Here is a 140,074-nt window from a genome sequence, read left to right on the forward strand (position 1 = left end):
GAAAAGGACCTTACGCTAGAAAAGGCTTTCAGCGTTGCAGTATCCTACGAAGCAGCAGCACGGGGAGCTGCAGAAATACAACAGAAACCGCAAGAATATAGCACCAATGAAATGTCATATGGAGCAGGGAAGTGTTATCGCTGCGGCAAAACAACACACGACCAGAAGGATTGCTGGTTCAAGGACCAAGTGTGCAGACAGTGTGGAAAAGCAGGACACATAGCAAGAGTCTGCAGGTCGGGGAAGAAAACCAGCAGCAAGAAATCTCCACAGGAGAAGTACAAAAAGGTACATAAGGTGAAGGAGAGTAGTTCAGATGAACAGAAAAGTGAACAAGACTCCGGAAGCAAGGAGCTGGGTTGTCTGAAACTACATAATGTAATCAAAATGGAGGATCACCAGACTATTTGGGTCACGCTCAAGATAGACGGAGCCCAAGTGAAAATGGAATTGGACACAGGATCAGCCCTAACAGTCATAAACTGAAGGGACTACAAGCGGCTATTCTCACATATACCCTTGAGAGCTACAGAGATTGTCTTGAAGATGTACACGGGGGAAAAAGTCCACCCCAAAGGAAAAATAAGGGTGAACGTGATATACAACGGCCAGGAAATACCAAAAAATGGACCTATATGTATTGCCAGATGGAGGACCACCACTACTAGGACGTGAATGGATCCGGAAGATACAATTAGATTGGCATTCCATACAGGCACTGACGGTAGAGGCCAAAAAGGATGACGACGCCACACCTGGACGACTGTCAAAAATGCTAACTGACGCACAAGAAGTGTTCCAGGAGGGACTCGGAACACTAAAAGGCATAACAGCGATGATTGAAATAGAGGAAAATGCAAGCCCAAAGTTTTTTAAGGCCAGACCGGTGCCTTATGCGATCCGCCCAGCCGTCGAAGCAGAGCTGGAAGTGTTGGAACGTTCAGGAGTACTGTCCAAAGTGGACTGGAGTGAGTGGGCTACACCCATCGTTCCTGTAATGAAGAGGTCGTTGAGTAATATGCCTGGGGAACCAAAGAAGGTTCGCATCTGTGGAGACTTCAAGGTGACAGTGAACCCAGTCCTTCACACGGTACAATATCCGCTTCCGCGGGTAGAAGATATTTTCGCCTCGCTATCTGGAGGAAAACGCTTCACGAAGATTGATCTGGCCCAGGCGTACCTGCAAATGGAGGTAGAAGAAGCCTCAAAACAATACCTCACGATCAACACTCACAAAGGTCTCTACCAATATAACCGGCTGGTGTTCGGGGTAGCATCGGCTCCGGCTATTTGGCAAAGGGCAATGGATCAAGTCCTGCAAGGGATTCCAGGGACCCAGTGTTATTTGGACGACATCCTGGTCACGGGCGAAAATTACAGTGATCACCTCGCCAACCTGGAGCAGGTGCTCACTAGATTGAAGGGATATGGGCTACGAGCTAATTGCCACAAATGCGAGTTTTTCCAGAAGCAGATCTCGTATTGTGGCCACATTATTGATGAAGAGGGGTTACATAAGTCCCCTGAAAAGATTGAGGCAGTAGTCAAGGCTCCGGCACCGGAAAATGTGTCACAACTGAGGTCATTCCTCGGACTGGTGAACTATTACCATAAGTTCTTGCCAAATTTGTCGACAGTATTACACCCACTGAACACCCTACTGCAGACGGGGGTACCATGGAAGTGGAATGACGAATGTAAACGAGCTTTCCAGAAGTGCAAAGAATTTATCACATCAAAAGAGGTATTGGCCCATTTCAACCCAGCACTACCAATTTGGTTGGCGTGTGATGCATCACTCTATGGTATTGGAGCGGTGCTGTCGCACAAATTTCCAGACGGGTTGGAGAGGCCAGTAGCCTTTGCGTCTCGGTCACTAACCTCAGCCGAGCGCAACTACGCCCAGATTGACAGGGAGGCCCTCAGCCTAGTGTGGGGAGTAAAAAAATTCAACCACTATCTGCATGGGCAGAAGTTCACCTTGCTGACTGACCACCAGCTGTAGTGATCAATAGCATGTCATTCTATAGTGGACACTAGGTGGAGCTGTGTAGAGCTGTATATAGCTGTATGTTTAAGACTACATTACCCATGAGGCACTAGGCTACCCAGAAGGCAACAGTCAAGATGGCAGCCTGCATACAGGAGCACACATGGAAGCCTCTACAGATAATGTACCTAGAGAACGTGTACTGAATAAATAACTAGCTAGAAGCTAGCTGTGTTCATAATAAGAATGTCTAGTTATTAATGAACATAACATGGTACCAGGGTGGTGAAGATCTGCTGAAAATTGTGAAAAGCGACACGGAGAATTTGAAGCCACCAGGAGGTTTGAATCTCGAGGGAAATGTCGACTACATTTGGCGGATTTTTAAACAACATTTCGAACTCTACATTGCAGCCATCGGATTCGGTATGAAGCCAGACGCAAGGAAGATAGCGTTGCTGCTTACAGTTGCAGGCCCACAGGCGATAGAGGTATTTAATACATTTGTATTTAATCCAGCAGAGAACAGAGAAAAATTAGAAGATGTGCTAAAAAAATTTGATGCACATTGCTCTCCCAAAATGAATAAGACGTATGAAAGATACATCTTCCGTTCTCGGACACAGCAACAAAATGAGACTTTTGTTAGCTTTATAACTGATCTGAAACTGAAAGCACAGACATGTAATTTCTCTGAGCTCAAAGCATCCATGATTCGTGACCAGATTGTGTTTGGTATTCATGATAAAAAAGTCAGGGAATGTCTGTTGAGAGAAACCGAACTAAATTTGGAAAATGCAGTGAAAATATGCAAAGCCAGCGAGCTAGCTCGAAATCACGCGAAGACTTTCAGTGAAATCAATAATGATGCGAATGTAATGAGTGATAATGCTGCTGTCGGTGCTGTGTCCTACAAGGGGAAGAAAAGTGGGCAGAACAGAAATGAAAAGCAATCGGAGGATGAAATTTTTAATTGTAAACGCTGTGGTTGCAAACACCAGTTAAGACAATGCCCAGCGTTTGGAAAAATGTGCACAAAGTGTAATGGAAAGAATCACTTTGCCAAACAATGCTTTTCAAAAGTAAAAACGACAAAAGGGCAACGAGTTAATGGGCCAGAAATTCAGGAACGGGGCTTGCCGCGCGTGCAAGGTCCCGATTTGCACTTACCCGACGCGCCTGCCGATCACCTCCAGGGACGCCTGGAATTCCATTTTGAATCTGAAGAATCCCGGGCAGCGTTTGACGTCACGCCGCCCAGGAGTGCAGCCAGCGCGAAGCCTGGAGCGCGCTGTGCAAGTGAGACACGCCCCTTAAGGTCTCATTGTAGTAGGACACGCCCCCAATCTCTCCGAGCAGCTGCACAGGACTTTGGAGTTACACAGCTGCAGGGAAAGTAAGTTATCTGCTATTTTATGAATGTTTTGTGAACTTTTATAAAATTTTAAAAACGTTTAAATGATTTTGATGACTCTTAGATCGTTTTAAAGAGAATTGAAGCTATTTAAGCATTTTTTAAAGCCTTGAAAACATTCTATTAATTCTTTGCAGTTAATTAGCAAAGTGAAATGGCTGGAATGAGCACAATTAACGTGATTAAAAGAACTCAGAACTTCACTGATGAGGACCTCAGCAATCTCCTCAACGAGGTGGAGGCGAGGCGCCTGCGCATCATTGGGAATGAGCAGTCGAGAGCTCCGCGAAAAGGCAGCGTGGTCGGAAGTTGCACAAGCTGTCAGCGTGACCTCCACTATTCCACGTACAGCGGAACAATGCCGCAAGAAATTCAGTGACATGCTCCGATCTGTCAGGGTTTGTACAGTTATAACTAAAGTGTACTGTAACATTGCTTAGAATTTAAGTTAGCCAGATCTATAAAGGCTTTCTTTTACTGCAGTCAATTTACTTCTTGGTTAAGTCACCTGAGGTAGCAATAAAACTTTATGGCTTTGGGGCCATCTCAAGGATACCTAATGTTCTCTTATCTTGATTCCATTGCTTGGAGCTGTAAAACTTCAATCAAAGATGTAAAGAAACACCCAGCCCAGTCTTCAAAGCCTTCGCTGTCCATGTCAGAAATGCAGCTGTGTGATTCTCTTATTTATGCTGCAATTTCAGAGTAAAAGTGCTCACAACTCCAGGGAACGCACAGTCACAGGCGGTGGTGTTGCCATGCTGAGGGTTTTGACCAAACATGAGGAACGGGTCCAGCAGATGTACGAATTTGCTAGCAATCGCCCCGCGGATGCATCTGAAACAGACATTTCTGACCCTCAATGTGAGTTGGCCTGGGCAGCCATATGTTAAATAAGGTTAGGTGTGTGCTGAATATCTGTGATGTGGCACATCGTGCTTTACCTTAGCAAATGTTTTCTGCTTCCTTCCCACAGCTGGACCGAGTACCTCTCACACACGGGATGAGCAGTGCGTGGAGTCAGCGGCCACAGAGGGCATTGGGGAAGGTTTTTCTGATGCAATGGCAGCAGTTACTGAGGTGGTTGAGGAACAGGAGCAACCTGTCCTATGTCAGCAAGTGCAGCAGGAGTGTATAGACCCTGTGTCGCTGGCCACTATCTCACCATCTCCTGGCCCTTGTGGCTCTGTGCTAGTCAATGATGACTGTAGCTCCACAGGCAGACACCAAATGGACACTTCAGTGCAGGTGGGAGTAGCAGGGGTACAGCAGCACCTACAAGATGACCAGCAAGATATTGCAGGTTTCAGGCAATTGCTGAGCTCTCTCACTGAGAAGGAAGTAGACGCTAGAGACCATTTCAGGCAGGGAATGGAGAATATTGGCATTACACTAAATCAGATATCATCGCAGTTTGGGGTGCTTAATGATAATTATCTTAATCAGATATCATCGCAGTTGGATAATTCTCTTAATCAGATATCTTCACATTTGGTGATGCTTAATGATAATTCTCTTAATCAGATATCTTCACAGTTGGTGATACTTAATGAAACTATGATTGCAATGCTTAATTCGCTTGTATCTATCACTACTGGCATAACGCTGATTCCAGCACAAATGCCCTCCCCAGGTCACAGTGCAGAGCCACTTTGGTCCCAGGAGCCAGCAGCTGCGCCAGTCATGATGCAGGGCAGCGTAGAAATGCCTCAGCAACAACCCTTTCCTCAAGCCGCTGCTGAAGAGCAGGATGAATCTGACAGGGCCGTTGCAAATAGATCTGGAGGGCTCCAGTCACGGGTACTGAAAAGGCGCAGGAAACGTTAGAGTGTCACTTTCAGCTCACTCTGCCACCTTCAAACCTCAGTCACACAGGCCAGTTGGCAAATCGTTAAATTGTTATATTTTTCACTTTATTTAAATGTTAAATGTTTTCTTACATATTTAAATTCAAGTGTTTATTTATGAAGGAAAGGATAGGTAACCTTATCGTTTCATCAGTACACCCAGTAATCAATGTTGAAAGAATTTAAACATTTATTTAACTTCAAAAACTTTTACAACAAATGTTACAAAATTGTAAAATAGCTAGTTTGCACTTTGAATGTCTGTATTGCAGTAAGAAAGTAAAAATTACTGTAAAATGTTTACACTTTCTTTTCTAACAGTCACCATTTTGCACATGTTTGAAAACGTTGAAAGAGGTAGTTAGCATCTTTATTTTTGTTATATCACTAAGAATCAAACACAAATAGTTAAACCTGTTTACAAAGTGATTTAAAAACTGTTAACATTAACATTTTTAAATTGCATAAAGTAGGTCATTAACATCCTTGAACGAAGAAAGACAAGTAAAGACAAATTCTTTCCAATAACACTTCCTCACTGTTCCTGTCCATAATTTTTTTTTACGTTCATAACTGTTACTTAAAATTTACAAGTTATTCACTTTATACATTGAAACTGAATCTGAAAAGTGTTTGATTATGCAATAAAAGGTCAATGTTGCACTTCAATATGTGTCTGCTTCTGTCTTTGCCTTGCGGGGGGAGGGGTAGGTACAGGGCATAACTACCGCGTGAAGGTGTTGGCTACCAGCAGTTCGCGAGCAGCCTTAGATTCGGTGGCACTTGGCTCCTCCCCATGAGGCCTGGCAACATGCACATTGTCATCGCCTTCTGATCAGGAGACGTTCCTGGTTCCTCAATCTTCTACGTTGTTCCCTGGCATTCCTATTTCTTTGCAGCAAATACACAAATAGCATCAGGGCTAAATTTCTACAACAGGGCATTTTCCTCGCTCACAGGACTACTCCTCACACAGACGTACCTGTACGGAGTAAATGGAAATAGTTGTTACACTTCTTTTAATAAACTGAGTGCCTATAACATCAACTCTGCCTATGCCAGGAAGCATGCTTTTACGGCTTGCAAACACATCCTTCCCGCCTGATGAATATCACAGGCCTACATCTTATTCACTGAAAGGAATACATACATAAATGCACATCCTAAATGGAATATATACAGACATACATACAATCATACATACATACTTACTAAATATTACTGATGACTATTTCATTCTGTAAGCATTTCATAATTTTAAAAATAAATTTCAAATTTTAGAAAAAAAAATTCAATGAGGCCTTGCCCACAGCCACAACAATTGCTCGTTCGAACTACAGTACTGAAAAACCGTTTTAAACAAAAAAAAATGTTTTAACTTACCTCAGCCTTTCTTAAAATAAGTTTCCTCCCTTTCCCAAACAGAAATAGAAGACTTTCAGAAGCTCCACGATAAAATGTATCTTCCTCCACAGCCAATGAACAACTTTACACTTGCTTTTTTCAAGTGTAACTTGTAAGGACTTACCCTCACTGAATCCATGAATGAAATCGACGAAGTTCACTGCGCAAGCGCTGCCTGTGCAGTCGCATGCGCTGTGCCTATGAACCCCTTCGTTCCGAGGACTGGAAATGCCGGCGTTCCCCGCATGCGCTGTGCATGCTGAACGCCGGCATTTCCAACGGCCAGATGCGTGAGTACCCAGACCGTACTCACGCATTTGGACACGAATTTCTGGCCCAATGTGATTGAGGACACTGATGTAAGTGAGACATTTTTTGTAGGAATGGTGTCATGTGACGATATCAAAAAAGATACAGAAAATGTGCAGCCCTCAGAAATAGACAATGCTGAACATAAAGTTAATGCAGTAAAAGAGGACAAATGGATGATCCTACTGCAGATAAATGGAGCATTAGTTACATTGAAACTGGACACTGGGGCAAAAGCAAACTTAATCAGTATGAGTGACATTAACAATATGAAAGAAAAGCCCAAAATACAGAAAAAGTCAGTACTACTGAAGGACTATAATGGACAGAAAATAGATAGCTTATGTATATGCAGACTTAAAGTGACAGTCAAAGACAAAGTGCATCATCTCATGTTTTCTGTTGTGGCTGAAAGGCTTGATTCACTACTGGGTGACAACGCTTGTGAGGACTTAGAACTGGTCAAAAGAGTCTACCGTATAAACTGTGCCATAAGCAGACCAGATGACTCGGTGGATTCTGTAGTGAATAATTTCCAGGATGTGTTCAAAGGATTTGGAGTTCTACCATTCACTTACAAGATCCAGCTAAAGCAGGATGCTCAGCCAGTGGTACATGCTCCACGAAGAGTTCCAGCACCCCTGCGTGACCGGCTCAAGAATGAACTGGACAGAATGACCACACTAGGAGTCATCAGGAAAGTCGAAGAGCCAACAGACTGGGTTAACTCCATGGTATGTGTAAAGAAAAAGAACAATGATCTAAGAATATGCATGGATCCAAAGGACTTAAATGCAAACATAAAACGTGAACACTACTGTTAAGTCTGTGTGTTATAGTGAGAATTACTACACAGACCACAAGAGTAAATTCAACAGGTCTTTACTGGTTGGAGGTCGGACTATACTGAATACAATATTATTACACTGTGCTTATATACCGGTGTGGTCACCACCGGTATTACGTATACAGCAGCCAAAGAAAGTAGTACCTTTCTTAAGGTGGACCAGGCTTAAGTTCTCTTAAGGTGGAACAGGTTACATACACCACAATCCTCCCTTTTTAGCTTAACAGTCATATCCCCAAATAAACATAACATATATACATATATAACTTCAGGTATAACAGTTCAAAGGTTCAGTCTCTCAGGAGGCTTTCTGATTCGGCTTGGATAACGCCTTTCAGTGGTCTCTGATTCTTGTTGTTGAGGTGCCTCCTCTAGTTGGTTGCCAATGTATTGGGTGTCATCATCATCAAATACATTCTCGGCCGAGGTAGATGCTTCAGGTTCATGAACGTCTTCCACAGCTGTCTCTGTCACAACCATGGGTTCGACCCTTGCTCTCGACTCTACCAGTTGATCCGCATGACGCCTTATCACATTATGACCAATATCTACGGTGTACATCAGAGGTCCTTGTCTGGCCCGGATTGTTCTGGACTGCAATTTGTCGTTTCCATAGCCCCTTGCCATCACTGGTTGTCCTACGTCGAAAGTTCGAGTGGTCTTGCTGTTAATATGCCGAAACTGTTTGTTTTCCACTTCCCTCCGCACATTTGGTTTTAACAAGTCCAACTTGGACCGCAACCTCCTGTTATAAAACATCATAGCAGGACTTTGGTTAGTCACGGCATGATCGGCGTTTCTATATGACATCAGGAACTTATCGACCTTGTGTTGCAGCGGAATCTGATCATCATTCATGGCCTTAATAGCCTTTTTGAATGTCTGGACAAATCTTTCAGCCAACCCGTTTGTCGCCGGATGATATGGGGCAGAGGTATAATGTTTAACTCCATTCTTCTTTAAGAATTGTTGGAATTCTTCCGATACAAACTGTGGTCTGTTGTCCGAACAGATCTGTTCTGGCAATCCGTTCCTTGCGAATATTGTTCTTAACACCGCAATTGCCTTTTCTGAAGTAGTGGTATTCATCTTGATGACTTCTGGCCATTTGGAATGTGCGTCCACCGCGATTAGGAACATGGAGTCCATGAATGGACCAGCAAAGTCAATGTGTACGCGTTGCCATGGGGCTGAAGGCCATTCCCATGGGTGTAGCGGTGCTATCGGAGGTGCATTTTGCACTTTTTGTCACCCAGCGCAGCTTTTCGTTAACTCCTCAATCTGTTGGTCAATACCCGGCCACCATACGTAAGCCCTAGCAAGACTTTTCATTTTAACTCCCCCCAGATGACCTTCATGTAGTTCTTTTAAAACTCTTTCCCTTAACTTGGGAGGAATAATCACTCTTGTCCCGTACATCAAAGTACCATGGCAGACGGACAGCTGGTCTCGCCTTGCCGAGAATGCCGGTAACAGAGGATCACCCCGTGTTGGCCATCCTTTCACTGTCACCTCGTAGACTCTGGACAGTGTCGGGTCGTTCCTGGTTTCTCTTTCAATACTTGCGTTGGTGACAGGTAAACACTCGATAATGGTCGAATGAAATAACTCAACAGGGTCAACTTCCGTCGTGTCTTCATCTTCAGGTGGTGGCAGGCGCGACAGGCCATCAGCATTGCCATGCTGTTTCGTACCTTTGAATTCTATCTGATATTGATGTGCCCCTAAGAAAAGAGACCATCTCTGGAGACGCTGTGCTGTCATCACCGAAACACCCTTCTTAGGGTTAAAAATGGACACCAACGGTTGATGGTCCATCAGAAGTGTGAATTTTTGGCCCTGTAGGTAATGATTAAACTTCTTCACTCCCCATACAAGGCTAAGGGCCTCCCTATCGATCTGCGCATAGTTGCGCTCAGCGGAGGTCAATGATCTGGATGCAAACGCGACTGGCCTTTCCGTGCCATTTGGCAATTTATGTGAGAGTACTGCCCCAATACCATATGGAGAAGCATCACAAGCCAACCGAATAGGCAGTGTCGGGTTGAAGTGAGCCAACACTTCCTCTGAGGTGATCAATTCTTTGCTTTTGCGAAATGCCTTCTTACATTTTTCACCCCAGTCTCATGGTACCCCTTTCTGTAAAAGAGCGTTCAACGGATGCAGCACCGTGGATAGATTTGGCAGAAATTTATGGTAGTAATTAATTAATCCTAGAAACGACCTCAACTGAGAGACATTCTCCGGAGCGGGAGCCTTTACAACTGCCGCTATCTTGTCAGGAGACTTATGAAGCCCCTCCCGGTCAATGACATGACCACAGTACGAGATCCGCTTCTGGAAGAGCTCACATTTCTGCCGATTTACCCTAAGTCCATACTCTTTCAGTCTGTTGAGCACCAGTTCCAAGTTAGCGAGATGCTGTTCATCACCATCACCTGTGATCAGAATGTCGTCCAGGTAACATTGTGTGCCTGGAATTCCCTGTAATACCTGCTCCATGGCCCTCTGCCAAATTGCTGGAGCCGATGCCACACCAAAAACCAGCCTATTGTACCGGTACAACCCTCGATGCGTGTTGATCGTGAGGTATTGGCGTGACTCTTCTTCAACCTCCATCTGCAAGTACGCCTGCGCCAGGTCTATCTTGGTGAAGTGTTTCCCGCCAGACAGTGAAGCGAAAATATCCTCAATCCGTGGAAGCGGATACTGCACCGTGTGAAGCACCGGATTAACGGTGATCTTGAAATCTCCACAGATGCGAACCTTCCCTGGATCTCCTGGCTTATTGTTCGCAGGACGTTTCATAACGGGAACAATGGGCGTAGCCCACTCACTTCAATCTACTTTAGACAGTACCCCTGAACGTTCTAGTGCTTCCAGCTCCGCTTCAACCGCAGGTCGTATTGCATAGGGTCTGACTTTAAAAAATTTTGGTTGTGCATGTTCATCAATCTTGATGTTTGCCGTAATTCCTCTCAGTGTTCCCAGTCCCGGCTGGAACACCTCTTTAGCCTCATCCAATATTCTGGACAATCGTTTAGGTTTGACAGCTGTTTCCCCGGAATCTACCGTTAGTGCTTTCAAGGAGTGCCAGTCCATATTCATTTTCCTAATCCACTCCCGTCCTAGTAGTGGTGGACCTCCTTCAGGTAGCACATATAAGTCCATTACTTGGCTTCCTTCGCCCTTGTGGACCACTTCTACCTCTATTTTTCCGATGGGGTACACTCTTTGCCCCGTGTACGTTTTCAATATAATCTCCGTATCCTGTAAGGGAATATGTTGGAATAACCTTCTGTAATCTTTCTTATTCATGACCGTCAATGCCGATCCAGTGTCCAATTCCATTTTTACTTGGACTCCTGCTATCTTAAGAGTGACCCAAATTGTCTGGAGGTCTGTATCCTTACCAACGTTGTGTATTCTTAAGCTATCCAGCTCATTACTGCTAGCGTCTGAATCTGACTTCTGTTCAGTCAAACTGTTCTTTGTCACCTTGTGTACCTTTGCATATTTTCCTTGCGGTGACTTTTTATTGCTGGTCTTCTTTCCTGACCGGCATACTTTAGCTATGTGGCCAAACCTGCCACACGTTCTGCATTCTTGGTTTTTAAACCAACACTGGTTCTGATCGTGCGTTGTCTTTCCACAACGATAACATTTGACAGAACTCAAACCCAATTTGTTTGTACCGAGTTCCGGTGGCCGTAGCTGCATTACTGCCGTGCCTCTCGCTGCGGCCTCGTGTGCTGCTGCCATAGTGACCGCCTTCTCGAGAGACAGCTCATTCTCCTCGAGCAGTCGCCTATGTGTATCCTGTTTAAATAAACCACACACAAATCTATCTCGAAGTGCCTCTGTCAGTCCCGTTCCAAACTGACAATATTTTGCTAGCTTACGTAATTCCATCAAATATTCAGCATTGCTTTCATTTTGCCGCTGTCTTCTATCGTAAAATTTAAATCGTTCTGCTAGCATCAGTGGCGTGGGGCTAAGATGATTTTTTAGGACAGTAACAATCTGTTCGAACGTCTTATCCGCCGGTTCATCTGGTGATAACAGGTGTTTCAATTGCCCGTATGTCTTCGCACCCATTAAGTTCAGTAATGTTAGTGCTTTATCTGTCTCAGGAATTTTATTTGCCTTACAATAGTTTTGTATGCGTTCTACATACATAGCCCAGTCTTCTATATCACTGTCGAAGGCATTAATGTTCCCATGTTTAGGCATCGTAGCAATTTATCGTATTTTTAATGTTATCTAAGATGGCGGCTTCCCGCTCTTGCCGTCGTCCTCCGCCCACAAAATGGCGGTTTTCCCGCGCTTGGCGGTCTTCACCCGTCCCCCAACGCTGTCTCCGATTCACCATGGCTCTCGCGCCTTCAGTTTCCCCAGACGCTGCGCCTTTAGCCCGAATGCGGCCCTTATCTCCGGTCGCGATCGATGTCCCGCGCTGCGCCTCTCGCTCGAAAGCGGCCCGGTCCTTATCTCTGGTCGCGATCGACCTCACCGCCCTTATTCCTCCGTCTTCCCAGCCCCGTCTGTACAGCCAACGCGGTTGACTTTCTGTCGCGTCGCTGCCCGGCTTACCCACCACGAGGTTGTAGAAGAAGCTGACAGTCGCTGATGGAGGCTTCGAGGTCAGGATGTCTTCTGCACTCCGGTTGCTCGATGCCTGCCGCTCGACGTGTCTTCCCGTAGGTGATGAGGGTGGAAACCTCTCTTCGACGTCCTGTCTGTGGACGAAGTCGCCGTGGAAATTACTGCAGCAGGGTAAGAATCGGACTTGTCGCCACTGTTAAGTCTGTGTGTTATAGTGAGAATTACTACACAGACCACAAGAGTAAATTCAACAGGTCTTTACTGGTTGGAGGTCGGACTATACTGAATACAATATTATTACGCTGTGCTTATATACCGGTGTGGTCACCACCGGTATTACTTATACAGCAGCCAAAGAAAGTAGTACCTTTCTTAAGGTGGACCAGGCTTAAGTTCTCTTAAGGTGGAACAGGTTACATACACCACAACTACCAGATTCCGAAGCGAGAAGAAATCACCAGTGAAATGTCAGGTGCCAGATACTTTACAAAGCTCGATGCCTCACAAGGATTTTGGCAACTAAAACTGGATGAAGAGAGCACCAAATACTGTACCTTTAACACACCATTTGGCAGGTATTGTTTCCTCAGAGTGCCTTTCGGGATAATATCTGCATCTGAAATCTTTCATAGAGCGATGGAACACATAATTGAAGGTCTGGAAGGAGTTCGGGTCTATGTTGATGACATCATCATCTGGGGCTCCACACTGAAAGAACACAATGAGAGACTGACTAAAGTGCTACAGAGCATACGCTGGAATGGACTGAAGCTCAACAAAGCCAAGTGTCAGTTTGGCGTCCAGGAAGTCACTTTCCTAGGAGATAATCTATCTGGTAAAGGAATAGAGCCAGATATGGAAAAAGTAAACGCCATACTCAAAATGCCCCGACCCACTGACAAAAAATGAGTGCTATGCATCATGGGGATGATAAACTTCATTGGAAAGTTTACTTCCTAACTTGTCAGCCAAGACAGCCTGTCTGCGAGACCTGCTACTTAAAACAAATGAGTTCGCATGGACAGAAAGACATGAACAACAGTGGATAAACCTCAAAACAGTGCTGACAACCACACCTGTACTCACCTTCTTTGACCCAACCAAAAGAATCAAAGTGTCAACGGATGCATCAAAAGATGGCCTAGGTGCGGTCTTGCTACAAGCAGATGGTGAAGATTGGAAGCCTGTTGCCTATGCCTCCAGGTCTATGACTGATACTGAGTGTCGATACGCCCAGATTGAAAAGGAATGTCTAGGTTTGGTAGTTGGACTAGAAAAGTTTCATGGCTACATATATGGACTTCCCACCTTCACAGTTGAGACAGACCACAGCCCTTTGGTTGCCATCATAAAAAAAAACCTGAATGAGATGTCTCCAAGGATTCAACGACTCATGATGAAGCTGCAAAGATATGACTTTGAACTGATCTACACACCAGGCAAATACATAGTGTTAGCAGATGCACTATCCTGAGCACCCACAATGAGTCATGTGAGCTCTACTGAAGAAGACGTGGATGTTCATGTGAGTATGGTCACTGCTGCGCTGCCCGTGTCAGACACAAAATCAAAGCAAATAGCAGAAGAAACAGTAAAAGATACAGTATTACAAACAGTAACAGAGAACATTCATCATGGTTGGCCAAAAGGTTCCTGTCCAAAATATTTTCACATAAGGTCAGAATTGAGTGTCGCAAGTGGACTATTACTAAAACAGAACAGAATAGTCATTCCACAGGCTCTACGTCAAGACATGCTCAAAAGGATTCATGAGGGACACCTCGGAATTGAAAAATGCAAAAGGAGAGCAAGAGACACTGTTTATTGGCCTGGCATAAATAAGGACATTGAGAACATGATAGGCAAATGTGAGACATGTCAGAAACACCAAAGCAAACAAGCAAAGGAAACAATGATAGTAGCTGACATACCAACAGCAGCATGGCAAAAGGTTGGTACGGACCTTTTTCATTTAAATGGTAAAGACTATCTAATAGTGATTGACTACTATTCTAACTATCCTGAGATGGCGCTGCTATCAAGCACCACAGCAAGCAGTGTCATAATGCATGTGAAATCCATCTTCGCCAGACATGGAATTCCCAGGATTGCCATTAGCGACAATGGTCCGTGCTTCAACTGTAAGGAGTGGCAACAGTTTGCAGCACATTATGACTTTCAGCACATCACATCCAGTCCTTTGTATGCTCAGTCAAATGGTAAGGCAGAGAAAGGTGTTCAAGTTCTCAAGCAGCTACTGAAGAAAGCGACAGAAAGCAAGTCTGATGCTTATCTCGCCCTGCTGAGCTACCGAGCCTCACCTTTAGACTGTGGTTCTTCACCTGCTGAACTACTAATGGGTCGCAAGTTGCGCACCACGCTACCCTGCTGTGCAAAAGAACAGCAAAGTGAGGAACTGAGACAGAGACTTCAACTGTTAAAGCTGAAACAGAAATCATACTATGACAAGTCATCCAAAACTCTAAAACCATTGACAAAGGATGATGTTGTCAGGATTGAGGATCCAGATGCATGGAACAGGAAAGCTACAGTTCTTGAGGAAGTAGGACCAAGGTCATACACTGTTAGAACTGAGGAAGGACAGATTCTCAGGAGGAACCGCCGTTCCCTCCTAAAAACACAAGAGACTATTCAAGACCAGATTGATGACAATGCCGCAACTGCATCTTGTCATTCACCGCCAGAACAATCTCATGAAGACACATCAGACTTACCCGTGTTGAGAAGATCCACACGTGAAGTAAAAGAGCCTGATAGACTTAATCTTTGAGTACAATGTAAAGCTTTGAAAATGTGTTGGCTGTTTTGAAAATGTTTATGTTTATAGAGCACTAACAAAAGTGTTACTGATATTATCTTAATTGTTTTCTTGAAAGTTGATTGATATTGATTTTGTTAAACCTCAAAGAAAGGGGGATGTAGTGATCAATAGCATGTCATTCTATAGTGGACACTAGGTGGAGCTGTGTAGAGCTGTATATAGCTGTATGTTTAAGACTACATTACCCATGAGGCACTAGGCTACCCAGAAGGCAACAGTCAAGATGGCAGCCTGCACACAGGAGCACACATGGAAGCCTCTACAGATACTGTACCTAGAGAACATGTACTGAATAAATAACTAGCTAGAAGCTAGCTGTGTTCATAATAAGCATGACACCCTACTGCAGACGGGGGTACCATGGAAGTGGAATGACGAATGTAAACGAGCTTTCCAGAAGTGCAAAGAATTTATCACATCAAAAGAGGTATTGGCCCATTTCAACCCAGCACTACCAATTTGGTTGGCGTGTGATGCATCACCCTATGGTATTGGAGCGGTGCTGTCGCACAAATTTCCAGACGGGTTGGAGAGGCCAGTAGCCTTTGCGTCTCGGTCACTAACCTCAGCCGAGCGCAACTACGCCCAGATTGACAGGGAGGCCCTCAGCCTAGTGTGGGGAGTAAAAAAATTCAACCACTATCTGCATGGGCAGAAGTTCACCTTGCTGACTGACCACCAACCACTTGTCTCCATCTTTAATCCAAAGAAGGGCGTTCCGGTGATGGCTGCACAACGGCTACAAAGATGGTCCCTTTTTCTAGGGGCGAACCAATATGAAATAGAGTATAAGGGCACGAAACAGCATGGAAACGCTGATGGGCTATCACACCTGCCACTGCCTACTGTGGAGGAAGCACCTGCAGTGGACCCTGTCAAAATATTTTATTCGTCGATAATTGAACGTTTGCCAGTAACTAACGCGGATATAGAGAAGGAGACCCGAAATGATCCGACACTGTCTCAGGTATATGAATTAACGGTGAAGGGATGGCCAACACATGGCGACTCACTGTTGCCAGCATTCTCATCCAGAAGAGAACAGCTGTCAGTATGCCAGGGGACAGTGATGTGTGGATCCCGAGTGGTAATAACACCCAAGTTAAGGGAGAGAGTGCTCAATGAGCTTCACGAAGGCCATCTGGGAGGGGTGAAAATGAAAGGCCTTGCTAGGGCTTATGTGTGGTGGCCGGGGATCGATCAACAAATCGAGGACCTAACAAGGAGCTGCTCAGGATGCAAGAAGGTCCAAAACGCACCACCACATGCCCCTTTACACCCATGGGGGGGCCCTCCTCTCCATGGCAACAGGTACATATTGATTTTGCTGGTCCATTCATGGACTCAATGTTCTTAATAGCAGTGGATGCGCATTCGAAATGGCCTGAGGTGATCAAAATGTCCTCCACCACTACGGAGAAAACGATTGTAGTCCTACGGACCATATTTGCCAGGAACGGCTTGCCAGAGCAGATTTGCTCTGATAACGGACCACAGTTTGTGTCCGAAGAGTTTCGGAAATTTATGAGAAGGAATGGGGTAAGGCATTACACATCCGCCCTGTATCATCCAGCCACAAATGGATTGGCCGAGAGGTTCGTACAAACCTTTAAAAAAGCGGTAAGGGCCATGTGCGATGACGACAGTCCACTGCAGCATAAGGTGGACAATTTCCTGTTAGCCTACCGAAATGCGACACATGCAGTTACCAACCAGACCCCAGCCATGATCTTCTTTAACCGAAAGTTGAGATCTCGTCTGGATTTGCTCAGACCAAATGTGCGAAGAAATGTTGAGAATAAGCAATTCCAGCACATCAATGAGAAGCCGACAAGGAGCTTCAATGTAGGACAACCAATCTTGGCCTGCGACTACCGAACAGAGAAATGGCAACCCGGAACGACATGCACAAGGCAGGGGCCACTAATGTACACAGTGGATGTCGGGGAGAACATTGTGAGATGCCATGTCGACCAGATCCTAGCGTCACAGGAACGAGTCAACCCCATGTCCCGCGTACCTGGTGATGAACCCGACATACCGGTAGCATCTACCCCAGAAACAGTAGCATCGGAAGCTGATGAACCAACCGACGACCGGGGGCCAGAATCGCCTCCGCACCAAGAGCAAGGCACTCAGGAAAGGCGCTATGCAGAAAGGATCAGGAAGCCGCCCCAAAGACTGAATTTATAAATGGACTATTTTCAGTTAATGTTGCATGTCAAAAGTGTTAATTGTTAAATGAATGTTATGGTACTGTTAATCTAAAAGGGGAGGAATTGTTGTGTATGTACCTTTAAGAGAGAACTGCTTTTATACTGTAGTACCGGCAGTGACCACTCCTGTATATAAAGCCGTAGCAGGCTTCTGTACTTTCAGTTCCAGCATACCCTCTGTTCAGTAAACACCTGTTTTTACCGTTCTCCTGCAGTCCGTGTGTTATTGATACGCGAACACTACAGTTCTGGACTTCCCCACCAGAGAAAGTAGTTTCTCTCCATCTACTCTATCAATTCCTTTTAATGACCTTAAACACCTCAATTAGATCATCCCTTAATCTTCTATACTCGAGAGAATACTACAAGTCTAGTCTATGCAACCTATCCTCACAATTTAACCTTTTTACCCAAGTACAATAAAAATTTTATCACCGAGATATCTTCACTGCTTTACACCCTCAGCCTCTGCACCGAACGAATTCTCATCCTCGGTGGTTTCAAACTCCATCTCAATTCATCATGCTCTCTCTCCTCTGAGTTCACTTGCCTCCTATCCTCCCTTAATCCCTCCCTCCATGTAAACTCCCCAACCCAAATTCATGGCCACCCCCTTGACCTTGCCATCTCTCGTGGCCTCGCTACTCCCATTGTGTCAATTGCAGATATGGCCATCTCTGACCACTTCCTTGTATCGCTCTCCACCCACATCCCCCTTCCCCCCTCCCAATCCTACTTCCTTCTGTGTCCGCCCCTGGAAAAAACTCTCTCCCAACCCTCTTACAACTGCACTTATGAAATCCCAACTGTCCAGCCTCTGGCCCTCCATTCACCATGACATTTCTGCAGCCACCGATCTGCTCAACCACTCCCTCACCACTATCTTTGATGCCCTAGTCCCTACTAAAACAATTACCCTCTCACCCTGGCCGTTCCCCCTGGTACGGTTCTCATCTTCACTCCCTTAAGTCCAAGGGATGCAAACTTGAACGGATATGGCGAACAACTGGTTTAGCCATTCACCGCCAGATCTGGCTGGACCACATAAAGCACTATTGGGTCCTGCTCTCATCTGCCAAGATTGCTCACTATTCCAGAATCATTCTGGAATGCAAAGATAAACCCCAGCTCCTATTCTCTACTGCTAACCATGTCCTTAAACCCCTCTCCCCTGTCTCCTCCACCCTCACCTCCAACAACAAGTGTGAGGAACTCAGGCTTCTTTGTCTCCAAGATTGAGACCATCCATTCAGCTGCCCCTGCCACTTCCCTTCCTTCCTCTAGCCCACCAGGCCAAACTTCCTCTAAGGCTTCCCCCTGCCCTAGCCCTGAACTCACATCTTTCGCCAGTTTCTCTCCGATCTCCCCTCATGACCTCTCCACGCTCATCTTATCCATGAGGCCCACTTCCTGCTCCCTCGACCCTATTCCCACCAAACTGCTGACCACCCAACTTCCTTTTCTGGCTCCCATGTCAGCTGACATTGTTAACGGTTCTCTCTCCTTCGGTACCGTCCCCCTCTCCCTCATATCTGCTGTCATCACCCCCTCCTCAAAAAACAACCCTTGACCCCTCTATCCTTGCAAACTTCCACCCCCATCTCCAACCTCCCTTTCCTCTCCAAAGTCCTTGAACGTGTTGTCGTCTCCTAAATCCGTGCCCATCTTTCCCGCAATTCCATGTTTGAATCCCTCCAATCAGGTTTCCGCTCTTGCCACAGTACCGAAATGGCTCTCATCAAAGTCACAATTGACATCCTTTGTGACTGTGACAAAGGTAAACTATCCCTTCTTGTCCTTCTTGACTTGTCTGCAGCCTTTGACACGGTTGACCCCTCCATCCTCCTTCAACGCCTCTCCACCAACATCCAGCTGGGTGGGACTGCACTCGCCTGGTTCCATTCTTATCTATCTAATCGTAGCCAGAGAATCACCTGCAATGACTTCTCTTCTTGCTCCCGCATTGTTACCTCTGGTGTCCCCCAAGGACCTATCCTTGGCCCCCTATTTCTCATCTACATGCTGCCACTTGGTGACATCATCTGAAAACGCAGCATCAGTTTCCACATGTACGCTGACGACACCCAGCTCTACCTCACCATCACTTCTCTCGACCCCTCCACGGTCTCTAAATTGTCAGACTGCTTGTCCAACATACAGTTCTGGATGAGCAGAAATTTTCTCCAATTTCCCAAGTATTGGGAAGACACCGAAGCCATTGTTTTCGGTCCCCGCCACAAACTCCGTTCCCTAGCCACTGACTCCATCCCTCTCCCTAACATCTGTCAGAGGCTGAACCAGACGGTTCGCAACCTTGGTGTTATATTTGACCCTGAAATGAGCTTCCAACCACATGTCCGGGGCATAACTAAGACCATCTATTTCCACCTCCTTAACATCGCCATCTCCGCCCTTGCCTCAGCTCATCCACTGCTGAAACCCTCATCCATGCCTTTGTTACCCCTAGACTTGACTATTCCAACGCACTCCTGGCTGGCCCCCCACATTCTACCCTACGTAAACTTGAGGTCATCCAAAACTCAGCTGCCCGTGTCCTAACTCGTACCAAGTCCCGTTCACCCATCACCCCTGTGCTCGCTGACCTACATTGGCTCCCGGTTAAGCAACGCCTCGATTTTAAAATTCTCATTATTGTTTTCAAATCCCCCCATGGCCTTGCCTCTCCCTATCTCTGTAATCTCCTCCAACCCCATAACCCCCTGAGATATCTGCGCTCCTCTAATTCTGCCCTCTTGAGCATCCCTGATTATAATCGCTGAACTATCGGTGGCCGTGCCTTCTGTTGCCTAGGCCCTTAGCTCTGGAATTCCCTCCTTAAACCTCTCCGCCTCTTTCCTCCTTTAAGACGCTTCTTAAAACCTACCTCTTTGACCAAGCTTTTGGTCATCTGCCCTAATTTCTCCTTATGTGGCTCGGTGTCAAATTTATGTGTTATATTACTCCTGTGAACCACCTTGGGACGTTTTACTATGTTAAAGGCGCTATATAAATACAAGTTGTTGTTGTTGGGAGTGGGAGTGGAGCGGAGAATTAAAGTGACAGGCGACCAGAAGCTCGGGGTCACGCTTACGGACTGAATGGAGGTGTTCCGCAAAGCGGTCACCCAATCTGCATTTGGTCTCCCCAATGTAGAGGAGACCACATCGTGAGCAGCAAATACAATATACTAAATTGCAAGAAGTACAAGTGAATCGCTGTTTTACCTGGAAGGAGTGTTTGGGGCCCTGGGCGGTGGAAATGGAGGAGGTAAAAGGGCAGGTGTTGCATCTCCTGCGCTTGCATGGAAGGTGCCATGGGAAGAGGAGGTGTTGTTTGGGGTGCTAAATGGGTGACAGTTTTCCAATCCAAGGGGACAATTCCTGAATCGAGAGAGTTTTGGAAGATCATGACTAGAGTGTCTACAATTTCCTCACCAACTGCTTTTAATATCCTGGGGTGGAAACCATCTAGTCCTGGAGGTTTGTCTGTCTTTAATCTCATTAGTTTCTCCAGCACCATTTTCTTTAGTTATAATGGCCCTGAAATTAGGATCGGGAGCTTGCCGCGCGTGCAAGCCCCCGATGTGCACTCACCCTGCGCGCCGACATCTGAAGCCCGGGCCTGCTTGCATTTCCTGTCACTGGCCCGGTTCAGATGTCGGCGTGATGTGCTTACCTGATCCAGCGGCGTAGTTAGTGCGATGTGCCGGCTGGGATCAGGTGAGTACTGTGCAGCCAATCAGGGGAGGGGAAACTCCATTCATGAGTTTGACAGTAAGAACTGTCAAACTCATGAAAAGTATGGGCTGCCAAAACACTACTTAAACTTTAAATAAAATTTTAAAAAACATCCCACTGATTATATTAACTATAAATAAGTTTTAAAAAATGTTTTAAACAATTAATCAATTTTTTGAAAAAAATAATTTTTTTAAAAATAAGGTCTAAAACTAAACTTACCTTACTGTAAATTCTTTAAAAATAATAAACCTGTGGAAATTTTTTTTCTAAATTGTACTAAAAGACCACTTACCTGTAAAACTAAGTACTTACATCTGGTTTTTCCACGCGTAAAAACCGAAGGCCTTTACACTCGGGCAACTCTGAAAAAAAAAAGGAATTTCAGCGCGCACACGCTGCATCACAAGTCGCAAGCGTTCTGCCTCTTAACCCCTTGGGTCAGAGGACAGGAAATGCCGGTTTTCAGCGCATGCGCTGTGCATGCTGAAAACCGGCAATTCCTCCGGTCACACGCGTGAGTACCCCGTCCGTACTCACGCGTTGTGACAGGAATTACTGGGCCATTGAATCCAGTTAGTTCCTCTCCTTGATTTATTTTTAGTTTTCCTTGTATCTCTGGTACTGTATCCTCACCCTCTACTGTGCAGACTGATGCAAAGTAGTTATTTAGTAAGTCTGCCATTTCCTGATTTCCAATTACAATCCCACCTTTATCTGTCTTTAAGCGGCCCACATCACTCTTAGCCACCCTCTTTCTCTTAATATATTTGTAAACACCTTTAGTGTTGCCCTTGATATCCCTCGCAAGCTTTTCCTCGTATTCCCTTTTTGCGACTCTTACCACTTGCTTTATATCCCTTTGCTGTTCTTTATATCTCTCCCACTCCGCGGAAACCCTGTTCCTGGCATTCATTATAAGCCCTTTCTTTTAATTTTATACTATCTAATTTCTCTTGTTGACCAAGGTTGTTTAATTACACACGGAATTGCTATGTTATGTACGGGTTATGTACAGGCCTTGTATTCCACCAAATACTGTTTTGAACACCTCCCACTCTTCAGCCGTAGTTTTATCCGTTAATAGTTCCGCCTATTCTAATGTGGTTAATTCTTGCCTCATCCCTTCAAAGTCAGCCTTGCCTAAATTTAAAGCCTTGGTTCGTGACTCACCCTTCTCCCTCTCAAACCTAATATTGAATTCTATCATATTACGGTCACTGTTAGCTCGGAGTTCCCTTACCGTTAGATTATTGACTAATTCAGGCTCATTACTCATCACTCAATCTCAGGTGGTCTGCTCCCTTGTTGATTCAAGAACATATTGTTCCAGAAAACTGTCCCGAATAAACTCAAGATATTCGCTGCCTCTGGGACCTGAGCTATTCTGCTTCCCCAGTCTGTGTGAAAATTAAAGTCTTCCGTTGTAACCAATCTGTTTTTGCAGCAAGCTTCTCTGATCTCCATATTTATTCATGCTGCTTTCTTATCACTGCTGTCTGGGTGCCTATAAACAACTCACCACACTTCAGGAAAGAGGCAAAGGCCTTAGAAAGGATACAGGAGGTTTACCAAGGTGTTACTAGGGATGAGGGACTTTAGTTATGAGGAGAGGTTGGAAAAGTTCAGACTGTCCTCCTTGGAACAGAGAAGGTTAAGAGATGATCTAATAGAGATTTTCAAGATGATGAGAGGTTTTGATAAAGCAGATAGAGAAAAAGTATTATTAATGATCTAGACGAGGGAACTAGATGTAATATCTCCAAATTTGCAGACGACACAAAGCTGGGTGGGCATGTGTGCTGTGAGGAGGATGCCGGGAAACTCCAGGATGATTTGGACAAGTTGGGTGATTGGGCAGAAGCATGGCAGATGCAATATAATGTGGATAAATGTGAGGTTATCCACTTTGGTGGCAAAATCAGGAAGGCAGATTATTATCTGAATGGCAATAGGTTGGGCGAAGGGGAAGTGCAATGAGACCTGGGTGTCCTTGTGCACCAGTTGCTGAAGGTAAGCATGCAGGTGCAGCAAGCGGTTAAGAGGGCAAATGGTATGTTGGCCTTCGTAGCGAGAGGCTTTGAGTACAGGAACAGGGATGTCTTGCTGCAGTTGTACAGGGCCTTGGTGAGACCACATCTTGAGTATTGTGTGCAGTTTTGGTCGCCTTATCTGAGGAAGGATGTTCTTGCCATGGAAGGAGTTCAGCGAAGATTCACCAGGCTGATACCTGGGATGGCAGGAATAACGTATGAGGAGAGATTGGGTCGATTGGGCTTGTACTCGCTGGAGTTTAGAAGAATGAGAGGGGATCTCATTGAAACTTATAAAATTCTGACAGGACTACACACAGAAGGGATGTTCCCGATAGTCGGAGAGTCCAGAACCAGGGGTCACAGTCTAAGGATAAGGGGTAGACCATTTAGGACAGAGATGAGGAGGAATTTCTTCACCCAGAGAGTGGTAAACCTGTGGAATTCTCTACCACAGAAGGCAGTAGAGGCCAATTCATTAAATATATTCAAGAAGGAGTTGGATATATTTCTTAAGGCTAAAGGGATCAAGGGGTATGGGGAGAAGGCAGGGACCGGGTACTGAATTCGGATGATCAGCCATGATCTCATTGAATGGCGGAGCAGGCTCGAGGGGCCGAATGGCCTACTCCTGCTACTATCTTCTATGTTTCTATGTTTCTCTGTATCTATGTTTCTCTGTTTCTATGTTTATCTGTTTCTCTGTTTCTCTGTTTCTCTGTTTCAATGTTTCTCTGTTTCTATGTTTCTCTGTTTCTCTGTTTCTATGTTTCCCTGTTTCTCTGTTTCTCTGTTTCTATGTTTCTCTGTTTCTATGGTTCTCTGTTTCTCTGTTGCTATGTTTCTCTGTTGCTATGTTTCTCTGTTTCTATGTTTCTCTGTTTCTCTGTTTCTATGTTTCGATGTTTCTATGTTTCTCTGTTTCTCTGTTTCTATGTTTCTATGTTTCTATGTTTCTCTGTTTCTATGTTTCTCTGTTTCTATGTTTCTCTGTTTCTCTGTTTCTATGTTTCTCTGTTTCTCTGTTTCTCTGTTTCTATATTTCTCTGTTTCTATATTTCTCTGTTTCTCTGTTTCTATGTTTCTCTGTTTCTCTGTTTCTATGTTTCTCTGTCTCTCTGTTTCTATGTTTCTCTGTTTCTCTGTTTCTATGTTTCTCTGTTTCTCTGTTTCTATGCTTCTCTGTTTCTCTGCTGCTATGTTTCTCTGTTTCTATGTTTCTCTGTTTCTATGTTTCTCTGTTTCTCTGTTTCTATCTTTCTCTGTTTCTCTGTTTCTATGTTTCTCTGTTTCTATGTTTCTCTGTTTCTATGTTTCTCTGTTTCTCTGTTTCTATGTTTCTATGTTTCTCTGTTTCTATGTTTCTCTGTTTCTATGTTTCTCTGTTTCTATGTTTCTCTGTTTCTATGTTTTTCTGTTTCTCTGTTTCTACGTCTCTCTGTTTCTCTGTCTCTCTGTTTCTATGTTTCTCTGTTTCTATGTTTCTCTGTTTCTCTGTTTCTCTGTTTCTCTGTTTTGATGTTTCTCTGTTTCTATGTTTCTCTGTTTCTATGTTTTTCTGTTTCTCTGTTTCTACGTCTCTCTGTTTCTCTGTCTCTCTGTTTCTATGTTTCTCTGTTTCTATGTTTCTCTGTTTCTCTGTTTCTCTGTTTCTCTGTTTTGATGTTTCTCTGTTTCTTTGTTTCTCTGTTTCTCTGTTTCTCTGTTTCTATGTTTCTCTGTTTCTCTGTATCTATGTTTCTCTGTTTCTATGTTTCTCTGTTTCTCTGTTTCTAAGATTCTCTGTTTCTATGTTTCTCTGTTTCTCTGTTTCTATGTTTCTCTGTTTCTCTGTTTCTATGTTTCTCTGTTTCTCTGTTTCGATGTTTCTCTGTTTCTCTGTTGCTATGTTTCTCTGTTTCTATGTTTCTCTGTTTCTATGTTTCTCTGTTTCTATGTATCTCTGTTTCTCTGTTTCTCTGTTGCTATGTTTCTCTGTTTCTATGTTTCTCTGTTTCTCTGTTTCTCTGTTTCTATGTTTCTATGTATCTCTGTTTCTCTGTTTCTCTGTTTCTATGTTTCTATGTATCTCTGTTTCTCTGTATCTCTGTTTCTCTGTTTCTATGTTTCTCTGTTTCTCTGTTTCTATGTGTCTCTGTTTCTCTGTTTCTCTGTTGCTGTGTTTCTTTGTTTCTCTGTTTCTATGTTTCTCTGTTTCTCTGTTTCTCTGTTGCTATGTTTCTCTCTTTATCTGTTTCTCTGTTTCTCTGTTTCTCTGTTTCTCTGTTGCTATGTTTCTCTGTTTCTATGTTTCTCTGTTTCTCTGTTTCTCTGTTTCTATGTTTCTCTGTTTCTCTGTTTCTATCTTTCTCTGTTTCTCTGTTTCTATCTTTCTCTGTCTCTCTGTTTCTCTGTTTCTATGTTTCTCTGTTTCTCTGTTTCTCTGTTTTGATGTTTCTCTGTTTCTATGTTTCTCTGTTTCTCTGTTTCTCTGTTTCTCTCTATCTATGTTTCTATGTTTCTCTGTTTCTCTGTTTCTCTGTTTCTCTGTTTCAATGTTTCTCTGTTTCTATGTTTCTATGTTTCTCTGTTTCTCTGTATCTCTGTTTCTCTGTTTCTATGTTTCTCTGTTTCTCTGTTTCTCTGTTTCTATGTTTCTCTGTTTCTCTGTTTCTATGTTTCTCTGTTTCTATGTTTCTCTGTTTCTATGTTTCTCTGTATCTCTGTTTCTCTGTTTCTATGTTTCTCTGTTTCTCTGTTTCTATGTTTCTCTCTTTCCCTGTTGCTTTGTTTCTATGTTTCTCTGTTTCTCTGTTTTGATGTTTCTCTGTTTCTATGTTTCTCTCTTTCTCTGTTGCTATGTTTCTCTGTTTCTCTGTTTCTCTGTTGCTATGTTTCTCTCTTTATCTGTTTCTATGTTTCTCTGTTTCTCTGTTTCTCTGCTGCTATGTTTCTCTCTTTATCTGTTTCTATGTTTCTCTGTTTCTATGTTTCTCTGTTTCTCTGTTTCTATGTCTCTCTGTTTCTCTGTTTCTCTGTTTCTATGTTTCTCTGTTTCTCTGTTTCTATGTTTCTATGTTTCTCTGTTTCTCTGTTTCTATGTTTCTCTCTTTCTCTGTTGCTATGTTTCTCTGTTTCTCTGTTTCTCTGTTGCTATGTTTCTCTCTTTATCTGTTTCTATGTTTCTCTGTTTCTCTGTTTCTCTGCTGCTATGTTTCTCTCTTTATCTGTTTCTATGTTTCTCTGTTTCTATGTTTCTCTGTTTCTCTGTTTCTATGTCTCTCTGTTTCTCTGTTTCTCTGTTTCTATGTTTCTCTGTTTCTATGTTTCTATGTTTCTCTGTTTCTCTGTTTCTATGTTTCTCTGTTTCTCTGTTTCTCTGTTTCTATGTTTCTCTGTTTCTAAGATTCTCTGTTTCTATGTTTCTCTGTTTCTCTGTTTCTATGTTTCTCTGTTTCTCTGTTTCTCTGTTTCTATGTTTCTATGTTTCTCTGTTTCTCTGTTGCTATGTTTCTCTGTTTCTATGTTTCTATGTTTCTCTGTTTCTATGTTTCTATGTTTCTCTGTTTCTCTGTGTCTATGTTTCTATGTATCTCTGTTTCTCTGTTTCTCTGTTTCTCTGTTTCTATGTTTCTATGTATCTCTGTTTCTCTGTTTCTATGTTTCTCTGTTTCTCTGTTTCTATGTTTCTATGTATCTCTGTTTCTCTGTTTCTCTGTTTCTCTGTTTCTCTGTTTCTCCGTTTCTATCTTTCTCTGTTTCTATGTTTCTCTGTTTCTCTGTTTCTCTGTTTCTATGTGTCTCTGTTTCTCTGTTTCTCTGTTGCTGTGTTTCTTTGTTTCTCTGTTTCTCTGTTTCTCTGTTTCTCTGTTTCTCTGTTTCTATGTTTCTCTGTTTCTATGTTTCTCTGTTTCTCTGTTGCTATGTTTCTCTCTTTATCTGTTTCTATGTTTCTCTGTTTCTCTGTTTCGCTGTTGCTATGTTTCTCTGTTTCTCTGTTTCTATGTTTCTATGTTTCTCTGTTTCTCTTTTTCTATGTTTCTCTGTTTCTCTGTTTCTATCTTTCTCTGTTTCTCTGTTTCTATGTCTCTCTGTTTCTCTGTGTCTATGTTTCTCTGTTTCTATGTTTCTATGTTTCATTGTTTCTCTGTTTCTCTGTTTTGATGTTTCTCTGTTTCTATGTTTCTCTGTTTCTCTGTATCTATGTTTCTATGTTTCTCTGTTTCTCTGTTTCTCTGTTTCTCTGTTTCTATGTTTCTCTGTTTCTATGTTTCTCTGTTTCTCTGTTTCTTTGTTTCTCTGTTTCTATGTTTCTCTGTTTCTCTGTTTCTATGTTTCTCTGTTTCTATGTTTCTCTGTTTCTCTGTTTCTATATTTCTCTGTTTCTCTGTTTCTATGTTTCTCTCTTTCTCTGTTGCTATGTTTCTCTGTTTCTCTGTTTCTCTGTTTCTCTGTTTCTATGTTTCTCTGTTTCTATGTTTCTATGTTTCTCTGTTTCTATGTTTCTCTGTTTCTATGTTTCAATGTTTCTCTGTTTCTCTGTTTCTATGTTTCTCTGTTTGTATCTTTCTCTGTTTATATGTTTCTCTGTTTCTCTGTATCTCTGTTTCTCTGTTTCTATGTTTCTATGCATCTCTGTTTCTCTGTTTCTCTGTTTCTAAGTTTCTCTGTTTCTCTGTTTCTATGTTTCTATGTTTCTCTGTTTCTCTGTTTCTGTGTTTCTCTGTTTCTCTGTTTCTCTGTTTCTATGTTTCTATGTTTCTATGTTTCTCTGTTTCTATGTTTCTCTGTTTCTATGTTTCTCTGTTTCTCTGTTTCTCTGTTTCTATGTTTGTATGTTTCTCTGTTTCTATGTTTCTCTGTTTCTATGTTTCTCTGTTTCTCTGTTCCTCTGTTTCTATGTTTCGCTGTTTCTATGTTTCTCTGTTTCTATGTTTCTCTGTTTCTCTGTTTCTATGTTTCTCTGTTTCTCTGTTTCTATGTTTCTCTGTTTCTCTGTTCCTCTGTTTCTATGTTTCGCTGTTTCTATGTTTCTCTGTTTCTATGTTTCTCTGTTTCTCTGTTTCTATGTTTCTCTGTTTCTATGTTTCGCTGTTTCTATGTTTCTCTGTTTCTATGTTTCTCTGTTTCTCTGTTTCTATGTTTCTATGTTTCTCTGTTTCTCTGTTTCTATGTTTCTATGTTTCTCTGTTTCTCGGTTTCTATGTTTCTATGTTGCTCTGTTTCTCTGTTATTATGTTTCTCTGTTTCTCTGTTTCTATGTTTCTCTGTTTCTCTGTTTCTATGTTTCTCTGTTTCTATGTTTCTCTGTTTCTCTGTTTCTATGTTTCTCTGTTTCTCTGTTTCTATGTTTCTCTGTTTCTCGGTTATTATGTTTCTCTGTTTCTCTGTTTCTCTGTTTCTCTGTTGCTCTGTTTCTATGTTTCTCTGTTTCTATGTTTCTCTCTTTCTCTGTTTCTATGTTTCCCTGTTTTTCTGTTTCGCTGTTTCTCTGTTGCTATGTTTCTCTTGTTCTCTGTTTCTATGATTCTCTTTTTCTATGTTTCTCTGTTTCTCTGTTTCTATGTTTCTCTGTTTCTCTGTATCTCTGTTTCTATGTATCTCTGTTTCTCTGTTTCTATGTTTCTCTTTTTCTATGTTTCTCTGTTTCTATGTTTCTATGTATCTCTGTTTCTATGTTTCTCTGTTTCTATGTTTCTCTTTTTCTATGTTTCTCTGTTTCTATGTTTCTCTGTTTTGCTGTTTCTATGTTTCTCTGTTTCTCTGTTTCTATGTTTCTCTGTTTCTCTGTTTCTATGTTTCTATGTTTCTCTGTTTCTATGTTTCTCTGTTTCTATGTTTCTCTGTTTCTCTGCTTCTCTGTTTCTCTGTTATTATGTTTCTCTGTTTCTCTGTTTCTATGTTTCTCTGTTTCTCTGTTTCTATGTTTCTCTGTTTCTATGTTTCTCTGTTTCTCTGTTGCTATATTTCTCTCTTTCTCTGTTTCTATGTTTCTCTGTTTTTCTGTTTCGCTGTTTCTCTGTTTCTATGTTTCTCTGTTTTTCTGTTTCTCTGTTTCTCTGTTTCTCTGTTTCTCTGTTTCTCTGTTGGTATGTTTCTCTGTTTCTCTGTTTCTCTGTTTCTATGTTTCTCTGTTTCCCTATTTCTATGTTTCTATGTTTCTATATTTCTCTGTTGCTCTGTTTCTATGTTTCTCTGTTTCTATGCTTCTCTGTTTCTATGTTTCTCTGTTTCTCTGTTTCTCTGTTTCTATGTTTCTCTCTTTCACTGTTTCTATGTTTCTCTGTTTCTATGTTTCTCTGTTTCATTGTTTCTATGTTTCTCTGTTTCTATGTTTCTCTGGTTCTATGTTTCTATGTTTCGCTGTTTCTATGTTTCTCTGTTTCTATGTTTCTCTGTTTCTCTGTTTCTCTGTTTCTATATTTCTCTGTTTCTCTGTTTCTCTGTTTCTCTGTTTCTCTGTTTCTATGTTTCTCTGTTTCTATTTTTCTATGTTTCTCTATTTCTATGTTTCTCTGTTTCTCTGTTTCTATGTTTCTCTGTTTCTATGTTTCTCTGTTTCTATGTTTCACTGTTTCTCTGTTTCTGTGTTTCTATGTTTCTCTGTTTCTCTGTTTCTCTCTTTCTATGTTTCTCTGTTTCTATGTTTCTCTGCTTCTATGTTTCACTGTTTCTCTGTTTCTGTGTTTCTATGTTTCTCTGTTTCTCTGCTTCTCTGTTTCTATGTTTCTCTATTTCTGTTTCTATGTTTCTATGTTTCTCTGTTTCTATGTTTCTCTGTTTCTCTGTTTCTATGTTTCTATGTTTCTCTGTTTCTATGTTTCTCTCTTTCTCTGTTTCTATGTTTCTCTGTTTCTATGTTTCTCTGTTTCTCTCTTTCTATGTTTCTCTGTTTCTCTGTTTCTCTCTTTCTCTGTTACTATGTTTCTCTGTTTCTATGTTTCTCTGTTTCTATGTTTCTCTGTTTCTATGTTTCTCTGTTTCTCTGTTTCTCTGTTTCTATGTTTCTATGTTTCTCTGTTTCTATGGTTCTATGTTTCTCTGTTTCTCTGTTTCTCTGTTTCACTGTTTCTATGTTTCTCTGTTTCTATGTTTCTCTGTTTCTTTGTTTCTATGTTTCTATGTTTCTCTCTTTCTCTGTTTCTATGTTTCTCTGTTTCTATGTTTCTCTGTTTCTCTATTTCTCTGTTTCTATGTTTCTATGTTTCTCTGTTTCTGTTTTTCTCTGTTTCTCTGTTTCTATGTTTCTCTGTTTCTATGTTTCTATGTTTCTCTGTTTCTATGTTTCTATGTTTCTCTGTTGCTATTTTTCTATGTTTCTCTATTTCTCTGTTTCTCTGTTTCTATGTTTCTCTGTTTCTATGTTTCTCTGTTTCTCTCTTTCTATGTTTCTCTGTTTCTATGTTTCTCTGTTTCTCTATTTCTATGTTTCTATGTTTCTATGTTTCTCTGTTTCTATGTTTCTAAGTTTCTCTGTTTCTCTGTTTCTATGTTTCTCTGTTTCTATGTTTCTCTGTTTCTATGTTTCTCTGTTTCTATGTTTCTATGTTTCTCTGTTTCTATTTTTCTATGTTTCTCTATTTCTCTGTTTCTCTGTTTCTATGTTTCTCTGTTTCTATGTTTCTCTGTTTCTCTCTTTCTATGTTTCTCTGTTTCTATGTTTCTCTATTTCTATGTTTCTATGTTTCTATGTTTCTCTGTTTCTATGTTTCTAAGTTTCTCTGTTTCTATGTTTCTCTGTTTCTATGTTTCTCTGTTTCTATATTTCTCTGTTTCTCTGTTTCTATGTTTCTCTGTTTCTCTGTTTCTCTATTTCTCTGTTTCTATGTTTCTATGTTTCTCTGTTTCTATGTTTCTATGTTTCTATGTTTCTGTTTTTCTCTGTTTCTCTGTTTCTATGTTTCTCTGTTTCCATGTTTCTCTGTTTCTATGTTTCTCTGTTTCTCTGTTTCTCTGTTTCTATGTTTCTCTATTTCTCTGTTTCTCTGTTTCTCTATTTCTCTGTTTCTATGTTTCTATGTTTCTATGTTTCTCTGTTTCTATGTTTCTCTGTTTCTCTGTTTCTGTTTTTCTCTCTTTCTCTGTTTCTCTCTTTCTATGTTTCTCTGTTTCTCTGTTTCTATGTTTCTCTGTTTCTATGTTTCTCTCTTTCACTATTTCTATGTTTCTCTGTTTCTATGTTTCTCTGTTTCTATTTTTCTATGTTTCGCTGTTTCTATGTTTCTCTCTTTCTATATTTCTCTGTTTCTCTGTTTCTATGTTTCTCTGTTTCTCTGTTTCTATGTTTCTCTGTTTCTATGTTTCTCTGTTTCTATGTTTCTCTGTTTCTATGTTTCTCTGTTTCTATTTTTCTATGTTTCTCTGTTTCTCTGTTTCTCTGTTTCTATGTTTCTCTGTTTCTCTCTTTCTCTGTTTCTCTGTTTCTCTGTTTCTCTGTTTCTGTGTTTCTATGTTTCTCTATTTCTATGTTTCTAAGTTTCTCTGTTTCTCTGTTTCTATGTTTCTCTGTTTCTCTGTTTCTATGTTTCTCTGTTTCTCTGTTTCTATGTTTCTATGTTTCTCTGTTTCTATGTTTCTCTATTTCTATGTTTGTCTGTTTCTATGTTTCTCTCTTTCTCTGTTACTATGTTTCTCTGTTTCTATGTTTCTCTGTTTCTCTGTTGCTATGTTTCTCTGTTTCTATGTTTCTCTGTTTCTATGTTTCTCTGTTTCTATGTTTCTCTGTTTCTATGTTTCTCTGTTTCTCTGTTTCTATGGTTCTATGTTTCTCTGTTTCTCTGTTTCTCTGTTTTACTGTTTCTATGTTTCTCTGTTTCTCTGTTTCTATGTTTCTCTGATTCTCTGTTTCTATGTTTCTCTGTTTCTCTGTTTCTATGTTTCTCTGTTTCTATGGTTCTCTGTTTCTCTGTTTCTATGTTTCTCTGCTTCTATGTTTCTATGTTTCTCTGTTTCACTGTTTCTCTGTTTCTCTGTTTCTCTGTTTCTATGTTTCTCTGTTTCTATGTTTCTCTGTTTCACTGTTTCTCTGTTTCTCTGTTTCTATGTTTCTATGTTTCTCTGTTTCTATGCTTCTCTGTTTCTCTGTTTCTATGTTTCTCTATTTATCTGTTTCTATGTTTCTCTGTTTCTCTGTTTCCATTTTTCTATGTTTCTCTGTTTCTATGTTTCTCTGTTTTTCTGTTTCAATGTTTCTCTGTTTCTCTGTTTCTCTGTTTCAATGTTTCTCTGTTTCTCTGTTTCAATGTTTCTCTGTTTCTCTGTTTCGATGTTTCTCTGTTTCTCTGTTTCTATGTTTCTATATTTCTCTGTTTCTATGTTTCTCTTTTTCTCTGTTTCTCTGTTTCTATGTTTCTCTATTTCTCTGTTTCTATGTTTCTCTCTTTCTATGTTTCTCTGTTTCTATGTTTCTCTGTTTCTATGTTTCTCTGTTTCTCTGTTTCGATGTTGCTATGTTTCTCTGTTTCTCTGTTTCTATGTTTCTTTATATTTCTCTGTTTCTATGTTTCTATGTTTCTCTGTTTCTCTGTTTCTATGTTTCTCTGTTTCTATGTTTCTCTGTTTCTCTGTTTCTAAGTTTCTCTGTTTCTCTGTTTCTATGTTTCTATGTTTCTCTGTTTCTCTGTTTCTGTGTTTCTCTGTTTCTCTGTTTCTAAGTTTCTCTGTTTCTATGTTTCTATGTTTCTCTGTTTCTCTGTTTCTGTGTTTCTCTGTTTCTCTGTTTCTCTGTTTCTCTGTTTCTATGTTTCTATGTTTCTCTGTTTCTATGTTTCTCTGTTTCTATGTTTCTCTGTTTCTCTGTTTCTCTGTTTCTATGTTTGTATGTTTCTCTGTTTCTATGTTTCTCTGTTTCTATGTTTCTCTGTTTCTCTGTTCCTCTGTTTCTATGTTTCGCTGTTTCTATGTTTCTCTGTTTCTCTGTTTCTATGTTTCTCTGTTTCTATGTTTCTCTGTTTCTATGTTTCTCTGTTTCTATGTTTCTCTGTTTCTCTGTTCCTCTGTTTCTATGTTTCGCTGTTTCTATGTTTCTCTGTTTCTATGTTTCTCTGTTTCTCTGTTTCTATGTTTCTCTGTTTCTATGTTTCGCTGTTTCTATGTTTCTCTGTTTCTATGTTTCTCTGTTTCTCTGTTTCTATGTTTCTATGTTTCTCTGTTTCTCTGTTTCTATGTTTCTATGTTTCTCTGTTTCTCGGTTTCTATGTTTCTCTGTTTCTATGTTGCTCTGTTTCTCTGTTTCTCTGTTATTATGTTTCTCTGTTTCTCTGTTTCTATGTTTCTCTGTTTCTCTGTTTCTATGTTTCTCTGTTTCTATGTTTCTCTGTTTCTCTGTTTCTATGTTTCTCTGTTTCTCTGTTTCTATGTTTCTCTGTTTCTCGGTTATTATGTTTCTCTGTTTCTCTGTTTCTCTGTTTCTCTGTTGCTCTGTTTCTATGTTTCTCTGTTTCTATGTTTCTCTCTTTCTCTGTTTCTATGTTTCCTTGTTTTTCTGTTTCGCTGTTTCTCTGTTGCTATGTTTCTCTTGTTCTCTGTTTCTATGATTCTCTTTTTCTATGTTTCTCTGTTTCTCTGTTTCTATGTTTCTCTGTTTCTCTGTATCTCTGTTTCTATGTATCTCTGTTTCTCTGTTTCTATGTTTCTCTTTTTCTATGTTTCTCTGTTTCTATGTTTCTATGTATCTCTGTTTCTATGTTTCTCTGTTTCTATGTTTCTCTTTTTCTATGTTTCTCTGTTTCTATATTTCTCTGTTTTGCTGTTTCTATGTTTCTCTGTTTCTCTGTTTCTATGTTTCTCTGTTTCTCTGTTTCTCTGTTTCTATGTTTCTCTGTTTCTATGTTTCTCTGTTTCTCTGTTTCTCTGTTTCTCTGTTATTATGTTTCTCTGTTTCTCTGTTTCTATGTTTCTCTGTTTCTCTGTTTCTATGTTTCTCTGTTTCTATGTTTCTCTGTTTCTCTGTTGCTATATTTCTCTCTTTCTCTGTTTCTATGTTTCTCTGTTTTTCTGTTTCGCTGTTTCTCTGTTTCTATGTTTCTCTGTTTTTCTGTTTCGCTGTTTCTCTGTTTCTCTGTTTCTCTGTTTCTCTGTTTCTCTGTTGGTATGTTTCTCTGTTTCTGTGTTTCTCTGTTTCTCTGTTTCTCTGTTTCTCTGTTTCTATGTTTCTATGTTTCTCTGTTTCTATGTTTCTCTGTTTCTATGTTTCTCTGTTTCTCTGCTTCTCTGTTTCTATGTTTGTATGTTTCTCTGTTTCTATGTTTCTCTGTTTCTATGTTTCTCTGTTTCTCTGTTCCTCTGTTTCTATGTTTCGCTGTTTCTATGTTTCTCTGTTTCTATGTTTCTCTGTTTCTCTGTTTCTATGTTTCTCTGTTTCTATGTTTCTCTGTTTCTATGTTTCTCTGTTTCTCTGTTCCTCTGTTTCTATGTTTCGCTGTTTCTATGTTTCTCTGTTTCTATGTTTCTCTGTTTCTCTGTTTCTATGTTTCTCTGTTTCTATGTTTCGCTGTTTCTATGTTTCTCTGTTTCTATGTTTCTCTGTTTCTCTGTTTCTCTGTTTCTATGTTTCTCTGTTTCTCTGTTTCTATGTTTCTATGTTTCTCTGTTTCTCGGTTTCTATGTTTCTCTGTTTCTATGTTGCTCTGTTTCTCTGTTTCTCTGTTATTATGTTTCTCTGTTTCTCTGTTTCTATGTTTCTCTGTTTCTCTGTTTCTATGTTTCTCTGTTTCTATGTTTCTCTGTTTCTCTGTTTCTATGTTTCTCTGTTTCTCTGTTTCTATGTTTCTCTGTTTCTCGGTTATTATGTTTCTCTGTTTCTCTGTTTCTCTGTTTCTCTGTTGCTCTGTTTCTATGTTTCTCTGTTTCTATGTTTCTCTCTTTCTCTGTTTCTATGTTTCCTTGTTTTTCTGTTTCGCTGTTTCTCTGTTGCTATGTTTCTCTTGTTCTCTGTTTCTATGATTCTCTTTTTCTATGTTTCTCTGTTTCTCTGTTTCTATGTTTCTCTGTTTCTCTGTATCTCTGTTTCTATGTATCTCTGTTTCTCTGTTTCTATGTTTCTCTTTTTCTATGTTTCTCTGTTTCTATGTTTCTATGTATCTCTGTTTCTATGTTTCTCTGTTTCTATGTTTCTCTTTTTCTATGTTTCTCTGTTTCTATATTTCTCTGTTTTGCTGTTTCTATGTTTCTCTGTTTCTCTGTTTCTATGTTTCTCTGTTTCTCTGTTTCTCTGTTTCTATGTTTCTCTGTTTCTATGTTTCTCTGTTTCTCTGTTTCTCTGTTATTATGTTTCTCTGTTTCTCTGTTTCTATGTTTCTCTGTTTCTCTGTTTCTATGTTTCTCTGTTTCTATGTTTCTCTGTTTCTCTGTTGCTATATTTCTCTCTTTCTCTGTTTCTATGTTTCTCTGTTTTTCTGTTTCGCTGTTTCTCTGTTTCTATGTTTCTCTGTTTTTCTGTTTCGCTGTTTCTCTGTTTCTCTGTTTCTCTGTTTCTCTGTTGGTATGTTTCTCTGTTTCTCTGTTTCTCTGTTTCTATGTTTCTCTGTTTCTCTGTTTCCCTATTTCTATGTTTCTATGTTTCTATATTTCTCTGTTGCTCTGTTTCTATGTTTCTCTGTTTCTATGTTTCTCTGTTTCTATGTTTCTCTGTTTCTCTGTTTCTCTGTTTCTATGTTTCTCTCTTTCACTGTTTCTATGTTTCTCTGTTTCTATGTTTCTCTGTTTCATTGTTTCTATGTTTCTCTGTTTCTATGTTTCTCTCTTTCTCTGTTTCTATATTTCTCTGTTTCTATGTTTCTATGTTTCGCTGTTTCTATGTTTCTCTGTTTCTATGTTTCTCTGTTTCTCTGTTTCTCTGTTTCTATATTTCTCTGTTTCTCTGTTTCTCTGTTTCTATGTTTCTCTGTTTCTATGTTTCTCTGTTTCTATTTTTCTATGTTTCTCTATTTCTATGTTTCTCTGTTTCTCTGTTTCTATGTTTCTCTGTTTCTATGTTTCTCTGTTTCTATGTTTCACTGTTTCTCTGTTTCTGTGTTTCTATGTTTCTCTGTTTCTCTGTTTCTCTCTTTCTATGTTTCTCTGTTTCTATGTTTCTCTGCTTCTATGTTTCACTGTTTCTCTGTTTCTCTCTTTCTATGTTTCTCTGTTTCTCTCTTTCTCTGTTACTATGTTTCTCTGTTTCTATGTTTCTCTGTTTCTATGTTTCTCTGTTTCTATGTTTCTCTGTTTCTCTGTTTCTATGTTTCTCTGTTTCTATGGTTCTATGTTTCTCTGTTTCTCTGTTTCTCTGTTTCACTGTTTCTATGTTTCTCTGTTTCTATGTTTCTCTGTTTCTTTGTTTCTATGTTTCTATGTTTCTCTCTTTCTCTGTTTCTGTATTTCTCTGTTTCTCTGATTCTCTGTTTCTATGTTTCTCTGTTTCTCTGTTTCTATGTTTCTATGTTTCTCTGTTTCGATGTTTCTCTGTTTCTCTGCTTCTATATTTCTCTCTTTCTCTGTTTCTATGTTTCTCTGTTTCTATGTTTCTCTGTTTCTCTGTTTCTATGTTTCTCTGTTTCTATGTTTCTCTGTTTCTCTGTTTCTATGTTTCTCTGTTTCTATGTTTCTCTGTTTCTCTATTTCTCTGTTTCTATGTTTCTATGTTTCTCTGTTTCTGTTTTTCTCTGTTTCTCTGTTTCTATGTTTCTCTGTTTCTATGTTTCTATGTTTCTCTGTTTCTATGTTTCTATGTTTCTCTGTTTCTATTTTTCTATGTTTCTCTATTTCTCTGTTTCTCTGTTTCTATGTTTCTCTGTTTCTATGTTTCTCTGTTTCTCTCTTTCTATGTTTCTCTGTTTCTATGTTTCTCTGTTTCTCTATTTCTATGTTTCTATGTTTCTATGTTTCTCTGTTTCTATGTTTCTAAGTTTCTCTGTTTCTCTGTTTCTATGTTTCTCTGTTTCTATGTTTCTATGTTTCTCTGTTTCTCTGTTTCTATGTTTCTCTGTTTCTATGTTTCTATGTTTCTCTGTTTCTATTTTTCTATGTTTCTCTATTTCTCTGTTTCTCTGTTTCTATGTTTCTCTGTTTCTATGTTTCTCTGTTTCTCTCTTTCTATGTTTCTCTGTTTCTATGTTTCTCTATTTCTATGTTTCTATGTTTCTCTGTTTCTATGTTTCTAAGTTTCTCTGTTTCTCTGTTTCTCTGTTTCTATGTTTCTCTGTTTCTATGTTTCTCTGTTTCTATATTTCTCTGTTTCTCTGTTTCTATGTTTCTCTGTTTCTCTGTTTCTCTATTTCTCTGTTTCTATGTTTCTATGTTTCTCTGTTTCTATGTTTCTATGTTTCTATGTTTCTGTTTTTCTCTGTTTCTCTGTTTCTATGTTTCTCTGTTTCCATGTTTCTCTGTTTCTATGTTTCTCTGTTTCTCTGTTTCTCTGTTTCTATGTTTCTCTATTTCTCTGTTTCTCTGTTTCTCTATTTCTCTGTTTCTATGTTTCTATGTTTCTATGTTTCTCTGTTTCTATGTTTCTCTGTTTCTCTGTTTCTGTTTTTCTCTCTTTCTCTGTTTCTCTCTTTCTATGTTTCTCTGTTTCTATGTTTCTCTGTTTCTCTGTTTCTATGTTTCTCTCTTTCACTATTTCTATGTTTCTCTGTTTCTATGTTTCTCTGTTTCTTTGTTTCTATGTTTCGCTGTTTCTATGTTTCTCTCTTTCTATATTTCTCTGTTTCTCTGTTTCTATGTTTCTCTGTTTCTCTGTTTCTATGTTTCTCTGTTTCTATGTTTCTCTGTTTCTATGTTTCTCTGTTTCTATGTTTCTCTGTTTCTATTTTTCTCTATTTCTCTGTTTCTCTGTTTCTATGTTTCTCTGTTTCTCTCTTTCTCTGTTTCTCTGTTTCTCTGTTTCTCTGTTTCTGTGTTTCTATGTTTCTCTATTTCTATGTTTCTAAGTTTCTCTGTTTCTCTGTTTCTATGTTTCTCTGTTTCTATGTTTCTCTGTTTCTCTGTTTCTATGTTTCTATGTTTCTCTGTTTCTATGTTTCTCTATTTCTATGTTTGTCTGTTTCTATGTTTCTCTCTTTCTCTGTTACTATGTTTCTCTGTTTCTATGTTTCTCTGTTTCTCTGTTGCTATGTTTCTCTGTTTCTATGTTTCTCTGTTTCTATGTTTCTCTGTTTCTATGTTTCTCTGTTTCTATGTTTCTCTGTTTCTCTGTTTCTGTGGTTCTATGTTTCTCTGTTTCTCTGTTTCTCTGTTTTACTGTTTCTATGTTTCTCTGTTTCTCTGTTTCTATGTTTCTCTGATTCTCTGTTTCTATGTTTCTCTGTTTCTCTGTTTCTATGTTTCTCTGTTTCTATGGTTCTCTGTTTCTCTGTTTCTATGTTTCTCTGCTTCTATGTTTCTATGTTTCTCTGTTTCACTGTTTCTCTGTTTCTCTGTTTCTCTGTTTCTATGTTTCTCTGTTTCTATGTTTCTTTGTTTCACTGTTTCTCTGTTTCTCTGTTTCTATGTTTCTCTGTTTCTATGTTTCTCTGTTTCTATGTTTCTCTGTTTCTCTGTTTCTGTGGTTCTATGTTTCTCTGTTTCTCTGTTTCTCTGTTTTACTGTTTCTATGTTTCTCTGTTTCTCTGTTTCTATGTTTCTCTGATTCTCTGTTTCTATGTTTCTCTGTTTCTCTGTTTCTATGTTTCTCTGTTTCTATGGTTCTCTGTTTCTCTGTTTCTATGTTTCTCTGCTTCTATGTTTCTATGTTTCTCTGTTTCACTGTTTCTCTGTTTCTCTGTTTCTCTGTTTCTATGTTTCTCTGTTTCTATGTTTCTTTGTTTCACTGTTTCTCTGTTTCTCTGTTTCTATGTTTCTATGTTTCTCTGTTTCTATGCTTCTCTGTTTCTCTGTTTCTATGTTTCTCTATTTATCTGTTTCTATGTTTCTCTGTTTCTCTGTTTCCATTTTTCTATGTTTCTCTGTTTCTATGTTTCTCTGTTTTTCTGTTTCAATGTTTCTCTGTTTCTCTGTTTCTCTGTTTCTCTGTTTCAATGTTTCTCTGTTTCTCTGTTTCAATGTTTCTCTGTTTCTCTGTTTCGATGTTTCTCTGTTTCTCTGTTTCTATGTTTCTATATTTCTCTGTTTCTATGTTTCTCTTTTTCTCTGTTTCTCTGTTTCTATGTTTCTCTATTTCTCTGTTTCTATGTTTCTCTCTTTCTATGTTTCTCTGTTTCTATGTTTCTCTGTTTCTCTGTTTCGATGTTGCTATGTTTCTCTGTTTCTCTGTTTCTATGTTTCTTTATATTTCTCTGTTTCTATGTTTCTATGTTTCTCTGTTTCTCTGTTTCTATGTTTCTCTGTTTCTATGTTTCTCTGTTTCTCTGTTTCTAAGTTTCTCTGTTTCTCTGTTTCTATGTTTCTATGTTTCTCTGTTTCTCTGTTTCTGTGTTTCTCTGTTTCTAAGTTTCTCTGTTTCTCTGTTTCTATGTTTCTATGTTTCTCTGTTTCTCTGTTTCTGTGTTTCTCTGTTTCTCTGTTTCTCTGTTTCTATGTTTCTCTGTTTCTATGTTTCTATGTTTCTCTGTTTCTATGTTTCTCTGTTTCTATGTTTCTCTGTTTCTCTGTTTCTCTGTTTCTATGTTTGTATGTTTCTCTGTTTCTATGTTTCTCTGTTTCTATGTTTCTCTGTTCCTCTGTTTCTATGTTTCGCTGTTTCTATGTTTCTCTGTTTCTATGTTTCTCTGTTTCTCTGTTTCTATGTTTCTCTGTTTCTATGTTTCTCTGTTTCTATGTTTCTCTGTTTCTCTGTTCCTCTGTTTCTATGTTTCGCTGTTTCTATGTTTCTCTGTTTCTATGTTTCTCTGTTTCTCTGTTTCTATGTTTCTCTGTTTCTATGTTTCGCTGTTTCTCTGTTTCTCTGTTTCTATGTTTCTCTGTTTCTCTGTTTCTATGTTTCTATGTTTCTCTGTTTCTCTGTTTCTATGTTTCTATGTTTCTCTGTTTCTCGGTTTCTATGTTTCTCTGTTTCTATGTTGCTCTGTTTCTCTGTTTCTCTGTTATTATGTTTCTCTGTTTCTCTGTTTCTATGTTTCTCTGTTTCTCTGTTTCTATGTTTCTCTGTTTCTATGTTTCTCTGTTTCTCTGTTTCTATGTTTCTCTGTTTCTCTGTTTCTATGTTTCTCTGTTTCTCGGTTATTATGTTTCTCTGTTTCTCTGTTTCTCTGTTTCTCTGTTGCTCTGTTTCTATGTTTCTCTGTTTCTATGTTTCTCTCTTTCTCTGTTTCTATGTTTCCCTGTTTTTCTGTTTCGCTGTTTCTCTGTTGCTATGTTTCTCTTGTTCTCTGTTTCTATGATTCTCTTTTTCTATGTTTCTCTGTTTCTCTGTTTCTATGTTTCTCTGTTTCTCTGTATCTCTGTTTCTATGTATCTCTGTTTCCCTGTTTCTATGTTTCTCTTTTTCTATGTTTCTCTGTTTCTATGTTTCTATGTATCTCTGTTTCTATGTTTCTCTGTTTCTATGTTTCTCTTTTTCTATGTTTCTCTGTTTCTATGTTTCTCTGTTTTGCTGTTTCTATGTTTCTCTGTTTCTCTGTTTCTATGTTTCTCTGTTTCTCTGTTTCTCTGTTTCTATGTTTCTCTGTTTCTATGTTTCTCTGTTTCTATGTTTCTCTGTTTCTCTGTTTCTCTGTTATTATGTTTCTCTGTTTCTCTGTTTCTATGTTTCTCTGTTTCTCTGTTTCTATGTTTCTCTGTTTCTATGTTTCTCTGTTTCTCTGTTGCTATATTTCTCTCTTTCTCTGTTTCTATGTTTCTCTGTTTTTCTGTTTCGCTGTTTCTCTGTTTCTATGTTTCTCTGTTTTTCTGTTTCGCTGTTTCTCTGTTTCTCTGTTTCTCTGTTGGTATGTTTCTCTGTTTCTCTGTTTCTCTGTTTCTCTGTTTCTCTGTTTCTCTGTTTCCCTATTTCTATGTTTCTATGTTTCTATATTTCTCTGTTGCTCTGTTTCTATGTTTCTCTGTTTCTATGTTTCTCTGTTTCTATGTTTCTCTGTTTCTCTGTTTCTCTGTTTCTATGTTTCTCTCTTTCACTGTTTCTATGTTTCTCTGTTTCTATGTTTCTCTGTTTCATTGTTTCTATGTTTCTCTGTTTCTATGTTTCTCTCTTTCTCTGTTTCTATATTTCTCTGTTTCTATGTTTCTATGTTTCGCTGTTTCTATGTTTCTCTGTTTCTATGTTTCTCTGTTTCTCTGTTTCTCTGTTTCTATATTTCTCTGTTTCTCTGTTTCTCTGTTTCTATGTTTCTCTGTTTCTATGTTTCTCTGTTTCTATTTTTCTATGTTTCTCTATTTCTATGTTTCTCTGTTTCTCTGTTTCTATGTTTCTCTGTTTCTATGTTTCTCTGTTTCTATGTTTCACTGTTTCTCTGTTTCTGTGTTTCTATGTTTCTCTGTTTCTCTGTTTCTCTCTTTCTATGTTTCTCTGTTTCTATGTTTCTCTGCTTCTATGTTTCACTGTTTCTCTGTTTCTGTGTTTCTATGTTTCTCTGTTTCTCTGCTTCTCTGTTTCTATGTTTCTCTATTTCTCTGTTTCTACGTTTCTATGTTTCTCTGTTTCTATGTTTCTCTGTTTCTCTGTTTCTATGTTTCTATGTTTCTCTGTTTCTATGTTTCTCTCTTTCTCTGTTTCTATGTTTCTCTGTTTCTATGTTTCTCTGTTTCTCTCTTTCTATGTTTCTCTGTTTCTCTGTTTCTCTCTTTCTCTGTTACTATGTTTCTCTGTTTCTATGTTTCTCTGTTTCTATGTTTCTCTGTTTCTATGTTTCTCTGTTTCTCTGTTTCTCTGTTTCTATGTTTCTATGTTTCTCTGTTTCTATGGTTCTATGTTTCTCTGTTTCTCTGTTTCTCTGTTTCACTGTTTCTATGTTTCTCTGTTTCTATGTTTCTCTGTTTCTTTGTTTCTATGTTTCTATGTTTCTCTCTTTCTCTGTTTCTGTGTTTCTATGTTTCTCTGTTTCTATGTTTCTCTATTTCTATGTTTGTCTGTTTCTATGTTTCTCTCTTTCTCTGTTACTATGTTTCTCTGTTTCTATGTTTCTCTGTTTCTCTGTTGCTATGTTTCTCTGTTTCTATGTTTCTCTGTTTCTATGTTTCTCTGTTTCTATGTTTCTCTGTTTCTATGTTTCTCTGTTTCTCTGTTTCTGTGGTTCTATGTTTCTCTGTTTCTCTGTTTCTCTGTTTTACTGTTTCTATGTTTCTCTGTTTCTCTGTTTCTATGTTTCTCTGATTCTCTGTTTCTATGTTTCTCTGTTTCTCTGTTTCTATGTTTCTCTGTTTCTATGGTTCTCTGTTTCTCTGTTTCTATGTTTCTCTGCTTCTATGTTTCTATGTTTCTCTGTTTCACTGTTTCTCTGTTTCTCTGTTTCTCTGTTTCTATGTTTCTCTGTTTCTATGTTTCTTTGTTTCACTGTTTCTCTGTTTCTCTGTTTCTATGTTTCTCTGTTTCTATGTTTCTCTGTTTCTATGTTTCTCTGTTTCTCTGTTTCTGTGGTTCTATGTTTCTCTGTTTCTCTGTTTCTCTGTTTTACTGTTTCTATGTTTCTCTGTTTCTCTGTTTCTATGTTTCTCTGATTCTCTGTTTCTATGTTTCTCTGTTTCTCTGTTTCTATGTTTCTCTGTTTCTATGGTTCTCTGTTTCTCTGTTTCTATGTTTCTCTGCTTCTATGTTTCTATGTTTCTCTGTTTCACTGTTTCTCTGTTTCTCTGTTTCTCTGTTTCTATGTTTCTCTGTTTCTATGTTTCTTTGTTTCACTGTTTCTCTGTTTCTCTGTTTCTATGTTTCTATGTTTCTCTGTTTCTATGCTTCTCTGTTTCTCTGTTTCTATGTTTCTCTATTTATCTGTTTCTATGTTTCTCTGTTTCTCTGTTTCCATTTTTCTATGTTTCTCTGTTTCTATGTTTCTCTGTTTTTCTGTTTCAATGTTTCTCTGTTTCTCTGTTTCTCTGTTTCTCTGTTTCAATGTTTCTCTGTTTCTCTGTTTCAATGTTTCTCTGTTTCTCTGTTTCGATGTTTCTCTGTTTCTCTGTTTCTATGTTTCTATATTTCTCTGTTTCTATGTTTCTCTTTTTCTCTGTTTCTCTGTTTCTATGTTTCTCTATTTCTCTGTTTCTATGTTTCTCTCTTTCTATGTTTCTCTGTTTCTATGTTTCTCTGTTTCTCTGTTTCGATGTTGCTATGTTTCTCTGTTTCTCTGTTTCTATGTTTCTTTATATTTCTCTGTTTCTATGTTTCTATGTTTCTCTGTTTCTCTGTTTCTATGTTTCTCTGTTTCTATGTTTCTCTGTTTCTCTGTTTCTAAGTTTCTCTGTTTCTCTGTTTCTATGTTTCTCTGTTTCTCTGTTTCTGTGTTTCTCTGTTTCTAAGTTTCTCTGTTTCTCTGTTTCTATGTTTCTATGTTTCTCTGTTTCTCTGTTTCTGTGTTTCTCTGTTTCTCTGTTTCTCTGTTTCTATGTTTCTCTGTTTCTATGTTTCTATGTTTCTCTGTTTCTATGTTTCTCTGTTTCTATGTTTCTCTGTTTCTCTGTTTCTCTGTTTCTATGTTTGTATGTTTCTCTGTTTCTATGTTTCTCTGTTTCTATGTTTCTCTGTTCCTCTGTTTCTATGTTTCGCTGTTTCTATGTTTCTCTGTTTCTATGTTTCTCTGTTTCTCTGTTTCTATGTTTCTCTGTTTCTATGTTTCTCTGTTTCTATGTTTCTCTGTTTCTCTGTTTCTATGTTTCGCTGTTTCTATGTTTCTCTGTTTCTATGTTTCTCTGTTTCTCTGTTTCTATGTTTCTCTGTTTCTATGTTTCGCTGTTTCTCTGTTTCTCTGTTTCTATGTTTCTCTGTTTCTCTGTTTCTATGTTTCTATGTTTCTCTGTTTCTCTGTTTCTATGTTTCTATGTTTCTCTGTTTCTCGGTTTCTATGTTTCTCTGTTTCTATGTTGCTCTGTTTCTCTGTTTCTCTGTTATTATGTTTCTCTGTTTCTCTGTTTCTATGTTTCTCTGTTTCTCTGTTTCTATGTTTCTCTGTTTCTATGTTTCTCTGTTTCTCTGTTTCTATGTTTCTCTGTTTCTCTGTTTCTATGTTTCTCTGTTTCTCGGTTATTATGTTTCTCTGTTTCTCTGTTTCTCTGTTTCTCTGTTGCTCTGTTTCTATGTTTCTCTGTTTCTATGTTTCTCTCTTTCTCTGTTTCTATGTTTCCCTGTTTTTCTGTTTCGCTGTTTCTCTGTTGCTATGTTTCTCTTGTTCTCTGTTTCTATGATTCTCTTTTTCTATGTTTCTCTGTTTCTCTGTTTCTATGTTTCTCTGTTTCTCTGTATCTCTGTTTCTATGTATCTCTGTTTCCCTGTTTCTATGTTTCTCTTTTTCTATGTTTCTCTGTTTCTATGTTTCTATGTATCTCTGTTTCTATGTTTCTCTGTTTCTATGTTTCTCTTTTTCTATGTTTCTCTGTTTCTATGTTTCTCTGTTTTGCTGTTTCTATGTTTCTCTGTTTCTCTGTTTCTATGTTTCTCTGTTTCTCTGTTTCTCTGTTTCTATGTTTCTCTGTTTCTCTGTTTCTATGTTTCTCTGTTTCTCTGTTTCTCTGTTATTATGTTTCTCTGTTTCTCTGTTTCTATGTTTCTCTGTTTCTCTGTTTCTATGTTTCTCTGTTTCTATGTTTCTCTGTTTCTCTGTTGCTATATTTCTCTCTTTCTCTGTTTCTATGTTTCTCTGTTTTTCTGTTTCGCTGTTTCTCTGTTTCTATGTTTCTCTGTTTTTCTGTTTCGCTGTTTCTCTGTTTCCCTATTTCTATGTTTCTATGTTTCTATATTTCTCTGTTGCTCTGTTTCTATGTTTCTCTGTTTCTATGTTTCTCTGTTTCTATGTTTCTCTGTTTCTCTGTTTCTCTGTTTCTATGTTTCTCTCTTTCACTGTTTCTATGTTTCTCTGTTTCTATGTTTCTCTGTTTCATTGTTTCTATGTTTCTCTGTTTCTATGTTTCTCTCTTTCTCTGTTTCTATATTTCTCTGTTTCTATGTTTCTATGTTTCGCTGTTTCTATGTTTCTCTGTTTCTATGTTTCTCTGTTTCTCTGTTTCTCTGTTTCTATATTTCTCTGTTTCTCTGTTTCTCTGTTTCTATGTTTCTCTGTTTCTATGTTTCTCTGTTTCTATTTTTCTATGTTTCTCTATTTCTATGTTTCTCTGTTTCTCTGTTTCTATGTTTCTCTGTTTCTATGTTTCTCTGTTTCTATGTTTCACTGTTTCTCTGTTTCTGTGTTTCTATGTTTCTCTGTTTCTCTGTTTCTCTCTTTCTATGTTTCTCTGTTTCTATGTTTCTCTGCTTCTATGTTTCACTGTTTCTCTGTTTCTGTGTTTCTATGTTTCTCTGTTTCTCTGCTTCTCTGTTTCTATGTTTCTCTATTTCTCTGTTTCTACGTTTCTATGTTTCTCTGTTTCTATGTTTCTCTGTTTCTCTGTTTCTATGTTTCTATGTTTCTCTGTTTCTATGTTTCTCTCTTTCTCTGTTTCTATGTTTCTCTGTTTCTATGTTTCTCTGTTTCTCTCTTTCTATGTTTCTCTGTTTCTCTGTTTCTCTCTTTCTCTGTTACTATGTTTCTCTGTTTCTATGTTTCTCTGTTTCTATGTTTCTCTGTTTCTATGTTTCTCTGTTTCTCTGTTTCTCTGTTTCTATGTTTCTATGTTTCTCTGTTTCTATGGTTCTATGTTTCTCTGTTTCTCTGTTTCTCTGTTTCACTGTTTCTATGTTTCTCTGTTTCTATGTTTCTCTGTTTCTTTGTTTCTATGTTTCTATGTTTCTCTCTTTCTCTGTTTCTGTATTTCTCTGTTTCTCTGATTCTCTGTTTCTATGTTTCTCTGTTTCTATGTTTCTATGTTTCTCTGTTTCTCTGTTTCTATGTTTCTCTGTTTCTATGTTTCTATGTTTCTCTGTTTCTATTTTTCTATGTTTCTCTATTTCTCTGTTTCTCTGTTTCTATGTTTCTCTGTTTCTATGTTTCTCTGTTTCTCTCTTTCTATGTTTCTCTGTTTCTATGTTTCTCTATTTCTATGTTTCTATGTTTCTCTGTTTCTATGTTTCTAAGTTTCTCTGTTTCTCTGTTTCTCTGTTTCTATGTTTCTCTGTTTCTATGTTTCTCTGTTTCTATATTTCTCTGTTTCTCTGTTTCTATGTTTCTCTGTTTCTCTGTTTCTCTATTTCTCTGTTTCTATGTTTCTATGTTTCTCTGTTTCTATGTTTCTATGTTTCTATGTTTCTGTTTTTCTCTGTTTCTCTGTTTCTATGTTTCTCTGTTTCCATGTTTCTCTGTTTCTATGTTTCTCTGTTTCTCTGTTTCTATGTTTCTCTATTTCTCTGTTTCTCTGTTTCTCTATTTCTCTGTTTCTATGTTTCTATGTTTCTATGTTTCTCTGTTTCTATGTTTCTCTGTTTCTCTGTTTCTGTTTTTCTCTCTTTCTCTGTTTCTCTCTTTCTATGTTTCTCTGTTTCTCTGTTTCTATGTTTCTCTGTTTCTCTGTTTCTATGTTTCTCTCTTTCACTATTTCTATGTTTCTCTGTTTCCATGTTTCTCTGTTTCTATGTTTCTCTGTTTCTCTGTTTCTATGTTTCTCTATTTCTCTGTTTCTCTGTTTCTCTATTTCTCTGTTTCTATGTTTCTATGTTTCTATGTTTCTCTGTTTCTATGTTTCTCTGTTTCTCTGTTTCTGTTTTTCTCTCTTTCTCTGTTTCTCTCTTTCTATGTTTCTCTGTTTCTCTGTTTCTATGTTTCTCTGTTTCTCTGTTTCTATGTTTCTCTCTTTCACTATTTCTATGTTTCTCTGTTTCTATGTTTCTCTGTTTCTTTGTTTCTATATTTCGCTGTTTCTATGTTTCTCTCTTTCTATATTTCTCTGTTTCTCTGTTTCTATGTTTCTCTGTTTCTCTGTTTCTATGTTTCTCTGTTTCTATGTTTCTCTGTTTCTATGTTTCTCTGTTTCTATGTTTCTCTGTTTCTATTTTTCTATGTTTCTCTATTTCTCTGTTTCTCTGTTTCTATGTTTCTCTGTTTCTCTCTTTCTCTGTTTCTCTGTTTCTCTGTTTCTCTGTTTCTGTGTTTCTATGTTTCTCTATTTCTATGTTTCTAAGTTTCTCTGTTTCTCTGTTTCTATGTTTCTCTGTTTCTATGTTTCTCTGTTTCTCTGTTTCTATGTTTCTATGTTTCTCTGTTTCTATGTTTCTCTATTTCTATGTTTGTCTGTTTCTATGTTTCTCTCTTTCTCTGTTACTATGTTTCTCTGTTTCTATGTTTCTCTGTTTCTCTGTTGCTATGTTTCTCTGTTTCTATGTTTCTCTGTTTCTATGTTTCTCTGTTTCTATGTTTCTCTGTTTCTATGTTTCTCTGTTTCTCTGTTTCTATGGTTCTATGTTTCTCTGTTTCTCTGTTTCTCTGTTTTACTGTTTCTATGTTTCTCTGTTTCTCTGTTTCTATGTTTCTCTGATTCTCTGTTTCTATGTTTCTCTGTTTCTCTGTTTCTATGTTTCTCTGTTTCTATGGTTCTCTGTTTCTCTGTTTCTATGTTTCTCTGCTTCTATGTTTCTATGTTTCTCTGTTTCACTGTTTCTCTGTTTCTCTGTTTCTCTGTTTCTATGTTTCTCTGTTTCTATGTTTCTCTGTTTCACTGTTTCTCTGTTTCTATGTTTCTATGCTTCTCTGTTTCTCTGTTTCTATGTTTCTCTATTTATCTGTTTCTATGTTTCTCTGTTTCTCTGTTTCCATTTTTCTATGTTTCTCTGTTTCTATGTTTCTCTGTTTTTCTGTTTCAATGTTTCTCTGTTTCTCTGTTTCTCTGTTTCTCTGTTTCAATGTTTCTCTGTTTCTCTGTTTCAATGTTTCTCTGTTTCTCTGTTTCGATGTTTCTCTGTTTCTCTGTTTCTATGTTTCTATATTTCTCTGTTTCTATGTTTCTCTTTTTCTCTGTTTCTCTGTTTCTATGTTTCTCTATTTCCAATTCCAATTCCAATTCCAATTAAAATGCTTTATTGGCATGAAAGTTTACAGAGAACCATATTGCCAAAGCTTACATAGCAAAAAGGTACAGTTTTCCAACATTCTGTAGGTGTCAATCGATTTGACATTTGTTGGGTACATACAATATTACTTTTAAACAATATTAATTTTAAACAGTCTTTGTACTTCATTTGGTACGTTCAATATTAATTTTAAACAGTCTTAATTTTAAACAGTCCTCAGGTTGTGACATGTTGTTACATATTTGGCCCCAAGGTATGGTCTGTCTCCTTCTCCTAGGACTAATCTCAATTTTGACAGATCATCCAATTCCTTGAAATCTGGGGTTGTTTGGCTTAGCTTGTTGAATAATATGTTTCTTGATGTGTTGAATTTTTCGCATTTTAGGAGGAAATGCATTTCTGTTTCAACCTCGCCAGCCAGACATTGATCGCATATTCTATTCTCTCTAGGCTGCCAGGATTTCTTGTATCTGCCTTTTTCAATTTCCAGTTGGTGGTCGCTTAGTCTGTACCTGGTGAGGGTCTGTCTCTGTTTTGTGTCTCTGATGGTCGTGAGGTAGTCTGCCAGTTTATATTCTCTTTTTAGGGCCCGGTAACATTCTAATCTGCTTTGGCTTTCGGTTATTTTGTTCCAATGTTCCAGGTAGGTTTCTTTGCATTTTTTAATGATTTGGTTCACTCGGATTGGTGTTTGGGCGGCTGTGTTGGTCTGGGGCTGGTCAGGGTCCGGCTGAGTACTTAGTTTCCGTAGCAGCTGACTCAGGGGACTCTTTTCTGGGTTTAGCTCTTGGGTCTGAAAGGCTTTGAAATGAAGGGTGTCTGGGGAGCTAGATTTGAGGTGATTTAGGAAGTTTAGTGCTCGTTTTTGGATGTTTATTATCAGTGGGTATCTGCCTAGTTCGGCTCTGCATGCATTTGTTGGCGTTTTCCTTTGGGTGCGAAGGATGCTTCGGCAGAATTCTGCATGTAGGGCTTCTATTGTATGTTTTTCCCATTTAGTGTAGCTTTGGTGATTTAGCGGGCCCCATACTTCACTACCGTACAGTGCAATGGGCAGGATTATGCTGTCAAATATTTTGAGCCAGATTTTGATTGGGATTTGGATGTTGTAGAATTTTCTTTTTATTGCATATAGGGCTCTTCGGGCTTTTTCTTTTAGTGCATTCACTGCTATGCTGAAGCTCCCTGATGCTGTAATAGTTAGACCAAGGTAGGTGTAGCTCATAGTGTGTCCTATAGTGATATCACTGAGGGTAAACTGGTATTTGTTTTCCTGACATCTGGGCCTTTTTTGAAAAATCATGATGTTGGTTTTCTTTAGATTTACTGTTAGAGCCCAATTTTGGCAGTATTTGTCGAGTAGGTCTAGTTGTTGCTGTAATCCCTGTTCTGTGGGAGACAGCAGAACCAGGTCGTCCGCATAGAACAGGGATTTCACTTCTCCATCTAGGAGACGGAGACCTGGTGACTCGCTTTGCTCCAGCATGTCTGCTAATTCATTTATGTATATGTTGAACAGGGTCGGGCTCAAATTGCAGCCCTGCCGGACGCCTCTTCTCTGGGTGAAGAAATCGGTGCGTTTGTCTCCAATTTTGACCCCGCATTTGTTTTTCAGATACATTGATTTAATAAGGTCATAGACTTTGCCCCCTATTCCACATTGAAGAAGTTTATAATAGAGCCCTTCGTGCCATATAGAGTCAAAGGCTTTCTTGAAGTCGATGAAACAGGCGAATATTTTCCCATTTTTTGTTTGGTGTATATGTTTTTCAATGAGGGTGTGAAGGGTATAGATATGGTCGGCGGTGCGGTGTTTTGGAAGAAAGCCTATTTGGTTTTTTCTGAGGATATTATGTAAGTATTTCTCTGTTTCTATGTTTCTCTCTTTCTATGTTTCTCTGTTTCTATGTTTCTCTGTTTCTATGTTTCTCTGTTTCTCTGTTTCGATGTTGCTATGTTTCTCTGTTTCTCTGTTTCTATGTTTCTTTATATTTCTCTGTTTCTATGTTTCTCTGTTTCTCTGTTTCTATGTTTCTCTGTTTCTATGTTTCTCTGTTTCTCTGTTTCTAAGTTTCTCTGTTTCTCTGTTTCTATGTTTCTCTGTTTCTCTGTTTCTGTGTTTCTCTGTTTCTCTGTTTCTAAGTTTCTCTGTTTCTCTGTTTCTATGTTTCTATGTTTCTCTGTTTCTCTGTTTCTGTGTTTCTCTGTTTCTCTGTTTCTCTGTTTCTATGTTTCTCTGTTTCTATGTTTCTATGTTTCTCTGTTTCTATGTTTCTCTGTTTCTATGTTTCTCTGTTTCTCTGTTTCTCTGTTTCTATGTTTGTATGTTTCTCTGTTTCTATGTTTCTCTGTTTCTATGTTTCTCTGTTCCTCTGTTTCTATGTTTCGCTGTTTCTATGTTTCTCTGTTTCTATGTTTCTCTGTTTCTCTGTTTCTATGTTTCTCTGTTTCTATGTTTCTCTGTTTCTATGTTTCTCTGTTTCTCTGTTCCTCTGTTTCTATGTTTCGCTGTTTCTATGTTTCTATGTTTCTCTGTTTCTCTGTTTCTATGTTTCGCTGTTTCTATGTTTCGCTGTTTCTATGTTTCTCTGTTTCTATGTTTCTCTGTTTCTCTGTTTCTATGTTTCTATGTTTCTCTGTTTCTCTGTTTCTATGTTTCTATGTTTCTCTGTTTCTCGGTTTCTATGTTTCTCTGTTTCTATGTTGCTCTGTTTCTCTGTTTCTCTGTTATTATGTTTCTCTGTTTCTCTGTTTCTATGTTTCTCTGTTTCTCTGTTTCTATGTTTCTCTGTTTCTATGTTTCTCTGTTTCTCTGTTTCTATGTTTCTCTGTTTCTCTGTTTCTATGTTTCTCTGTTTCTCGGTTATTATGTTTCTCTGTTTCTCTGTTTCTCTGTTTCTCTGTTGCTCTGTTTCTATGTTTCTCTGTTTCTATGTTTCTCTCTTTCTCTGTTTCTATGTTTCCCTGTTTTTCTGTTTCGCTGTTTCTCTGTTGCTATGTTTCTCTTGTTCTCTGTTTCTATGATTCTCTTTTTCTATGTTTCTCTGTTTCTCTGTTTCTATGTTTCTCTGTTTCTCTGTATCTCTGTTTCTATGTATCTCTGTTTCTCTGTTTCTATGTTTCTCTTTTTCTATGTTTCTCTGTTTCTATGTTTCTATGTATCTCTGTTTCTATGTTTCTCTGTTTCTATGTTTCTCTTTTTCTATGTTTCTCTGTTTCTATGTTTCTCTGTTTTGCTGTTTCTATGTTTCTCTGTTTCTCTGTTTCTATGTTTCTCTGTTTCTCTGTTTCTCTGTTTCTATGTTTCTCTGTTTCTATGTTTCTCTGTTTCTATGTTTCTCTGTTTCTCTGTTTCTCTGTTATTATGTTTCTCTGTTTCTCTGTTTCTATGTTTCTCTGTTTCTCTGTTTCTATGTTTCTCTGTTTCTATGTTTCTCTGTTTCTCTGTTGCTATATTTCTCTCTTTCTCTGTTTCTATGTTTCTCTGTTTTTCTGTTTCGCTGTTTCTCTGTTTCTATGTTTCTCTGTTTTTCTGTTTCGCTGTTTCTCTGTTTCTCTGTTTCTCTGTTTCTCTGTTTCTCTGTTGGTATGTTTCTCTGTTTCTCTGTTTCTATGTTTCTCTGTTTCTCTGTTTCCCTATTTCTATGTTTCTATGTTTCTATATTTCTCTGTTGCTCTGTTTCTATGTTTCTCTGTTTCTATGTTTCTCTGTTTCTATGTTTCTCTGTTTCTCTGTTTCTCTGTTTCTATATTTCTCTCTTTCACTGTTTCTATGTTTCTCTGTTTCTATGTTTCTCTGTTTCATTGTTTCTATGTTTCTCTGTTTCTATGTTTCTCTCTTTCTCTGTTTCTATATTTCTCTGTTTCTATGTTTCTATGTTTCGCTGTTTCTATGTTTCTCTGTTTCTATGTTTCTCTGTTTCTCTGTTTCTATATTTCTCTGTTTCTCTGTTTCTCTGTTTCTATGTTTCTCTGTTTCTATGTTTCTCTGTTTCTATTTTTCTATGTTTCTCTATTTCTATGTTTCTCTGTTTCTCTGTTTCTATGTTTCTCTGTTTCTATGTTTCTCTGTTTCTATGTTTCACTGTTTCTCTGTTTCTGTGTTTCTATGTTTCTCTGTTTCTCTGTTTCTCTCTTTCTATGTTTCTCTGTTTCTATGTTTCTCTGCTTCTATGTTTCACTGTTTCTCTGTTTCTGTGTTTCTATGTTTCTCTGTTTCTCTGCTTCTCTGTTTCTATGTTTCTCTATTTCTCTGTTTCTATGTTTCTATGTTTCTCTGTTTCTATGTTTCCCTGTTTCTCTGTTTCTATGTTTCTATGTTTCTCTGTTTCTATGTTTCTCTCTTTCTCTGTTTCTATGTTTCTCTGTTTCTATGTTTCTCTGTTTCTCTCTTTCTATGTTTCTCTGTTTCTCTGTTTCTCTCTTTCTCTGTTACTATGTTTCTCTGTTTCTATGTTTCTCTGTTTCTATGTTTCTCTGTTTCTATGTTTCTCTGTTTCTCTGTTTCTCTGTTTCTATGTTACTATGTTTCTCTGTTTCTATGGTTCTATGTTTCTCTGTTTCTCTGTTTCTCTGTTTCTATGTTTCTCTGTTTCTATGTTTCTCTGTTTCTTTGTTTCTATGTTTCTATGTTTCTCTCTTTCTCTGTTTCTGTATTTCTCTGTTTCTCTGATTCTCTGTTTCTATGTTTCTCTGTTTCTCTGTTTCTATGTTTCTATGTTTCTCTGTTTCGATGTTTCTCTGTTTCTCTGCTTCTATATTTCTCTCTTTCCAATTCCAATTCCAATTCCAATTTCCAATTAAAATGCTTTATTGGCATGAAAGTTTACAGAGAACCATATTGCCAAAGCTTACATAGCAAAAAGGTACAGTTTTCCAACATTCTGTAGGTGTCAATCGATTTGACATTTGTTGGGTACATACAATATTACTTTTAAACAATATTAATTTTAAACAGTCTTTGTACTTCATTTGGTACGTTCAATATTAATTTTAAACAGTCTTAATTTTAAACAGTCCTCAGGTTTCTCTGTTTCTCTGTTTCTATGTTTCTCTGTTTCTCTATTTCTCTGTTTCTATGTTTCTATGTTTCTCTGTTTCTGTTTTTCTCTGTTTCTCTGTTTCTATGTTTCTCTGTTTCTATGTTTCTATGTTTCTCTGTTTCTATGTTTCTATGTTTCTCTGTTTCTATTTTTCTATGTTTCTCTATTTCTCTGTTTCTCTGTTTCTATGTTTCTCTGTTTCTATGTTTCTCTGTTTCTCTCTTTCTATGTTTCTCTGTTTCTATGTTTCTCTGTTTCTCTCTTTCTATGTTTCTATGTTTCTATGTTTCTCTGTTTCTATGTTTCTAAGTTTCTCTGTTTCTCTGTTTCTATGTTTCTCTGTTTCTATGTTTCTCTGTTTCTCTGTTTCTCTGTTTCTATGTTTCTCTGTTTCTATGTTTCTATGTTTCTCTGTTTCTATTTTTCTATGTTTCTCTATTTCTCTGTTTCTCTGTTTCTATGTTTCTCTGTTTCTATGTTTCTCTGTTTCTCTCTTTCTATGTTTCTCTGTTTCTATGTTTCTCTGTTTCTATGTTTCTATGTTTCTCTGTTTCTATGTTTCTATGTTTCTCTGTTTCTCTGTTTCTATGTTTCTCTGTTTCTATGTTTCTCTGTTTCTCTGTTTCTATGTTTCTATGTTTCTCTGTTTCTATGTTTCTCTCTTTCTCTGTTTCTATGTTTCTCTCTTTCTATGTTTCTCTGTTTCTATGTTTCTCTGTTTCTCTATTTCTCTGTTTCTATGTTTCTATGTTTCTCTGTTTCTATGTTTCTCTGTTTCTGTTTTTCTCTGTTTCTCTGTTTCTATGTTTCTCTGTTTCTATGTTTCTATGTTTCTCTGTTTCTATGTTTCTATGTTTCTATTTTTCTCTGTTGCTATATTTCTCTCTTTCTCTGTTTCTATGTTTCTCTGTTTTTCTGTTTCGCTGTTTCTCTGTTTCTCTGTTTCTCTGTTTCTATGTTGGTATGTTTCTCTGTTTCTCTGTTTCTATGTTTCTCTGTTTCTCTGTTTCTCTATTTCTATGTTTCTATGTTTCTATATTTCTCTGTTGCTCTGTTTCTATGTTTCTCTGTTTCTATGTTTCTCTGTTTCTATGTTTCTCTGTTTCTCTGTTTCTATGTTTCTATGTTTCTCTGTTTCTCTGTTTCTATGTTTCTCTCTTTCACTGTTTCTATGTTTCTCTGTTTCTATGTTTCTCTGTTTCATTGTTTCTATGTTTCTCTGTTTCTATGTTTCTCTCTTTCTCTGTTTCTATATTTCTCTGTTTCTCTGTTTCTATGTTTCTATGTTTCGCTGTTTCTATGTTTCTCTGTTTCTATGTTTCTCTGTTTCTCTGTTTCTCTGTTTCTATGTTTCTCTGTTTCTATGTTTCTCTGTTTCTCTGTTTCTATGTTTCTCTGTTTCTATGTTTCTCTGTTTCTATTTTTCTATGTTTCTCTATTTCTATGTTTCTCTGTTTCTCTGTTTCTCTGTTTCTATGTTTCACTGTTTCTCTGTTTCTGTGTTTCTATGTTTCTCTGTTTCTCTGTTTCTCTCTTTCTCTGTTTCTCTGTTTCTATGTTTCTCTGTTTCTATGTTTCACTGTTTCTCTGTTTCTGTGTTTCTATGTTTCTCTGTTTCTCTGCTTCTCTGTTTCTATATTTCTCTATTTCTCTGTTTCTATGTTTCTCTGTTTCTATGTTTCTCTGTTTCTCTGTTTCTATGTTTCTATGTTTCTCTGTTTCTATGTTTCTCTCTTTCTCTGTTTCTCTGTTTCTCTGTTTCTATGTTTCTCTGTTTCTCTCTTTCTATGTTTCTCTGTTTCTCTGTTTCTCTCTTTCTCTGTTGCTATGTTTCTCTGTTTCTCTGTTTCTATGTTTCTCTGTTTCTATGTTTCTCTGTTTCTATGTTTCTCTGTTTCTCTGTTTCTCTGTTTCTATGTTTCTATGTTTCTCTGTTTCTCTGTTTCTATGGTTCTATGTTTCTCTGTTTCTCTGTTTCTCTGTTTCACTGTTTCTATGTTTCTCTGTTTCTATGTTTCTCTGTTTCTTTGTTTCTCTGTTTCTCTGTTTCTATGTTTCTCTCTTTCTCTGTTTCTGTATTTCTCTGTTTCTCTGTTTCTCTGTTTCTCTGTTTCTATGTTTCTATGTTTCTCTGTTTCTATGTTTCTCTGTTTCTCTGCTTCTATGTTTCTCTCTCTCTCTGTTTCTATGTTTCTCTGTTTCTATGTTTCTCTGTTTCTCTGTTTCTATGTTTCTCTGTTTCTATGTTTCTCTGTTTCTATGTTTCTCTGTTTCTATGTTTCTCTGTTTCTCTATTTCTCTGTTTCTATGTTTCTATGTTTCTCTGTTTCTGTTTTTCTCTGTTTCTCTGTTTCTCTGTTTCTCTGTTTCTATGTTTCTATGTTTCTCTGTTTCTATGTTTCTATGTTTCTATTTTTCTATGTTTCTCTATTTCTCTGTTTCTCTGTTTCTATGTTTCTCTGTTTCTATGTTTCTCTGTTTCTCTCTTTCTATGTTTCTCTGTTTCTATGTTTCTCTGTTTCTCTATTTCTATGTTTCTATGTTTCTATGTTTCTATGTTTCTAAGTTTCTCTGTTTCTCTGTTTCTATGTTTCTCTGTTTCTATGTTTCTATGTTTCTCTGTTTCTCTGTTTCTATGTTTCTCTGTTTCTCTGTTTCTATGTTTCTATGTTTCTCTGTTTCTATGTTTCTCTCTTTCTCTGTTTCTATGTTTCTCTCTTTCTATGTTTCTCTGTTTCTCTCTTTCTATGTTTCTCTGTTTCTATGTTTCTCTCTTTCTCTGTTACTATGTTTCTCTGTTTCTCTGTTTCTCTGTTTCTCTGTTTCTATGTTTCTCTGTTTCTATGTTTCTCTGTTTCTATGTTTCTCTGTTTCTATGTTTCTCTGTTTCTATGTTTCTCTGTTTCTCTATTTCTCTGTTTCTATGTTTCTATGTTTCTCTGTTTCTATGTTTCTATGTTTCTCTGTTTCTGTTTTTCTCTGTTTCTCTGTTTCTATGTTTCTATTTTTCTATGTTTCTCTATTTCTCTGTTTCTCTGTTTCTATGTTTATCTGTTTCTCTGTTTCTATGTTTCTCTGTTTCTCTCTTTCTATGTTTCTCTGTTTCTCTGTTTCTATGTTTCTCTGTTTCTCTATTTCTATGTTTCTATGTTTCTCTGTTTCTATGTTTCTAAGTTTCTCTGTTTCTCTGTTTCACTGTTTCTATGTTTCTCTGTTTCTTTGTTTCTATGTTTCTCTGTTTCTATGTTTCTCTCTTTCTCTGTTTCTGTATTTCTCTGTTTCTCTGATTCTCTGTTTCTATGTTTCTCTGTTTCTCTGTTTCTATGTTTCTATGTTTCTCTGTTTCTATGTTTCTCTGTTTCTCTGCTTCTATGTTTCTCTCTCTCTCTGTTTCTATGTTTCTCTGTTTCTATGTTTCTCTGTTTCTCTGTTTCTATGTTTCTCTGTTTCTATGTTTCTCTGTTTCTATGTTTCTCTGTTTCTCTGTTTCTATGTTTCTCTGTTTCTATGTTTCTCTGTTTCTCTATTTCTCTGTTTCTATGTTTCTATGTTTCTCTGTTTCTGTTTTTCTCTGTTTCTCTGTTTCTATGTTTCTCTGTTTCTATGTTTCTATGTTTCTCTGTTTCTATGTTTCTATGTTTCTCTGTTTCTATTTTTCTATGTTTCTCTATTTCTCTGTTTCTCTGTTTCTATGTTTCTCTGTTTCTATGTTTCTCTGTTTCTCTCTTTCTATGTTTCTCTGTTTCTATGTTTCTCTGTTTCTCTATTTCTATGTTTCTATGTTTCTATGTTTCTAAGTTTCTCTGTTTCTCTGTTTCTATGTTTCTCTGTTTCTATGTTTCTCTGTTTCTATGTTTCTATGTTTCTCTGTTTCTCTGTTTCTATGTTTCTCTGTTTCTCTGTTTCTATGTTTCTCTGTTTCTATGTTTCTCTCTTTCTCTGTTTCTATGTTTCTCTCTTTCTATGTTTCTCTGTTTCTCTCTTTCTATGTTTCTCTCTTTCTATGTTTCTCTCTTTCTCTGTTACTATGTTTCTCTGTTTCTATGTTTCTCTGTTTCTATGTTTCTCTGTTTCTCTGTTTCTGTGTTTCTCTGTTTCTATGTTTCTCTGTTTCTATGTTTCTCTGTTTCTATGTTTCTCTGTTTCTATGTTTCTCTGTTTCTCTATTTCTCTGTTTCTATGTTTCTATGTTTCTCTGTTTCTATGTTTCTCTGTTTCTGTTTTTCTCTGTTTCTCTGTTTCTATGTTTCTCTGTTTCTATGTTTCTATGTTTCTATGTTTCTATGTTTCTATTTTTCTATGTTTCTCTATTTCTCTGTTTCTCTGTTTCTATGTTTCTCTGTTTCTCTGTTTCTATGTTTCTCTGTTTCTCTCTTTCTATGTTTCTCTGTTTCTCTGTTTCTATGTTTCTCTGTTTCTCTATTTCTCTGTTTCTATGTTTCTATGTTTCTCTGTTTCTATGTTTCTCTGTTTCTCTGTTTCTCTGTTTCTCTGTTTCTATGTTTCTCTGTTTCTATGTTTCTCTCTTTCTCTGTTTCTATGTTTCTCTCTTTCTATGTTTCTCTCTTTCTATGTTTCTCTGTTTCTATGTTTCTCTCTTTCTCTGTTACTATGTTTCTCTGTTTCTATGTTTCTATGTTTCTCTGTTTCTATTTTTCTATGTTTCTCTATTTCTCTGTTTCTCTGTTTCTATGTTTCTCTGTTTCTATGTTTCTCTGTTTCTCTCTTTCTATGTTTCTCTGTTTCTATGTTTCTCTGTTTCTATGTTTCTATGTTTCTCTGTTTCTCTGTTTCTATGTTTCTCTGTTTCTATGTTTCTCTGTTTCTCTGTTTCTATGTTTCTATGTTTCTCTGTTTCTATGTTTCTCTCTTTCTCTGTTTCTATGTTTCTCTCTTTCTATGTTTCTCTGTTTCTATGTTTCTCTGTTTCTCTATTTCTCTGTTTCTATGTTTCTATGTTTCTCTGTTTCTATGTTTCTCTGTTTCTGTTTTTCTCTGTTTCTCTGTTTCTATGTTTCTCTGTTTCTATGTTTCTATGTTTCTCTGTTTCTATGTTTCTATGTTTCTATTTTTCTCTGTTGCTATATTTCTCTCTTTCTCTGTTTCTATGTTTCTCTGTTTTTCTGTTTCGCTGTTTCTCTGTTTCTCTGTTTCTCTGTTTCTATGTTGGTATGTTTCTCTGTTTCTCTGTTTCTATGTTTCTCTGTTTCTCTGTTTCTCTATTTCTATGTTTCTATGTTTCTATATTTCTCTGTTGCTCTGTTTCTATGTTTCTCTGTTTCTATGTTTCTCTGTTTCTATGTTTCTCTGTTTCTCTGTTTCTATGTTTCTATGTTTCTCTGTTTCTCTGTTTCTATGTTTCTCTCTTTCACTGTTTCTATGTTTCTCTGTTTCTATGTTTCTCTGTTTCATTGTTTCTATGTTTCTCTGTTTCTATGTTTCTCTCTTTCTCTGTTTCTATATTTCTCTGTTTCTCTGTTTCTATGTTTCTATGTTTCGCTGTTTCTATGTTTCTCTGTTTCTATGTTTCTCTGTTTCTCTGTTTCTCTGTTTCTATGTTTCTCTGTTTCTATGTTTCTCTGTTTCTCTGTTTCTATGTTTCTCTGTTTCTATGTTTCTCTGTTTCTATTTTTCTATGTTTCTCTATTTCTATGTTTCTCTGTTTCTCTGTTTCTCTGTTTCTATGTTTCACTGTTTCTCTGTTTCTGTGTTTCTATGTTTCTCTGTTTCTCTGTTTCTCTCTTTCTCTGTTTCTCTGTTTCTATGTTTCTCTGTTTCTATGTTTCACTGTTTCTCTGTTTCTGTGTTTCTATGTTTCTCTGTTTCTCTGCTTCTCTGTTTCTATATTTCTCTATTTCTCTGTTTCTATGTTTCTCTGTTTCTATGTTTCTCTGTTTCTCTGTTTCTATGTTTCTATGTTTCTCTGTTTCTATGTTTCTCTCTTTCTCTGTTTCTCTGTTTCTCTGTTTCTATGTTTCTCTGTTTCTCTCTTTCTATGTTTCTCTGTTTCTCTGTTTCTCTCTTTCTCTGTTGCTATGTTTCTCTGTTTCTCTGTTTCTATGTTTCTCTGTTTCTATGTTTCTCTGTTTCTATGTTTCTCTGTTTCTCTGTTTCTCTGTTTCTATGTTTCTATGTTTCTCTGTTTCTCTGTTTCTATGGTTCTATGTTTCTCTGTTTCTCTGTTTCTCTGTTTCACTGTTTCTATGTTTCTCTGTTTCTATGTTTCTCTGTTTCTTTGTTTCTCTGTTTCTCTGTTTCTATGTTTCTCTCTTTCTCTGTTTCTGTATTTCTCTGTTTCTCTGTTTCTCTGTTTCTCTGTTTCTATGTTTCTATGTTTCTCTGTTTCTATGTTTCTCTGTTTCTCTGCTTCTATGTTTCTCTCTCTCTCTGTTTCTATGTTTCTCTGTTTCTATGTTTCTCTGTTTCTCTGTTTCTATGTTTCTCTGTTTCTATGTTTCTCTGTTTCTATGTTTCTCTGTTTCTCTGTTTCTCTGTTTCTATGTTTCTCTATTTCTCTGTTTCTATGTTTCTATGTTTCTCTGTTTCTGTTTTTCTCTGTTTCTCTGTTTCTCTGTTTCTCTGTTTCTATGTTTCTATGTTTCTCTGTTTCTATGTTTCTATGTTTCTATTTTTCTATGTTTCTCTATTTCTCTGTTTCTCTGTTTCTATGTTTCTCTGTTTCTATGTTTCTCTGTTTCTCTCTTTCTATGTTTCTCTGTTTCTATGTTTCTCTGTTTCTCTATTTCTATGTTTCTATGTTTCTATGTTTCTATGTTTCTAAGTTTCTCTGTTTCTCTGTTTCTATGTTTCTCTGTTTCTATGTTTCTATGTTTCTCTGTTTCTCTGTTTCTATGTTTCTCTGTTTCTCTGTTTCTATGTTTCTATGTTTCTCTGTTTCTATGTTTCTCTCTTTCTCTGTTTCTATGTTTCTCTCTTTCTATGTTTCTCTGTTTCTCTCTTTCTATGTTTCTCTGTTTCTATGTTTCTCTCTTTCTCTGTTACTATGTTTCTCTGTTTCTCTGTTTCTCTGTTTCTCTGTTTCTATGTTTCTCTGTTTCTATGTTTCTCTGTTTCTATGTTTCTCTGTTTCTATGTTTCTCTGTTTCTATGTTTCTCTGTTTCTCTATTTCTCTGTTTCTATGTTTCTATGTTTCTCTGTTTCTATGTTTCTATGTTTCTCTGTTTCTGTTTTTCTCTGTTTCTCTGTTTCTATGTTTCTATTTTTCTATGTTTCTCTATTTCTCTGTTTCTCTGTTTCTATGTTTCTCTGTTTCTCTGTTTCTATGTTTCTCTGTTTCTCTCTTTCTATGTTTCTCTGTTTCTCTGTTTCTATGTTTCTCTGTTTCTCTATTTCTATGTTTCTATGTTTCTCTGTTTCTATGTTTCTAAGTTTCTCTGTTTCTCTGTTTCACTGTTTCTATGTTTCTCTGTTTCTATGTTTCTCTGTTTCTTTGTTTCTATGTTTCTCTGTTTCTATGTTTCTCTCTTTCTCTGTTTCTGTATTTCTCTGTTTCTCTGATTCTCTGTTTCTATGTTTCTCTGTTTCTCTGTTTCTATGTTTCTATGTTTCTCTGTTTCTATGTTTCTCTGTTTCTCTGCTTCTATGTTTCTCTCTCTCTCTGTTTCTATGTTTCTCTGTTTCTATGTTTCTCTGTTTCTCTGTTTCTATGTTTCTCTGTTTCTATGTTTCTCTGTTTCTATGTTTCTCTGTTTCTCTGTTTCTATGTTTCTCTGTTTCTATGTTTCTCTGTTTCTCTATTTCTCTGTTTCTATGTTTCGATGTTTCTCTGTTTCTGTTTTTCTCTGTTTCTCTGTTTCTATGTTTCTATGTTTCTATGTTTCTCTGTTTCTATGTTTCTATGTTTCTCTGTTTCTATTTTTCTATGTTTCTCTATTTCTCTGTTTCTCTGTTTCTATGTTTCTCTGTTTCTATGTTTCTCTGTTTCTCTCTTTCTATGTTTCTCTGTTTCTATGTTTCTCTGTTTCTCTATTTCTATGTTTCTATGTTTCTATGTTTCTAAGTTTCTCTGTTTCTCTGTTTCTATGTTTCTCTGTTTCTATGTTTCTCTGTTTCTATGTTTCTATGTTTCTCTGTTTCTCTGTTTCTATGTTTCTCTGTTTCTCTGTTTCTATGTTTCTCTGTTTCTATGTTTCTCTCTTTCTCTGTTTCTATGTTTCTCTCTTTCTATGTTTCTCTGTTTCTCTCTTTCTATGTTTCTCTCTTTCTATGTTTCTCTCTTTCTCTGTTACTATGTTTCTCTGTTTCTATGTTTCTCTGTTTCTATGTTTCTCTGTTTCTCTGTTTCTGTGTTTCTCTGTTTCTATGTTTCTCTGTTTCTATGTTTCTCTGTTTCTATGTTTCTCTGTTTCTATGTTTCTCTGTTTCTCTATTTCTCTGTTTCTATGTTTCTATGTTTCTCTGTTTCTATGTTTCTCTGTTTCTGTTTTTCTCTGTTTCTCTGTTTCTATGTTTCTCTGTTTCTATGTTTCTATGTTTCTCTGTTTCTATGTTTCTATGTTTCTATTTTTCTATGTTTCTCTATTTCTCTGTTTCTCTGTTTCTATGTTTCTCTGTTTCTCTGTTTCTATGTTTCTCTGTTTCTCTCTTTCTATGTTTCTCTGTTTCTCTGTTTCTATGTTTCTCTGTTTCTCTATTTCTCTGTTTCTATGTTTCTATGTTTCTCTGTTTCTATGTTTCTCTGTTTCTCTGTTTCTCTGTTTCTCTGTTTCTATGTTTCTCTGTTTCTATGTTTCTCTCTTTCTCTGTTTCTATGTTTCTCTCTTTCTATGTTTCTCTCTTTCTATGTTTCTCTGTTTCTATGTTTCTCTCTTTCTCTGTTACTATGTTTCTCTGTTTCTATGTTTCTCTGTTTCTCTGTTTCTATGTTTCTCTGTTTCTCTCTTTCTATGTTTCTCTGTTTCTCTGTTTCTATGTTTCTAAGTTTCTCTGTTTCTCTGTTTCTATGTTTCTATGTTTCTCTGTTTCTATGTTTCTCTGTTTCTCTGTTTCTCTGTTTCTATGTTTCTATGTTTCTCTGTTTCTATGTTTCTCTCTTTCTCTGTTTCTATGTTTCTCTCTTTCTATGTTTCTCTCTTTCTATGTTTCTCTGTTTCTATGTTTCTCTCAGTTCAAATGCTTTATTGGCATGAAAGTTTACAGAGAACCATATTGCCAAAGCTTACATTGCAAAAAGGTACAGTTTTCCAACATTCTGTAGGTGTCAATCGATTTGACATTTGTTGGGTATATACAATATTACTTTTAAACAATATTAATTTTAAACAGTCTTTCTACTTCATTTGGTACGTTCAATATTAATTTTAAACAGTCTTACTTTTAAACAGTCCTCAGGTTGTGACATGTTGTTACATATTTAGCCCCAAGGTATGGTCTGTCTCCTTCTCCTAGGACTAATCTCAATTTTGACAGATCATCCAATTCCTTGAAATCTGGGGTTGTTTGGCTTAGCTTGTTGAATAATATGTTTCTTGATGTGTTGAATTTTTCGCATTTTAGGAGGAAATGCATTTCTGTTTCAACCTCGCCAGCCAGACATTGATCGCATATTCTATTCTCTCTAGGCTGCCAGGATTTCTTGTATCTGCCTTTTTCAATTTCCAGTTGGTGGTCGCTTAGTCTGTACCTGGTGAGGGTCTGTCTCTGTTTTGTGTCTCTGATGGTCGTGAGGTAGTCTGCCAGTTTATATTCTCTTTTTAGGGCCCGGTAACATTCTAATCTGCTTTGGCTTTCGGTTATTTTGTTCCAATGTTCCAGGTAGGTTTCTTTGCATTTTTTAATGATTTGGTTCACTCGGATTGGTGTTTGGACGGCTGTGTTGGTCTGGGGCTGGTCAGGGTCCGGCTGAGTACTTAGTTTCAGTAGCAGCTGACTCAGGGGACTCTTTTCTGGGTTTAGCTCTTGGGTCTGAAAGGCTTTGAAATGAAGGGTGTCTGGGGAGCTAGATTTGAGGTGATTTAGGAAGTTTAGTGCTCGTTTTTGGATGTTTATTATCAGTGGGTATCTGCCTAGTTCGGCTCTGCATGCATTTGTTGGCGTTTTTCTTTGGGTGCGAAGGATGCTTCGGCAGAATTCTGCATGTAGGGCTTCTATTGTGTGTTTTTCCCATTTAGTGTAGCTTTGGTGATTTAGCGGGCCCCATACTTCACTACCGTACAGTGCAATGGGCAGGATTATGCTGTCAAAAATTTTGAGCCAGATTTTGATTGGGATTTGGATGTTGTAGAATTTTCTTTTTATTGCATATAGGGCTCTTCGGGCTTTTTCTTTTAGTGCATTCACTCTTTCTCTGTTACTATGTTTCTCTGTTTCTATGTTTCTCTGTTTCTCTGTTTCTATGTTTCTCTATTTCTATGTTTCTCTGTTTCTATGTTACTCTGTTTCTCTGTTTCTCTGTTTCTATGTTTCTCTGTTTCTATGTTTCTCTGTTTCTCTGTTTCTATGGTTCTATGTTTCTCTGTTTCTCTGTTTCTCTGTTTCACTGTTTCTATGTTTCTCTGTTTCTCTGTTTCTATGTTTCTCTGTTTCTATGTTTCTCTGTTTCTATGTTTCTCTCTTTCTCTGTTTCTATATTTCTCTGTTTCTCTGATTCTCTGCTTCTATGTTTCTCTGTTTCTATGTTTCTCTCTTTCTATGGTTCTCTGTTTCTCTGTTTCTATGTTTCTCTGTTTCTCTGCTTCTATGTTTCTTTATATTTCTTTGTTTCTATGTTTCTCTGTTTCTATGTTTCTCTCTTTCTCTGTTTCTATATTTCTCTGTTTCTCTGATTCTCTGCTTCTATGTTTCTATGTTTCTCTGTTTCTATGTTTCTCTCTTTCTATGGTTCTCTGTTTCTCTGTTTCTATGTTTCTCTGTTTCTCTGCTTCTATGTTTCTTTATATTTCTCTGTTTCTATGTTTCTATGTTTCTATGTTTCTCTGTTTCTCTGTTTCTCTGTTTCTATGTTTCTCTGTTTCTCTGTTTCTCTGTTTCTCTGTTTCTGTGTTTCTGTTTCTCTGTTTCTAAGTTTCTCTGTTTCTCTGTTTCTATGTTTCTCTGTTTCTCTGTTTCTGTGTTTCTCTGTTTCTCTGTTTCTCTGTTTCTATGTTTCTCTGTTTCTATGTTTCTATGTTTCTCTGTTTCTCTGTTTCTCTGTTTCTCTGTTTCTATGTTTCTATGTTTCTCTGTTTCTATGTTTCTCTGTTTCTCTGTTCCTCTGTTTCTATGTTTCTCTGTTTCTATGTTGCTCTGTTTCTCTGTTTCTCTGTTATTATGTTTCTCTGTTTCTCTGTTTCTATGTTTCTCTGTTTCTCTGTTTCTATGTTTCTCTGTTTCTATGTTTCTCTGTTTCTCTGTTTCTATGTTTCTCTGTTTCTCTGTTTCTATGTTTCTCTGTTTCTCGGTTATTATGTTTCTCTGTTTCTCTGTTTCTATGTTTCTCTGTTTCTCTGTTTCTCTGTTTCTATGTTTCTCTCTTTCTCTGTTTCTATGTTTCCCTGTTTTTCTGTTTCGCTGTTTCTCTGTTGCTATGTTTCTCTTGTTCTCTGTTTCTATGATTCTCTTTTTCTATGTTTCTCTGTTTCTCTGTTTCTATGTTTCTCTGTTTCTCTGTTTCTCTGTTTCTATGTATCTCTGTTTCTCTGTTTCTATGTTTCTCTTTTTCTATGTTTCTCTGTTTCTATGTTTCTATGTATCTCTGTTTCTATGTTTCTCTGTTTCTATGTTTCTCTTTTTCTATGTTTCTCTGTTTCTATGTTTCTCTGTTTTGCTGTTTCTATGTTTCTCTCTTTCTCTGTTTCTATGTTTCTCTGTTTCTCTGTTTCTCTGTTTCTATGTTTCTCTGTTTCTATGTTTCTCTGTTTCTCTGTTTCTATGTTTCTCTGTTTCTATGTTTCTCTGTTTCTCTGTTTCTCTGTTATTATGTTTCTCTGTTTCTCTGTTTCTATGTTTCTCTGTTTCTATGTTTCTCTGTTTCTATGTTTCTCTGTTTCTCTGTTGCTATGTTTCTCTCTTTCTCTGTTTCTATGTTTCTCTGTTTTTCTGTTTCGCTGTTTCTCTGTTTCTATGTTTCTCTGTTTTTCTGTTTCGCTGTTTCTCTGTTTCTCTGTTGGTATGTTTCTCTGTTTCTCTGTTTCTATGTTTCTCTTGTTGTCTGTTTCTATGATTCTCTGTTTCTATGTTTGTCTGTTTCTCTGTTTCTCTGTTTCTATGTTTCTATATTTCTCTGTTTCTCTGTTTCTATGTTTCTCTGTTTCTATGTTTCTCTGTTTCTATGTTTCTCTGTTTCTCTGTTTCTATGTTTCTATGTTTCTCTGTTTCTCTGTTTCTATGTTTCTCTCTTTCACTGTTTCTATGTTTCTCTGTTTCTATGTTTCTCTGTTTCATTGTTTCTATGTTTCTCTGTTTCTATGTTTCTCTCTTTCTCTGTTTCTATATTTCTCTGTTTCTCTGTTTCTATGTTTCTATGTTTCGCTGTTTCTCTGTTTCTCTGTTTCTCTGTTTCTATGTTTCTATGTTTCTCTGTTTCTCTGTTTCTATGTTTCTCTGTTTCTATGTTTCTCTGTTTCTATTTTTCTATGTTTCTCTATTTCTATGTTTCTCTGTTTCTCTGTTTCTATGTTTCTCTGTTTCTATGTTTCTCTGTCTCTATGTTTCACTGTTTCTCTGTTTCTGTGTTTCTATGTTTCTCTGTTTCTCTCTTTCTATGTTTCTCTGTTTCTATGTTTCTCTGTTTTACTGTTTCTCTGTTTCTCTGTTTCTATGTTTGTCTGATTCTCTGTTTCTATGTTTCTCTGTTTCTATGTTTCTCTGTTTCTATGGTTCTCTGTTTCTCTGTTTCTATGTTTCTCTGCTTCTATGTTTCTATGTTTCTCTGTTTCACTGTTTCTCTGTTTCTCTGTTTCTCTGTTTCTATGTTTCTCTGTTTCACTGTTTCTCTGTTTCTCTGTTTCTATGTTTCTCTGTTTCTATGCTTCTCTGTTTCTCTGTTTCTATGTTTCTCTATTTATCTGTTTCTATGTTTCTCTGTTTCTCTGTTTCCATTTTTCTATGTTTCTCTGTTTCTATGTTTCTCTGTTTTTCTGTTTCAATGTTTCTCTGTTTCTCTGTTTCTCTGTTTCTCTGTTTCAATGTTTCTCTGTTTCTCTGTTTCGATGTTTCTCTTTTTCTCTGTTTCTATGTTTCTATATTTCTCTGTTTCTATGTTTCTCTTTTTCTCTGTTACTCTGTTTCTATGTTTCTCTATTTCTCTGTTTCTATGTTTCTCTGTTTCTTTGTTTCTCTGTTTCTCTGTTTCGATGTTGCTATGTTTCTCTGTTTCTCTGTTTCTTTATATTTCTCTGTTTCTATGTTTCTCTGTTTCTCTGTTTCTATGTTTCTCTGTTTCTCTGTTTCTATGTTTCTCTGTTTCTCTGTTTCTATGTTTCTCTGTTTCTCTGTTTCTAAGTTTCTCTGTTTCTCTGTTTCTATGTTTCTATGTTTCTCTGTTTCTCTGTTTCTGTGTTTCTCTGTTTCTCTGTTTCTATGTTTCTCTGTTTCTATGTTTGTATGTTTCTCTGTTTCTATGTTTCTCTGTTTCTATGTTTCTCTGTTTCTCTGTTCCTCTGTTTCTATGTTTCGCTGTTTCTATGTTTCTCTGTTTCTATGTTTCTCTGTTTCTCTGTTTCTATGTTTCTCTGTTTCTATGTTTCTCTGTTTCTATGTTTCTCTGTTTCTATGTTTCTCTGTTTCTCTGTTCCTCTGTTTCTATGTTTCGCTGTTTCTATGTTTCTCTGTTTCTATGTTTCTCTGTTTCTCTGTTTCTATGTTTCTCTGTTTCTATGTTTCGCTGTTTCTATGTTTCTCTGTTTCTATGTTTCTCTGTTTCTCTGTTTCTATGTTTCTCTGTTTCTCTTTTTCTCTGTTTCTATGTTTCTCTGTTTCCATGTTTCTCTGTTTCTCGGTTTCTATGTTTCTCTGTTTCTATGTTGCTCTGTTTCTCTGTTTCTCTGTTATATGTTTCTCTGTTTCTCTGTTTCTATGTTTCTCTGTTTCTCTGTTTCTATGTTTCTCTGTTTCTATGTTTCTCTGTTTCTATGTTTCTCTGTTTCTCTGTTTCTATGTTTCTCTGTTTCTCGGTTATTATGTTTCTCTGTTTCTCTGTTTCTATGTTTCTCTGTTTCTCTGTTTCTATGTTTCTCTGTTTCTATGTTTCTCTCTTTCTCTGTTTCTATGTTCCCCTGTTTTTCTGTTTCGCTGTTTCTCTGTTGCTATGTTTCTCTTGTTCTCTGTTTCTATGATTCTCTTTTTCTATGTTTCTCTGTTTCTCTGTTTCTATGTTTCTCTGTTTCTCTGTATCTCTGTTTCTCTGTTTCTATGTTTCTCTTTTTCTATGTTTCTCTGTTTCTATGTTTCTATGTATCTCTGTTTCTATGTTTCTCTGTTTCTATGTTTCTCTTTTTCTATGTTTCTCTGTTTCTATGTTTCTCTGTTTTGCTGTTTCTATGTTTCTCTCTTTCTCTGTTTCTATGTTTCTCTGTTTCTCTGTTTCTCTGTTTCTATGTTTCTCTGTTTCTATGTTTCTCTGTTTCTCTGTTTCTATGTTTCTCTGTTTCTATGTTTCTCTGTTTCTCTGTTTCTCTGTTATTATGTTTCTCTGTTTCTCTGTTTCTATGTTTCTCTGTTTCTATGTTTCTCTGTTTCTATGTTTCTCTGTTTCTCTGTTGCTATGTTTCTCTCTTTCTCTGTTTCTATGTTTCTCTGTTTTTCTGTTTCGCTGTTTCTCTGTTTCTATGTTTCTCTGTTTTTCTGTTTCGCTGTTTCTCTGTTTCTCTGTTGGTATGTTTCTCTGTTTCTCTGTTTCTATGTTTCTCTTGTTGTCTGTTTCTATGATTCTCTGTTTCTATGTTTGTCTGTTTCTCTGTTTCTCTGTTTCTATGTTTCTATATTTCTCTGTTTCTCTGTTTCTATGTTTCTCTGTTTCTATGTTTCTCTGTTTCTATGTTTCTCTGTTTCTCTGTTTCTATGTTTCTCTGTTTCTCTGTTTCTATGTTTCTCTCTTTCACTGTTTCTATGTTTCTCTGTTTCTATGTTTCTCTGTTTCATTGTTTCTATGTTTCTCTGTTTCTATGTTTCTCTCTTTCTCTGTTTCTATATTTCTCTGTTTCTCTGTTTCTATGTTTCTATGTTTCGCTGTTTCTATGTTTCTCTGTTTCTCTGTTTCTCTGTTTCTATGTTTCTATGTTTCTCTGTTTCTATGTTTCTCTGTTTCTCTGTTTCTATGTTTCTCTGTTTCTATGTTTCTCTGTTTCTATTTTTCTATGTTTCTCTATTTCTATGTTTCTCTGTTTCTATGTTTCTCTGTTTCTATGTTTCTCTGTTTCTATGTTTCACTGTTTCTCTGTTTCTGTGTTTCTATGTTTCTCTGTTTCTCTGTTTCTCTCTTTCTATGTTTCTGTGTTTCTATGTTTCTCTGTTTTACTGTTTCTCTGTTTCTCTGTTTCTATGTTTCTCTGATTCTCTGTTTCTATGTTTCTCTGTTTCTATGTTTCTCTGTTTCTATGGTTCTCTGTTTCTCTGTTTCTATGTTTCTCTGCTTCTATGTTTCTATGTTTCTCTGTTTCACTGTTTCTCTGTTTCTCTGTTTCTCTGTTTCTATCTTTCTCTGTTTCACTGTTTCTCTGTTTCTCTGTTTCTATGTTTCTCTGTTTCTATGCTTCTCTGTTTCTCTGTTTCTATGTTTCTCTATTTATCTGTTTCTATGTTTCTCTGTTTCTCTGTTTCCATTTTTCTATGTTTCTCTGTTTCTATGTTTCTCTGTTTTTCTGTTTCAATGTTTCTCTGTTTCTCTGTTTCTCTGTTTCTCTGTTTCAATGTTTCTCTGTTTCAATGTTTCTCTGTTTCTCTTTTTCTCTGTTTCTATGTTTCTATATTTCTCTGTTTCTATGTTTCTCTTTTTCTCTGTTACTCTGTTTCTATGTTTCTCTATTTCTCTCTTTCTATGTTTCTCTGTTTCTATGTTTCTCTGTTTCTTTGTTTCTCTGTTTCTCTGTTTCGATGTTGCTATGTTTCTCTGTTTCTATGTTTCTTTATATTTCTCTGTTTCTATGTTTCTATGTTTCTCTGTTTATCTGTTTCTCTGTTTCTCTGTTTCTATGTTTCTCTGTTTCTCTGTTTCTATGTTTCTCTGTTTCTCTGTTTCTAAGTTTCTCTGTTTCTCTGTTTCTATGTTTCTGTTTCTCTGTTTCTCTGTTTCTGTGTTTCTCTGTTTCTCTGTTTCTATGTTTCTCTGTTTCTATGTTTGTATGTTTCTCTGTTTCTATGTTTCTCTGTTTCTATGTTTCTCTGTTTCTCTGTTCCTCTGTTTCTATGTTTCGCTGTTTCTATGTTTCTCTGTTTCTATGTTTCTCTGTTTCTCTGTTTCTATGTTTCTCTGTTTCTATGTTTCTCTGTTTCTATGTTTCTCTGTTTCTATGTTTCTCTGTTTCTCTGTTCCTCTGTTTCTATGTTTCGCTGTTTCTATGTTTCTCTGTTTCTATGTTTCTCTGTTTCTCTGTTTCTATGTTTCTCTGTTTCTATGTTTCGCTGTTTCTATGTTTCTCTGTTTCTATGTTTCTCTGTTTCTCTGTTTCTATGTTTCTCTGTTTCTCTGTTTCTCTGTTTCTATGTTTCTCTGTTTCCATGTTTCTCTGTTTCTCGGTTTCTATGTTTCTCTGTTTCTATGTTGCTCTGTTTCTCTGTTTCTCTGTTATATGTTTCTCTGTTTCTCTGTTTCTATGTTTCTCTGTTTCTCTGTTTCTATGTTTCTCTGTTTCTATGTTTCTCTGTTTCTCTGTTTCTATGTTTCTCTGTTTCTCTGTTTCTATGTTTCTCTGTTTCTCGGTTATTATGTTTCTCTGTTTCTCTGTTTCTATGTTTCTCTGTTTCTCTGTTTCTATGTTTCTCTGTTTCTATGTTTCTCTCTTTCTCTGTTTCTATGTTTCCCTGTTTTTCTGTTTCGCTGTTTCTCTGTTGCTATGTTTCTCTTGTTCTCTGTTTCTATGATTCTCTTTTTCTATGTTTCTCTGTTTCTCTGTTTCTATGTTTCTCTGTTTCTCTGTTTCTATGTATCTCTGTTTCTTTGTTTCTATGTTTCTCTTTTTCTATGTTTCTCTGTTTCTATGTTTCTATGTATCTCTGTTTCTATGTTTCTCTGTTTCTATGTTTCTCTTTTTCTATGTTTCTCTGTTTCTATGTTTCTCTGTTTTGCTGTTTCTATGTTTCTCTGTTTCTCTGTTTCTATGTTTCTCTGTTTCTCTGTTTCTCTGTTTCTCTGTTTCTATGTTTCTATGTTTCTCTGTTTCTCTGTTATTATGTTTCTCTGTTTCTCTGTTTCTATGTTTCTCTGTTTCTCTGTTTCTATGTTTCTCTGTTTCTATGTTTCTCTGTTTCTCTGTTGCTATGTTTCTCTCTTTCTCTGTTTCTATGTTTCTCTGTTTTTCTGTTTCGCTGTTTCTCTGTTTCTATGTTTCTCTGTTTTTCTGTTTCGCTGTTTCTCTGTTTCTCTGTTTCTCTGTTGGTATGTTTCTCTGTTTCTCTGTTTCTATGTTTCTCTTGTTGTCTGTTTCTATGATTCTCTGTTTCTCTGTTTCTCTGTTTCTATGTTTCTATGTTTCTATATTTCTCTGTTGCTCTGTTTCTATGTTTCTCTGTTTCTATGTTTCTCTGTTTCTATGTTTCTCTGTTTCTCTGTTTCTATGTTTCTCTGTTTCTATGTTTCTCTCTTTCACTGTTTCTATGTTTCTCTGTTTCTATGTTTCTCTGTTTCATTGTTTCTATGTTTCTCTGTTTCTATGTTTCTCTCTTTCTCTGTTTCTATATTTCTCTGTTTCTCTGTTTCTATGTTTCTATGTTTCGCTGTTTCTATGTTTCTCTGTTTCTATGTTTCTCTGTTTCTCTGTTTCTATATTTCTATGTTTCTCTGTTTCTATGTTTCTCTGTTTCTATGTTTCTCTGTTTCTATGTTTCTCTGTTTCTATTTTTCTATGTTTCTCTATTTCTATGTTTCTCTGTTTCTCTGTTTCTATGTTTCTCTGTTTCTATGTTTCTCTGTTTCTATGTTTCACTGTTTCTCTGTTTCTGTGTTTCTATGTTTCTCTGTTTCTCTGTTTCTCTCTTTCTATGTTTCTCTGTTTCTATGTTTCTATGTTTCACTGTTTCTCTGTTTCTGTGTTTCTCTGTTTCTCTGTTTCTCTGTTTCTATGTTTCTATGTTTCTCTGTTTCTATGTTTCTCTGTTTCTATGTTTCTCTCTTTCTCTGTTTCTATGTTTCTCTGTTTCTATGTTTCTCTGTTTCTCTCTTTCTCTGTTTCTCTGTTTCTCTGTTTCTCTCTTTCTCTGTTACTATGTTTCTCTGTTTCTATGTTTCTCTGTTTCTCTTTTTCTATGTTTCTCTGTTTCTCTGTTTCTCTGTTTCTATGTTTCTATGTTTCTCTGTTTCTCTGTTTCTATGGTTCTATGTTTCTCTGTTTCTCTGTTTCTCTGTTTCACTGTTTCAATGTTTCTCTGTTTCTATGTTTCTCTGTTTATTTGTTTCTATGTTTCTCTGTTTCTATGTTTCTCTCTTTCTCTGTTTCTATATTTCTCTGTTTCTCTGATTCTCTGTTTCTATGTTTCTATGTTTCTCTGTTTCTATGTTTCTCTGTTTCTATGTTTCTCTGTTTCTCTGTTTCTATGTTTGTATGTTTCTCTGTTTCTATGTTTCTCTGTTTCTATGTTTCTCTGTTTCTCTGTTCCTCTGTTTCTATGTTTCGCTGTTTCTATGTTTCTCTGTTTCTCTGTTTCTCTGTTTCTATGTTTCTCTGTTTCTATGTTTCTCTGTTTCTATGTTTCTCTGTTTCTATGTTTCTCTGTTTCTCTGTTCCTCTGTTTCTATGTTTCGCTGTTTCTATGTTTCTCTGTTTCTATGTTTCTCTGTTTCTCTGTTTCTATGTTTCTCTGTTTCTATGTTTCGCTGTTTCTATGTTTCTCTGTTTCTCTGTTTCTATGTTTCTCTGTTTCTCTGTTTCTATGTTTCTCTCTTTCTATGTTTCTCTGTTTCTCGGTTTCTATGTTTCTCTGTTTCCATGTTGCTCTGTTTCTCTGTTTCTCTGTTTCTATGTTTCTCTGTTTCTCTGTTTCTCGGTTTCTATGTTTCTCTGTTTCTATGTTGCTCTGTTTCTCGGTTATTATGTTTCTCTGTTTCTCTGTTTCTATGTTTCCCTGTTTTTCTGTTTCGCTGTTTCTCTGTTGCTATGTTTCTCTTGTTCTCTGTTTCTATGATTCTCTTTTTCTATGTTTCTCTGTTTCTCTGTTTCTATGTTTCTCTGTTTCTCTGTTTCTCTGTTTCTATGTATCTCTGTTTCTCTGTTTCTATGTTTCTCTTTTTCTATGTTTCTCTGTTTCTATGTTTCTATGTATCTCTGTTTCTATGTTTCTCTGTTTCTATGTTTCTCTTTTTCTTTGTTTCTCTGTTTCTATGTTTCTCTGTTTTGCTGTTTCTATGTTTCTCTGTTTCTCTGTTTCTATGTTTCTCTGTTTCTCTGTTTCTATGTTTCTCTGTTTCTATGTTTCTCTGTTTCTCTGTTTCTCTGTTTCTATGTTTCTCTGTTTCTCTGTTGCTATGTTTCTCTCTTTCTCTGTTTCTATGTTTCTCTGTTTTTCTGTTTCGCTGTTTCTCTGTTTCTATGTTTCTCTGTTTTTCTGTTTCGCTGTTTCTCTGTTTCTCTGTTTCTCTGTTTCTCTGTTGGTATGTTTCTCTGTTTCTCTGTTTCTATGTTTCTCTTGTTGTCTGTTTCTATGATTCTCTGTTTCTATGTTTCTCTGTTTCTCTGTTTCTATATTTCTCTGTTGCTCTGTTTCTATGTTTCTCTGTTTCTATGTTTCTCTGTTTCTATGTTTCTCTGTTTCTCTGTTTCTATGTTTCTATGTTTCTCTGTTTCTCTGTTTCTATGTTTCTCTCTTTCACTGTTTCTATGTTTCTCTGTTTCTATGTTTCTCTGTTTCATTGTTTCTATGTTTCTCTGTTTCTATGTTTCTCTCTTTCTCTGTTTCTATATTTATCTGTTTCTCTGTTTCTATGTTTCTATGTTTCGCTGTTTCTATGTTTCTCTGTTTCTATGTTTCTCTGTTTCTCTGTTTCTATGTTTCTCTGTTTCTATGTTTCTCTGTTTCTCTGTTTCTATGTTTCTCTGTTTCTATGTTTCTCTGTTTCTATTTTTCTATGTTTCTCTATTTCTATGTTTCTCTGTTTCTCTGTTTCTATGTTTCTCTGTTTCTATGTTTCTCTGTTTCTATGTTTCACTGTTTCTCTGTTTCTGTGTTTCTATGTTTCTCTCTTTCTCTGTTTCTATATTTCTCTGTTTCTCTGTTTCTATGTTTCTATGTTTCGCTGTTTCTATGTTTCTCTGTTTCTATGTTTCTCTGTTTCTCTGTTTCTCTGTTTCTATGTTTCTCTGTTTCTATGTTTCTCTGTTTCTATGTTTCTCTGTTTCTATTTTTCTATGTTTCTCTATTTCTATGTTTCTCTGTTTCTCTGTTTCTATGTTTCTCTGTTTCTATGTTTCTCTGTTTCTATGTTTCACTGTTTCTCTGTTTCTGTGTTTCTATGTTTCTCTGTTTCTCTGTTTCTCTCTTTCTATGTTTCTCTGTTTCTATGTTTCTCTGTTTCTATGTTTCACTGTTTCTCTGTTTCTGTGTTTCTATGTTTCTCTGTTTCTCTGTTTCTATGTTTCTATGTTTCTCTGTTTCTATGTTTCTATGTTTCTCTGTTTCTATGTTTCTCTCTTTCTCTGTTTCTATGTTTCTATGTTTCTCTGTTTCTATGTTTCTCTGTTTCTCTCTTTCTATGTTTCTCTGTTTCTCTGTTTCTCTCTTTCTCTGTTACTATGTTTCTCTGTTTCTATGTTTCTCTGTTTCTCTGTTTCTATGTTTCTCTGTTTCTCTGTTTCTATGTTTCTCTGTTTCTCTGTTTCTATGTTTCTCTGTTTCTCTGTTTCTATGGTTCTATGTTTCTCTGTTTCTCTGTTTCTCTGTTTCACTGTTTCAATGTTTCTCTGTTTCTATGTTTCTCTGTTTCTTTGTTTCTATGTTTCTCTGTTTCTATGTTTCTCTCTTTCTCTGTTTCTATATTTCTCTGTTTCTCTGATTCTCTGTTTCTATGTTTCTCTGTTTCTATGTTTCTATGTTTCTCTGTTTCTCTGTTTCTCTCTTTCTCTGTTACTATGTTTCTCTGTTTCTATGTTTCTCTGTTTCTCTGTTTCTATGTTTCTCTGTTTCTATGTTTCTCTGTTTCTCTGTTTCTATGTTTCTCTGTTTCTCTGTTTCTATGGTTCTATGTTTCTCTGTTTCTCTGTTTCTCTGTTTCACTGTTTCAATGTTTCTCTGTTTCTATGTTTCTCTGTTTCTTTGTTTCTCTGTTTCTCTGTTTCTATGTTTCTCTCTTTCTCTGTTTCTATATTTCTCTGTTTCTCTGATTCTCTGTTTCTATGTTTCTCTGTTTCTATGTTTCTATGTTTCTCTGTTTCTCTGCTTCTATGTTTCTCTCTTTCTCTGTTTCTATGTTTCTCTGTTTCTCTGTTTCTCTGTTTCTATGTTTCTCTGTTTCTATGTTTCTCTGTTTCTCTGTTTCTATGTTTCTCTGTTTCTCTATTTCTCTGTTTCTATGTTTCTATGTTTCTCTGTTTCTATGTTTCTATGTTTCTCTGTTTCTGTTTTTCTCTGTTTCTCTGTTTCTATGTTTCTCTGTTTCTATGTTTCTATGTTTCTCTGTTTCTATGTTTCTATGTTTCTCTGTTTCTATGTTTCTCTGTTTCTCTGCTTCTATGTTTCTCTCTTTCTCTGTTTCTATGTTTCTCTGTTTCTCTGTTTCTCTGTTTCTCTGTTTCTATGTTTCTCTGTTTCTATGTTTCTCTGTTTCTATGTTTCTCTGTTTCTCTGTTTCTATGTTTCTCTGTTTCTCTATTTCTCTGTTTCTATGTTTCTATGTTTCTCTGTTTCTATGTTTCTATGTTTCTCTGTTTCTGTTTTTCTCTGTTTCTCTGTTTCTATGTTTCTCTGTTTCTATGTTTCTATGTTTCTCTGTTTCTATGTTTCTATGTTTTTCTGTTTCTATTTTTCTATGTTTCTCTATTTCTCTGTTTCTCTGTTTCTATGTTTCTCTGTTTCTCTATTTCTATGTTTCTCTGTTTCTATGTTTCTCTGTTTCTATGTTTCTAAGTTTCTCTGTTTCTCTGTTTCTATGTTTCTCTGTTTCTATGTTTCTCTGTTTCTATGTTTCTATGTTTCTATGTTTCTCTGTTTCTCTGTTTCTATGTTTCTCTGTTTCTCTGTTTCTATGTTTCTCTGTTTCTATGTTGCTCTCTTTCTCTGTTTCTATGTTTCTCTCTTTCTATGTTTCTCTGTTTCTCTCTTTCTATGTTTCTCTGTTTCTATGTTTCTCTCTTTCTCTGTTACTATGTTTCTCTGTTTCTATGTTTCTCTGTTTCTCTGTTTCTATGTTTCTCTGTTTCTATGTTTCTCTGTTATCTGTTTCTATGTTTCTCTGTTTCTATGTTTCTCTGTTTCTCTATTTCTCTGTTTCTATGTTTCTATGTTTCTCTGTTTCTATGTTTCTATGTTTCTCTGTTTCTGTTTTTCTCTGTTTCTCTGTTTCTATGTTTCTCTGTTTCTATGTTTCTATGTTTCTCTGTTTCTATGTTTCTATGTTTCTATTTTTCTATGTTTCTCTATTTCTCTGTTTCTCTGTTTCTATGTTTCTCTGTTTCTATGTTTCTCTGTTTCTCTCTTTCTATGTTTCTCTGTTTCTCTGTTTCTATGTTTCTCTGTTTCTCTATTTCTATGTTTCTATGTTTCTATGTTTCTCTGTTTCTATGTTTCTAAGTTTCTCTGTTTCTCTGTTTCTATGTTTCTCTGTTTCTCTGTTTCTCTGTTTCTATGTTTCTCTGTTTCTCTGTTTCTATGTTTCTATGTTTCTCTGTTTCTATGTTTCTCTCTTTCTCTGTTTCTATGTTTCTCTCTTTCTATGTTTCTCTGTTTCTCTCTTTCTATGTTTCTCTGTTTCTATGTTTCTCTCTTTCTCTGTTACTATGTTTCTCTGTTTCTATGTTTCTCTGTTTCTCTGTTTCTATGTTTCTCTGTTTCTATGTTTCTCTGTTTCTCTATTTCTCTGTTTCTATGTTTCTATGTTTCTCTGTTTCTATGTTTCTCTGTTTCTGTTTTTCTCTGTTTCTCTGTTTCTCTGTTTCTATGTTTCTATGTTTCTATGTTTCTATTTTTCTATGTTTCTCTATTTCTCTGTTTCTCTGTTTCTATGTTTCTCTGTTTCTCTCTTTCTATGTTTCTCTGTTTCTATGTTTCTCTGTTTCTCTATTTCTATGTTTCTATGTTTCTATGTTTCTCTGTTTCTATGTTTCTAAGTTTCTCTGTTTCTCTGTTTCTATGTTTCTATGTTTCTCTGTTTCTCTGTTTCTATGTTTCTCTGTTTCTCTGTTTCTATGTTTCTCTGTTTCTCTGTTTCTATGTTTCTATGTTTCTCTGTTTCTATGTTTCTCTCTTTCTCTATTTCTATGTTTCTATGTTTCTATGTTTCTCTGTTTCTATGTTTCTAAGTTTCTCTGTTTCTCTGTTTCTATGTTTCTATGTTTCTCTGTTTCTCTGTTTCTATGTTTCTCTGTTTCTATGTTTCTCTGTTTCTCTGTTTCTCTGTTTCTATGTTTCTCTGTTTCTATGTTTCTCTCTTTCTCTGTTTCTATGTTTCTCTCTTTCTATGTTTCTCTGTTTCTCTCTTTCTATGTTTCTCTGTTTCTATGTTTCTCTCTTTCTCTGTTACTATGTTTCTCTGTTTCTATGTTTCTCTGTTTCTCTGTTTCTATGTTTCTCTGTTTCTATGTTTCTCTGTTTCTCTATTTCTCTGTTTCTATGTTTCTATGTTTCTCTGTTTCTATGTTTCTCTGTTTCTGTTTTTCTCTGTTTCTCTGTTTCTCTGTTTCTATGTTTCTATGTTTCTCTGTTTCTATGTTTCTATGTTTCTATTTTTCTATGTTTCTCTATTTCTCTGTTTCTCTGTTTCTATGTTTCTCTGTTTCTCTCTTTCTATGTTTCTCTGTTTCTATGTGTCTCTGTTTCTCTATTTCTATGTTTCTATGTTTCTATGTTTCTCTGTTTCTATGTTTCTCTGTTTCTCTGCTTCTATGTTTCTCTCTTTCTCTGTTTCTATGTTTCTCTGTTTCTCTGTTTCTCTGTTTCTATGTTTCTCTGTTTCTATGTTTCTCTGTTTCTATGTTTCTCTGTTTCTCTGTTTCTCTGTTTCTCTATTTCTCTGTTTCTATGTTTCTATGTTTCTCTGTTTCTATGTTTCTATGTTTCTCTGTTTCTGTTTTTCTCTGTTTCTCTGTTTCTATGTTTCTCTGTTTCTATGTTTCTATGTTTCTCTGTTTCTATGTTTCTATGTTTTTCTGTTTCTATTTTTCTATGTTTCTCTATTTCTCTGTTTCTCTGTTTCTATGTTTCTCTGTTTCTCTGTTTCTATGTTTCTCTGTTTCTCTATTTCTATGTTTCTCTGTTTCTATGTTTCTATGTTTCTAAGTTTCTCTGTTTCTCTGTTTCTATGTTTCTCTGTTTCTATGTTTCTCTGTTTCTATGTTTCTATGTTTCTCTGTTTCTCTGTTTCTATGTTTCTCTGTTTCTCTGTTTCTATGTTTCTCTGTTTCTCTGTTTCTATGTTTCTCTCTTTCTCTGTTTCTATGTTTCTCTCTTTCTATGTTTCTCTGTTTCTCTGTTTCTATGTTTCTCTGTTTCTATGTTTCTCTCTTTCTCTGTTACTATGTTTCTCTGTTTCTATGTTTCTCTGTTTCTCTGTTTCTATGTTTCTCTGTTTCTATGTTTCTCTGTTTCTCTGTTTCTATGTTTCTCTGTTTCTCTATTTCTCTGTTTCTATGTTTCTATGTTTCTCTGTTTCTATGTTTCTATGTTTCTCTGTTTCTGTTTTCCTCTGTTTCTCTGTTTCTGTGTTTCTCTGTTTCTATGTTTCTATGTTTCTCTGTTTCTATGTTTCTATGTTTCTATTTTTCTATGTTTCTCTATTTCTCTGTTTCTCTGTTTCTATGTTTCTCTGTTTCTATGTTTCTCTGTTTCTCTCTTTCTATTTTTCTCTGTTTCTCTGTTTCTATGTTTCTCTGTTTCTCTATTTCTATGTTTCTATGTTTCTCTGTTTCTATGTTTCTAAGTTTCTCTGTTTCTCTGTTTCTATGTTTCTATGTTTCTCTGTTTCTCTGTTTCTATGTTTCTCTGTTTCTATGTTTCTCTGTTTCTCTGTTTCTATGTTTCTATGTTTCTCTGTTTCTATGTTTCTCTCTTTCTCTGTTTCTATGTTTCTCTCTTTCTATGTTTCTCTGTTTCTCTCTTTCTATGTTTCTCTGTTTCTATGTTTCTCTCTTTCTCTGTTACTATGTTTCTCTGTTTCTATGTTTCTCTGTTTCTCTGTTTCTATGTTTCTCTGTTTCTATGTTTCTCTGTTTCTCTATTTCTCTGTTTCTATGTTTCTATGTTTCTCTGTTTCTATGTTTCTCTGTTTCTGTTTTTCTCTGTTTCTCTGTTTCTCTGTTTCTATGTTTCTATGTTTCTCTGTTTCTATGTTTCTATGTTTCTATTTTTCTATGTTTCTCTATTTCTCTGTTTCTCTGTTTCTATGTTTCTCTGTTTCTATGTTTCTCTGTTTCTCTCTTTCTATGTTTCTCTGTTTCTATGTTTCTCTGTTTCTCTATTTCTATGTTTCTATGTTTCTATGTTTCTCTGTTTCTATGTTTCTAAGTTTCTCTGTTTCTCTGTTTCTATGTTTCTCTGTTTCTCTGTTTCTATGTTTCTCTGTTTCTATGTTTCTCTGTTTCTCTGTTTCTATGTTTCTATGTTTCTCTGTTTCTATGTTTCTCTCTTTCTCTGTTTCTATGTTTCTCTCTTTCTATGTTTCTCTGTTTCTCTCTTTCTATGTTTCTCTGTTTCTATGTTTCTCTCTTTCTCTGTTACTATGTTTCTCTGTTTCTATGTTTCTCTGTTTCTCTGTTTCTATGTTTCTCTGTTTCTATGTTTCTCTGTTTCTATGTTACTCTGTTTCTCTGTTTCTCTGTTTCTATGTTTCTCTGTTTCTATGTTTCTCTGTTTCTCTGTTTCTATGGTTCTATGTTTCTCTGTTTCTCTGTTTCTCTGTTTCACTGTTTCTATGTTTCTCTGTTTCTATGTTTCACTGTCTCTTTGTTTCTATGTTTCTCTGTTTCTATGTTTCTCTCTTTCTCTGTTTCTATATTTCTCTGTTTCTCTGATTCTCTGCTTCTATGTTTCTATGTTTCTCTGTTTCTATGTTTCTCTCTTTCTATGGTTCTCTGTTTCTCTGTTTCTATGTTTCTCTGTTTCTCTGCTTCTATGTTTCTTTATATTTCTCTGTTTCTATGTTTCTATGTTTCTCTGTTTCTCTGTTTCTATGTTTCTCTGTTTCTCTGTTTCTGTGTTTCTCTGTTTCTATGTTTCTCTGTTTCTGTGTTTCTGTTTCTCTGTTTCTAAGTTTCTCTGTTTCTCTGTTTCTATGTTTCTATGTTTCTCTGTTTCTGTGTTTCTGTGTTTCTCTGTTTCTCTGTTTCTATGTTTCTCTGTTTCTATGTTTCTATGTTTCTCTGTTTCTGTGTTTCTCTGTTTCTATGTTTCTCTGTTTCTATGTTTCTCTGTTTCTATGTTTCTATGTTTCTCTGTTTCTATGTTTCTCTGTTTCTATGTTTCTCTGTTTCTCTGTTCCTCTGTTTCTATGTTTCGCTGTTTCTATGTTTCTATGTTTCTATGTTTCTCTGTTTCTATGTTTCTCTGTTTCTATGTTTCTCTGTTTCTCTGTTCCTCTGTTTCTATGTTTCGCTGTTTCTATGTTTCTCTGTTTCTATGTTTCTCTGTTTCTCTGTTTCTATGTTTCTCTGTTTCTATGTTTCGCTGTTTCTATGTTTCTCTGTTTCTATGTTTCTCTGTTTCTATGTTTCTATGTTTCTCTGTTTCTATGTTTCTCTGTTTCTATGTTTCTCTGTTTCTATGTTTCTCTGTTTCTATGTTTCTATGTTTCTCTGTTTCTCTGTTTCTATGTTTCTCTGTTTCTATGTTTCTCTGTTTCTCGGTTTCTATGTTTCTCTGTTTCTATGTTGCTCTGTTTCTCTGTTTCTCTGTTATTATGTTTCTCTGTTTCTCTGTTTCTATGTTTCTCTGTTTCTCTGTTTCTCTGTTTCTATGTTTCTCTGTTTCTCTGTTTCTATGTTTCTCTCTTTCTCTGTTTCTATGTTTCTCTGTTTCTCGGTTATTATGTTTCTCTGTTTCTCTGTTTCTATGTTTCTCTGTTTCTCTGTTTCTATGTTTCTCTGTTTCTATGTTTCTCTCTTTCTCTGTTTCTATGTTTCCCTGTTTTTCTGTTTCGCTGTTTCTATGTTTCTCTGTTTCTATGTTTCTCTGTTTCTATGTTTCTATGTTTCTCTGTTTCTAACTTTCTCTGTTTCTCTGTTTCTATGTTTCTATGTTTCTCTGTTTCTGTGTTTCTGTGTTTCTCTGTTTCTCTGTTTCTATGTTTCTCTGTTTCTATGTTTCTATGTTTCTCTGTTTCTTTGTTTCTCTGTTTCTATGTTTCTCTGTTTCTATGTTTCTCTGTTTCTATGTTTCTATGTTTCTCTGTTTCTATGTTTCTCTGTTTCTATGTTTCTCTGTTTCTCTGTTCCTCTGTTTCTATGTTTCGCTGTTTCTATGTTTCTCTGTTTCTCTGTTTCTATGTTTCTATGTTTCTCTGTTTCTATGTTTCTCTGTTTCTATGTTTCTCTGTTTCTCTGTTCCTCTGTTTCTATGTTTCGCTGTTTCTATGTTTCTCTGTTTCTATGTTTCTCTGTTTCTCTGTTTCTATGTTTCTCTGTTTCTATGTTTCGCTGTTTCTATGTTTCTCTGTTTCTATGTTTCTCTGTTTCTATGTTTCTCTGTTTCTCTGTTTCTATGTTTCTCTGTTTCTATGTTTCTCTGTTTCTATGTTTCTCTGTTTCTATGTTTCTATGTTTCTCTGTTTCTCTGTTTCTATGTTTCTCTGTTTCTATGTTTCTCTGTTTCTCGGTTTCTATGTTTCTCTGTTTCTATGTTGCTCTGTTTCTCTGTTTCTCTGTTATTATGTTTCTCTGTTTCTCTGTTTCTATGTTTCTCTGTTTCTCTGTTTCTCTGTTTCTATGTTTCTCTGTTTCTATGTTTCTCTGTTTCTCTGTTTCTATGTTTCTCTGTTTCTCGGTTATTATGTTTCTCTGTTTCTCTGTTTCTATGTTTCTCTGTTTCTCTGTTTCTATGTTTCTCTGTTTCTATGTTTCTCTCTTTCTCTGTTTCTATGTTTCCCTGTTTTTCTGTTTCGCTGTTTCTCTGTTGCTATGTTTCTCTTGTTCTCTGTTTCTATGATTCTCTTTTTCTATGTTTCTCTGTTTCTCTGTTTCTATGTTTCTCTGTTTCTATGTATCTCTGTTTCTCTGTTTCTATGTTTCTCTTTTTCTATTTTTCTCTGTTTCTATGTTTCTATGTATCTCTGTTTCTATGTTTCTCTTTTTCTATGTTTCTCTGTTTCTATGTTTCTCTGTTTTGCTGTTTCTATGCTTCTCTCTTTCTCTGTTTCTATGTTTCTCTGTTTCTCTGTTTCTCTGTTTCTATGTTTCTATGTTTCTCTGTTTCTATGTTTCTCTGTTTCTCTGTTTCTCTGTTATTATGTTTCTCTGTTTCTCTGTTTCTATGTTTCTCTGTTTCTCTGTTTCTATGTTTCTCTGTTTCTATGTTTCTCTGTTGCTATGTTTCTCTCTTTCTCTGTTTCTATGTTTCTCTGTTTTTCTGTTTCGCTGTTTCTCTGTTTCTATGTTTCTCTGTTTTTCTGTTTCGCTGTTTCTCTGTTTCTCTGTTTCTCTGTTGGTATGTTTCTCTGTTTCTCTGTTTCTATGTTTCTCTTGTTGTCTGTTTCTATGATTCTCTGTTTCTATGTTTCTCTGTTTCTCTGTTTCTATGTTTCTATATTTCTCTGTTTCTCTGTTTCTCTGTTTCTATGTTTCTCTGTTTCTATGTTTCTCTGTTTCTATGTTTCTATGTTTCTCTGTTTCTCTGTTTCTATGTTTCTCTCTTTCACTGTTTCTATGTTTCTCTGTTTCTATGTTTCTCTGTTTCATTGTTTCTATGTTTCTCTGTTTCTATGTTTCTCTCTTTCTCTGTTTCTATATTTCTCTGTTTCTCTGTTTCTATGTTTCTATGTTTCGCTGTTTCTATGTTTCTCTGTTTCTATGTTTCTCTGTTTCTCTGTTTCTATGTTTCTATGTTTCTCTGTTTCTATGTTTCTCTGTTTCTCTGTTTCTATGTTTCTCTGTTTCTATGTTTCTCTGTTTCTATTTTTCTATGTTTCTCTATTTCTATGTTTCTCTGTTTCTCTGTTTCTATGTTTCTCTGTTTCTATGTTTCTCTGTTTCTATGTTTCACTGTTTCTCTGTTTCTGTGTTTCTATGTTTCTCTGTTTCTCTGTTTCTATGTTTCTATGTTTCTCTGTTTCTATGTTTCTCTGTTTCTATGTTTCTCTGTTTCTATGTTTCTCTGTTTCTATGTTTCTATGTTTCTCTGTTTCTCTGTTTCTCTGTTTCTATGTTTCTCTGTTTCTCGGTTTCTATGTTTCTCTGTTTCTATGTTGCTCTGTTTCTCTGTTTCTCTGTTATTATGTTTCTCTGTTTCTCTGTTTCTATGTTTCTCTGTTTCTCTGTTTCTCTGTTTCTATGTTTCTCTGTTTCTCTGTTTCTATGTTTCTCTGTTTCTCTGTTTCTATGTTTCTCTGTTTCTCGGTTATTATGTTTCTCTGTTTCTCTGTTTCTATGTTTCTCTGTTTCTCTGTTTCTATGTTTCTCTGTTTCTATGTTTCTCTGTTTCTCTGTTTCTATGTTTCTCTGTTTCTATGTTTCTCTCTTTCTCTGTTTCTATGTTTCCCTGTTTTTCTGTTTCGCTGTTTCTATGTTTCTCTGTTTCTATGTTTCTCTGTTTCTATGTTTCTATGTTTCTCTGTTTCTAACTTTCTCTGTTTCTCTGTTTCTATGTTTCTATGTTTCTCTGTTTCTGTGTTTCTGTGTTTCTCTGTTTCTCTGTTTCTATGTTTCTCTGTTTCTATGTTTCTATGTTTCTCTGTTTCTTTGTTTCTCTGTTTCTATGTTTCTCTGTTTCTCTGTTTCTCTGTTTCTATGTTTCTATGTTTCTCTGTTTCTATGTTTCTCTGTTTCTATGTTTCTCTCTTTCTCTGTTTCTATGTTTCTCTGTTTCTCTGTTTCTCTGTTTCTCTGTTTCTATGTTTCTCTGTTTCTATGTTTCTCTGTTTCTATGTTTCTCTGTTTCTCTGTTTCTATGTTTCTCTGTTTCTCTATTTCTCTGTTTCTATGTTTCTATGTTTCTCTGTTTCTATGTTTCTATGTTTCTCTGTTTCTGTTTTTCTCTGTTTCTCTGTTTCTATGTTTCTCTGTTTCTATGTTTCTATGTTTCTCTGTTTCTATGTTTCTATGTTTTTCTGTTTCTATTTTTCTATGTTTCTCTATTTCTCTGTTTCTCTGTTTCTATGTTTCTCTGTTTCTCTATTTCTATGTTTCTCTGTTTCTATGTTTCTCTGTTTCTATGTTTCTAAGTTTCTCTGTTTCTCTGTTTCTATGTTTCTCTGTTTCTATGTTTCTCTGTTTCTATGTTTCTATGTTTCTCTGTTTCTCTGTTTCTATGTTTCTCTGTTTCTCTGTTTCTATGTTTCTCTGTTTCTCGGTTATTATGTTTCTCTGTTTCTCTGTTTCTATGTTTCTCTGTTTCTCTGTTTCTATGTTTCTCTGTTTCTATGTTTCTCTGTTTCTCTGTTTCTATGTTTCTCTGTTTCTATGTTTCTCTCTTTCTCTGTTTCTATGTTTCCCTGTTTTTCTGTTTCGCTGTTTCTATGTTTCTCTGTTTCTATGTTTCTATGTTTCTCTGTTTCTAACTTTCTCTGTTTCTCTGTTTCTATGTTTCTCTGTTTCTGTGTTTCTGTGTTTCTCTGTTTCTCTGTTTCTATGTTTCTCTGTTTCTATGTTTCTATGTTTCTCTGTTTCTTTGTTTCTCTGTTTCTATGTTTCTCTGTTTCTATGTTTCTCTGTTTCTATGTTTCTATGTTTCTCTGTTTCTATGTTTCTCTGTTTCTATGTTTCTCTGTTTCTCTGTTCCTCTGTTTCTATGTTTCGCTGTTTCTATGTTTCTCTGTTTCTCTGTTTCTATGTTTCTATGTTTCTCTGTTTCTATGTTTCTCTGTTTCTATGTTTCTCTGTTTCTCTGTTCCTCTGTTTCTATGTTTCGCTGTTTCTATGTTTCTCTGTTTCTATGTTTCTCTGTTTCTCTGTTTCTATGTTTCTCTGTTTCTATGTTTCGCTGTTTCTATGTTTCTCTGTTTCTATGTTTCTCTGTTTCTATGTTTCTATGTTTCTCTGTTTCTATGTTTCTCTGTTTCTATGTTTCTCTGTTTATATGTTTCTCTGTTACTATGTTTCTATGTTTCTCTGTTTCTCTGTTTCTATGTTTCTCTGTTTCTATGTTTCTCTGTTTCTCGGTTTCTATGTTTCTCTGTTTCTATGTTGCTCTGTTTCTCTGTTTCTCTGTTATTATGTTTCTCTGTTTCTCTGTTTCTATGTTTCTCTGTTTCTATGTTTCTCTGTTTCTCTGTTTCTATGTTTCTCTGTTTCTCTGTTTCTATGTTTCTCTGTTTCTCGGTTATTATGTTTCTCTGTTTCTCTGTTTCTATGTTTCTCTGTTTCTCTGTTTCTATGTTTCTCTGTTTCTCTGTTTCTATGTTTCTCTGTTTCTATGTTTCTCTCTTTCTCTGTTTCTATGTTTCCCTGTTTTTCTGTTTCGCTGTTTCTCTGTTGCTATGTTTCTCTTGTTCTCTGTTTCTATGATTCTCTTTTTCTATGTTTCTCTGTTTCTCTGTTTCTATGTTTCTCTGTTTCTCTGTTTCTATGTATCTCTGTTTCTCTGTTTCTATGTTTCTCTTTTTCTATGTTTCTCTGTTTCTATGTTTCTATGTATCTCTGTTTCTATGTTTCTCTTTTTCTATGTTTCTCTGTTTCTATGTTTCTCTGTTTTGCTGTTTCTATGTTTCTCTCTTTCTCTGTTTCTATGTTTCTCTGTTTCTCTGTTTCTATGTTTCTCTGTTTCTATGTTTCTCTGTTTCTATGTTTCTCTGTTTCTCTGTTTCTCTGTTATTATGTTTCTCTGTTTCTCTGTTTCTATGTTTCTCTGTTTCTCTGTTTCTATGTTTCTCTGTTTCTATGTTTCTCTGTTTCTCTGTTGCTATGTTTCTCTCTTTCTCTGTTTCTATGTTTCTCTGTTTTTCTGTTTCGCTGTTTCTCTGTTTCTATGTTTCTCTGTTTTTCTGTTTCGCTGTTTCTCTGTTTCTCTGTTGGTATGTTTCTCTGTTTCTCTGTTTCTATGTTTCTCTTGTTGTCTGTTTCTATGATTCTCTCTTTCTATGTTTCTCTGTTTCTCTGTTTCTATGTTTCTATATTTCTCTGTTTCTCTGTTTCTCTGTTTCTATGTTTCTCTGTTTCTATGTTTCTCTGTTTCTATGTTTCTATGTTTCTCTGTTTCTATGTTTCTATGTTTCTCTGTTTCTCTGTTTCTATGTTTCTCTGTTTCTCTGTTTCTATGTTTCTATGTTTCTCTGTTTCTCTGTTTCTCTGTTTCTATGTTTCTCTGTTTCTATGTTTCTCTGTTTCTATTTTTCTATGTTTCTCTATTTCTATGTTTCTCTGTTTCTATGTTTCTCTGTTTCTATGTTTCTCTGTTTCTATGTTTCACTCTTTCTCTGTTTCTGTGTTTCTATGTTTCTCTGTTTCTCTGTTTCTCTCTTTCTATGTTTCTCTGTTTCTATGTTTCTCTCTTTCTATGTTTCACTGTTTCTGTGTTTCTATGTTTCTCTGTTTCTCTGCTTCTCTGTTTCTATGTTTCTCTATTTCTCTGTTTCTATGTTTCTCTGTTTCTATGTTTCTCTGTTTCTATGTTTCTCTGTTTCTATGTTTCTCTGTTTCTATGTTTCTCTGTTTCTCTCTTTCTATGTTTCTCTGTTTCTATGTTTCTCTCTTTCTCTGTTACTATGTTTCTCTGTTTCTATGTTTCTCTGTTTCTCTGTTTCTATGTTTCTCTGTTTCTATGTTTCTCTGTTTCTATGTTTCTCTGTTTCTCTGTTTCTATGTTTCTATGTTTCTCTGTTTCTATGGTTCTATGTTTCTCTGTTTCTCTGTTTCTCTGTTTCACTGTTTCTATGTTTCTCTGTTTCTATGTTTCTCTGTTTCTTTGTTTCTATGTTTCTCTGTTTCTATGTTTCTCTCTTTCTCTGTTTCTATATTTCTCTGTTTCTCTGATTCTCTGTTTCTATGTTTCTCTGTTTCTATGTTTCTCTGTTTCTCTGTTTCTATGTTTCTATGTTTCTCTGTTTCTATGTTTCTCTGTTTCTCTGCTTCTATGTTTCTCTCTTTCTCTGTTTCTATGTTTCTCTGTTTCTATGTTTCTCTGTTTCTCTGTTTCTATGTTTCTCTGTTTCTATGTTTCTCTGTTTCTATGTTTCTCTGTTTCTCTGTTTCTATGTTTCTCTGTTTCTATGTTTCTCTGTTTCTCTATTTCTCTGTTTCTATGTTTCTATGTTTCTCTGTTTCTATGTTTCTATGTTTCTCTGTTTCTGTTTTTCTCTGTTTCTCTGTTTCTATGTTTCTCTGTTTCTATGTTTCTATGTTTCTCTGTTTCTATGTTTCTCTGTTTCTATTTTTCTATGTTTCTCTATTTCTCTGTTTCTCTGTTTCTCTGTTTCTCTGTTTCTATGTTTCTCTGTTTCTCTCTTTCTATGTTTCTCTGTTTCTCTGTTTCTATGTTTCTCTGTTTCTCTATTTCTATGTTTCTATGTTTCTCTGTTTCTCTGTTTCTATGTTTCTAAGTTTCTCTGTTTCTATGTTTCTCTGTTTCTATGTTTCTATGTTTCTATGTTTCTCTGTTTCTCTGTTTCTATGTTTCTCTGTTTCTCTGTTTCTATGTTTCTATGTTTCTATGTTTCTCTGTTTCTATGTTTCTCTCTTTCTATGTTTCTCTGTTTCTATGTTTCTCTCTTTCTCTGTTTCTCTGTTTCTCTGTTTCTCTGTTTCTATGTTTCTCTGTTTCTACGTTACTCTGTTTCTCTGTTTCTCTGTTTCTATGTTTCTCTGTTTCTATGTTTCTGTTTCTCTGTTTCTATGGTTCTATATTTCTCTGTTTCACTGTTTCTCTGTTTCTCTGTTTCTATGTTTCTCTGTTTCTTTGTTTCTATGTTTCTCTGTTTCTATGTTTCTCTCTTTCTCTGTTTCTATATTTCTCTGTTTCTCTGATTCTCTGCTTCTCTGTTTCTCTGCTTCTATGTTTCTATGTTTCTCTGTTTCACTGTTTCTCTGTTTCTCTGTTTCTCTGTTTCTCTGTTTCTTTGTTTCTCTGTTTCTATTTTTCTATGTTTCTCTGTTTCTATGTTTCTCTGTTTCTATGTTTCTCTCTTTCTCTGTTTCTATGTTTCCCTGTTTTTCTGTTTCGCTGTTTCTCTGTTGCTATGTTTCTCTTGTTCTCTGTTTCTATGATTCTCTTTTTCTATGTTTCTCTGTTTCTCTGTTTCTATGTTTCTCTGTTTCTCTGTTTCTATGTATCTCTGTTTCTCTGTTTCTATGTTTCTCTTTTTCTATGTTTCTCTGTTTCTATGTTTCTATGTATCTCTGTTTCTATGTTTCTCTTTTTCTATGTTTCTCTGTTTCTATGTTTCTCTGTTTTGCTGTTTCTATGTTTCTCTCTTTCTCTGTTTCTATGTTTCTCTGTTTCTCTGTTTCTATGTTTCTCTGTTTCTATGTTTCTCTGTTTCTATGTTTCTCTGTTTCTCTGTTTCTCTGTTATTATGTTTCTCTGTTTCTCTGTTTCTATGTTTCTCTGTTTCTCTGTTTCTATGTTTCTCTGTTTCTATGTTTCTCTGTTTCTCTGTTGCTATGTTTCTCTCTTTCTCTGTTTCTATGTTTCTCTGTTTTTCTGTTTCGCTGTTTCTCTGTTTCTATGTTTCTCTGTTTTTCTGTTTCGCTGTTTCTCTGTTTCTCTGTTGGTATGTTTCTCTGTTTCTCTGTTTCTATGTTTCTCTTGTTGTCTGTTTCTATGATTCTCTCTTTCTATGTTTCTCTGTTTCTCTGTTTCTATGTTTCTATATTTCTCTGTTTCTCTGTTTCTCTGTTTCTATGTTTCTCTGTTTCTATGTTTCTCTGTTTCTATGTTTCTATGTTTCTCTGTTTCTATGTTTCTATGTTTCTCTGTTTCTCTGTTTCTATGTTTCTCTGTTTCTCTGTTTCTATGTTTCTATGTTTCTCTGTTTCTCTGTTTCTCTGTTTCTATGTTTCTCTGTTTCTATGTTTCTCTGTTTCTATTTTTCTATGTTTCTCTATTTCTATGTTTCTCTGTTTCTATGTTTCTCTGTTTCTATGTTTCTCTGTTTCTATGTTTCACTCTTTCTCTGTTTCTGTGTTTCTATGTTTCTCTGTTTCTCTGTTTCTCTCTTTCTATGTTTCTCTGTTTCTATGTTTCTCTCTTTCTATGTTTCACTGTTTCTGTGTTTCTATGTTTCTCTGTTTCTCTGCTTCTCTGTTTCTATGTTTCTCTATTTCTCTGTTTCTATGTTTCTCTGTTTCTATGTTTCTCTGTTTCTATGTTTCTCTGTTTCTATGTTTCTCTGTTTCTATGTTTCTCTGTTTCTCTCTTTCTATGTTTCTCTGTTTCTATGTTTCTCTCTTTCTCTGTTACTATGTTTCTCTGTTTCTATGTTTCTCTGTTTCTCTGTTTCTATGTTTCTCTGTTTCTATGTTTCTCTGTTTCTATGTTTCTCTGTTTCTCTGTTTCTATGTTTCTATGTTTCTCTGTTTCTATGGTTCTATGTTTCTCTGTTTCTCTGTTTCTCTGTTTCACTGTTTCTATGTTTCTCTGTTTCTATGTTTCTCTGTTTCTTTGTTTCTATGTTTCTCTGTTTCTATGTTTCTCTCTTTCTCTGTTTCTATATTTCTCTGTTTCTCTGATTCTCTGTTTCTATGTTTCTCTGTTTCTATGTTTCTCTGTTTCTCTGTTTCTATGTTTCTATGTTTCTCTGTTTCTATGTTTCTCTGTTTCTCTGCTTCTATGTTTCTCTCTTTCTCTGTTTCTATGTTTCTCTGTTTCTATGTTTCTCTGTTTCTCTGTTTCTATGTTTCTCTGTTTCTCTGTTTCTATGTTTCTCTGTTTCTCTGTTTCTATGTTTCTCTGTTTCTATGTTTCTCTGTTTCTCTATTTCTCTGTTTCTATGTTTCTATGTTTCTCTGTTTCTATGTTTCTATGTTTCTCTGTTTCTGTTTTTCTCTGTTTCTCTGTTTCTATGTTTCTCTGTTTCTATGTTTCTATGTTTCTCTGTTTCTATGTTTCTCTGTTTCTATTTTTCTATGTTTCTCTATTTCTCTGTTTCTCTGTTTCTCTGTTTCTCTGTTTCTATGTTTCTCTGTTTCTCTCTTTCTATGTTTCTCTGTTTCTCTGTTTCTATGTTTCTCTGTTTCTCTATTTCTATGTTTCTATGTTTCTCTGTTTCTCTGTTTCTATGTTTCTAAGTTTCTCTGTTTCTATGTTTCTCTGTTTCTATGTTTCTATGTTTCTATGTTTCTCTGTTTCTCTGTTTCTATGTTTCTCTGTTTCTCTGTTTCTATGTTTCTATGTTTCTATGTTTCTCTGTTTCTATGTTTCTCTCTTTCTATGTTTCTCTGTTTCTATGTTTCTCTCTTTCTCTGTTTCTCTGTTTCTCTGTTTCTCTGTTTCTATGTTTCTCTGTTTCTACGTTACTCTGTTTCTCTGTTTCTCTGTTTCTATGTTTCTCTGTTTCTATGTTTCTGTTTCTCTGTTTCTATGGTTCTATATTTCTCTGTTTCACTGTTTCTCTGTTTCTCTGTTTCTATGTTTCTCTGTTTCTTTGTTTCTATGTTTCTCTGTTTCTATGTTTCTCTCTTTCTCTGTTTCTATATTTCTCTGTTTCTCTGATTCTCTGCTTCTCTGTTTCTCTGCTTCTATGTTTCTATGTTTCTCTGTTTCACTGTTTCTCTGTTTCTCTGTTTCTCTGTTTCTCTGTTTCTTTGTTTCTCTGTTTCTATTTTTCTATGTTTCTATGCTTATCTGTTTCTCTGTTTCTATGTCTCTCTGTTTCTATGTTTCTCTGTTTCTATGTTTCTCTGTTTCTATTTTTCTATGTTTCTCTGTTTCTCTGTTTCTATGTTTCTCTCTTTCTCTATTTCTATGTTTCTCTGTTTCTCTGTTTCTCTATTTATCTGTTTCTATGTTTCTCTGTTTCTCTGTTTCTATTTTTCTATGTTTCTCTGTTTCTATGTTTCTCTGTTTTTCTGTTTCTATGTTTCTCTCTTTCTATGTTTCTCTGTTTCTCTGTTTCTATGGTTCTATGTTTCTCTGTTTCTCTGTTTCTCTGTTTCACTGTTTCTATGTTTCTCTGTTTCTTTGTTTCTATGTTTCTCTGTTTCTATGTTTCTCTCTTTCTCTGTTTCTATATTTCTCTGATTCTCTGTTTCTCTGTTTCTCTGTTTCTATGTTTCTCTGTTTCTATGTTTCTATGTTTCTCTGTTTCTATGTTTCTATGTTTCTATGCTTCTCTGTTTCTCTGTTTCTATGTCTCTCTGTTTCTATGTTTCTCTGTTTCTATGTTTCTCTGTTTCTATTTTTCTATGTTTCTCTGTTTCTATGTTTCTCTCTTTCTCTATTTCTGTGTTTCTATGTTTCTCTGTTTCTCTGTTTCTATGTTTCTCTATTTATCTGTTTCTATGTTTCTCTGTTTCTCTGTTTCTATTTTTCTATGTTTCTCTGTTTCTATGTTTCTCAGTTTTTCTGTTTCTATGTTTCTCTCTTTCTATGTTTCTCTCTTTCTATGTTTCTCTGTTTCTATGTTTCTCTGTTTCTCTGTTTCAATGTTTCTCTGTTTCTCTGTTTCGATGTTTCTCTGTTTCTCTGTTTCTATGTTTCTATATTTCTCTGTTTCTATGTTTCTCTTTTACTCTGTTTCTGTGTTTCTCTGTTTCTCTGTTTCTATTTTTCTATGTTTCTCTGTTTCTATGTTTCTCTCTTTCTATGTTTCTCTGTTTCTATGTTTCTCTATTTCTATGTTTCTCTGTTTCTCTGTTTCGATGTTGCTCTGTTTCTCTGTTTCTCTGTTTCTATGTTTCTTTATATTTCTCTGTTTCTCTGTTTCTATGTTTCTCTGTTTCTATGTTTCTCTGTTTCTATATTTCTATGTTTCTCTGTTTCTATGTTTCTCTGTTTCTGTGTTTCTGTTTCTCTGTTTCTAAGTTTCTCTGTTTCTCTGTTTCTATGTTTCTATGTTTCTCTGTTTCTATGTTTCTCTGTTTCTCTGTTCCTCTGTTTCTATGTTTCGCTGTTTCTATGTTTCTCTGTTTCTATGTTTCTCTGTTTCTCTGTTTCTATGTTTCTATGTTTCTCTGTTTCTCTGTTTCTATGTTTCTCTGTTTCTCTGTTTCTATGTTTCTCTGTTTCTATGTTTCTCTGTTTCTCTGTTTCTGTGTTTCTCTGTTGCTATGTTTCTCTGTTTCTATGTTTCTCTGTTTCTCTGTTTCTCTGTTCCTCTGTTTCTCTGTTTCTATGTTTCTCTGTTTCTCTGTTTCTATGTTTCTCTGTTTCTATGTTTCTCTGTTTCTCTGTTTCTGTGTTTCTCTGTTTCTCTGTTGCTATGTTTCTCTGTTTCTATGTTTCTCTGTTTCTATGTTTCTCTGTTTCTATGTTTCTCTGTTCCTCTGTTTCTATGTTTCTCTGTTTCTCTGTTTCTATGTTTCTCTGTTTCTATGTTTCTCTGTTTCTCTGTTTCTCTGTTTCTATGTTTCTCTGTTTCTCTGTTCCTCTGTTTCTCTGTTTCGCTGTTTCTATGTTTCTCTGTTTCTCTGTTTCTATGTTTCTCTGTTTCTCTGTTTCTATGTTTCGCTGTTTCTATGTTTCTCTGTTTCTCTGTTTCTATGTTTCTCTGTTTCTCTGTTTCTATGTTTCTCTGTTTCTATGTTTCTCTGTTTCTCTGTTATTATGTTTCTCTGTTTCTCTGTTTCTATGTTTCTCTGTTTCTTTGTTTCTCTGTTTCTCTGTTGCTATGTTTCTCTGTTTCTCTCTTTCTATGTATCTCTGTTTCTATGTTTCTCTTTTTCTATGTTTCTCTGTTTCTATGTATCTCTGTTTCTATGTTTCTCTGTTTCTGTTTCTATGTTTCTCTTTTTCTATGTTTCTCTGTTTCTATGTTTCTCTGTTTCTCTGTTTCTATGTTTCTCTGTTTTTATGTTTCTATGTTTCTCTGTTTCTATGTTTCTATGTTTCTCTGTTTCTATGCTTCTCTCTTTCTATGTCTCTCTGTTTCTCTGTTTCTCTGTTTCTATGTTTCTCTGTTTCTATTTTTCTATGTTTCTCTGTTTCTATGTTTCTCTGTTTCTCTATTTCTGTGTTTCTATGTTTCTCTGTTTCTCTGTTTCTGTGTTTCTCTATTTCTCTGTTTCTATGTTTCTCTGTTTCTCTGTTTCTATTTTTCTCTGTTTCTCTGTTTCTATGTTTCTCTGTTTCGCTGTTTCTATGTTTCTCTCTTTCTATGTTTCTCTGTTTCTATGTTTCTCTCTTTCTATGTTTCTCTGTTTCTCTGTTTCTATGTTTCTCTCTTTCTCTGTTTCGATGTTTCTATGTTTCTCTGTTTCTATATTTCTCTGTTTCTATTTTTCTATGTTTCTATGTTTCTCTGTTTCTCTGTATCTGTGTTTCTCTGTTTCTATGTTTCTCTGTTTCTCTGTATCTATGTTTCTATGTTTCTATGTTTCTCTGTTTCTCTGTATCTATGTTTCTCTGTTTCTATGTTTCTCTCTTTCTCTGTTTCTCTGTATCTATGTTTCTATGTTTCTATATTTCTCTGTTTCTCTGTTTCTATGTTTCTCTGTTTCTCTGTTTCTATGTTTCTCTCTTTCTATGTTTCTCTGTTTCTCTCTTTCTATGTTTCTCTGTTTCTATGTTTCTCTCTTTCTCTGTTACTATGTTTCTCTGTTTCTATGTTTCTCTGTTTCTCTGTTTCTATGTTTCTCTGTTTCTATGTTTCTCTGTTTCTATGTTACTCTGTTTCTCTGTTTCTCTGTTTCTATGTTTCTCTGTTTCTATGTTTCTCTGTTTCTCTGTTTCTATGGTTCTATGTTTCTCTGTTTCTCTGTTTCTCTGTTTCACTGTTTCTATGTTTCTCTGTTTCTCTGTTTCTATGTTTCTCTGTTTCTTTGTTTCTATGTTTCTCTGTTTCTATGTTTCTCTCTTTCTCTGTTTCTATATTTCTCTGTTTCTCTGATTCTCTGCTTCTATGTTTCTATGTTTCTCTGTTTCTATGTTTCTCTCTTTCTATGGTTCTCTGTTTCTCTGTTTCTATGTTTCTCTGTTTCTCTGCTTCTATGTTTCTTTATATTTCTCTGTTTCTATGTTTCTATGTTTCTCTGTTTCTCTGTTTCTGTGTTTCTCTGTTTCTCTGTTTCTGTGTTTCTGTTTCTCTGTTTCTAAGTTTCTCTGTTTCTCTGTTTCTATGTTTCTATGTTTCTCTGTTTCTGTGTTTCTGTGTTTCTCTGTTTCTCTGTTTCTATGTTTCTCTGTTTCTATGTTTCTATGTTTCTCTGTTTCTTTGTTTCTCTGTTTCTATGTTTCTCTGTTTCTATGTTTCTCTGTTTCTATGTTTCTATGTTTCTCTGTTTCTATGTTTCTCTGTTTCTCTGTTCCTCTGTTTCTATGTTTCGCTGTTTCTATGTTTCTCTGTTTCTCTGTTTCTCTGTTTCTATGTTTCTATGTTTCTCTGTTTCTATGTTTCTCTGTTTCTATGTTTCTCTGTTTCTCTGTTCCTCTGTTTCTATGTTTCGCTGTTTCTATGTTTCTCTGTTTCTATGTTTCTCTGTTTCTATGTTTCTCTGTTTCTATGTTTCGCTGTTTCTATGTTTCTCTGTTTCTATGTTTCTCTGTTTCTATGTTTCTATGTTTCTCTGTTTCTATGTTTCTCTGTTTCTATGTTTCTCTGTTTCTATGTTTCTCTGTTTCTATGTTTCTATGTTTCTCTGTTTCTCTGTTTCTATGTTTCTCTGTTTCTATGTTTCTCTGTTTCTCGGTTTCTATGTTTCTCTGTTTCTATGTTGCTCTGTTTCTCTGTTTCTCTGTTATTATGTTTCTCTGTTTCTTTGTTTCTATGTTTCTCTGTTTCTCTGTTTCTATGTTTCTCTGTTTCTCGGTTTCTATGTTTCTCTGTTTCTCTGTTTCTATGTTTCTCTGTTTCTCGGTTATTATATTTCTCTGTTTCTCTGTTTCTATGTTTCTCTGTTTCTCTGTTTCTATGTTTCTCTGTTTCTATGTTTCTCTCTTTCTCTGTTTCTATGTTTCCCTGTTTTTCTGTTTCGCTGATTCTCTGTTGCTATGTTTCTCTTGTTCTCTGTTTCTATGATTCTCTTTCTCTATGTTTCTCTGTTTCTCTGTTTCTATGTTTCTCTGTTTCTCTGTTTCTATGTATCTCTGTTTCTCTGTTTCTATGTTTCTCTTTTTCTATGTTTCTCTGTTTCTATGTTTCTATGTATCTCTGTTTCTATGTTTCTCTTTTTCTATGTTTCTCTGTTTCTATGTTTCTCTGTTTCTATGTTTCTCTGTTTCTCTGTTTCTATGTTTCTCTGTTTCTATGTTTCTCTATTTCTCTGTTTCTATGTTTCTATGTTTCTCTGTTTCTATGTTTCTATGTTTCTCTGTTTCTGTTTTTCTCTGTTTCTCTGTTTCTATGTTTCTCTGTTTCTATGTTTCTATGTTTCTCTGTTTCTATGTTTCTCTGTTTCTATTTTTCTATGTTTCTCTATTTCTCTGTTTCTCTGTTTCTCTGTTTCTCTGTTTCTATGTTTCTCTGTTTCTCTCTTTCTATGTTTCTCTGTTTCTCTGTTTCTATGTTTCTCTGTTTCTCTATTTCTATGTTTCTATGTTTCTCTGTTTCTCTGTTTCTATGTTTCTAAGTTTCTCTGTTTCTATGTTTCTCTGTTTCTATGTTTCTATGTTTCTCTGTTTCTCTGTTTCTATGTTTCTCTGTTTCTCTGTTTCTATGTTTCTATGTTTCTATGTTTCTCTGTTTCTATGTTTCTCTCTTTCTATGTTTCTCTGTTTCTATGTTTCTCTCTTTCTCTGTTTCTCTGTTTCTCTGTTTCTCTGTTTCTATGTTTCTCTGTTTCTATGTTACTCTGTTTCTCTGTTTCTCTGTTTCTATGTTTCTCTGTTTCTATGTTTCTCTGTTTCTCTGTTTCTATGGTTCTATATTTCTCTGTTTCACTGTTTCTCTGTTTCTCTGTTTCTATGTTTCTCTGTTTCTTTGTTTCTATGTTTCTCTGTTTCTATGTTTCTCTCTTTCTCTGTTTCTATATTTCTCTGTTTCTCTGATTCTCTGCTTCTCTGTTTCTCTGCTTCTATGTTTCTATGTTTCTCTGTTTCACTGTTTCTCTGTTTCTCTGTTTCTCTGTTTCTTTGTTTCTCTGTTTCTATTTTTCTATGTTTCTATGCTTATCTGTTTCTCTGTTTCTATGTCTCTCTGTTTCTATGTTTCTCTGTTTCTATGTTTCTCTGTTTCTATTTTTCTATGTTTCTCTGTTTCTCTGTTTCTATGTTTCTCTCTTTCTCTATTTCTGTGTTTCTATGTTTCTCTGTTTCTCTGTTTCTCTATTTATCTGTTTCTATGTTTCTCTGTTTCTCTGTTTCTATTTTTCTATGTTTCTCTGTTTCTATGTTTCTCTGTTTTTCTGTTTCTATGTTTCTCTCTTTCTATGTTTCTCTGTTTCTCTGTTTCTATGGTTCTATATTTCTCTGTTTCTCTGTTTCACTGTTTCTATGTTTCTCTGTTTCTTTGTTTCTATGTTTCTCTGTTTCTATGTTTCTCTCTTTCTCTGTTTCTATATTTCTCTGATTCTCTGTTTCTCTGTTTCTCTGTTTCTATGTTTCTCTGTTTCTATGTTTCTATGTTTCTCTGTTTCTATGTTTCTATGCTTCTCTGTTTCTCTGTTTCTATGTCTCTCTGTTTCTATGTTTCTCTGTTTCTATGTTTCTCTGTTTCTATTTTTCTATGTTTCTCTGTTTCTATGTTTCTCTCTTTCTCTATTTCTGTGTTTCTATGTTTCTCTGTTTCTCTGTTTCTATGTTTCTCTATTTATCTGTTTCTATGTTTCTCTGTTTCTCTGTTTCTATTTTTCTATGTTTCTCTGTTTCTATGTTTCTCAGTTTTTCTGTTTCTATGTTTCTCTCTTTCTATGTTTCTCTCTTTCTATGTTTCTCTGTTTCTATGTTTCTCTGTTTCAATGTTTCTCTGTTTCTCTGTTTCGATGTTTCTCTGTTTCTCTGTTTCTATGTTTCTATATTTCTCTGTTTCTATGTTTCTCTTTTACTCTGTTTCTGTGTTTCTCTGTTTCTCTGTTTCTATTTTTCTATGTTTCTCTGTTTCTATGTTTCTCTCTTTCTATGTTTCTCTGTTTCTATGTTTCTCTATTTCTATGTTTCTCTGTTTCTCTGTTTCTCTGTTTCGATGTTGCTCTGTTTCTCTGTTTCTCTGTTTCTATGTTTCTTTATATTTCTCTGTTTCTCTGTTTCTATGTTTCTCTGTTTCTATGTTTCTCTGTTTCTATATTTCTATGTTTCTCTGTTTCTATGTTTCTCTGTTTCTGTGTTTCTGTTTCTCTGTTTCTAAGTTTCTCTGTTTCTCTGTTTCTATGTTTCTATGTTTCTCTGTTTCTATGTTTCTCTGTTTCTCTGTTCCTCTGTTTCTATGTTTCGCTGTTTCTATGTTTCTCTGTTTCTCTGTTTCTATGTTTCTATGTTTCTCTGTTTCTCAGTTTCTATATTTCTCTGTTTCTCTGTTTCTATGTTTCTCTGTTTCTATGTTTCTCTGTTTCTCTGTTTCTGTGTTTCTCTGTTTCTCTGTTGCTATGTTTCTCTGTTTCTATGTTTCTCTGTTTCTCTGTTTCTCTGTTCCTCTGTTTCTCTGTTTCTATGTTTCTCTGTTTCTATGTTTCTCTGTTTCTATGTTTCTATGTTTCTCTGTTTCTGTGTTTCTCTGTTTCTCTGTTGCTATGTTTCTCTGTTTCTATGTTTCTCTGTTTCTATGTTTCTCTGTTTCTATGTTTCTCTGTTCCTCTGTTTCTATGTTTCTCTGTTTCTCTGTTTCTATGTTTCTCTGTTTCTCTGTTTCTATGTTTCTCTGTTTCTCTGTTTCTCTGTTTCTATGTTTCTCTGTTTCTCTGTTTCTCTGTTCCTCTGTTTCTATGTTTCGCTGTTTCTATGTTTCTCTGTTTCTCTGTTTCTATGTTTCTCTGTTTCTCTGTTTCTATGTTTCGCTGTTTCTATGTTTCTCTGTTTCTCTGTTTCTATGTTTCTCTGTTTCTCTGTTTCTATGTTTCTCTGTTTCTATGTTTCTCTGTTTCTCTGTTATTATGTTTCTCTGTTTCTCTGTTTCTATGTTTCTCTGTTTCTTTGTTTCTCTGTTTCTCTGTTGCTATGTTTCTCTGTTTCTCTCTTTCTATGTATCTCTGTTTCTATGTTTCTCTTTTTCTATGTTTCTCTGTTTCTATGTATCTCTGTTTCTATGTTTCTCTGTTTCTGTTTCTATGTTTCTCTTTTTCTATGTTTCTCTGTTTCTATGTTTCTCTGTTTCTCTGTTTCTATGTTTCTCTGTTTTTATGTTTCTATGTTTCTCTGTTTCTATGTTTCTATGTTTCTCTGTTTCTATGCTTCTCTCTTTCTATGTCTCTCTGTTTCTCTGTTTCTCTGTTTCTATGTTTCTCTGTTTCTATTTTTCTATGTTTCTCTGTTTCTATGTTTCTCTGTTTCTCTATTTCTGTGTTTCTATGTTTCTCTGTTTCTCTGTTTCTGTGTTTCTCTATTTCTCTGTTTCTATGTTTCTCTGTTTCTCTGTTTCTATTTTTCTCTGTTTCTCTGTTTCTATGTTTCTCTGTTTCGCTGTTTCTATGTTTCTCTCTTTCTATGTTTCTCTGTTTCTATGTTTCTCTCTTTCTATGTTTCTCTGTTTCTCTGTTTCTATGTTTCTCTCTTTCTCTGTTTCGATGTTTCTATGTTTCTCTGTTTCTATATTTCTCTGTTTCTATTTTTCTATGTTTCTATGTTTCTCTGTTTCTCTGTATCTGTGTTTCTCTGTTTCTATGTTTCTCTGTTTCTCTGTATCTATGTTTCTATGTTTCTATGTTTCTCTGTTTCTCTGTATCTATGTTTCTCTGTTTCTATGTTTCTCTCTTTCTCTGTTTCTCTGTATCTATGTTTCTATGTTTCTATATTTCTCTGTTTCTCTGTTTCTATGTTTCTCTGTTTCTCTGTTTCTATGTTTCTCTCTTTCTATGTTTCTCTGTTTCTCTCTTTCTATGTTTCTCTGTTTCTATGTTTCTCTCTTTCTCTGTTACTATGTTTCTCTGTTTCTATGTTTCTCTGTTTCTCTGTTTCTATGTTTCTCTGTTTCTATGTTTCTCTGTTTCTATGTTACTCTGTTTCTCTGTTTCTCTGTTTCTATATTTCTCTGTTTCTATGTTTCTCTGTTTCTCTGTTTCTATGGTTCTATGTTTCTCTGTTTCTCTGTTTCTCTGTTTCACTGTTTCTATGTTTCTCTGTTTCTCTGTTTCTATGTTTCTCTGTTTCTTTGTTTCTATGTTTCTCTGTTTCTATGTTTCTCTCTTTCTCTGTTTCTATATTTCTCTGTTTCTCTGATTCTCTGCTTCTATGTTTCTATGTTTCTCTGTTTCTATGTTTCTCTGTTTCTATGTTTCTATGTTTCTCTGTTTCTGTTTTTCTCTGTTTCTCTGTTTCTATGTTTCTCTGTTTCTATGTTTCTATGTTTCTCTGTTTCTATGTTTCTCTGTTTCTATTTTTCTATGTTTCTCTATTTCTCTGTTTCTCTGTTTCTATGTTTCTCTGTTTCTATGTTTCTCTGTTTCTCTGTTTCTATGTTTCTCTGTTTCTCTGTTTCACTGTTTCTCTATTTCTCTGTTTCTATGTTTCTCTGTTTCTTTGTTTCTATGTTTCTCTGTTTCTATGTTTCTCTCTTTCTCTGTTTCTATATTTCTCTGTTTCTCTGATTCTCTGCTTCTCTGTTTCTCTGCTTCTATGTTTCTATGTTTCTCTGTTTCACTGTTTCTCTGTTTCTCTGTTTCTCTGTTTCTCTGTTTCTTTGTTTCTCTGTTTCTATTTTTCTATGTTTCTATGCTTATCTGTTTCTCTGTTTCTATGTCTCTCTGTTTCTATGTTTCTCTGTTTCTATGTTTCTCTGTTTCTATTTTTCTATGTTTCTCTGTTTCTCTGTTTCTATGTTTCTCTCTTTCTCTATTTCTGTGTTTCTATGTTTCTCTGTTTCTCTGTTTCTCTATTTATCTGTTTCTATGTTTCTCTGTTTCTCTGTTTCTATTTTTCTATGTTTCTCTGTTTCTATGTTTCTCTGTTTTTCTGTTTCTATGTTTCTCTCTTTCTATGTTTCTCTGTTTCTCTGTTTCTATGGTTCTATATTTCTCTGTTTCTCTGTTTCTCTGTTTCACTGTTTCTATGTTTCTCTGTTTCTTTGTTTCTATGTTTCTCTGTTTCTATGTTTCTCTCTTTCTCTGTTTCTATATTTCTCTGATTCTCTGTTTCTCTGTTTCTCTGTTTCTATGTTTCTCTGTTTCTATGTTTCTATGTTTCTCTGTTTCTATGTTTCTATGCTTCTCTGTTTCTCTGTTTCTATGTCTCTCTGTTTCTATGTTTCTCTGTTTCTATGTTTCTCTGTTTCTATTTTTCTATGTTTCTCTGTTTCTATGTTTCTCTCTTTCTCTATTTCTGTGTTTCTATGTTTCTCTGTTTCTCTGTTTCTATGTTTCTCTATTTATCTGTTTCTATGTTTCTCTGTTTCTCTGTTTCTATTTTTCTATGTTTCTCTGTTTCTATGTTTCTCAGTTTTTCTGTTTCTATGTTTCTCTCTTTCTATGTTTCTCTCTTTCTATGTTTCTCTGTTTCTATGTTTCTCTGTTTCAATGTTTCTCTGTTTCTCTGTTTCGATGTTTCTCTGTTTCTCTGTTTCTATGTTTCTATATTTCTCTGTTTCTATGTTTCTCTTTTACTCTGTTTCTGTGTTTCTCTGTTTCTCTGTTTCTATTTTTCTATGTTTCTCTGTTTCTATGTTTCTCTCTTTCTATGTTTCTCTGTTTCTATGTTTCTCTATTTCTATGTTTCTCTGTTTCTCTGTTTCTCTGTTTCGATGTTGCTCTGTTTCTCTGTTTCTCTGTTTCTATATTTCTTTATATTTCTCTGTTTCTCTGTTTCTATGTTTCTCTGTTTCTATGTTTCTCTGTTTCTATATTTCTATGTTTCTCTGTTTCTATGTTTCTCTGTTTCTGTGTTTCTGTTTCTCTGTTTCTAAGTTTCTCTGTTTCTCTGTTTCTATGTTTCTATGTTTCTCTGTTTCTATGTTTCTCTGTTTCTCTGTTCCTCTGTTTCTATGTTTCGCTGTTTCTATGTTTCTCTGTTTCTCTGTTTCTATGTTTCTATGTTTCTCTGTTTCTCAGTTTCTATATTTCTCTGTTTCTCTGTTTCTATGTTTCTCTGTTTCTATGTTTCTCTGTTTCTCTGTTTCTGTGTTTCTCTGTTTCTCTGTTGCTATGTTTCTCTGTTTCTATGTTTCTCTGTTTCTCTGTTTCTCTGTTCCTCTGTTTCTCTGTTTCTATGTTTCTCTGTTTCTCTGTTTCTATGTTTCTCTGTTTCTATGTTTCTCTGTTTCTCTGTTTCTGTGTTTCTCTGTTTCTCTGTTGCTATGTTTCTCTGTTTCTATGTTTCTCTGTTTCTATGTTTCTCTGTTTCTATGTTTCTCTGTTCCTCTGTTTCTATGTTTCTCTGTTTCTCTGTTTCTATGTTTCTCTGTTTCTCTGTTTCTATGTTTCTCTGTTTCTCTGTTTCTCTGTTTCTCTGTTTCTCTGTTTCTCTGTTTCTCTGTTCCTCTGTTTCTATGTTTCGCTGTTTCTATGTTTCTCTGTTTCTCTGTTTCTATGTTTCTCTGTTTCTCTGTTTCTATGTTTCGCTGTTTCTATGTTTCTCTGTTTCTCTGTTTCTATGTTTCTCTGTTTCTCTGTTTCTATGTTTCTCTGTTTCTATGTTTCTCTGTTTCTCTGTTATTATGTTTCTCTGTTTCTCTGTTTCTATGTTTCTCTGTTTCTTTGTTTCTCTGTTTCTCTGTTGCTATGTTTCTCTGTTTCTCTCTTTCTATGTATCTCTGTTTCTATGTTTCTCTTTTTCTATGTTTCTCTGTTTCTATGTATCTCTGTTTCTATGTTTCTCTGTTTCTGTTTCTATGTTTCTCTTTTTCTATGTTTCTCTGTTTCTATGTTTCTCTGTTTCTCTGTTTCTATGTTTCTCTGTTTTTATGTTTCTATGTTTCTCTGTTTCTATGTTTCTATGTTTCTCTGTTTCTATGCTTCTCTCTTTCTATGTCTCTCTGTTTCTCTGTTTCTCTGTTTCTATGTTTCTCTGTTTCTATTTTTCTATGTTTCTCTGTTTCTATGTTTCTCTGTTTCTCTATTTCTGTGTTTCTATGTTTCTCTGTTTCTCTGTTTCTGTGTTTCTCTATTTCTCTGTTTCTATGTTTCTCTGTTTCTCTGTTTCTATTTTTCTCTGTTTCTCTGTTTCTATGTTTCTCTGTTTCGCTGTTTCTATGTTTCTCTCTTTCTATGTTTCTCTGTTTCTATGTTTCTCTCTTTCTATGTTTCTCTGTTTCTCTGTTTCTATGTTTCTCTCTTTCTCTGTTTCGATGTTTCTATGTTTCTCTGTTTCTATATTTCTCTGTTTCTATTTTTCTATGTTTCTATGTTTCTCTGTTTCTCTGTATCTGTGTTTCTCTGTTTCTATGTTTCTCTGTTTCTCTGTATCTATGTTTCTATGTTTCTATGTTTCTCTGTTTCTCTGTATCTATGTTTCTCTGTTTCTATGTTTCTCTCTTTCTCTGTTTCTCTGTATCTATGTTTCTATGTTTCTATATTTCTCTGTTTCTCTGTTTCTATGTTTCTCTGTTTCTCTGTTTCTATGTTTCTCTCTTTCTATGTTTCTCTGTTTCTCTCTTTCTATGTTTCTCTGTTTCTATGTTTCTCTCTTTCTCTGTTACTATGTTTCTCTGTTTCTATGTTTCTCTGTTTCTCTGTTTCTATGTTTCTCTGTTTCTATGTTTCTCTGTTTCTATGTTACTCTGTTTCTCTGTTTCTCTGTTTCTATATTTCTCTGTTTCTATGTTTCTCTGTTTCTCTGTTTCTATGGTTCTATGTTTCTCTGTTTCTCTGTTTCTCTGTTTCACTGTTTCTATGTTTCTCTGTTTCTCTGTTTCTATGTTTCTCTGTTTCTTTGTTTCTATGTTTCTCTGTTTCTATGTTTCTCTCTTTCTCTGTTTCTATATTTCTCTGTTTCTCTGATTCTCTGCTTCTATGTTTCTATGTTTCTCTGTTTCTATGTTTCTCTGTTTCTATGTTTCTATGTTTCTCTGTTTCTGTTTTTCTCTGTTTCTCTGTTTCTATGTTTCTCTGTTTCTATGTTTCTATGTTTCTCTGTTTCTATGTTTCTCTGTTTCTATTTTTCTATGTTTCTCTATTTCTCTGTTTCTCTGTTTCTATGTTTCTCTGTTTCTCTCTTTCTATGTTTCTCTGTTTCTCTGTTTCTATGTTTCTCTGTTTCTCTATTTCTATGTTTCTATGTTTCTCTGTTTCTCTGTTTCTATGTTTCTAAGTTTCTCTGTTTCTATGTTTCTCTGTTTCTATGTTTCTATGTTTCTCTGTTTCTCTGTTTCTATGTTTCTCTGTTTCTCTGTTTCTATGTTTCTATGTTTCTATGTTTCTCTGTTTCTATGTTTCTCTCTTTCTATGTTTCTCTGTTTCTATGTTTCTCTCTTTCTCTGTTTCTCTGTTTCTCTGTTTCTCTGTTTCTATGTTTCTCTGTTTCTATGTTACTCTGTTTCTCTGTTTCTCTGTTTCTATGTTTCTCTGTTTCTATGTTTCTCTGTTTCTCTGTTTCTATGGTTCTATATTTCTCTGTTTCACTGTTTCTCTGTTTCTCTGTTTCTATGTTTCTCTGTTTCTTTGTTTCTATGTTTCTCTGTTTCTATGTTTCTCTCTTTCTCTGTTTCTATATTTCTCTGTTTCTCTGATTCTCTGCTTCTCTGTTTCTCTGCTTCTATGTTTCTATGTTTCTCTGTTTCACTGTTTCTCTGTTTCTCTGTTTCTCTGTTTCTCTGTTTCTTTGTTTCTCTGTTTCTATTTTTCTATGTTTCTATGCTTATCTGTTTCTCTGTTTCTATGTCTCTCTGTTTCTATGTTTCTCTGTTTCTATGTTTCTCTGTTTCTATTTTTCTATGTTTCTCTGTTTCTCTGTTTCTATGTTTCTCTCTTTCTCTATTTCTGTGTTTCTATGTTTCTCTGTTTCTCTGTTTCTCTATTTATCTGTTTCTATGTTTCTCTGTTTCTCTGTTTCTATTTTTCTATGTTTCTCTGTTTCTATGTTTCTCTGTTTTTCTGTTTCTATGTTTCTCTCTTTCTATGTTTCTCTGTTTCTCTGTTTCTATGGTTCTATATTTCTCTGTTTCTCTGTTTCTCTGTTTCACTGTTTCTATGTTTCTCTGTTTCTTTGTTTCTATGTTTCTCTGTTTCTATGTTTCTCTCTTTCTCTGTTTCTATATTTCTCTGATTCTCTGTTTCTCTGTTTCTCTGTTTCTATGTTTCTCTGTTTCTATGTTTCTATGTTTCTCTGTTTCTATGTTTCTATGCTTCTCTGTTTCTCTGTTTCTATGTCTCTCTGTTTCTATGTTTCTCTGTTTCTATGTTTCTCTGTTTCTATTTTTCTATGTTTCTCTGTTTCTATGTTTCTCTCTTTCTCTATTTCTGTGTTTCTATGTTTCTCTGTTTCTCTGTTTCTATGTTTCTCTATTTATCTGTTTCTATGTTTCTCTGTTTCTCTGTTTCTATTTTTCTATGTTTCTCTGTTTCTATGTTTCTCAGTTTTTCTGTTTCTATGTTTCTCTCTTTCTATGTTTCTCTCTTTCTATGTTTCTCTGTTTCTATGTTTCTCTGTTTCAATGTTTCTCTGTTTCTCTGTTTCGATGTTTCTCTGTTTCTCTGTTTCTATGTTTCTATATTTCTCTGTTTCTATGTTTCTCTTTTACTCTGTTTCTGTGTTTCTCTGTTTCTCTGTTTCTATTTTTCTATGTTTCTCTGTTTCTATGTTTCTCTCTTTCTATGTTTCTCTGTTTCTATGTTTCTCTATTTCTATGTTTCTCTGTTTCTCTGTTTCTCTGTTTCGATGTTGCTCTGTTTCTCTGTTTCTCTGTTTCTATGTTTCTTTATATTTCTCTGTTTCTCTGTTTCTATGTTTCTCTGTTTCTATGTTTCTCTGTTTCTATATTTCTATGTTTCTCTGTTTCTATGTTTCTCTGTTTCTGTGTTTCTGTTTCTCTGTTTCTAAGTTTCTCTGTTTCTCTGTTTCTATGTTTCTATGTTTCTCTGTTTCTATGTTTCTCTGTTTCTCTGTTCCTCTGTTTCTATGTTTCGCTGTTTCTATGTTTCTCTGTTTCTCTGTTTCTATGTTTCTATGTTTCTCTGTTTCTCAGTTTCTATATTTCTCTGTTTCTCTGTTTCTATGTTTCTCTGTTTCTATGTTTCTCTGTTTCTCTGTTTCTGTGTTTCTCTGTTTCTCTGTTGCTATGTTTCTCTGTTTCTATGTTTCTCTGTTTCTCTGTTTCTCTGTTCCTCTGTTTCTCTGTTTCTATGTTTCTCTGTTTCTCTGTTTCTATGTTTCTCTGTTTCTATGTTTCTCTGTTTCTCTGTTTCTGTGTTTCTCTGTTTCTCTGTTGCTATGTTTCTCTGTTTCTATGTTTCTCTGTTTCTATGTTTCTCTGTTTCTATGTTTCTCTGTTCCTCTGTTTCTATGTTTCTCTGTTTCTCTGTTTCTATGTTTCTCTGTTTCTCTGTTTCTATGTTTCTCTGTTTCTCTGTTTCTCTGTTTCTATGTTTCTCTGTTTCTCTGTTTCTCTGTTCCTCTGTTTCTATGTTTCGCTGTTTCTATGTTTCTCTGTTTCTCTGTTTCTATGTTTCTCTGTTTCTCTGTTTCTATGTTTCGCTGTTTCTATGTTTCTCTGTTTCTCTGTTTCTATGTTTCTCTGTTTCTCTGTTTCTATGTTTCTCTGTTTCTATGTTTCTCTGTTTCTCTGTTATTATGTTTCTCTGTTTCTCTGTTTCTATGTTTCTCTGTTTCTTTGTTTCTCTGTTTCTCTGTTGCTATGTTTCTCTGTTTCTCTCTTTCTATGTATCTCTGTTTCTATGTTTCTCTTTTTCTATGTTTCTCTGTTTCTATGTATCTCTGTTTCTATGTTTCTCTGTTTCTGTTTCTATGTTTCTCTTTTTCTATGTTTCTCTGTTTCTATGTTTCTCTGTTTCTCTGTTTCTATGTTTCTCTGTTTTTATGTTTCTATGTTTCTCTGTTTCTATGTTTCTATGTTTCTCTGTTTCTATGCTTCTCTCTTTCTATGTCTCTCTGTTTCTCTGTTTCTCTGTTTCTATGTTTCTCTGTTTCTATTTTTCTATGTTTCTCTGTTTCTATGTTTCTCTGTTTCTCTATTTCTGTGTTTCTATGTTTCTCTGTTTCTCTGTTTCTGTGTTTCTCTATTTCTCTGTTTCTATGTTTCTCTGTTTCTCTGTTTCTATTTTTCTCTGTTTCTCTGTTTCTATGTTTCTCTGTTTCGCTGTTTCTATGTTTCTCTCTTTCTATGTTTCTCTGTTTCTATGTTTCTCTCTTTCTATGTTTCTCTGTTTCTCTGTTTCTATGTTTCTCTCTTTCTCTGTTTCGATGTTTCTATGTTTCTCTGTTTCTATATTTCTCTGTTTCTATTTTTCTATGTTTCTATGTTTCTCTGTTTCTCTGTATCTGTGTTTCTCTGTTTCTATGTTTCTCTGTTTCTCTGTATCTATGTTTCTATGTTTCTATGTTTCTCTGTTTCTCTGTATCTATGTTTCTCTGTTTCTATGTTTCTCTCTTTCTCTGTTTCTCTGTATCTATGTTTCTATGTTTCTATATTTCTCTGTTTCTCTGTTTCTATGTTTCTCTGTTTCTCTGTTTCTATGTTTCTCTCTTTCTATGTTTCTCTGTTTCTCTCTTTCTATGTTTCTCTGTTTCTATGTTTCTCTCTTTCTCTGTTACTATGTTTCTCTGTTTCTATGTTTCTCTGTTTCTCTGTTTCTATGTTTCTCTGTTTCTATGTTTCTCTGTTTCTATGTTACTCTGTTTCTCTGTTTCTATATTTCTCTGTTTCTATGTTTCTCTGTTTCTCTGTTTCTATGGTTCTATGTTTCTCTGTTTCTCTGTTTCTCTGTTTCACTGTTTCTATGTTTCTCTGTTTCTCTGTTTCTATGTTTCTCTGTTTCTTTGTTTCTATGTTTCTCTGTTTCTATGTTTCTCTCTTTCTCTGTTTCTATATTTCTCTGTTTCTCTGATTCTCTGCTTCTATGTTTCTATGTTTCTCTGTTTCTATGTTTCTCTCTTTCTATGGTTCTCTGTTTCTATGTTTCTCTGTTTCTCTGCTTCTATGTTTCTTTATATTTCTCTGTTTCTATGTTTCTATGTTTCTCTGTTTCTCTGTTTCTGTGTTTCTCTGTTTCTCTGTTTCTGTGTTTCTGTTTCTCTGTTTCTAAGTTTCTCTGTTTCTCTGTTTCTATGTTTCTATGTTTCTCTGTTTCTGTGTTTCTGTGTTTCTCTGTTTCTCTGTTTCTATGTTTCTCTGTTTCTATGTTTCTATGTTTCTCTGTTTCTTTGTTTCTCTGTTTCTATGTTTCTCTGTTTCTATGTTTCTCTGTTTCTATGTTTCTATGTTTCTCTGTTTCTATGTTTCTCTGTTTCTCTGTTCCTCTGTTTCTATGTTTCGCTGTTTCTATGTTTCTCTGTTTCTCTGTTTCTCTGTTTCTATGTTTCTATGTTTCTCTGTTTCTATGTTTCTCTGTTTCTATGTTTCTCTGTTTCTCTGTTCCTCTGTTTCTATGTTTCGCTGTTTCTATGTTTCTCTGTTTCTATGTTTCTCTGTTTCTCTGTTTCTATGTTTCTCTGTTTCTATGTTTCGCTGTTTCTATGTTTCTCTGTTTCTATGTTTCTCTGTTTCTATGTTTCTATGTTTCTCTGTTTCTATGTTTCTCTGTTTCTATGTTTCTCTGTTTCTATGTTTCTCTGTTTCTATGTTTCTATGTTTCTCTGTTTCTCTGTTTCTATGTTTCTCTGTTTCTATGTTTCTCTGTTTCTCGGTTTCTATGTTTCTCTGTTTCTATGTTGCTCTGTTTCTCTGTTTCTCTGTTATTATGTTTCTCTGTTTCTCTGTTTCTATGTTTCTCTGTTTCTCTGTTTCTCTGTTTCTATGTTTCTCTGTTTCTCGGTTTCTATGTTTCTCTGTTTCTCTGTTTCTATGTTTCTCTGTTTCTCGGTTATTATATTTCTCTGTTTCTCTGTTTCTATGTTTCTCTGTTTCTCTGTTTCTATGTTTCTCTGTTTCTATGTTTCTCTCTTTCTCTGTTTCTATGTTTCCCTGTTTTTCTGTTTCGCTGATTCTCTGTTGCTATGTTTCTCTTGTTCTCTGTTTCTATGATTCTCTTTCTCTATGTTTCTCTGTTTCTCTGTTTCTATGTTTCTCTGTTTCTCTGTTTCTATGTATCTCTGTTTCTCTGTTTCTATGTTTCTCTTTTTCTATGTTTCTCTGTTTCTATGTTTCTATGTATCTCTGTTTCTATGTTTCTCTTTTTCTATGTTTCTCTGTTTCTATGTTTCTCTGTTTTGCTGTTTCTATGTTTCTCTCTTTCTCTGTTTCTATGTTTCTCTGTTTCTCTGTTTCTCTGTTTCTATGTTTCTATGTTTCTCTGTTTCTATGTTTCTCTGTTTCTATGTTTCTCTGTTTCTCTGTTATTATGTTTCTCTGTTTCTCTGTTTCTATGTTTCTCTGTTTCTCTGTTTCTATGTTTCTCTGTTTCTATGTTTCTCTGTTTCTCTGTTGCTATGTTTCTCTCTTTCTCTGTTTCTATGTTTCTCTGTTTTTCTGTTTCGCTGTTTCTCTGTTTCTATGTTTCTCTGTTTTTCTGTTTCGCTGTTTCTCTGTTTCTCTGTTGGTATGTTTCTCTGTTTCTCTGTTTCTCTTGTTGTCTGTTTCTATGATTCTCTGTTTCTATGTTTCTCTGTTTCTCTGTTTCTATGTTTCTATATTTCTCTGTTTCTCTGTTTCTCTGTTTCTATGTTTCTCTGTTTCTATGTTTCTCTGTTTCTATGTTTCTATGTTTCTCTGTTTCTATGTTTCTCTCTTTCACTGTTTCTATGTTTCTATGTTTCTCTGTTTCATTGTTTCTATGTTTCTCTGTTTCTATGTTTCTCTCTTTCTCTGTTTCTATATTTCTCTGTTTCTCTGTTTCTATGTTTCTATGTTTCGCTGTTTCTATGTTTCTCTGTTTCTATGTTTCTCTGTTTCTATGTTTCTCTGTTTCTATGTTTCTCTGTTTCTCTGTTTCTATGTTTCTCTGTTTCTATGTTTCTCTGTTTCTATTTTTCTATGTTTCTCTATTTCTATGTTTCTCTGTTTCTCTGTTTCTATGTTTCTCTGTTTCTATGTTTCTATGTTTCTATGTTTCACTGTTTCTCTGTTTCTGTGTTTCTATGTTTCTCTGTTTCTCTGTTTCTCTCTTTCTATGTTTCTCTGTTTCTATGTTTCTCTGTTTCTATATTTCACTGTTTCTCTGTTTCTGTGTTTCTATGTTTCTCTGCTTCTCTGTTTCTATGTTTCTCTATTTCTCTGTTTCTATGTTTCTATGTTTCTATGTTTCTCTGTTTCTATGTTTCTCTGTTTCTATGTTTCTCTGTTTCTATGTTTCTCTCTTTCTCTGTTTCTATGTTTCTCTGTTTCTATGTTTCTCTGTTTCTCTCTTTCTATGTTTCTCTGTTTCTATGTTTCTCTCTTTCTCTGTTACTATGTTTCTCTGTTTCTATGTTTCTCTGTTTCTATGTTTCTCTGTTTCTATGTTTCTCTGTTTCTCTGTTTCTATGTTTCTATGTTTCTCTGTTTCTATGGTTCTATGTTTCTCTGTTTCTCTGTTTCTCTGTTTCACTGTTTCTATGTTTCTCTGTTTCTATGTTTCTCTGTTTCTTTGTTTCTATGTTTCTCTGTTTCTATGTTTCTCTCTTTCTCTGTTTCTATATTTCTCTGATTCTATGTTTCTCTGTTTCTCTGTTTCTATGTTTCTATGTTTCTCTGTTTCTATGTTTCTCTGTTTCTCTGCTTCTATGTTTCTCTCTTTCTCTGTTTCTATGTTTCTCTGTTTCTATGTTTCTCTGTTTCTCTGTTTCTATGTTTCTCTGTTTCTATGTTTCTCTGTTTCTATGTTTCTCTGTTTCTATGTTTCTCTGTTTCTATGTTTCTCTGTTTCTCTATTTCTCTGTTTCTATGTTTCTATGTTTCTCTGTTTCTATGTTTCTATGTTTCTCTGTTTCTGTTTTTCTCTGTTTCTCTGTTTCTATGTTTCTCTGTTTCTATGTTTCTATGTTTCTCTGTTTCTATGTTTCTATGTTTCTCTGTTTCTATTTTTCTATGTTTCTCTGTTTCTCTGTTTCTATGTTTCTCTGTTTCTCTGTTTCTATGTTTCTCTGTTTCTATGTTTCTCTGTTTCTCTGTTTCTATGTTTCTCTGTTTCTCTATTTCTATGTTTCTATGTTTCTCTGTTTCTCTGTTTCTAAGTTTCTCTGTTTCTATGTTTCTCTGTTTCTATGTTTCTCTGTTTCTATGTTTCTATGTTTCTCTGTTTCTCTGTTTCTATGTTTCTCTGTTTCTCTGTTTCTATGTTTCTCTGTTTCTCTGTTTCTATGTTTCTATGTTTCTCTGTTTCTATGTTTCTCTCTTTCTATGTTTCTCTGTTTCTATGTTTCTCTCTTTCTCTGTTACTATGTTTCTCTGTTTCTATGTTTCTCTGTTTCTCTGTTTCTATGTTTCTCTGTTTCTATGTTACTCTGTTTCTCTGTTTCTCTGTTTCTATGTTTCTCTGTTTCTATGTTTCTCTGTTTCTCTGTTTCTATGGTTCTATATTTCTCTGTTTCTCTGTTTCTCTGTTTCTATGTTTCTCTGTTTCTATGTTTCTCTGTTTCTTTGTTTCTATGTTTCTCTGTTTCTATGTTTCTCTCTTTCTCTGTTTCTATATTTCTCTGTTTCTCTGATTCTCTGCTTCTATGTTTCTATGTTTCTCTGTTTCTATGTTTCTCTCTTTCTATGGTTCTCTGTTTCTCTGTTTCTATGTTTCTCTGTTTCTCTGCTTCTATGTTTCTATGTTTCTCTGTTTCACTGTTTCTCTGTTTCTCTGTTTCTATGTTTCTCTGTTTCTTTGTTTCTCTGTTTCTATTTTTCTATGTTTCTATGCTTCTCTGTTTCTCTGTTTCTATGTCTCTCTGTTTCTATGTTTCTCTGTTTCTATGTTTCTCTGTTTCTATTTTTCTATGTTTCTCTGTTTCTCTGTTTCTATGTTTCTCTCTTTCTCTATTTCTGTGTTTCTATGTTTCTCTGTTTCTCTGTTTCTCTATTTATCTGTTTCTATGTTTCTCTGTTTCTCTGTTTCTTTTTTTCTATGTTTCTCTGTTTCTATGTTTCTCTGTTTTTCTGTTTCTATGTTTCTCTCTTTCTATGTTTCTCTGTTTCTCTGTTTCTATGGTTCTATGTTTCTCTGTTTCTCTGTTTCTCTGTTTCACTGTTTCTATGTTTCTCTGTTTCTTTGTTTCTCTGTTTCTCTGTTTCTATGTTTCTCTCTTTCTCTGTTTCTATGTTTCTCTGTTTCTATGTTTCTCTGTTTCTCTGTTTCTATGTTTCTCTGTTTCTCTATTTCTATGTTTCTATGTTTCTCTGTTTCTCTGTTTCTAAGTTTCTCTGTTTCTATGTTTCTCTGTTTCTATGTTTCTCTGTTTCTATGTTTCTATGTTTCTCTGTTTCTCTGTTTCTATGTTTCTCTGTTTCTCTGTTTCTATGTTTCTCTGTTTCTCTGTTTCTATGTTTCTATGTTTCTCTGTTTCTATGTTTCTCTCTTTCTATGTTTCTCTGTTTCTATGTTTCTCTCTTTCTCTGTTACTATGTTTCTCTGTTTCTATGTTTCTCTGTTTCTCTGTTTCTATGTTTCTCTGTTTCTATGTTACTCTGTTTCTCTGTTTCTCTGTTTCTCTGTTTCTATGTTTCTCTGTTTCTCTGTTTCTATGGTTCTATATTTCTCTGTTTCTCTGTTTCTCTGTTTCTATGTTTCTCTGTTTCTATGTTTCTCTGTTTCTTTGTTTCTATGTTTCTCTGTTTCTATGTTTCTCTCTTTCTCTGTTTCTATATTTCTCTGTTTCTCTGATTCTCTGCTTCTATGTTTCTATGTTTCTCTGTTTCTATGTTTCTCTCTTTCTATGGTTCTCTGTTTCTCTGTTTCTATGTTTCTCTGTTTCTCTGCTTCTATGTTTCTATGTTTCTCTGTTTCACTGTTTCTCTGTTTCTCTGTTTCTATGTTTCTCTGTTTCTTTGTTTCTCTGTTTCTATTTTTCTATGTTTCTATGCTTCTCTGTTTCTCTGTTTCTATGTCTCTCTGTTTCTATGTTTCTCTGTTTCTATGTTTCTCTGTTTCTATTTTTCTATGTTTCTCTGTTTCTCTGTTTCTATGTTTCTCTCTTTCTCTATTTCTGTGTTTCTATGTTTCTCTGTTTCTCTGTTTCTCTATTTATCTGTTTCTATGTTTCTCTGTTTCTCTGTTTCTTTTTTTCTATGTTTCTCTGTTTCTATGTTTCTCTGTTTTTCTGTTTCTATGTTTCTCTCTTTCTATGTTTCTCTGTTTCTCTGTTTCTATGGTTCTATGTTTCTCTGTTTCTCTGTTTCTCTGTTTCACTGTTTCTATGTTTCTCTGTTTCTTTGTTTCTCTGTTTCTCTGTTTCTATGTTTCTCTCTTTCTCTGTTTCTATATTTCTCTGATTCTCTGTTTCTCTGTTTCTCTGTTTCTATGTTTCTCTGTTTCTATGTTTCTCTGTTTCTATGTTTCTATGTTTCTATGCTTCTCTGTTTCTCTGTTTCTATGTCTCTCTGTTTCTATGTTTCTCTGTTTCTATGTTTCTCTGTTTCTATTTTTCTATGTTTCTCTGTTTCTATGTTTCTCTCTTTCTCTATTTTGTGCTTCTATGTTTCTCTGTTTCTATGTTTCTCTATTTATCTGTTTCTATGTTTCTCTGTTTCTCTGTTTCTATTTTTCTATGTTTCTCTGTTTCTATGTTTCTCAGTTTCTCTCTTTCTATGTTTTTCTCTTTCTATGTTTCTCTGTTTCTATGTTTCTCTGTTTCAATGTTTCTCTGTTTCTCTGTTTCGATGTTTCTGTGTTTCTCTGTTTCTATGTTTCTATGTTTCTCTGTTTCTATGTTTCTCTTTTACTCTGTTTCTGTGTTTCTCTGTTTCTATTTTTCCATGTTTCTCTGTTTCTATGTTTCTCTCTTTCTATGTTTCTCTGTTTCTATGTTTCTCTATTTCTATGTTTCTCTGTTTCTCTGTTTCTCTGTTTCGATGTTGCTCTGTTTCTCTGTTTCTCTGTTTCTATGTTTCTTTATATTTCACTGTTTCTCTGTTTCTCTGTTTCTATGTTTCTCTGTTTCTATGTTTCTCTGTTTCTATATTTCTATGTTTCTCTGTTTCTCTGTTTCTATGTTTCTCTGTTTCTGTGTTTCTGTTTCTCTGTTTCTAAGTTTCTCTGTTTCTCTGTTTCTATGTTTCTATGTTTCTCTGTTTCTATGTTTCTCTGTTTCTCTGTTCCTCTGTTTCTATGTTTCGCTGTTTCTATGTTTCTCTGTTTCTATGTTTCTCTGTTTCTCTGTTTCTATGTTTCTATGTTTCTCTGTTTCTATGTTTCTCTGTTTCTCTGTTTCTATGTTTCTCTGTTTCTATGTTTCTCTGTTTCTCTGTTTCTGTGTTTCTCTGTTGCTATGTTTCTCTGTTTCTATGTTTCTCTGTTTCTATGTTTCTCTGTTTCTATGTTTCTCTGTTTCTCTGTTCCTCTGTTTCTATGTTTCGCTGTTTCTATGTTTCTCTGTTTCTCTGTTTCTATGTTTCTCTGTTTCTCTGTTTCTATGTTTCTCTGTTTCTCTGTTTCTATGTTTCTCTGTTTCTCTGTTTCTCTGTTCCTCTGTTTCTATGTTTCGCTGTTTCTATGTTTCTCTGTTTCTCTGTTTCTATGTTTCTCTGTTTCTCTGTTTCTATGTTTCTCTGTTTCTCTGTTTCGCTGTTTCGCTGTTTCTATGTTTCTCTGTTTCTCTGTTTCTCTGTTTCTATGTTTCTCTGTTTCTATGTTTCTCTGTTTCTCTGTTATTATGTTTCTCTGTTTCTCTGTTTCTATGTTTCTCTGTTTCTATGTTTCTCTGTTTCTCTGTTGCTATGTTTCTCTGTTTCTCTCTTTCTATGTATCTCTGTTTCTCTGTTTCTATGTTTCTCTTTTTCTATGTATCTCTGTTTCTATGTTTCTATGTATCTCTGTTTCTCTGTTTCTCTGTTTCTATGTTTCTCTTTTTCTATGTTTCTCTGTTTCTATGTTTCTCTGTTTCTCTGTTTTTATGTTTCTATGTTTCTCTGTTTCTATGTTTCTCTGTTTCTCTGTTTCTCTGTTTCTATGTTTCTCTGTTTCTCAGTTATTATGTTTCTCTGTTTCTCTGTTTCTATGTTTCTCTGTTTCTATGTTTCTCTGTTTCTCTGTTTCTATGTTTCTCTGTTTCTATGTTTCTCTGTTTCTCTGTTTCTATGTTTCTCTGTTTCGATGTTTCTCTGTTTCTCTGTTGCTATGTTTCTCTCCAATTCCAATTCCAATTCAAATGCTTTATTGGCATGAAAGTTTACAGAGAACCATATTGCCAAAGCTTACATAGCAAAAAGGTACAGTTTTCCAACATTCTGTAGGTGTCAATCGATTTGACATTTGTTGGGTACATACAATATTACTTTGAAACAATATTAATTTTAAACAGTCTTTGTACTTCATTTGGTACGTTCAATATTAATTTTAAACAGTCTTAATTTTAAACAGTCCTCAGGTTGTGACATGTTGTTACATATTTGGCCCCAAGGTATGGTCTGTCTCCTTCTCCTAGGACTAATCTCAATTTTGACAGGTCATCCAATTCCTTGAAATCTGGGGTTGTTTGGCTTAGCTTGTTGAATAATATGTTTCTTGATGTGTTGAATTTTTCACATTTTAGGAGGAAATGCATTTCTGTTTCAACCTCGCCAGCCAGACATTGATCGCATATTCTATTCTCTCTAGGCTGCCAGGATTTCTTGTATCTGCCTTTTTCAATTTCCAGTTGGTGGTCGCTTAGTCTGTACCTGGTGAGGGTCTGTCTCTGTTTTGTGTCTCTGATGGTCGTGAGGTAGTCTGCCAGTTTATATTCTCTTTTTAGGGCCCGGTAACATTCTAATCTGCTTTGGCTTTCGGTTATTTTGTTCCAATGTTCCAGGTAGGTTTCTTTGCATTTTTTAATGATTTGGTTCACTCGGATTGGTGTTTGGACGGCTGTGTTGGTCTGGGGCTGGTCAGGGTCCGGCTGAGTACTTAGTTTCAGTAGCAGCTGACTCAGGGGACTCTTTTCTGGGTTTAGCTCTTGGGTCTGAAAGGCTTTGAAATGAAGGGTGTCTGGGGAGCTAGATTTGAGGTGATTTAGGAAGTTTAGTGCTCGTTTTTGGATGTTTATTATCAGTGGGTATCTGCCTAGTTCGGCTCTGCATGCATTTGTTGGCGTTTTTCTTTGGGTGCGAAGGATGCTTCGGCAGAATTCTGCATGTAGGGCTTCTATTGTGTGTTTTTCCCATTTAGTGTAGCTTTGGTGATTTAGCGGGCCCCATACTTCACTACCGTACAGTGCAATGGGCAGGATTATGCTGTCAAATATTTTGAGCCAGATTTTGATTGGGATTTGAATGTTGTAGAATTTTCTTTTTATTGCATATAGGGCTCTTCGGGCTTTTTCTTTTAGTGCATTCACTGCTATGCTGAAGCTCCCTGATGCTGTAATAGTTAGACCAAGGTAGGTGTAGCTCATAGTGTGTCCTATAGTGGTATCACTGAGGGTAAACTGGTATTTGTTTTCCTGACATCTGGGTCTTTTTTGAAAAATCATGATGTTGGTTTTCTTTAGATTTACTGTTAGAGCCCAATTTTGGCAGTATTTGTCGAGTAGGTCTAGTTGTTGCTGTAATCCCTGTTCTGTGGGAGACAGCAGAACCAGGTCGTCCGCATAGAACAGGGATTTCACTTCTCCATCCAGGAGACGGTGACCTGGTGACTCGCTTTGCTCCAGCATGTCTGCTAATTCATTTATGTATATGTTGAACAGGGTCGGGCTCAAATTGCAGCCCTGCCGGACGCCTCTTCTTTGGGTGAAGAAATCGGTGCGTTTGTCTCCAATTTTGACCCTGCATTTGTTTTTCAGATACATTGATTTAATAAGGTCATAGACTTTGCCCCCTATTCCACTCTGAAGAAGTTTATAATAGAGCCCTTCGTGCCATATAGAGTCAAAGGCTTTCTTGAAGTCGATGAAACAGGCGAATATTTTCCCATTTTTTGTTTGGTGTATATGTTTTTCAATGAGGGTGTGAAGGGTATAGATATGGTCGGCGGTGCGGTGTTTTGGAAGAAAGCCTATTTGGTTTTTTCTGAGGATATTATGTTTGTTAAGAAAATCAAGTAATCTACTATTTAGAATACTGCAGAATAACTTCCCTAGACAACTGTTGACACAGATGCCGCGGTAGTTATTTGGGTCTGATTTGTTTCCACTTTTATATATGGGGGAGATTAGTCCTTGGCACCAGATATCGGGAAAACAGCCTGAGCGTAATATGATGTTGAATAGTTTGAGTATCGCACCCTGCATCTCCATATTGCTGAACTTGAGCATTTCATTTTTGATGTTGTCTGGGCCACAGGCTTTCTTTAGGTGGAGAGATTTTGTTTTTGTGGCCAGTTCTTTCCATGTGATTGGGGAGTCTAGAGGGTTTTGGTTGTCTTTAATTGTTGCTTCTAATGTGTGGAGTTTTTCTGTGACCTGATGTTGACTTGGGTTTGTTTCGTTTATTGGGATGTCTTTGTAGAGGTTTTCAAAATGTGTTCTCCAGATGTCGCCATCTTGGATTGGTAATGCTTGCAATTGTGTTGTACTCAGGTTATTCCACATTTCCCAGAATTGTTTTGGATTGGTGGAGTTTTCAATTTCTTCGAGTATTTTGTGGGTATAGTTTTGTGTTTTGTTCCTAATGGTGTGTTTATATCTTTTGAGGGTTTCATTGTATCTAGTACGTAGGTCCGGATTGTTTGGTTGGCGATGCTTTTGGTTTGATATTTTTCTCAGGTCTTTTCTGGTATTTTTGCATTCGTGGTCAAACCATTTCTTATTTTTATTTTGTCTTTTGTGACGCTTCCTCTTCTGTTTCACAAGGTCGGCTTTTACAGCTGCCTCATGGAAGATCATATTTATATCCTCTATGGCCATGTTTACACCATCTCTGGTGATCTCGTATGGGTTTTCTTTAAATTTTGATATTTTACTTGTGAGATCAGGTGACTTTAGTGCTGTGATGAATTTTTCTCCACTGTCTGGGGCCCATCTGTATGTCTGTTTTATTTTATGGAGCTTACTGGGTTCCTTTTTTGTGTCTGTAGTTTGGGCAGAAAGTTTAAGGTACATATTTATTTGGTTATGGTCTGAGAGGGGGGATTGCTGCCTGACAGTGAATGAGTTGATATCGCAGGGGTCCAGGTCAGTGATTGTATAGTCCACCACACTAGACCCAAGAGTTGAGGAGTATGTGAGTCTCCCTAGGGAGTCCCCTCTGAACCTACCGTTAACTATGTACAGGCCTAAGGCTCGGCAGAGTTGCACTACCTCCCTACCGCTTTTATTTATTTCACGATCAAGGTTGTTCCGATTTGCGATGGCTGGTGTGACATCTAAAGGGGTCTGGCCAAACACATGGTTGTTTCCCTGTGGGTCTATGAAGTCAGGTTCACAACCGGTCCTTGCATTTAGGTCCCCACATATTATCACCTTTCCTTGGGCCTGGAAATGGCTGATTTCCATGTGGAGAGTATCAAATAACTCCTCTTCGAAATATGGCGATTCTATTGGAGGTATGTAGATCGCACATAAGTAAACATCTTTTTTTGCTATTCCTATATTTTTATCTAGTTTTAGCCATACGTGTGATTTCCCCTGTTTTACCGGTGAGATGTGTTTGTCCAGTTCTCCCTTATACCACACCAATATTCCCCCGGAGGTTCTGCCCTTGCGTGTTTTAGTGTTCTTTACTGAGGGCACAATGATTTCATGGTACATTGGAGGACAGTGGGTCGGCACGTCCTTTTGGCACCATGTTTCTGTTAACACAATTATATCAATGTCTTTTATAGCTTTTAAGAATTCAGGGTCTGTACTCTTCATCCCAAAAGTTGAGGAGCGGAGGCCCTGGATATTCCAGCAGCTTATGTGGAAAGAACGCATTTATATAGTTCAATAAAACGAAATAAAATGGACCTATTTTGTGGGATGAGTGTGGGAACACTATTTTCTATAATGCTAAATGATGATTTAGTATAAATTTCATGAGGCATGCACATATATCTATCTAATAATAGTAATAATACTGATAAGATAACAATAAAGATAATGATAAATAACAATATTAATAATTTCTCCGGCTTTCTATCAGGCTGTTCAGCATCGTCATGATCTTTCTCAGTTCTTGGTCTACAGTCTGTGGTCTAGAGGGGGGTCTTGGGTCAGGTATAAAAGCACGGTTCTGTTGTTGGTTTTGTAAAGGGGGGTGGGGGACATTGGTGGTCCTGTTTGGGCTCCCAATGGTAGAGCGGGTGGGAGGGCTGCGTCTTTTGGCAGTGTTTATGAGGTTTCTTGCGAAGACCCACATCCGCTGTTTGAGTAGATGTATTTCGTCATAGAGGTCCCTTGTGTTGATGTTTGGATGATGGGCCAGGGAGACGTTGGGGAGGACAGAACATCTCGTGTCGATCTCCCTGTTGGTGTTGTGGATTATATAGGCTGGGGTGTCCTTTCTGGGCAGTAGTGTGGAGATCACGATCCGCGCCTCGGGGAATTCCCTGCTGGCCTTTTCTGCCATCCTGTTCACCGCCCTAGCCGTGCCTTCCTGTAGGGTGTGTAGGTCGTTCGTGCCTGTGTGGATCACAATCCATTTGGGGCTTCCAAGGGATTCTTTGTTCAGGATCTTCATTGCTTGGTCTGTGTTGCTGCACCATTTTTTCAGGACTTGATGGTCTGGGAACAGCCTCTGGGGGTCCAGAAACTTTCCGTTGGAGTCGGTCAGCAGGACCGCCTGAGGGGCTGGTTTTTCAGACTGGGTAACAGTAGTCTGGGTAGGACTCGCCTGGTGGCTGGTTGTTGGCTGGGTTTCTGGGATATGTTGTGTGGCAGGAGCGGGGTTTGGGGCTTTCGGTGTGTCATCGTTTGGGGGGGTATCTGTCGGTTTTTGTGTTCCTGTGTGTGAGGACTGGGTAGCAGTAGTCTCTCTTTCTCTGTTTCTATGTTTCTCTGTTTTTCTGTTTCGCTGTTTCTCTTTTGCTATGTTTCTCTGTTTCTCTGTTGCTATGTTTCTCTTGTTCTCTGTTTCTATGATTCTCTGTTTCTATGTTTCTCTGTTTCTCTGTTTCTCTGTTTCTATGTATCTCTGTTTCTATGTTTCTCTTTTTCTATGTTTCTCTGTTTCTATGTTTCTATGTTTCTATGTTTCTCTGTTTCACTGTTTCTCTGTTTCTCTGTTTCTATGTTTCTCTGTTTCTCTGTTTTTATGTTTCTATGTTTCTCTGTTTCTATGTTTCTATGTTTCCCTGTTTCTCTGTTTCTATGTTTCTCTATTTCTCTGTTTCTATGTTTCTCTGTTTCTATTTTTCTATGTTTCTCTGTTTCTATGTTTCTCTGTTTCGCTGTTTCTATGTTTCTCTCTTTCTATGTTTCTCTGTTTCGATGTTTCTCTGTTTCTATGTTTCTCTGTTTCGATGTTTCTATGTTTCTCTGTTTCTCTGTTTCTATGTTTCTATATTTCTCTGTTTCTATGTTTCTCTGTTTCTCTGTTTCTATTTTTCTATGTTTCTCTGTTTCTCTGTTTCTATGTTTCTCTGTTTCTCTGTTTCTATTTTTCTATGTTTCTCTGTTTCTATGTTTCTCTTTTTCTATGTTTCTCTGTTTCTCTGTTTCTATGTTTCTCTGTTTCTATTTTTCTATGTTTCTCTGTTTCTCTGTTTCTATGTTTCTCTGTTTCTCTGTTTCTATTTTTCTATGTTTCTCTGTTTCGATGTTTCTCTTTTTCTATGTTTCTCTGTTTCTCTGTTTCTATTTTTCTATGTTTCTCTGTTTCTATGTTTCTCTGTTTCTATGTTTCTCTCTTTCTATGTTTCTCTGTTTCTATGTTTCTCTGTTTCTATGTTTCTCTGTTTCTATGTTTCTCTGTTTCTCTGTTTCTATGTTTCTCTGTTTCTATGTTTCTCTGTTCCTCTGTTGCTATGTTTCTCTCTTTCTCTGTTTCTATGTTTCTCTGTTTTTCTGTTTCGCTGTTTCTCTGTTGGTATGTTTCTCTGTTTCTCTGTTTCTATGATTCTCTGTTTCTATGTTTCTCTGTTTCTCTGTTTCTATGTTTCTACATTTCTCTGTTTCTATGTTTCTCTGTTTCTCTGTTTCTATTTTTCTATGTTTCTATGTTTCTCTGTATCTATTTTTCTTTCTTTCTAAGTTTCTCTGTTTCTCTGTTTCTATGTTTCTCTGTTTCTCTTTCTATTTTTCTATGTTTCTCTGTTTCTCTCTTTCTATGTTTCTCTGTTTCTATGTTTCTCTGTTTCTCTGTTTCTATGTTTCTCTGTTTCTCTGTTTCGATGTTTCTATATTTCTCTGTTTCTATGTTTCTCTGTTTCTCTGTTTCTATGTTTCTCTGTTTCTGTGTTTCTGTTTCTCTGTTTCTAAGTTTCTCTGTTTCTCTGTTTCTCTGTTTCTCTGTTTCTGTGTTTCTCTGTTTCTCTGTTGCTATGTTTCTCTGTTTCTATGTTTCTCTGTTTCTCTGTTTCTATGTTTCTATGTTTCTCTGTTTCTATGTTTCTATGTTTCTCTGTTTCTATGTTTCTATGTTTCTCTGTTTCTCTGTTTCTATGTTTCTCTGTTTTTATGTTTCTCTGTTTCTCTGTTTCTCTGTTTCTATGTTTCTCTGTTTCGATGTTTCTCTGTTTCTCTGTTTCTATGTTTCTCTGTTTCTCTGTTTCTATGTTTCTCTGTTTCTATGTTTCTCTGTTTCTCTGTTTCTCTGTTATTATGTTTCTCTGTTTCTCTGTTTCTATGTTTCTCTGTTTCTCTGTTTCTATGTTTCTCTGTTTCTATGTTTCTCTTGTTCTCTGTTTCTATGATTCTCTGTTTCTATGTTTCTCTGTTTCTCTGTTTCTCTGTTTCTATGTTTCTCTTGTTCTTTGTTTCTATGATTCTCTGTTTCTATGTTTCTCTGTTTCTCTTTTTCTATGTTTCTCTGTTTCTATGTTTCTCTGTTTCTATGTTTCTCTGTTTCTATGTTTCTCTGTTTCTCTGTTTTTATGTTTCTCTGTTTCTATGTTTCTATGTTTCTCTGTTTCTATGTTTCTCTGTTTCTCTGTTTCTCTGTTTCTCTGTTTCTATGTTTCTATGTTTCTCTGTTTCTCTGTTTCTATGTTTCTATGTTTCTCTGTTTCTCTGTTTCTATGTTTCTCTGTTTCTCTGTTTCTATGTTTCTATGTTTCTCTGTTTCTATGTTTCTATGTTTCTCTGTTTCTATGTTTCTATGTTTCTCTGTTTCTCTGTTTTTATGTTTCTCTGTTTCTCTGTTTCTATGTTTCTATGTTTCTCTGTTTCTATGTTTCTCTGTTTCTCTGTTTCTATGTTTCTCTGTTTCTATGTTTCTCTGTTTCTCTGTTTCTATGTTTCTCTGTTTCTCTGTTTTTATGTTTCTCTGTTTCTCTGTTTCTATGTTTCTCTGTTTCTATGTTTCTCTGTTTCTATGTTTCTATGTTTCTCTGTTTCTATGTTTCTCTGTTTCTATGTTTCTATGTTTCTCTGTTTCTATGTTTCTCTGTTTCTATGTTTCTATGTTTCTCTGTTTCTCTGTTTTTATGTTTCTCTGTTTCTCTGTTTCTATGTTTCTATGTTTCTCTGTTTCTATGTTTCTATGTTTCTCTGTTTCTCTGTTTCTATGTTTCTCTGTTTCTCTGTTTCTATGTTTCTCTGTTTTTATGTTTCTGTTTCTCTGTTTCTATGTTTCTATGTTTCTCTGTTTCTATGTTTCTCTGTTTCTATGTTTCTATGTTTCTCTGTTTCTATGTTTCTCTGTTTCTATGTTTCTCTGTTTCTATGTTTCTATGTTTCTCTGTTTCTATGTTTCTCTGTTTCTATGTTTCTCTGTTTCTCTGTTTCTCTGTTTCTATGTTTCTCTGTTTCTATGTTTCTCTGTTTCTCTGTTTCTATGTTTCTATGTTTCTCTGTTTCTATGTTTTTATGTTTCTCTGTTTCTATGTTTCTCTGTTTCTATGTTTCTATGTTTCTCTGTTTCTCTGTTTCTCTGTTTCTATGTTTCTCTGTTTCTCTGTTTTTATGTTTCTCTGTTTCTCTGTTTCTATGTTTCTCTCTTTCGATGTTTCTCTGTTTCTATGTTTCTCTGTTTCTCTGTTTCTCTGTTTTTATGTTTCTCTGTTTCTATGTTTCTATGTTTCTCTGTTTCTATGTTTCTCTGTTTCTATGTTTCTCTGTTTCTATTTTTCTATGTTTCTCTGTTTCTCTGTTTTTATGTTTCTCTGTTTCTATGTTTCTCTGTTTCTCTGTTTCTATGTTTCTCTGTTTCTATGTTTCTCTGTTTCTATTTTTCTATGTTTCTCTGTTTCTCTCTTTCTATGTTTCTCTGTTTCTATGTTTCTCTGTTTCTCTGTTTCTATGTTTCTATGTTTCTCTGTTTCTCTGTTTCTATGTTTCTCTGTTTCTCTGTTTCTATGTTTCTCTGTTTCTCTATTTCTGTGTTTCTATGTTTCTCTGTTTCTATTTTTCTATGTTTCTCTGTTTCTATGTTTCTCTGTTTCTCTCTTTCTATGTTTCTCTGTTTCTATGTTTCTCTGTTTCTATGTTTCTCTGTTTCTCTGTTTCTCTGTTTCGATGTTTCTATGTTTCTCTGTTTCTATGTTTCTATATTTCTCTGTTTCTATGTTTCTCTGTTTCTATTTTTCTATGTTTCTATGTTTCTCTGTTTCTATGTTTCTCTGTTTCTATGTTTCTCTGTTTCTATGTTTCTCTGTTTCTATGTTTCTCTGTTTCTATGTTTCTCTGTTTCTATGTTTCTCTGTTTCTATGTTTCTATGTTTCTCTGTTTCTATGTTTCTCTGTTTCTATGTTTCTATGTTTCTATGTTTCTCTGTTTCTATGTTTCTCTGTTTCTATGTTTCTATGTTTCTCTGTTTCTATGTTTCTATGTTCCTCTGTTTCTATGTTTCGCTGTTTCTATGTTTCTCTGTTTCTATGTTTCTCTGTTTCTCTGTTTCTCTGTTTCTATGTTTCTCTGTTTCTCAGTTATTATGTTTCTCTGTTTCTCTGTTTCTATGTTTCTCTGTTTCTATGTTTCTCTGTTTCTATGTTTCTCTGTTTCTCTGTTTCTATGTTTCTCTGTTTCTATGTTTCTCTGTTTCTCTGTTTCTATGTTTCTCTGTTTCGATGTTTCTCTGTTTCTCTGTTGCTATGTTTCTCTCCAATTCCAATTCCAATTCAAATGCTTTATTGGCATGAAAGTTTACAGAGAACCATATTGCCAAAGCTTACATAGCAAAAAGGTACAGTTTTCCAACATTCTGTAGGTGTCAATCGATTTGACATTTGTTGGGTACATACAATATTACTTTGAAACAATATTAATTTTAAACAGTCTTTGTACTTCATTTGGTACGTTCAATATTAATTTTAAACAGTCTTAATTTTAAACAGTCCTCAGGTTGTGACATGTTGTTACATATTTGGCCCCAAGGTATGGTCTGTCTCCTTCTCCTAGGACTAATCTCAATTTTGACAGGTCATCCAATTCCTTGAAATCTGGGGTTGTTTGGCTTAGCTTGTTGAATAATATGTTTCTTGATGTGTTGAATTTTTCACATTTTAGGAGGAAATGCATTTCTGTTTCAACCTCGCCAGCCAGACATTGATCGCATATTCTATTCTCTCTAGGCTGCCAGGATTTCTTGTATCTGCCTTTTTCAATTTCCAGTTGGTGGTCGCTTAGTCTGTACCTGGTGAGGGTCTGTCTCTGTTTTGTGTCTCTGATGGTCGTGAGGTAGTCTGCCAGTTTATATTCTCTTTTTAGGGCCCGGTAACATTCTAATCTGCTTTGGCTTTCGGTTATTTTGTTCCAATGTTCCAGGTAGGTTTCTTTGCATTTTTTAATGATTTGGTTCACTCGGATTGGTGTTTGGACGGCTGTGTTGGTCTGGGGCTGGTCAGGGTCCGGCTGAGTACTTAGTTTCAGTAGCAGCTGACTCAGGGGACTCTTTTCTGGGTTTAGCTCTTGGGTCTGAAAGGCTTTGAAATGAAGGGTGTCTGGGGAGCTAGATTTGAGGTGATTTAGGAAGTTTAGTGCTCGTTTTTGGATGTTTATTATCAGTGGGTATCTGCCTAGTTCGGCTCTGCATGCATTTGTTGGCGTTTTTCTTTGGGTGCGAAGGATGCTTCGGCAGAATTCTGCATGTAGGGCTTCTATTGTGTGTTTTTCCCATTTAGTGTAGCTTTGGTGATTTAGCGGGCCCCATACTTCACTACCGTACAGTGCAATGGGCAGGATTATGCTGTCAAATACTTTTAGCCAGATTTTGATTGGGATTTGGATGTTGTAGAATTTTCTTTTTATTGCATATAGGGCTCTTCGGGCTTTTTCTTTTAGTGCATTCACTGCTATGCTGAAGCTCCCTGATGCTGTAATAGTTAGACCAAGGTAGGTGTAGCTCATAGTGTGTCCTATAGTGGTATCACTGAGGGTAAACTGGTATTTGTTTTCCTGACATCTGGGCCTTTTTTGAAAAATCATGATGTTGGTTTTCTTTAGATTTACTGTTAGAGCCCAATTTTGGCAGTATTTGTCGAGTAGGTCTAGTTGTTGCTGTAATCTCTCTGTCTCTCTGTCTCTCTGTTTCTATGTTTCTCTGTCTCTCTGTTTCTGTCTCTCTGTATTTCTGTTTCTATGTTTCTCTGTCTCTCTGTTTCTGTCTCTCTGTCTCTCTGTATTTCTGTTTCTATGTTTCTCTGTCTCTCTGTTTCTCTGTTTCTATGTTTCTCTGTCTCTCTGTTTCTCTGTTTCTATGTTGCTCTGTCTCTCTGTCTCTCTGTTTCTCTGTTTCTCTGTTTCTTTGTTCCTCTGTTTCTCTGTTTCTATGTTTCTATGTTTCTCTGTTTCTCTGTTTCTATGTCTCTCTGTCTCTCTGTTTCTCTGTGTCTCTATGTCTCTATGTTTTTCTGTTTTTCTGTTTCTCTGTTTCTATGTTTCTATGTTTCTCTGTTTCTCTGTTTCTATGTTTCTCTGTTTCTCTGTTTCTGTTTTTCTGTTTTTCTGTTTCTGTTTCTCTGTTTCTCTGTTTCTATATTTCTCTGTCTCTGTGTCTCTGTGTCTCTCTGTTTCTCTGTCTCTCTGTTTCTATGTTTCTCTGTTTCTGTTTCTGTGTCTCTCTGTTTCTCTGTTTCTCTGTTTCTATGTTTCTCTGTTTCTGTTTCTCTGTTTCTGTTTCTCTGTTTCTCTGTTTCTCTGTCTCTCTGTTTCTATGTTTCTCTGTTTCTATGTTTCTCTGTTTCTGTTTCTCTGTTTCTCTGTTTCTGTTTCTCTGTCTCTGTGTCTCTATGTCTCTCTGTTTCTCTGTCTCTCTGTTTCTATGTTTCTCTGTTTCTGTTTCTATGTTTCTCTGTTTCTGTTTTTCTGTTTCTGTTTCTCTGTTTCTCTGTTTCTATATTTCTCTGTCTCTGTGTCTCTATGTCTCTCTGTTTCTCTGTCTCTCTGTTTCTATGTTTCTCTGTTTCTGTTTCTATGTTTCTCTGTTTCTATGTTTCTCTCTTTCTATGTTTCTCTGTTTCTCTGTTTCTCTGTTTCTATGTTTCTCTGTTTCTATGTTTCTCTGTTTCTATGTTTCTCTGTTTCTCTGTTTCTATGTTTCTCTGTTTCTATGTTTCTCTGTTTCTCTGTTTCTATGTTTCTCTGTTTCTCTGTTTTTATGTTTCTCTGTTTCTCTGTTTCTATGTTTCTCTGTTTCTATGTTTCTCTGTTTCTATGTTTCTATGTTTCTCTGTTTCTATGTTTCTCTGTTTCTATGTTTCTATGTTTCTCTGTTTCTATGTTTCTCTGTTTCTATGTTTCTATGTTTCTCTGTTTCTCTGTTTTTATGTTTCTCTGTTTCTCTGTTTCTATGTTTCTATGTTTCTCTGTTTCTATGTTTCTATGTTTCTCTGTTTCTCTGTTTCTATGTTTCTCTGTTTCTCTGTTTCTATGTTTCTCTGTTTTTATGTTTCTGTTTCTCTGTTTCTATGTTTCTATGTTTCTCTGTTTCTATGTTTCTCTGTTTCTATGTTTCTATGTTTCTCTGTTTCTATGTTTCTCTGTTTCTATGTTTCTCTGTTTCTCTGTTTCTATGTTTCTCTGTTTCTATGTTTCTCTGTTTCTATGTTTCTCTGTTTCTCTGTTTCTATGTTTCTCTGTTTCTATGTTTCTCTGTTTCTCTGTTTCTATGTTTCTATGTTTCTCTGTTTCTATGTTTTTATGTTTCTCTGTTTCTATGTTTCTCTGTTTCTATGTTTCTATGTTTCTCTGTTTCTCTGTTTCTCTGTTTCTATGTTTCTCTGTTTCTCTGTTTTTATGTTTCTCTGTTTCTCTGTTTCTATGTTTCTCTCTTTCGATGTTTCTCTGTTTCTATGTTTCTCTGTTTCTCTGTTTCTCTGTTTTTATGTTTCTCTGTTTCTATGTTTCTATGTTTCTCTGTTTCTATGTTTCTCTGTTTCTCTGTTTCTATGTTTCTCTGTTTCTATGTTTCTCTGTTTCTATTTTTCTATGTTTCTCTGTTTCTCTGTTTCTCTCTTTCTATGTTTCTCTGTTTCTATGTTTCTCTGTTTCTCTGTTTCTATGTTTCTATGTTTCTCTGTTTCTCTGTTTCTATGTTTCTCTGTTTCTCTGTTTCTATGTTTCTCTGTTTCTCTATTTCTGTGTTTCTATGTTTCTCTGTTTCTATTTTTCTATGTTTCTCTGTTTCTATGTTTCTCTGTTTCTCTCTTTCTATGTTTCTCTGTTTCTATGTTTCTCTGTTTCTATGTTTCTCTGTTTCTCTGTTTCTCTGTTTCGATGTTTCTATGTTTCTCTGTTTCTATGTTTCTATATTTCTCTGTTTCTATGTTTCTCTGTTTCTATTTTTCTATGTTTCTATGTTTCTCTGTTTCTATGTTTCTCTGTTTCTATGTTTCTCTGTTTCTATGTTTCTCTGTTTCTATGTTTCTCTGTTTCTATGTTTCTCTGTTTCTATGTTTCTCTGTTTCTATGTTTCTATGTTTCTCTGTTTCTATGTTTCTCTGTTTCTATGTTTCTATGTTTCTATGTTTCTCTGTTTCTATGTTTCTCTGTTTCTATGTTTCTATGTTTCTCTGTTTCTATGTTTCTATGTTCCTCTGTTTCTATGTTTCGCTGTTTCTATGTTTCTCTGTTTCTATGTTTCTCTGTTTCTCTGTTTCTCTGTTTCTATGTTTCTCTGTTTCTCAGTTATTATGTTTCTCTGTTTCTCTGTTTCTATGTTTCTCTGTTTCTATGTTTCTCTGTTTCTATGTTTCTCTGTTTCTCTGTTTCTATGTTTCTCTGTTTCTATGTTTCTCTGTTTCTCTGTTTCTATGTTTCTCTGTTTCGATGTTTCTCTGTTTCTCTGTTGCTATGTTTCTCTCCAATTCCAATTCCAATTCAAATGCTTTATTGGCATGAAAGTTTACAGAGAACCATATTGCCAAAGCTTACATAGCAAAAAGGTACAGTTTTCCAACATTCTGTAGGTGTCAATCGATTTGACATTTGTTGGGTACATACAATATTACTTTGAAACAATATTAATTTTAAACAGTCTTTGTACTTCATTTGGTACGTTCAATATTAATTTTAAACAGTCTTAATTTTAAACAGTCCTCAGGTTGTGACATGTTGTTACATATTTGGCCCCAAGGTATGGTCTGTCTCCTTCTCCTAGGACTAATCTCAATTTTGACAGGTCATCCAATTCCTTGAAATCTGGGGTTGTTTGGCTTAGCTTGTTGAATAATATGTTTCTTGATGTGTTGAATTTTTCACATTTTAGGAGGAAATGCATTTCTGTTTCAACCTCGCCAGCCAGACATTGATCGCATATTCTATTCTCTCTAGGCTGCCAGGATTTCTTGTATCTGCCTTTTTCAATTTCCAGTTGGTGGTCGCTTAGTCTGTACCTGGTGAGGGTCTGTCTCTGTTTTGTGTCTCTGATGGTCGTGAGGTAGTCTGCCAGTTTATATTCTCTTTTTAGGGCCCGGTAACATTCTAATCTGCTTTGGCTTTCGGTTATTTTGTTCCAATGTTCCAGGTAGGTTTCTTTGCATTTTTTAATGATTTGGTTCACTCGGATTGGTGTTTGGACGGCTGTGTTGGTCTGGGGCTGGTCAGGGTCCGGCTGAGTACTTAGTTTCAGTAGCAGCTGACTCAGGGGACTCTTTTCTGGGTTTAGCTCTTGGGTCTGAAAGGCTTTGAAATGAAGGGTGTCTGGGGAGCTAGATTTGAGGTGATTTAGGAAGTTTAGTGCTCGTTTTTGGATGTTTATTATCAGTGGGTATCTGCCTAGTTCGGCTCTGCATGCATTTGTTGGCGTTTTTCTTTGGGTGCGAAGGATGCTTCGGCAGAATTCTGCATGTAGGGCTTCTATTGTGTGTTTTTCCCATTTAGTGTAGCTTTGGTGATTTAGCGGGCCCCATACTTCACTACCGTACAGTGCAATGGGCAGGATTATGCTGTCAAATACTTTTAGCCAGATTTTGATTGGGATTTGGATGTTGTAGAATTTTCTTTTTATTGCATATAGGGCTCTTCGGGCTTTTTCTTTTAGTGCATTCACTGCTATGCTGAAGCTCCCTGATGCTGTAATAGTTAGACCAAGGTAGGTGTAGCTCATAGTGTGTCCTATAGTGGTATCACTGAGGGTAAACTGGTATTTGTTTTCCTGACATCTGGGCCTTTTTTGAAAAATCATGATGTTGGTTTTCTTTAGATTTACTGTTAGAGCCCAATTTTGGCAGTATTTGTCGAGTAGGTCTAGTTGTTGCTGTAATCTCTCTGTCTCTCTGTCTCTCTGTTTCTATGTTTCTCTGTCTCTCTGTTTCTGTCTCTCTGTATTTCTGTTTCTATGTTTCTCTGTCTCTCTGTTTCTGTCTCTCTGTCTCTCTGTATTTCTGTTTCTATGTTTCTCTGTCTCTCTGTTTCTCTGTTTCTATGTTTCTCTGTCTCTCTGTTTCTCTGTTTCTATGTTGCTCTGTCTCTCTGTCTCTCTGTTTCTCTGTTTCTCTGTTTCTTTGTTCCTCTGTTTCTCTGTTTCTATGTTTCTATGTTTCTCTGTTTCTCTGTTTCTATGTCTCTCTGTCTCTCTGTTTCTCTGTGTCTCTATGTCTCTATGTTTTTCTGTTTTTCTGTTTCTCTGTTTCTATGTTTCTATGTTTCTCTGTTTCTCTGTTTCTATGTTTCTCTGTTTCTCTGTTTCTGTTTTTCTGTTTTTCTGTTTCTGTTTCTCTGTTTCTCTGTTTCTATATTTCTCTGTCTCTGTGTCTCTGTGTCTCTCTGTTTCTCTGTCTCTCTGTTTCTATGTTTCTCTGTTTCTGTTTCTGTGTCTCTCTGTTTCTCTGTTTCTCTGTTTCTATGTTTCTCTGTTTCTGTTTCTCTGTTTCTGTTTCTCTGTTTCTCTGTTTCTCTGTCTCTCTGTTTCTATGTTTCTCTGTTTCTATGTTTCTCTGTTTCTGTTTCTCTGTTTCTCTGTTTCTGTTTCTCTGTCTCTGTGTCTCTATGTCTCTCTGTTTCTCTGTCTCTCTGTTTCTATGTTTCTCTGTTTCTGTTTCTATGTTTCTCTGTTTCTGTTTTTCTGTTTCTGTTTCTCTGTTTCTCTGTTTCTATATTTCTCTGTCTCTGTGTCTCTATGTCTCTCTGTTTCTCTGTCTCTCTGTTTCTATGTTTCTCTGTTTCTGTTTCTATGTTTCTCTGTTTCTATGTTTCTCTCTTTCTATGTTTCTCTGTTTCTCTGTTTCTCTGTTTCTATGTTTCTCTGTTTCTATGTTTCTCTGTTTCTATGTTTCTCTGTTTCTATGTTTCTCTGTTTCTATGTTTCTCTGTTTCTATGTTTCTATGTTTCTATATTTCTCTGTCTCTGTGTCTCTGTGTCTCTCTGTTTCTCTGTCTCTCTGTTTCTATGTTTCTCTGTTTCTGTTTCTATGTTTCTCTGTTTCTATGTCTCTCTGTTTCTCGGTTGCTCTGTTTCTCTGTTTCTATGTTTCTCTGATTCTATGTTTCTCTGTTTCTATGTTTCACTGTTTCTCTGTTTCTCTGTCTCTCTGTCTCTCTGTTTCTCTGTTTCTATTCCCTCTGGCGAGTGGATCAATAACCAGAGGTCGTAGATTTAAAATCATTGGCAGAAGATCTAGAGGAGGAGATGTGGAGAATTTCTTTCAGTCAGAGAGTTGTCGGGATCTGGAACCGTTTCAAATAGCTGGCACAGGCACGATGGGCCGAATGGCCTCCTTCTGTGCTGTAAGTTTCTAAGATTCTAGCTCCCACCAAAGTCTTGCATCCTTTTCTATTCCTCAATTCTACCCAAAGCGTTTCTATTGCCTGATATTCCATCTTTCTAATGCTTTAATAGTGACCGTATCAATATTGCTGCTTCTCCTCCTTTTCCAATTCCCTTGTCCTTTCAAAAGATCTTATAACCTGGAACATTTATCTCTCAGTCATGTCCAGTTGGCAGACAGGTCTCAGTGATGGCCACTACATCATATCCTTTAAGCTCATTTTGCACTTCAATATTCACTTGTTTATTCCTTATGCTATGTCCATTAGTGTATAGAACTCTTTATTGGGCAACAGACCCTCCCCTGCCCTTTTACCCCAAAGCTGTTTTTCATCACTCCCACTGTATTTTTATCAGTTATTTTGTTATTATTTCCTATATTTTTTCTGAACCTGAAGTATTTATCCTACCTTTAACACTATTTCTGATCTGGATGTCACACTCATCCATTTTTCTTCTCTTTAGGCTATTTTCACTTTTATTTTTATTTCTGCCTGAACCCTCCCCCCCATCCTTAATTGGTTTAAAGTCCTTTCTACCGCCCCAGTTATCCTTTCTGCTAGGACCTTGGTCCCAGCCCAGTTCAGGTGGAGCCCGTCTCAATGATACAGTTCCTTCCTGTACCAGTGCTAATGCCAGTGTCCCACGAAATGGAACCACTCTTTCCCACACCAATCTTTCAGCAATGTGTTGATTTTCCTAATCTGTTTGTCCCTATGCCAATTAACACGTGACTCGGGTAATATTACCCTCGAGATCTTGTTTTTAAATTTAGCTCCTATCTCTTGGTGCTCCCTCAGCAGGACCACTTCTCTTTGCTTTCCTATGTCATTGGTCCTGACATGGACTATGACAACTGGATTTCCCCCCTCTCTTTCTAGGTTCTTTTCCAACCACTTTGAAATGTCCCTTACCCTGGGACTGCAGAGGATGCTATCTATCCCCCTAATTATTGAATACCCTATGACTAATACCTTTCTATTCTGCTCCTCCCTGCTTTGGACAGCCCTTTCCTCCATGGTGCCTTGGTCAGAATTGTGGCTGTCTTCTTCGCAGTCTTCTTATCCTCACAGGTAGCAAGTATCTCATACCTGTTGGATAGGACCAGTGTCTGAGGGATCTCCATCTCTATCTCCCCAATGTTCCGTTTACCCAGCTGACTGACTGTCACACACTCTGTTTCCTGCATCTGTGCTTTCCTCTGAGGTGTGCTTATACTCTGGAGAAAACTATCCAGAAATTCCTTTCCCTCCCTTATGTGTCGGAGTGTCTCTAACTCGTACTCCAGCTCAATGATTCTGAGCCAGAGTGTATCAAGGCAGAGACACTTCCTTGCAGAAGTGACAATTTGGGACAGTCTCATTGTCTACAAATTCCCATATACTGCAGTCCCGACAGACTGCCTGTGCTGCCATTGCTATTCTTTCTTTCTTTCTTCAGAGCCTCAGCATGTCCAAAAGTGCTTTACAGCCAATGAAGTACCTTTGAAGTGTAGTCACTGTTGTAATGTAGGGAACACAGCAGCCAACGTTTGCACAGCAAGGTCCCACAAACAGCAAGTAGATAAATGACCAGATCATCTATTTTACTGATGTTGTTTGGGGGATAAATATTGGCCAGGACACTGGGAGAACTCCCCTGATCTTCTTTGACATAGTGCCATAGGATCTTTAATGTCCCCCTTAGAGTTCAGACGGGGCTTCGGTTTAACGTCTCATGTGAAAGACGATACCTCCAACAGTGCAGCTCTCCGTCACTACTGCACTGAGAGTGTCAGCCTAGATGTTGTGCTCAAGTCTCTGAATTGGGGTATGAATCCACGACCTCTGACTCAGTTAAGGTTTGAAGAGACTTTTTGAAGGTGGGGAGAGAGGTAGCAAGGAAGAGAGGTTGAGCGAGAGAGTTCCAGATGCTATAATCAGGGCAGCACATAATCCAGGCTGACACTTCAGTGCAGTACTGAGGGAGTGCTGCACTGTCAGAGGTGCCGTCTTTTGGATGAAATGTTAAACCGAGGCCCCGTCTGCTCTCTCAGGTGGATGTAAAAGATCCCATGACACTATTTTGAAGAAGAGCAGGGTGTCCTGCCCAATATTTATCCCTCAACCAACATCTAAAGACAGATTATCTGGCCATTATTATATTGCTATTTGTGGGACCTTACTGTGTGCAAAATGGCTTCCACATTTCCTACATTACAACAGTGACTACACTTCAAAAGTACTTTATTGGTTGTAAAGTGCTTTGGGATGACCTGAAGCTGTGAAAGGTGCTGTATAAATGGAAATCTTTCTTCCTACCCTTACCGGGGCTAATAGGGTTAAATTATGAGGACAGGTTGCATAGACTAGGCTTGAACATAGAAGATTAAGGGGTGATCAAATTGAGGTGTTTAAGATGATTAAAGAAGTTGATAGGGTAGATAGAGAGAAACTATTTCCTCTGATGGGGGGGTGGGGGAGTCCAGCAGAGTGGGGCATAATCTTAACACTAGAGCTGGGCCGTTCAGTGGTAATGTCAGGAAGCACTGCTTTACATAAAGGGTGGTGTAAATCTGGAACTCTCTCCCCCGAAAAAGTTCTTGAGGCTGGAGTTCAATTGAAAATGTCAAAACTGAGATTGGTGGATTTTTGTTAAGCAAGGGCACTAACGGATATGGAGCCAAGGCGGGTAAATGGAGTTAAGATACAGATCAGCCATGATCTAACTGAATGGCGGAACAGGCTCGAGGGGCTGAATGGTTCCCATGCTCCTTCTTTACATTAGCACTTGGGCTGTTTAACCCTCTGTGGTAACGTATGGGGGAGGGGGGAGGAGGTGGCAAACAAATGCCCCACAGGAACCGTTGTAGCAAAATGTCTAATGCAATGACTGCAAGAGAAAGCAACAATTATTTGACAAGGGAGAAAGTACATTTGGTCAGATGTGGAGCAAATTATTCAGCTGCCATTCTCTCATTCATCCACCAGGTGGCAACAGCTGCCAATCCTTCAGGATGTCAGCCGGAGGCTGCAGTTTCTGCTCATTCCACTGCGTGGCGCCACACCCACACCCACAGAGAGACTCAAACCACACTCCTTCCCCTTGCTGCCCTTCTCATTCACAAGTAGGGAGCGGGAAGGGTTGTAAAAATCAGCAAAATTACCTCCCTTGTCGATAAATATCCCCCGACCGTTCAACAATAGGACAACCAAGCAGACAAAAGAGAGAGACATCCTATTGCATTGGACAGAGCGGATTAGGCGGTGGTCTGTCCAGCAGTCGTCAGCTCCTGTCATGGCGAGGGTGTTGCCATGAAGCTCAAGGCATTCCTGATCTGGAAACAGCAACACAACTCGAGAGCAAGAAAGCAGCTCTACAGATGCCTTAAGGCTGAGGTCCAACAAAAAACTTGCGACCTAAAGAACAGATGGTGGGTGGAGATCCAGCAGCTAGCCGACAACCATGACGTGCGTGGATTCTTTACCGCAGTCAAGACCACCTATGGCCCAAGCACCCAAGGTCCTACCCCACTGCGGGCCAAGATCGGAGAGGTACTCATCAAGGACAGAGAGGCAGTCAGTGCCCACTGGAAGGAGCACTTTGAAGATCTCCTTAACCGAAACTCTCTTTGACATGAGTGTCCTCAACTCCATCCCGCAGCATGCTACCCGCCACCACCTCAGCACAACCCCAGCCCGGCATGAGGTTGAAAAGGCCATCCGACAACTGAAGAACAAGGCCTCAGGAGCAGATGGAATCCCCACCGAGGCACTAAAGCATGGCGGAGAAGCATTATTGGTGCGAATACATGAACTCATTTCTCTTATTTGGAAAGAGGAGAGCATGCCAGGGGATCTCAGACGCCGTAATCGTGACCATCTTCTAGAAAGGTGACAAGTCCGATTGCGGTAGTTACAGAGGAGTCTCCCTGATGTTACACTTTTTCAAGGAGGCTTTAAGGGTGTCCTTGAAGCGTTTCCTCTGCCCACCTGGGGCTCTCCTGCCGTGTTGGAGCTCCGAGTAGAGCACTTGTTTTGGGAGTCTCGTATTGGGCATGTGGACAATGTGACCCATCCATCGGAGCTGATCGAATGTGGTCAATGCTTTGATGCTGGGGATGTTGGCCTGAGCAAGAACACTGACAATCGCCTTGTCCCAGTGGCTGAAGAGCTCCTCCCAGAGTCGCAATGCGGATTACGCCCACTAAGGGGCACAATGGACATGATCTTCACCATGTGTTAACTACAGGAGAAATGCAGGGAACAGCACCAACCACTGTACATGGCCTTCTTTGACCTCACAAAGGCCTTCGACACTGTCAACCGTGAGGGATTATGGAGTGCCCTCCTCAAATTCGGCTGCCCTTAAAAGTTTGTCACCATCCTCCGCCTGCTTCACGACAACATGCAAGCCGTGATCCTGACCAACGGATCCACCACAGACCCAATTCACATACGGACCAGGGTCAAGCAAGGCTGTGTCATCGCACCAACGCTCTTCTCGATCTTCCTGGCTGCAATGCTCCATCTCATCCTCAGTAAGTTCCCCGCTGGAGTGGAGCTAATCTACAGAACAAATGGGAAACTGTTCAACCTCTGTTGCCCCAGTCCAGATCCAAGGTCGTCCCTTCCTCTGTCGTCGAATTACAATATGCAGACGACGCTTGCGTCTGCACACACTCGAAGGTTGAACTCCAAACCATCGTCAACACCTTCACCGAAGCATACGAGAGCATGGGCCTTACACTAAACATCCGTAAGACAAAGGTCCTCTACCAACCTGCCCCCGCCACACAGTGCTGCCCCGTGATTATCAAAATCCACGACAAGGCCTTGGACAACGTGGACCACTTTCCATACCTCGGGAGCCTACTGTCAACAAGGGCAGATGTCGGTGACGAAGTCCAACACCGCCTTCAGTGTGCCAGTGCAGCCTTCGGTCGCCTGAGGAAGAGAGTGTTTGAAACCCAGGACCTCAAACCCGGCACTAAGCTCATGGTCTACAGAGTAGTAGTGATTCCCGCCCTCCTGTATGCCTCAGAGACATGGATCATGTACAGCAGGCAAAGCACAGGAGAGGTGCCACCAATGCTGCCTCCGCAAGATCCTGCAAATCCATTGGCAGGATAGGCACACCAACGTCAGTGTTCTCGCTCAGGCCAACATCCCCAGCATCGAAGCTTTGACCACGCTCGATCAGCTCTGATGGACGGGTCACATCGTCCGCATGCCCAATACGAGACTCCCAAAACAAGCGCTCTACTCGGAGCTCTGACACGGCAGGAGAGCCCCAGGTGGGCAGAGGAAACGCTTCAAGGACACCCTTAAAGCCTCCTTGGAAAAGTGTAACATCCCCACCGACACCTGGGAATCCCTGGCCCAAAACCGCACAAAGTGGAGGAGAAGCATCCAAGAAGGCACCGAACACCTCGAGTCTCTTCGCCGGGAGCAAGTGGAAGCCAAGTGCAAACAACGGAAGGAGCGCATGTCAACCCAAGCACACCACCCACCCGCCCCTTCAACCACTGTCTGCCCCACCTGTGACAGAGACTGTAAAGTGGAAGCAAGTCGTCCTCAGTTCCGAGGGACTGCCTAAGAATAATGAGAAGGCTCTGCCGGGAACTATTCTCAGTCATTTTGTTAATGAAACACCTGTTGGTGAATTTTGTGCATTAGAATGAGGGAGGTCAGAGCTGGATGGGAGACGGCTGTTCACACTCAGAGGGCAACAACGTCAAACCTGGTGCTGCCATTACCCGACATCAGCACATACACACGATCCAGCAGGGGTCATGGGACAGTGATCAGCAGCACGGCTCATTGGCTGATTTCCCCGCACTCTAACTGAGGGCGCCAAGACACATGGTGGCACAGTTGGCAATGCTGTAGCTGAGCTAACTGGCCAAAGATTAGCCCAGCCTGGGTGGCTCACTACTACATTGGGCGGACCGCACACTCACTCAGTCTTTGAATCCAATTCTCACACATCGACCCACTCCAAGTAAAAGCCAAAGGAAGTTACACCCTGGGAACCAATGCGCAGAGTGGAAAAAACATTCAGCGCACAATCTCCGGCTTACTTGGGAAAAGCGCGGCTTTCATTGATGGAAAAAGCAGCAGATCTAGACAGTTAGGATTGGTTGTAATCCAGATTATTACTGTAAGAGTGAAGCTGTAATTGGACTGATTGTAATCCAGGTTCACCAGTGAGAGTGAACCTGTAATGGGACTGATTGTAAACCAGGTTCACCAGTGAGAGTGAACCTGTAATGGGACTGATTGTAAACCAGGTTCACCAGTGAGAGTGAACCTGTAATGGGACTGATTGTAATCCAGGTTCACCAGTGAGAGTGAACCTGTAATGGGACTGATTGTAAACCAGGTTCACCAGTGAGAGTGAACCTGTAATGGGACTGATTGTAAACCAGGTTCACCAGTGAGAGTGAACCTGTAATGGGACTGATTGTAAACCAGGTTCACCAGTGAGAGTGAACCTGTAATTGGACGGATTTTATTCCAGGTTTTAGAATGAGTGAACCTGAAATTGGACTGATTGTAATCCAGATTCTCCAGTGAGATTGAAACTGTAATGTGACTGATTGTAATCCAGATTATTACAGTGAGAGTGAACCTATAATGGAACTAATTATAATCCAGATTATTAGAGTGAGATGAACCTGTAATGGTACTGATTGTAATCCAGGTTATTACAGTGAGAGTGAACCTGTAAAGGGACTGATTGTAATCCAGGTTCTGGAGTGAGAATGAACCTATAACGGGACTGATTGTAATCCAGGTGCCCACAGTGAGAGTGAACCTGTAATGGAACTGATTCTAATCGAGGTTCACCAGTGAGAGTGAACGTGTAATGAGACTGATTGTATTCCAGGTTATTGGAGTGAGACTGAACCTGTAATGGGGCTGATTGTAATCCTGGTTCACCAGGAAGAGTGAACCTGTAATTCGACTGATTGTAACCCATATTATTACAGTGAGAGTGAACCTGTAATGGGACTGGTTCTGATCCAGGTTATTACAGTGAGAGTGTACCTGGAATGGGACTGATTGTATTCCAGGTTATTACAGTGAGAGTGTACCTGGAATGTGACTGATTCTGATCCAGGTTATTACAGTGAGATTGAACCTGTAATGGGACTGCGACGTAAGAAAACTACTAGGCACTTGGTCTAATCATTAAACAAGGCTTAGTAGTTTTATTACGCCAATTTAATCAACTGTTTTTCAACATGGAGATCTAGTTGTGTCCTTCACTAGTTCCTGTTCAAGAATGTCCTGAACAAGCTGGGCCCATGCCCGAGTATTTATACTCTCCCTGGACAGCGCCACCAGCAGGCCGCCCAGTATCATTTCATAAGTCATTTCCACATGAATGACAAGATTCATGTCAGACTGATTGTAATCCAGGTTCCCCAATGAGAGTGAACCTGTAATGGGAATGATTGTAATCCAGGTTATAACATTGAGAATGAACCTGTAATGGGACTAATTGTAATCCTGGTTCCCCAGTGCGAGTGAGCCTGTAATGGGACTGATTGTAATCCAGGTTATAACATTGAGAATGAACCTGTAATGGGACTGATTGTAATCCAGGTTAGTACAGTGAGTAAACCTTTAATGGGACTGCTAGTAATCCAGGTTAGTACAGTGAGTGAACCTGTGATGGGACTGATTGTAATCCAGGATCCTACAGTGAGAGTGAATCTGTAATGGGACTGATTGTAATCAAGGTTATTACAATGAGACTGAACCTGTAATGGGACTGATTATAACCATTATTATTACAATGAGACTGAGCCTGTAATGGGACTGAATGTAATCCAGGTGCCCACTGAGAGTGAACCTGTAATGGGACTGATTGTAATCCAGGTTATTACAGTGAGAGTGAACCTGTGATGGGACTGATTGTAATCCATGTTCCCACAGTGAGTGAACCTGTAATAGGACAGATTATAATCCAGGTTATTAGTGAGAGTGAACCTGTAATGGGAATGATTGTAATCCATGTTCCCACAGTGAGAGTGAACCTGTAATGGGACTGATTGTAATCCAGGTTATTCCAGTGAGTTTGGAGCTGTAATGGGACAGATTGTAAACCAGGTTATTACAGTGAGAATGAGCCTGTAATGGGGCTGATCATAATCCAGGTCATTACAGTGAGAGTGAACCTGTAATGGGAGCAGGAGATTCTGTGTAAACAGAGCGGGCGATTCTGTGAGTATAAAGAGCGGGAGATCCTCTGAGTAAACAGAGTGGGAGATTCTGTGAGTAAACAGAGTGGGAGATTCTGTGAGTAAACAGGGTGGGAGATTCTGTGAGTAAACAGGGTGGGTGATGCTGTGAGTAAACAGGGCGGGAGATTCTGTGAGTAAACAGGGCGGGATGATGCTGTGAGTAAACAGGGCGGGAGGTTCTGTGAGTAAACAGGGCGGGATATTCTGTGAGTAAACAGGGTGGATGATGCTGTGAGTAAACAGGGCGGGAGATTCTGTGAGTAACAGAGCAGGAGATTCTGTGAGGAAGCAGGGCGGGACATTGAGAGGAAACAGAGCGGCGGCAGCAGTGGGAGCAGTGGACCTGCAAGGGAGCAGTGGCTGTGGGAGAAAATAAAGGACGGTGATTTTCAGGCCCAGTCGAGCAGCAGCGGGAGCGGCGGCAGAATTCGAGAGTGACGTCACAGTACAGAAAGTGACGCCGGCGAAGGGGAAGAAGCTGATTGGTGAGTAGTAGGTGAGTGCTTTTTTATTCTTCAATTTTAAGTTTATTTCTTTTAAGGTAGTTCATAGTTAAGGTAGTTCAGGAGAGCGAGAATCCGAGAGTTTAAATTTGAGGTAAGAGTTTTTAAATTAAAAGTGTGGCAGGGGGCCTCAGTCCCGTGCGTTGCACAGCCTGCAGCTTGTAGGAATTCCTAGGTGCTTCTTGCAGTCAGGATGACCACATGTGCAGTAAGTGCCAATGGTTTGGCGAACTTGAGATCCGGTTTTTGGAGCTCGAGCGTCAGCTGGAGACACTGCGGTGTACCCGCGAGGCTGAGAGTTACGTGGATAGCACGGATTTTAGACGTGGTCACCCCACAGCTTAAGAAAGTGCAGTCAGAGATGGAATGGGTGACCACCAGTCAGAAGAAGGGGGACAGGCAGGTAGTCAGGAAAGCTCCAGAGTGCATCTCACTCAACAACCATTTTTCTGCGTTGGAAAATGGTGAAAGTGACAGTTCCTCTGGGGAGTGCAGCCAGAGCCAAGTTCACGGCACTGTGGGTGGCTCAGGTGCACAAGGGGGGAGCGTTATAAATCTCATCATCATCAAGGAACTACTCATGAAATAATACTGGATGGCCAGCTGGTGGCGCCGTCCAAGAAGTATAAATACTCGGGTGTAGGCCCAGCTTGCCCAGGGACATTTTGTAAGACAGGAACTAGTGAAGTACAACTAGACCTCCATGTTCTGAAACAAGTTGATTAAAGCTTTGCTTTATACTCAAACCAAGTGCATAGTGAGTTTTATTACGTCAGGGAGGAGTAAGAGTGGAAGGGCAATAGTGGTCGGAGACTCAATAGTGAGGGGTGCAGACAGGCCTTTCTGCGGCCGTAGACGTGACTCCAGGATGGTATGTTGCCTCCCTGGTGCCAGGGTCAAGGATGTCACTGAACGGCTGCAGGGCATTCTGAAGGGGAGGGCGAACAGTCAGAGGTCGTGGTTCACATTGGTACCAACGACATAGGTAGAAAGAGGAATGAGATCCTGCAACAAGAATTTAGGGAGCTAGGTAGCAGATTAAAAAGCA

The sequence above is a fragment of the Somniosus microcephalus genome, chromosome 11, assembly GCF_052327205.1.
Source record: "Somniosus microcephalus isolate GS21.2 chromosome 11, FLI_Smic_1.0, whole genome shotgun sequence".
Taxonomy (NCBI): Eukaryota; Metazoa; Chordata; class Chondrichthyes; order Squaliformes; family Somniosidae; genus Somniosus; species Somniosus microcephalus.